Source organism: Arachis hypogaea, chromosome 13 (genome assembly GCF_003086295.3).
Source record: "Arachis hypogaea cultivar Tifrunner chromosome 13, arahy.Tifrunner.gnm2.J5K5, whole genome shotgun sequence".
Classification (NCBI taxonomy): domain Eukaryota; kingdom Viridiplantae; phylum Streptophyta; class Magnoliopsida; order Fabales; family Fabaceae; genus Arachis; species Arachis hypogaea.
In genome coordinates, this window is record NC_092048.1 from 547739 (window position 1) to 651194 (window position 103456).

General features: G+C 30.1%; 8 protein-coding genes and 3 non-coding genes across 13 annotated transcripts in view; 4 read left to right on the plus strand and 7 right to left on the minus strand.

Annotated features, from left to right (window-relative positions):
* Positions 1-16998: 16998 nt before the first annotated feature.
* LOC112736219 (probable polyamine transporter At3g13620) lies at positions 16999-19307 on the minus strand. The gene is made up of 2 exons (XM_025785580.3): positions 19177-19307; positions 16999-18739 (listed from the first exon to the last, which is right to left on the minus strand). Exon 2 carries the CDS (start codon positions 18635-18637, stop codon positions 17255-17257), a length of 1383 nt encoding a protein of 460 aa, XP_025641365.1. The 5' UTR covers positions 18638-18739; positions 19177-19307; the 3' UTR covers positions 16999-17254.
* A 14466-nt stretch (positions 19308-33773) lies between these two features.
* On the minus strand, positions 33774-33845 carry TRNAG-UCC (transfer RNA glycine (anticodon UCC)). Its single transcript has one exon. It is a non-coding gene; the product is annotated as a tRNA-Gly (tRNA).
* A 3183-nt stretch (positions 33846-37028) lies between these two features.
* Positions 37029-37100, minus strand: TRNAG-UCC (transfer RNA glycine (anticodon UCC)). Its single transcript has one exon. It is a non-coding gene; the product is annotated as a tRNA-Gly (tRNA).
* On the plus strand, positions 37030-39302 carry LOC112736220 (uncharacterized). The gene is made up of 3 exons (XM_025785582.3): positions 37030-37400; positions 37913-38296; positions 38491-39302. The coding sequence occupies exons 1-3, from the start codon at positions 37235-37237 to the stop codon at positions 39198-39200; spliced, it is 1260 nt and encodes a 419-aa protein (XP_025641367.1). The 5' UTR covers positions 37030-37234; the 3' UTR covers positions 39201-39302.
* Positions 39303-39435: 133 nt separating this feature from the next.
* LOC112736221 (serine/threonine-protein phosphatase PP2A catalytic subunit) lies at positions 39436-46028 on the minus strand. Its single transcript, XM_025785583.3, has 11 exons — positions 45593-46028; positions 44066-44122; positions 43840-43923; positions 43317-43388; positions 42756-42827; positions 42339-42379; positions 41302-41368; positions 40820-41011; positions 40646-40735; positions 40445-40552; positions 39436-40028 (listed from the first exon to the last, which is right to left on the minus strand). The coding sequence occupies exons 1-11, from the start codon at positions 45677-45679 to the stop codon at positions 39963-39965; spliced, it is 936 nt and encodes a 311-aa protein (XP_025641368.1). The 5' UTR covers positions 45680-46028; the 3' UTR covers positions 39436-39962.
* Positions 46029-49838: 3810 nt separating this feature from the next.
* Positions 49839-58534, minus strand: LOC140172895 (pentatricopeptide repeat-containing protein At4g32450, mitochondrial-like). Of its 2 annotated transcripts, XM_072210974.1 has the most exons (3): positions 56956-58534; positions 53675-55913; positions 49839-50538 (listed from the first exon to the last, which is right to left on the minus strand). In XM_072210974.1, the coding sequence occupies exon 2, from the start codon at positions 55847-55849 to the stop codon at positions 53690-53692; it is 2160 nt and encodes a 719-aa protein (XP_072067075.1). In that variant the 5' UTR covers positions 55850-55913; positions 56956-58534; the 3' UTR covers positions 49839-50538; positions 53675-53689. The 2 variants fall into 2 exon arrangements, with proteins under 2 accessions (XP_072067075.1, XP_025641369.1); XM_025785584.3 differs by lacking the exon at positions 49839-50538 and having other exon boundaries at positions 53518-55913.
* Positions 58535-60233: 1699 nt separating this feature from the next.
* Positions 60234-63331, minus strand: LOC112736222 (uncharacterized). Its single transcript, XR_003168733.3, has 3 exons — positions 62746-63331; positions 62490-62548; positions 60234-60604 (listed from the first exon to the last, which is right to left on the minus strand). It is a non-coding gene; the product is annotated as an uncharacterized protein (transcript).
* A 7693-nt stretch (positions 63332-71024) lies between these two features.
* LOC112736225 (uncharacterized) lies at positions 71025-73507 on the plus strand. The gene is made up of 2 exons (XM_025785587.3): positions 71025-71764; positions 73156-73507. The coding sequence occupies exons 1-2, from the start codon at positions 71264-71266 to the stop codon at positions 73198-73200; spliced, it is 546 nt and encodes a 181-aa protein (XP_025641372.1). The 5' UTR covers positions 71025-71263; the 3' UTR covers positions 73201-73507.
* Positions 73508-76959: 3452 nt separating this feature from the next.
* Positions 76960-80057, plus strand: LOC112736227 (mediator of RNA polymerase II transcription subunit 10b). Its single transcript, XM_025785590.2, has 6 exons — positions 76960-77195; positions 77728-77977; positions 78086-78166; positions 78271-78373; positions 79010-79099; positions 79798-80057. Exons 2-6 carry the CDS (start codon positions 77745-77747, stop codon positions 79867-79869), a joined length of 579 nt encoding a protein of 192 aa, XP_025641375.1. The 5' UTR covers positions 76960-77195; positions 77728-77744; the 3' UTR covers positions 79870-80057.
* A 1295-nt stretch (positions 80058-81352) lies between these two features.
* On the minus strand, positions 81353-82821 carry LOC112736226 (non-specific lipid transfer protein GPI-anchored 14). Its single transcript, XM_025785589.3, has 3 exons — positions 82154-82821; positions 81892-81987; positions 81353-81720 (listed from the first exon to the last, which is right to left on the minus strand). The coding sequence occupies exons 1-3, from the start codon at positions 82587-82589 to the stop codon at positions 81572-81574; spliced, it is 681 nt and encodes a 226-aa protein (XP_025641374.1). The 5' UTR covers positions 82590-82821; the 3' UTR covers positions 81353-81571.
* Positions 82822-103124: 20303 nt separating this feature from the next.
* The window catches only part of LOC112735684 (PLASMODESMATA CALLOSE-BINDING PROTEIN 1-like), a 1464-nt gene continuing 1132 nt past the window's right edge, over positions 103125-103456 (plus strand). For both annotated transcript variants that reach the window (XM_025785208.3, XM_025785209.3), the window contains exon 1: positions 103125-103456. This exon is cut by the window's right edge and continues 13 nt beyond it. In XM_025785208.3, the coding sequence (XP_025640993.1) occupies positions 103148-103456 (309 nt within the window). In that variant the 5' untranslated portion in view covers positions 103125-103147.

The following is a 103456-nucleotide window of genomic DNA, read 5'->3' on the forward strand; positions in this document are numbered from 1 at the left end:
AAATCCATAAATGAATATAATTCAGCAATGTTTCAAATTACCTCACGAATAAAATTATGTGGGAAAAGAATATCTGATAGTGATATGTTAGAGAAAACTTTATCAACCTTCTGTGCCTTGAATGTGCTCCTGCAGCAGCAGTATCAAAAAAAGGATTTAAAAAAGTATTTTGAGTTAATTTCTTGCCTTCTTGTTGTTGAACGCAATAATGAGTTGCTTTTAAGGAATCATGAAGTGTGCCCAGCTAGCGCCGCCCCATTTGCTAAAGCAAATGCGGCAAATCATAACCCCAGAGGAGGTAAATGACAAGATTTTGGTAATAAGAAAAATTATGGAAGGAAGAAGAATTATATTCACAAGAAAGGATCTCACCAGAAGTGGGATAAAGAAAGAAACAATGGGAAAAGTAAATCATTTGAGGATAAATGCTTCCGTTGTGGTGGAAATGGCCATTGGTCACGTACCTGTCGTACCCCAAGTCACCTAGTCGATCTTTATCAAGCATCTTTGAAAAAAGACGACAAAAAAGAAAACAAATTTTGTTTCAAATGATGTTGAAAATTCTACCACTTATTATGATGTATCTGATTTCTTTGAGGATCCTGAAGAAAATATTAGCTATTCGATCAATGATGGAAGAGTTTAATATGTGAGTTTGTTAGGTATTCATGTAAATAAATAATGTAAGAAACTTATCGTTGAGTTTTATTTGTATGCATCTGAATTTCAATATGATATTTGTGAATTTTAAAATTACTGAATGTGTATAAGATAATAATAACAAAAATCTTTAGTATATGATTCTATGTACCGTACTTCTTAAAAAAATAATTTCAATTAATAAAATAATTTTACTGTGCATATACTTTTACTTATTTTATTATTATTATTTATCTTTGAAGAGAATGACAAGGATATATAATGAAGATGTATGCCTTGCGTATAGTGCAAGTTTGCACACTATTCTCAAAAGTAATATATATTTTACCCATCTTGTGCAAAAAGAAGAATATGTTAATACTATTATTGGCTCGGATAATGTGATAGAAGGCTCCAAAAGAGCTATAATTTTGTTTTCCAGATGAACAAAATTCATAATAAATAATACACTATTATCTACTAAGTCTCTAAGGAACTTATTGAGTTTCAAAGATATTCGCCGAAATGGAAATCATGTTGAGACAATGAATGAGAAAAATCATGAGTACTTATGTATCACAACTCATGATTTAAATAAAAAGGTTATATTAGAAAAGTTACCCTCACTTTCATCTGGGTTATATTATACCAAAATTAGTACAATTGAATCACATGTCATTGTAAACCAGAAGTTTACTAGCCCAAATGAATTCATAACTTGGCATGATCGATTGGGTCATCCAAAATCAACCATGATGCAGAGAATTATTGAAAACTCCCATGGACATTCACTAAAGAACCAGAAGATTCTTAAAACTAGTGAATTTTGTTGTGTTGCATCTTCTCAGGGAAAGTTAATTTTAAGGCCATCACCAGTAAAAATTGGATTTGAGTCTTCTGAATTCCTAGAAATGATTCAAGGCGATATATGTGGATCTATTCATCTACCATGTGGATCTTTTAGATATTTTATGATCCTAATAGACACATCTTCGAGATGGTCACATGTGTGCTTATTGTCTTCTTGCAACCTGGCGTTTGCGAGATTACTGGCTCAAATTATTCGATTAAAAGCAAAATTTCCAGAAAATCCAATCAAAGCAATTCGTCTTGATAATGCTGGTGAATTTACTTCCCAAGCATTTGATGCTTATTGTATGGCTAATGGAATAAGTGTTGAACATCCAGTAGCTTATGTTCACACACAAAATGGGTTAGTAGAATCACTTATTAAGAGGCTCCAATTAATTGCTAGACCCTTACTTATGAGAACAAATCTCCCAACCTCGGTTTGGGAGCATGCTATTTTACATGCCGCAGCACTTATTCGTTTGAGGCCAACGAGTTATCATCAGTTCTCTCCTATATAATTAGCTTTTGGCCAGCAGCCAAATGTTTCTCATTTAAGAATATTTGGGTGTGCGATATATGTTCCCATTGCACCACCTTCTCGCACCAAAACGGGACCCTAAAGAAAATTTGGGATATATGTTGGATATGATTCTCGCTCTATAGTAAGGTATCTTGAGATACAAACTGTGGATGTATTTAAAGCCCGATTTGCAGATTGTCATTTTGATGAATCAAAATTTCTAACATTAGGGGGAGAGAATAAGCCTCCTGAAAAGGAACTTAATTAGAATGCATCATGTTTGATGCATTTGGATCCTCGATCAGGGCAATGTGAACTAGAAGTTCAAAAGATTATATATTTGTAAAGAATAGCAAATGAATTGCCTGATGCATTTTCTAATAAGAAAAGGATAACTAAAGCCTATATACCGGCTAAAAAGTTTCGATTTGAGTTGATGTCCTAGTCGGACAAATTGCCACCGAAGCAAATTCATGCGAGAAGTGTGGCAGGCCTGTCGATTCCAAAGACAAAAATCTTTGAAAAAGAAAAGAGGTAAATGCTATTCCTGTTGTGAAAGACATAGTAAAGACACCTGCAGTTGTCCAAAATTCAGATATAGTTTTAACGCCAGAAGACGTTCAAGTACCTGAAAATTGTGAAAATGACGAGATCTCGATAAATTATGTCTTTACAGGAGAGAAATGGGACCGAAATAAGACAATTGTCAATAAAATACTTGCATATAATGTGGCATTAAATATCATGCATGAAAGTAGACAATTGAGCCAAGATAAGTTGAAGAATGTCGACAAAAAAATGATTGGCCAAAATGGGAAGAAGTCATGAAGGCTGAATTAGAATCACTTGCAAAACGTGAAGTCTTTGGACCTGTAGTCCGTACACCAGAAGATGTAAAACCTGTTGGATATCGATGGGTATTTGTGAGAAAACGAAATGAGAAAAATGAAGTTGTACGCTATAAATCTCGACTTGTGGCACAAGATTTCTCACAAAGGCCTGATATAGATTTTGAAGGGACATTGCGTTATTTGGTCAGTTTATCTGCATATCATAAACTACATATGTATTTAATGGATATGGTAACAGCCTACTTATACGGCTCATTAGATCGTGATATCTATATGAAAGTCCCTGAATGATTGAAGATATCTAAGCCATCCAATGAATATTCGCAGGGGTTATACTCAGTTAAATTGCAAAGATCTTTATATGGTTTAAAGCAATCTGGACGAATGTGGTATAATCGTCTTACTGAGTATCTGGCCAAAAACAGATTTAAGAATGATGATATCTGTCCATGTGTTTTCATAAAAAAATCTGCATATGGATTCATTATAATTGCTGTGTACGTTGATGATTTAAATATCATTGGAACTCTTGAAAAGATTCCAACAATTATAAAAATTCTAAAAGAAGAGTTTGAGATAAAAGATCTTGGAAAGACTAAATTCTGTCTTGGCCTGCAGATCGAGCGTACAACAAATGTGATCTTCATTCATCAAATAACATACACAGAAAAGATCTTGAAGAGATTTTATATGGATAAGTCGCATCCATTAAGTACCCCAATAATCGTAAAATCTTTGAATGTGAAAAGGATTAATTCCGTCATAAGGAAGAAAATGAAGATATCCTTGGTCCTGAAGTAACATATCTTAGTGCCATTGGAGCGCTAATGTATCTTGCTAATAATACAAGACCCAATATATCATTTGCTGTGAATTTAATAGCAATATATAGTTCCTCTCCATGCCGAAGACATTGGAATGGAATTAAACAAATCTTTCGATATCTTCATGGAACGGTTGATATGAGATTGTTTTATCCCTATGGATCCAACTCACAACCAGTTGGGTATGCAGATGCAGGATATTTGTTTGATCCACATAAAGGGAGATCTCAAACAGGATACCTGTTCACATATGATGGTACAGCTATATCATGGAGGTCCACAAAACAGACGATTGCAACAACATCCTCTAATCATGCTGAAATACTAGCGATACATGAATCTAGTCGCGAGTGTTTTTGGCTGAGGAGTTTGATCCAATATATTCTGTCATCATGTGGACTGATTGATCAGAAGATAGCTCCAACTGTCTTGTTTGAAGATAATACAACATACATTGCTCAACTTAAAGGCGGATATATCAAAGGTGATAGAACAAAGCATATTTCTCCCAAATTCTTCTTCACTCATGATCTTCAAAATCAAGGGACAATTGATGTCCAGCAGATCCGCTCAAGTGATAATCTGGCAGATTTATTCACAAAGTCACTCCCAAAATTTTCTTTTGAAATACTGGTACATCAATTTGGGATGCGCTGATTTCGAGATATTAAATGATGTCGACAAGAAGGGGAGACTGTACTCTTTTTCCCTTGGTTAGGTTTTTTCCCATTGGGTTTTTCTTGACAAGGTTTTTAATGAGGCAGTCTCCATCACAAAGGATTTTGTACTCTTTTTCCTTCACTAAAGTTTTTTCCATTGATTTTTGTTTAGTAAGGTTTTAACGATGCATAATCCTAAGTGATCATTCAAGGAGAGTGTTGTGATAAGGATGAATGATGTAGATGACAATTTTGCATAAGACTTAGTTTACCAAGGGTGATTGCATTTAATTATGTTTGAAAAGTAAAATTTCTTTGTGCTTATAAATAGCAATGTAATGTGAAGTATATAGAACACACATAAGTAATAAAATACCATTCTCTCTCTTTATACACTACTAATAGTTTTTCTCTCTTTGTTTTTGTATATATTAATAAATATATGAATAATTTTTATTAAGTTAATTATATTAATACTAGAATCTTCTATTTACGCTTCTTTAGTTTATATATCTTCTTTATTTATTTTACGACAAAAACTAATTAGTCTCATAATATTAAAAAACAAAACCGAAGTAAATTTTTTTTTGTTGAAGACTTTATCGTCTTTCAAAAAAAAATTATGTATATTCACTCTATAAATAAAGTAATATGAAATATAAAGAGAGTGGAGATAAATAGTGATGAAAACGAACGAGAGAAAAAAGTGGGGAAGGGAAAATAGCATTTGGATTTGGGTGAGCGAGATTGTAGCAGTGGCTAATTGCCTAATTAGTACCATTTTATTTGCCTAATTTAGTCTATGTAATTAACTAATTATAATTCTACTTTTTAATCTTTTAGATCTAAGCTAATGAGTAATAGTTTAAATGACATAGTCTTCCCATACTCAATTAAAAAGTTGCGAGTTCGAGTCTCCTACCTTTGATTAAAAAAAAAAAATCTTTCATCTAAAACTTATCTTTTAAGCCATGTTTGGATCAATTGGGAAGGGTGCACTGGATGGAAAATTTCCACCTTTTTAAGTAATCCTCACAATTGTTGGGAGCTTTTCTTTTTTTCCTATTTGAAGGTGGTTTATTATCAACGGTTTTAAATTTTAAGGGCACAGTTTTTGGTTGCTTTTTTTTTTTAAGTTACTATAACAAATATTTTAGGATAATTTCAAAAGAATAATAAAAAAATTTGCTATAGCAAAAGCAACAAAAGATATTGTGTGGTTTTGAGACACTAGTTAGTAGTTAGTAAAAAATTTTAAGAATTTATATATGGAAATTTTTTTATTACATATTAAAATTATTATTATATTATTATATTTCTACGTTCTCTATTTTTGGTAAAACATATTTTTAATTTATTTAATTGTGCATTTATTTTTATTAATTCCTTGAAGAGTATCTTTTAAATACTCGTTGCGGCGGATTTTTCTTTTTCTTTTTTTTTTTCATGACACCTTATATCTTGTACTTCAACAGAAATTACTTTTCTTATAAATATTTATGACTATTATTATTTAAAATTTTTCCAACAAACATTAAAAGTTTACTTGTTGAAAAATTTAAAAATAATAAAAATATGTTTTGCAAATTTTATTAACATAGTTATTGTTTAAAATTTGTATATTTAATATAATATTTTAATTTTTTAATAAGTAATTTAACAAAGGGTATTGAAAAGTTGTAGAAAGCGAATGAAAAAAGAAAGTACAAACTGAATCATTGAATCAACACAATCTTTGAGCCAACAACGCATATGCAAGACTTGCATCTTTGGGGCAAAGAGGACCACAACAACGTTCACCATAATCATTTTAAGAAGAAAAATATAGATAATTAATTTTAGTTAGTGAATATTAATCAATTTTAGTATTTTAATTCATAATTTATGATCTAAAATAAAAAATTAATGATTTAGAATTTAAATTTTAAAATAAATAAAATAATTTTAAAAAATTTATCTGATATTATTAGCTAAAAAAAATTGGTATACCTAACATTATTTTTTTAAGAACGTAACACCGACTAGGGTTAAATAATATACGATTTCTTAAAAAGTCGAGTTAATATTCAATTTGGTCTCTAAAATTATACGCGATTCTTAATTTAGTCCCTGAAATTTTAATTGCCTCTATTTAGTCTCTAAAGTTTATAAGCGTGCCTCATATTAATTCCTGAGACGATTTTTAGTATACAAACGTTAATGGGCGCTGTTATAGACTATCAGATATCACGTTAAAATTTGTAAAATAATGTAGTTTTGGTTTTGACATTTAAATAGCTCAAAAACGATATCATATCACTTATTTTGTTAGGTAAAATTTTAATAAATACCATTTACGATGTTGTTTTTGGGTTATTTTTTAGTGTCAAAACTAAAACAACATCATTTTACAAAGTTTAGTGTGGCATCCGACTGTTCATGACAGTGTTTCGTTAACGTTTGTACGTTGAAAATTGTTTCAAGGACTAATATGAGTTATGTTCACAAAGTTTGAAGACTAAATAAAGACAATTGAAACTTTAGAGACTAAATTGTAGCTTGCATGCAAATTTAAGGACCAAATCTACTTAATATACTAAAACTGGATTTTCTCCTGGCTATTAAAGGTGACGTGTCGATCTCTCGTGTCTCTGTTTTCCCTCCAAAACGAATAATTTTTTTTTCTATTCTAAATTATTTTATTGTAATTATATTATAATTAATACTAAATGAATAATATATAATTATACTAATTTAGCAACATATCTTCATTATAATTATATCAAATCAATATTTAATGCACTATTAAACTACTTATCAATTATCAATTAAAAATATTTTTAATAATTTTAATGATAATAATAATATCAATAATAGTAATAATAATAATAATAATAATAATAATAATAATAATAAATCTTTGTTACCCGATTCACGTATATCAAATAATTTTTCTAAATTATTTTATAAAAAATATCTTTAATATAATTATATTATAATCAATATTTAATGAATAATATATAATTATACTAATTTAGAAACATATCTTCATTATAATGGTATCAAATCAAAATTTAATGCATTATTAAAAAATTACCTTAATAATAGGTAATTTACATATTTATTTTTGTTTTGCTAAAGTCTATATATAGTGTTTTCCTGTGGTACATGAATCTAAATTTGATAGTCAATTCATAATTTTATATTTAGTATTTTTTTTTACCATAGAATAAGAATGTATTCTTCGTTTTTTATTGAAGTTTATCCTTTTAAGGTACAATTTATAATTTTTTATAATATCATATACTCATTTTATTATATTATTCTTTTGATAATTTTTTATTTGTTGTTACTCTAAGTTATTCTTATCGTCTAATGTTCCAGATCGATTGTCTTTTGCCACAATCATTTACAATGCATCACATCCATGAAATATCTCATCGAGTTGTCTTCACTGATTCGGGTTCCAACTACATGGATGTAAGCGTTCAAATAAGAGGCAATAGTCTCTACTTTACCGAAGGATGGTTGGATCTACTCACCTATTATGACCAACCCAATGGAACGTGGTTAAAGTTAGATTTTTTAGGAGGAGCTCGATTTTTGATTGAGGAATTGCATACACGGAACTTTATAGGGCAAGTTCAAGTTCCATCCCCTCTATGCTTTTTATGTATGCCCAAAAATCTTCGAAGTGGAGCACATAATGAAATTGAGTTCCCTCAGTTTCAGTTCAGTTTTGCTAAATTCGTGACAAATTCAGATATGCAATTTCAATGATTGGTAATATATTTAAATTTTCTTAGTTTAAACTGTGAATTATTAGAATAACTTTTTAACATATTTTAATTTTTTTCAGAAATTACTAGCTTTCTTTTGCATGCATGCAATGCCAATGAGGAGAATAAGAGTTAGTTTGGTTTCTCGGTGTGATAATTCTATATCTTGCCGCATTGCATGGATAACGGATGATGAAGCTTATCTAACAAGAGAATGGTCTGATTTTGCACGAATTCTAAATATTGAAACTTACGATGTTATTTCAGTTGGTTGTCATTATAAGAATGATTCTATACTATACGTGACTAAGGACTAGAATAGGTTCAATATTGTTTAGATAATTTGGTTTTACTATTAGTATTTGATTAAATTATAATTATAGAATTTTAAATTATTGCCTCAATTTATATATTACGATTATTTTTTGTGGATTTGCTATTTTTAAATAATTTAATAAAATGAAGTAGTGTCAGATATTATTAAGTTTATTTTTATTCTTTATTTCTTTATTTGTATTATCATTATATTTGACAAAAAATAAACCTATACATATATTAAATCGTTGACCTAAAGATAATTTATTTGCCAATAATTGGTGGATAAAATTGAAATTACACCCGTGTCATATAATTATAATTGATTAATTGATATAAAATAAAATTATACCCGTGCCATCAGTAATAATCTAAATAATTATATCTTAACAAAATATAATTTGAAATAATTTATAAACAATTATCTTAACAAAAATAATTATTTAATAATTGATTTAAAAATCAATGCAAAAAATAATTATTAATAATAGTATTATTAACTAGGTAAATAATATAATTTCAAATTATTACTTGAAATATAAATAATATATGGAAATTTATTGAGTAAATCAATGATTTTGCACCTTAATAATTTGACAATTATTACTCAATTAACCAGTTAATTGAATTAGCAATAATAATTTTCAATTTCAAATTTTGTATATTAAGTAGTTATCAAAAACTGGGTAATAACGATTTACACGGAAAAATCATTGATAAATTCAATTAACTATATAGAAGATAATATACTAAAAGTTTTAGTATATTATTTATGGCAAGCGAAATTATTTCCTCATATTTTCTATTAAAATTGAAATTAGTAATAGTTTAAAAAAAGGTTTATTAATAAAATTACTAATAGTCACATTTTTATGCACAAGATATATATTTTTTATATATTATTTAAAAAATATAATGAAACATGAATAATAACTGAGTATGTTATTTCTTCGACTAGCTAATTAATGCAAAATCGAGTATCTTTTTTTATTCGATTGAGGTCATATTCTGTTTGGTGAAAGTTTCAATCACCTTAATTAAATCCTGTGTTTGTGCCTTAACTTATACAGATAGTAATATGTTACATATTATTTGGTATATCTAAGTAGTTATTTCCCATAGCGGAAATGTAAAAAATCATATTAAGGTTTATTGCCAAATAATTAGTGGATGAATAATAGTAGATTGTATTATTTTGGGAAAGTATTTTCATTATAATTATATCAAATCAATATTTAATTATGATAAAATATGTTAATTATAATTATATCATAGAATTATAATAATTACGATATTTATGTTATATATTTTAATCATTTATGTACGTAAATAATTAGAAATCAAAATATAACTTATAATTACCCATGCCATGCAAGATTAAATAAGATATATAATAACATAGATGATTTGTTACTTATACTGATTAAATACAATAAATACATATTAATTTAGTTAAAAAAAATCATTGTCTCCTATGTTTTTCTATTTATTTTTTAATTTATTAAATCCAATCAATTATAATAAATTAATTATATCAACTAATTAATTCAATCAATTATTTTTTAATTTATTTTTTGAATTCAATAAATCAAATAAAATTAATTATACTAATTATTTGTATTGACTAATTGATTTGATTAATTCTTAAAAATATTTTTATTTTATTTATTTTATTTATTTTATAACTAATTAATTATTTAATTTTATTAGGATAAATATCAAATTCTATTTCTAATATAAAAATACAAAATTTTATTCATTCCATTTTTATTTTACCACTATAAAAGACCATATATGCTAAAAGAAAATATCATTCATTTACCAATTACTCTTTCATTGGGTAGCTTTTTCAACAATTCTTTTTCTTCCTATGAGGCGCCGTCACAAGAAGGCAACTATCATGAACACAAATCAGCACACACTCTTCAACTCCCGTGCTCATCATTTAGAGCAATATATGATATGTTATCCATTAAGCATTTATAGACCATGGTGTTATCATGTTTGCATAAATAAATAAAAAATCCATAATTAAGCTTAAGTCATTTATCTATTTGTGTGGTATATTATAGTGTGAAATTACTTTTTATTTGTGTTGTGCAATGATATTATGGTTTAATTTAAGCTTTTATTTTAGAATTGTGTTATGATTTTATCTCATCCTTTTTTCTTAGATATTAAGTTGATGTATTTTTATTTATTATTATTGAAGCAGATGTGATATAAATTTGTAAAAAGAAAAAAACTTACATTCAATTTATTTTATTGTAGTTCTATTCTTCTATTTTTTATTCTTTTATTTATTTTATTTTCTTTTTAAATATCATATAATTTATTATAATTTATACCAATTAATTAATTATAATTCATTATATCAGTTAGTTTAATTCATTAATTTATAATATACATGATAAAATAGATCATTTATTATTTATACATTTATTTTTCTAAAATCTAAATCTGAATAATTATATTTTCAGTTTTTTTATGAACAAAATATTATTAATAATGAATAATAATTAACCATTCATACTTTTAATTAAAGTGTTTGGATGATTTTTATATTTATTAATATTAATTATTGATTATTTTTTCATAAATAAATTATATTATAATTTTATGTTAGTTCATAATTGATTAATGATTAATGTTTATAAAGCTATGTTGCTTTAAATTTTATATTTTATAAATATTTTATTTAAATATATTTTTTAACATAAAAATGTATTATTTTTAATAATATCATAATTTTATATTTTTTAATTATTCTAAATAAATATTTTATCAAATACTAATTAAAGCTATTCTTCCATTTGCTTTTACTAATATATTTTCTAACTATTATATAAAATTAAAATCGTATTAATGAATTTAATATTAAAGTTAATTTGGCTTTTTATTATTTAGAGTATTTTTCAATCAATAATTTTATACTCTTTATTTTTTTTTTTTAGTATCATTTTGAATTTTAATTTAGTACTCAAAGGTAGTGAAATTCTATATAATAATATATTTTATATTAACTTTATTTATTTAATAATAAAATATACTCATATTAATTATATCATATAATAATATATTTTTCTCCTATATTAATAAAAAAATTTCAATAGTTATTAACTACATCTAATAGAATGACTGAGAAGTGAGAACTACGAGAAGTTAAACCCAAGTTCAAAATGCTGAAACAAAGAAAAGAAAACAGTGGATATATGATTAGAGAAAAATGTATAATAATGACAAAATATACTAAAATTGGATTTTTTCTCCAACTAATAAAAGTGAGGTGTTAATTTCTCATGAATTCATTTTTTCTCTAAAATGAAATTACTATTTTCTTTTCAAAATTTATTTTAAAAAATATATTTATTATAATTATATTACAATTAACATTTAACGAATAATGTATGATTATACTAATTTAGAGAAATATTTTTATTATAATTATATAAAATCAATATTTAATACATTATCAACTAATAAAAGTGATGTGTCAATTCCTCATGAATTCATTTTCTCTCCAAAATAAAAGTACTATTCTCTCTTCTAAATTTATTTTAGAAAAATATCTTTATTATAATTATATTACAATCTTACAATTAGCATTTAATGAATAATGCATAATTATAATAATTTAGAAAAATAAAATAAAGTCCAGTAATTTATCTTCCGACTGCACACGTGTATAGAATAACTTTTAAGAAGGAGTCATGTATAGTAAATACGGTCGATGATTGTAAAACTATATACAAACATTGATATAATATTATTTTAGGTATATGTTTTGCAGACATCAAAGAAAAGTGTTGAGTTATTTTTTAATAGATTTAAATTATTTATTTTTTATTAGAGAATTTTGTGCATTAGAATTCTCTAATAATTTATTATTTATTTTGAGCTAATTTTGATATGTTCTTATTTGACAATAAAACAACATATAAAAATTTGTTGGTGGGTCTAAGTATTGTTATTTATGGTCACATTGAGTATATATGTTTGATTTATTGAAGAAAGTAGATTACTAAAACCAATTAATAACTATTTAGAGTTAATATATTTAACACTAGCTTAATAAAAAACAAATAATACATAACATGTTATATTTTTATTAATCAAATTATTATAATTTAAATTAATCTTAACAAAATAATTTAAAATTATCATTTTAATCTTATTACGTACATGGCACGGGTTAATACACTTGAAAATTACTGCACGATGAATGTGGTATATAGAGAAGTTTTTGAGAGCCTATAATAAAAAGGTAATAACAAAAAATTTATTACTATCACTAAAAAAAATTTAGAAATTCTAGGAACTAATAATAGATGAATTCTTATTGTACATTAATAGTTTGAGAATATTAAAATTATCATAAAAATTCGTATAATTTTATTCTCTTGACAAACAATTTTATAATTACGTTAATCATATAATTTTATATACAAATATTGATACAATGTTATTTCATGTATATATTTTTTAGGTATCAAATGATAGTATTGAATTGTTATTCAGTAGGTTTAAATTATTTATTGTTTATTACAAAACTTTCTGCTTTAGGATTCTCTATCAATTTGTTCTTCATTTTGAGCTAATTTTGATATTTTTTTACTTCATAGTATACCAATATATAAAACTTTGTTGGTAGATTTAAGTATTACTAGATTATTTATGGTCATATTGAGTATATATGCCTGATTTATTGAAAAAAGTAGATTAAATAACTATTTTATAGTTAATACAATTAATACTATATTAAGAAAAGAAAAACAACGCATACAAGTTATTTTTTTATTAATTAAATTATTATAATTAAAATAAAATTTAACATAACAACTTAAAATTATAATTTCAATCTTATCACGTGCATGGCACGGGTGATTAAACTTGTTAAGTATTATTTTTGAAAAGTCATTACTGTATTATCGAAATTAAACACAAAATATATAAGTATCCGAATTTTGTCCTCTCCCATTTATAACCTATTATAGTACAATTAAGTATAAAAGAATCTTGAATCTTAAGTATAAAAGTATTAAACCCATGCATGAATCTTGAAGCATCCATGTAATTTTTCAATGTGGTGAGTTATTAATAATTTTGGATCGTGAGATCCAAGATGTTTAGTAGTTAATCTAGAGAGTTAATCGGAGACTTATTTAACAAGTAATTATCGACATTGAATTTGCTTTTTTTTTTTTTTTTTCATTTGAGGAAGTAAAATGTAATTTTTTATTATATTTTTTTATAAATGAGACTAAAGAAATATAAAAAAAATAAAAGATTAAATATCATATTTTACACTTTAATTTTTTTTTTTTATTAGAGAATTCATTCTCGTAATCACCAAATAGTCAAAGAAAGTTAAACGAGGGGGAGGAGGGTGTTTTACCAATTAGCAAGTATTCCAAATTTCCAATACATTGATTAGAAGCATTGAATACTTAAATTTTGCGCATAAATTTCCAATGATAAAGTATTGGTCCAATGGTAGCAAGATTGTTGTCAACATAAATCAGACCCATCAATGTTCTCAAATAGTAAGCATTTACTACTTCACTGGTGGTGTCTTCGTCCCTTAATTGACTTTTGCATAACGGAAAAATTCTTATAAAAATTAATATTTTAAAAAATTACTTATTATATTTTTAAAGATTTAACTAACTTGTTGCATAAATCGAATCAAAACACTTTAGATGGATATAATTATATTTTTAATAATTTTAATACAAAAAATCTTTTTCAATAACTAAGTCTAAATAATTTTCCTAAGAAAAATTCATTATGTACGTGTTACTTTTTTGTTTCACGTAGAATGCATGGTTCGATCCGGTCTGAAAATTCGGTTCGACTTCAAATATTTTATGAGCTAATTTGGTGTGATTTTACCAGGTTCAAGGTTGAGTAAGGGTTTTAAAAATAGACCCGGTCATTATTTCGGATTGGGTCCGGGCCATAACTCGAGTCACCTAAACTCGGTCCGGTGGTCCGGTCAATACAAGTAATATTTTGTGTTATTAGTGATAGATGATGCATATTCTTATGTGAAATTTAAGTATTGTAAACCTTAATATTTTGTGTTATTAGTCATTATTATAAGACTATAAGTTAATGTTTTATGTTTAAAATGCATAAGACTTTAGACTAATGCATAATATTGTGTTATTTGTATTGATTTAAATATTTGGTGCTATTAGATAATATTAGTATTGATTATGATTATACTTTAATTTTAGAGAAGGGTTAGTTCTTGTTATATTTTTCTAAGTAAATTTTACCATGTTAAATAATGGTTGGAGTATTGAAAATTTGGATATTTTCACATGCTATCTTACAATAAGGTATCAAGGTAATGTAATGTTAACGACCCGATTTTTATCCAGTATAATCGTGGTCCGAAAATGTATAGATTTCATCGGATTTAAGATCGAATTCGGATCTAACAAACAGACTCGGTATATATTTTGAACCGAATCTAAGTCACATCCAATTTGGTTTCACACTATCCATGAAGAGCCTAGTTTCATGTAAATCACCGTCCTTGTCAACTTGTCAAAATTTTGAAGTCATTTTTTGGCCATGCAAGTGGATTGATTATTCAGTATGTCTGAACAAGAGGAGACACAGTTCATGTAATAATTGTCGGCTATGATCGTTTGCTGGCCAATCCAAACCTAACAGGATTTTGAAAAAAATATACATTTCTTTTAATAGGAAAAGAAATTTATTTCCAAAATCGAATCCCATTGCAAGAAACCCATGATGCAATTAAGTGACATCCACATCTCTAATCCATAATAATTATTGTTAGTGTGGGCGAGGGCGACAAATTTGGGACAAACCCTTTGGGCTGGCTCACACAATTTAGTAATTTACCAATTTTTCATTTTGGTGACATGATTTACCAATTTTATTGGGTTGACCTTTTGATTTATTTATTTATTTATTTATTCAGCTTTATAAAATTTTGTTTAGGTGAGTTTTTATGAACTTTTTTAGTTATTTTTTAAAAGATTTTAAAAAAATTTTATGTTTGAATTTTTATGCAAACTTTTTTTATTTATTAATTATATTTAGGTATAATAATATAAAAATATTTTTATTTTTTTATTATGTAAAAAATATTTTTTTAAGAAAAAATATTTTTAAAAAAGATATAAATTATATTTTTTCAAATTTTTTTTTTATTTTTCTGGTATTTTTATATTTATTATTAAAACTTTACCAAACACATTAAAAAAAAAAATCTTTTTTCATTACTTTGATTTTTTTTTTCTATCAACTTAAATGACATCCAAAAAGAAGCATTTAATTTTCTTTGCTATACCATTTATGAGACCGATTTATCCTAAAATCTCCACCATTCATCGCAAGAAATAATTATTTACCCATTTCACTACTGAATTCTCAATCACCATTTTTCCTTCGTTTTTGGTCAAGAATTCCTAATCACCATTAAGTTATTATTCTGTCGGGTAATTTTTCTTTTGGACAAGTCTTCGGGTATGTAATAGTTTAATTATTTTTTAATCTAAGAATATGTTTTGTTGTAATTGATTTTGGGCCTAGCCCTTCTTAGAACGTAATTTTTGTCCAGATCATTAAAAGAAGATTAGTGGATCCAGTAAAACAAGTTGGACAAGTTTTTGGTGAATTAAGAAGGCCTGTGACCCATTTAATAATTTTCCAAAAAATATCAAAAGGCGTGGTTGGACCTGGAAAAATAAAAAAAGATTTAGTTTATAAGGTATTCTTATTCTGACTAAAAAGAAATGCTATTAGCCCATCATGGGCATGGTCCAAAAAAAAAGAAGAAAGATTATTGGAATTTTTTTTTTTTTTACCAAAGATATGAAACTCAAACCCACAACCTCTAATTTGAGTATGGGGAGACTATGTCATTTGAGCTATTACTCATTGGCAAGATTATTGAAATTATTATTTTAAAATTATTACTCATATGAATATATTTTTATATAAAAATAATGACTGCAAATAATTAGATAATTTGATATATTTAATTAAATTGTTTAATATAATAGTGTCAACGTCTTAACTACTATTTTCATTTAAAGACAATCTCTTTATTTTAATTAAAAAAGTAGACATGATTGGTATTTACCTTGTAGTTTGACCAACAGTAACTAATTTCTCTTTGATTTTTTTGGTATTCAACGGGGCTTTAAAAAGCCCAAGAGAAATTACATGCTACAATCAGATTCACAAACAAAATAGAGTATGGTGACCCTCTATTTCCTAAATATACATACAACTTAATTAATTTGGGTTGGTCGAATGGTCAGTTCACTCGTCTGCTTAAGCAAGTGTCGGAGGTTCGAACCCCGCCTTGTGCATGCAGCAACTCATTGGCCAGCGGCAGACCCTTAAATGGAGCTCAGATCCACGACGAATTAGTCCTTAACCTATCAGGTTAGGGATATTATGGAAAACACAAAAAACCTATGCACAATTCCTAAAATTAAAACATAATAACATTCTTTGGAAATAATAAAATAAAAAACCCTAAAAATAGAAGTGCCTTATAGTAGCGAAATGCTAGAATCTAGAAACTCCCAATGCAAACAAAAATGATACTATAATTAACACTAAAATTCAATAATAATCCAATTTACAAAGTATTAAATAAATAATAAACCTAGGCATAGGAGAATCCAATTTCTCTCCTACAGAACCCTACATACAAATAAACACAATACACCCACCAAGCAATCCTAATTATTGTGTGACAAGAATCACTAACCAAATTTGTATCACCACAAGAATAACAGATAATTACATACATCAATCATACACCTCCAATTGAACTTAGAATTCATTCAACCCACCTCTTGGCCTTACAAAGATTCATGAAATAGTACAAAAGAATCCCAACACAAGTCAAGAAAGCACTTGCAACAAACACTGCTTTTGTGGCAACACTCATCACATACACCAAAAGCAAAGAAGGTATAAGGCACATTAGGATCAAACCCTTCATTCCCAATGGCACTTCAAAAGGCCTCTTCAATGATGGGAATTTTCTCCTAAGCCAAAGAAACGATGCAAATTCCAACAGCATCCCCAAACTATACAAGAAATTCACTGTTGATATAATCTCATTGAAGCTAAAAAATGACATAGCAACTGCTATAATTGTTGACACCAATATCCCCATCCAAGGAGTATTGAATTTCTTTGATCTATCACCAAATATTTTTGGTATGAATCCCAAATCAGCCATACCAAGAAGTTGGTATGCAGCACTACTAAGTTGTGCCTCAAACAAACCAACAATTGATAAAACAGCACCAATCTCCATCCAAAATTTCAACCATTTCCCAGCAATGATTTCAGCAACATCAGCAAAATATCCACCAGACCAATTCTTTTGGTCAAGCTCCATAGCACCAGTTGCAGCCAACAACGGAATTATGTAACCAAAACAAGTTAACATGCCAGAACAAAACAAAGCTTTTGGAAATGTTTTGTGGGGTTGATCAACTTCACCAGCTAAAGTACTAGCACTATCCCAAAAGTTAAGGTTCCAAAAAATTGTGTTAAAGTAAAGTGTCCAATCTTTCTTCACACCCTCTTGACCAAAACTTAACCATCTACTTGGATCAATCTTGGGCAACGAAATCAAGGACAATAACAAAAAGGGTAACAGAGAAACAACTCCTAGAGCCACCGCAGAGTAACCAACTATGGCCAAGCCAGAGTAGTTCAAAAAAGATAGAAACAAGGTTGATATGAATATAGAAAGAGTGTGAGGGATACCAGAAGATAAAGCTGGGATCATCAGTTTCAGATAGTCTATGCAGAGAACTGGGTATGAAGCTAAGTTTATGACGGCGCTGAAGAACTTCCAGAAGCCCATGAGGGAGCCCCAGAAGGGCCCAAAGGCTTCATTAGCCCATATGACAAAACCACCGTTGCCGGGGAAAGTTGTGGCCAATTCAGCCGTGAGGAGTGCCTCCGGTATGCTCCATATGAAAGGGAACGCCGTGAAGCCCAGTAAGGCGAAGATCGGTCCTGCCGCTCCAACCGCCGCTTCTTCGCCGTACGGGCCGCCGGCGACCTCGAAGTATATGAGGAAGATTAGAGGGAGAAGTGCTAGCTTCTTTTGTGGCGGTTTTGGTGTGTTTGTGTCTGGGTTTTGGGTTGAATTCTCCACATCTTCTTCTGTGTGTTCAAGAAGGTGTTGGGAAACAACCATGTTCTTGTGTTGTATGTGATTTTTTCTTCTTGATTGTGGATTGGTTTGGCTTGGAACTCAAGCCTCTAAGAATTTATCATGATTCCAAATCCCATTAGATTCCTGTAAGATACCAACATGATGAGGATAGAAATTGTAACTCATTAATTAATTAGGTGCTAATAAAGTGATATTTTTTAATCATTTGTGGTCTATCACCTTAAAGAAAACGTTAAAAATAAAAAGTAATTTCTAAAAAATATTTAATTGAGTCATTATAATTAACATTAACTATCTCTTTAACTTGAATTTGAATAACCAAATCAATGAGAATAAAACTATTTCTGCAAATTAATTGCAATAGTTTTCACAGAAATCTTACATTATAATTTCACCTTTTTTCTTTTAAATTACCCAATTTCTTATTCTCTTTCAGCCACATACAAAAGATAAAAATAAAAGAAAAGATTAAAAGAATTGATAAGAAAAAAAAAAATTGGAGAAGATTAGATCATCGATCGAATTTCTGTTTGCATGAAGCAATGTAATTTGGATGCTACCTCTGTTTTTTTCTTCTTCTTTTTCCGTTGATAGGTGATGGCAATTGGAATAATGGCATTATGTTACAATATTGAAAGTCTTCAGAGAAATAGTTAAAATGAGGCGTGGTAAAAGAATGAATTTAGATACTAATTTTCGTAAACGAGTTTGCAATCGATGAATTTCTTTTCTCCTTTCATTTTGATTTTTTTTTTAACCTTTACTTTCATTTTTTTATTTTTTATTTTTTGTTGGAACAGATTCAGAAAATTGAGTGGTGTGAGCAATTTGGAAAAATTGCAAAAGGAGGCTTTTTGAAAGCTATTGTAATTACTAATTTGTATAATTAGTTTTACCATAGTTTAATGATTTAGTTTTTTAAATTAAAATTAAAGATATGGTTAAAATTAATCATGATAATAAAATTTAAACTTTTTAATAAATATAAAATAAAATATAAAAAATTAATTCTTTATTTATTTATAAAAAAATTAATTAGAAATCACCTACATAAAAAAATAAATAAATTCTTGATTTTGTAATTTAAAGACACATAAATTTTTAACTAATTAAAAATATAAAATGTGTTATGTTCAAAATATATAAAAACAAATAAATTTCTTAAAAAGACTTAAATGTCTTACATTTTAAAAAATAAAAAATATTTTTATATTTTTAATTAATTAAAAATTTATTTATTTTTAAGATAAAAAATTAAAAAATCAGACTTATTTGTTTGTTTTTTCTAAAAAATAATATTAAAATGAAAGTGGAGCATTAAAGTAAAGTTTTGAATGAGAACACGTGGTGTTTTCCTTTGCGTCTATCTCTTTACAAGTTAAAGCTTGCAGAAAGGGAATGAAATAATGTGGTGTTTCTTAACGTGTACTCTGTTCTGTAGTAGCTGCTTCCGGAAATGTTGGCCAAGTCATTAATCTAACGCTTCAATTATGTCAAACTTCTTGCGTTTAGGGTGTACATGGATCGGATCGTATCCGCAGATCCGCAGTAAATATCCGCATCCAATCCAATTCACAAATTGATTGGATTGGATCGGATCCGATCCACACCCTTTGCAGATCGGATCGCGGATATCTGCTCTACATCCGCGTATCCGATCCACGGATTTGTAAATCCGCACTATAATAATTAAAAAATAAAAAAATATATATGTTTGATATTATATTTACTTGTTTGTATGTTTTAGTTAGTAATTATTATTCATATATTGTATTATTTTATTTTTGTTATTTAGAGAGAGTTTGATTAAAAATATTTTAGGAATAAATAAGTTTAAAAGTATGAAATAAATATTTTTATCGAATTCTTTTACATAGAAATGTGATTAAAAAGAGAAAGTTTAATTATGCGGATATATCCGATATCTGATTCGATCCGATCCGCAAATATACGGATCGGATCGGATCGGATCCAGCACTAAAAAGTGCGGATATCATATCCGATCCGATTCGATAGAAATTGTGTGGATCGGATCGAATTTTCGGCCATATCCGATCTTATCCGATCCGCGGACACCCTACTTGCGTTTGCATACAATTATGATGCAAAATTCCAATCAAGTCACCTTGTTACTTTATACTTACCACTCTTATTTTTTTATCTTTCATCCAAGCTTTTGAGGAAACTTGATGAGAATAATATGTATCTCAAACTCAAGAATTGTCAACTCTTTTTGATTAATTATATATTTTTCAATCCGATTGGTGGTTCCGTTTTATTTAACCGTAGAGCGTCGCTCTCAAAAAGTCAATTTTATAAGCTTAATATTTTGATTCATATATGATTTTTTTTTTCTTTTGCACTAGATGCAATTATATACGTGAGTAAATTACTCAAGTTGATTTTAAAGAAATTTTAGATTAGACTCCTTTTTTTCATAATTTTTTATTTTTTTAAAAATTTTGAAAAATTATTTTTGTAAGATAAATTAATTTTTTTATCGTTTTAAAAGAGACTAATCTATTTTATAGTGATGTTTTTTAAGATTTAATTATCTTATAATAAAATTTGTTAGATATTTTAAAAGAAATTAATTTATTTCATAATTATATTTTTTTAATATTTAATTATCTTATAATAAAATTTGTTAAAAATGTATTTGTTAAATACACATATTAAAAATTAATTATAAATAATGAAAAGATTAATTTATCCAAAAAAATAATTTTCTAAGAGTCAAAATTTGTTAATAATCAAAATATCCGATCTAGAAGAAAACTGACTTAATTGTTTACTCAACATATAACTATAACGTTCATTATACACTTGATCTAATACCCATCAACAATTTGATTCACTCACATGGTAGCAAATTGATTGGATTTCAAATTCAATTTTATTTACATGTGTTTTAAACTTACTTATTTTGTTGTGTATTGCTATGGCATTTAGGAGGAGAAAAGGGGGTGATAATAGCGCTTTGGTTGAGGAATCCTCTACCCTGATTATAATTGTCCCTTTCTTCCGCCATGTGCTTTGTTTATCCTTCCTCGTGTTTTGTATGCAAAAATTAATGGGGGCATCCTACCTACATAAGTGTTTTTGTAATGGAAAAGTATATGGAACCAAAAGGTTACCAACAAAAAACTAAACAAAATTATATTAATTTTAAATTTTAAATTTAAAAAATTTAAAATTAATTAAGTAAACCTAATTAAAACCTATAAAAATCTTCTTCTTCTCTCTCATATTAACCTATCCACCTCCAACAATCACACAGAGACCTCTCTCTCTCACTAATGCTGCTGGAAGCGCCGGCGACTTCCATGCTCTCTGCGACGCCCTCAACAAGCGCATCTAAGACAACTGCTTCAACACGAAGTACATGTTTGGGCGCCATTATTTTGTTAAAAAAAGATCTTTTTTCAATGAAAAAATATCTTTTTTTTTTATTTTTTTAACGTGTTTGGCAAATTTCTAGTAGTAAAAGTAAAAGCACTAGTAAAATCAAAAAAAGATCTTTTTTGAGAAGTTGTAATTTACATCTTTTTTTAAAAGATCTTTTTTCCTTAAAAAAAAGATGTTTTTCATGTAATAAATAAACAAGAAAGTACTTTTATATTGTTATACCCAAACATAATTGATTGATAAAAAGACCTTTTTACATGAGATATCCAAACATAAAATTACTTTTACTTCTCTATAAGATCTTTTAAAAAAAGATAACTCGAAAAAAGATCTTTTCTTAGAAGCTCACCCAAACAAGCCCGAAGTCCACCTCTCATTTGTTATTCTTATTTTTTTTTGGGTTAATTTTCAATCTCTTTTTCAATGTTTTTTCTTTTGTTTCTTTTTTTTTTTGTTTGCTTTTTTGAAGGGAATAGCAGTCCTGCATCAGAAAATAGAAGCCTATTATTCCATACAAGATCTATGGAACTAGCTTTTATTATTATTAAGCGGCAGCAACCGCCCTTGTGATATAAAAGGAGTAGCCTCGTGCCTTGTTTGGGTAGCCAGATTGTGTTTGCTCCTTGTTCCTCAAAGCTTTCATGGAAGAAGAAATGTTCCTTTTCTTCCCTTTCGCTTCATCTCAATTACAGAAATATAAAAAAAATATTCATTTAATATGAAAAAAAAACATCCTAATACTTAACAAAAGAAATATTCAGTTATATTTTAGCAAAAATAATTAAATATCTATAAAATTTTAAAAAAATTATGAAATTCTTAAAGAAATAGAGACATTCACATTTGTAATACAAAAAAATTCGAAAAATATATAAAAGAACATCCATTTAGTATGAAAAAGAAACATTCTGATACTTCGCAGAATAAACATCCATATATATTAACTCGTAGAGATTTTGAATTCACCCAGAGATATTTGACTAGTTTTTGGCTAATACCTTTTTGGTTCCCTAGCATTGTTCTTTTGTAATTAAGTTGGTATAAGTTTAGGAATAAAGTCTGAATTTGATTCTTGTCTATTTTTTCGAAAGACAAACTAATTTTATCAAAAAAAGTGATACTACTGTCTTTGATAGCCATGAGACATGACAATCTTTCCGTCATTTTCAGCATTGAAATCTAACAGAATCTATTTATGTGTCACTTAATAATGATTATGTAGCCCTTAAATACTATGTTGGACATTAGAAGGTTGGATAGGAATCGGCTTATCCAATTTTTGTGGAACCAAAACGTCGCAGTTTTGTAAAAGATTTGGAATTATATGATTTAATACTCAAGACTTGAATCCTCTTACTCTTTTCCTGAAAATAGTATTTGAATCTTAAAAAACCATGACTTAGAATGGTGAGCATTTGTCACTCTCCAAACGGCAAAGTCGAAGATATGCAATCGACTTTGAAAGTTGGAGTTTGAATTCTAGCGCGAGTTCGAAATCGAGGAAGAAGAAGTGGGTTGCCCTAAAATGTAACTGTGGCACTCATGCCGTTCTCTTCATGTCAGGAATTGAGTTAAATCTGGCCAGACTATTCTTTGGCTACCCATACTTTAAGGTAGTTTATTTTTTTTTTCGTTCATCTAGATTTCGATTGAAAGTTTAAAATCTTTGTCCCTATCTTGCCGATTTCAGCACCTCATTGCAAGTATTTTGCATGGCTTGATGAGTATGTTTCGTCCTTTAATGAGGACGTTAGCAAGAATCTTCATTTTGGTGGGTTGAAGCAGAAGGAGGTTCATTTTGAAAGCCATTCTCATGGTGTTCATGACAAAGTGAATGAGATTGAAAAAAGATTGGCCGAATTAGAAGTTGAGTTATACAATCTAGGGTGAATAAGATTCAAAGCAGGTGCAGTGGTGTTGAATGTATTGTTATAGCATTTGTTGCAGGAGTAGTTATTGCAAAAATTCTAAGGAATTTTGAGTAGGAAAGGGCAGTAGTTTTATGATTTACTTTGAAGCAATGTCATCATGGTTGTAGTAGTGTGAAACAAGAAACATTTTTGTGCATAAATGAAGATGAATTTTTATAATTTGACACATGGCTGTGTTTAGTTATTTAGCTTCTTCAAATCGGTATAACTAGTATATACCATGATTAAACTATGAAGTCGTAATATAAAAGCAATAGAGATACTGAAATACTATAAAGTAGCAATTTATATATTAAGCAAATTAGTTATTGTCACATATACATATGGAATGATGTATCATTTCTGCTGTTCCAACATGAGATAAGGCCACAGTTATGCCAAACAACCTTAACAATAGAAGGCATCACGAAAGGATTCTAACAAAACAATGAAGATGAAGTTAAGTTTCTTCAAAACATACTTATCCATACTAAACTCCAAAAAAAAAAAAATCACAAAGACATTAGTCTCTAATTGAGTCAATGCTAAACACACACAACTATTCTTTTGTTGTTGTTCAATTCTGATTAGGTGGCTTCATTCCTGGAGTGGGGATGAACTTTTAAGATCCTTGAAGTTGTGCTAGAACTTGTTGCTGCAATAATCTCTATTGAAATAATGTTATTTAGAGTGGTATTCTTTGGATGAGGGGCCTAAATCCTTGGTTTGGAAGTGTTGAATTCATGGATGTAAAAGGTGGTACTTATGTTGGAGTAGAAATGCATGTGGGTCTAGGATTTTTCTAGCCTTATTGGTATTCATTTCACTCTCAACTGGATCTGCCTTCTTCATTTTTGGTCTATCAGTAAGTTTCTTGATTGGAGGAGGAAGTGGTCTTTCACAATCAATAGGCTCCCAATATTTCTTACTATTCACTGGCTGTATGCAATATGAGTAGGTGGCTTTCACTGCATCCACGGTTAGCTAGATAATACCTTAACTCTTCACACATTGTCAGTATGGACTTTTTCCGAGATGCAATGATCTTCGCATTCCATACCTCACACATATTATTGGTGATATTATCCACTTTGGGGCCGTGGCTGAAAAATGCTTTTGACCATACGAAAGGATCAAACCTTTCCTTGTACTCTTATGCTTCAAGACTGACTTTCTGCAACTTCTCCATCGATGCATTAAATTCAATTTGAGTCGTGCACCTTTTACATTCCCAAATTAACTGCTTTGTCTGCTAGTCTTTGAAATGCTTAATGAAAATTTTTCATATGTGTAACACGCAGTTCCTCTTTTGTTGCCTTTAGAGCCCTACTAATTATTTTTCCACTCAATTGGACATTGTAGTCCTTAATCATGTACTCCATAGCCTGCTTTAGTTTTAAATCTGGTTGAGTAATCAACCTCTAATTTTAACAAACTTTGAGGTAACTCATGACCTATCGCAAGATTGCTACGAAAATTCCTCCCACAGTTATGTTCACCATAAAAAGTTTTTACTTGAAAGCAACCACCGTGAGTTTATTTCTCTCTACCGCACTATCCTCACTACTATAATAATCTTCAAACTCAGAAGGAGGAGGCTTGTAGGCCTCGTTCTCTGCACTCTCATATCCATCATCTAAGGATGAGGATGATGAATCAGTTAAAACAACTTCAACCCTCACCCATCATAAACAACCTCAGGAACACTGACTGGATGATCAAAGTATAAGTAAAATTTATTAGTCTTCTTATTTTTCTACTTGTTATCTCTCATTTTATTTATCTCAGCATCGCCTTTTATAAGATGCAGCCCAATTTTCATATCAGATGTAGTCATGTCAAGCCAATACATCCCCTTATACTTTCCATATCCCAACTCCTTAAATAAAGTCTCTAAATCAAAGAAATTAATATAATCTAAATCCATCGGTAGATATCTATGTACCTTCCCATTAACATAACACAGTATTCCCTCTGAGTTCCTCTTAAAAGAACCTCCATAGTTAAACACAGGGACTACCACATAATCATCCATCTATTATAACAATAACAATTATACAGAAAAATGAGCTATATGAAAAAAACTTGTAAAATCCGGTTAATTAGTGGATAATTAACCCATAAATTAAAATATATTCTAGAAAATGAGAAATGAGGTTTTTATGGTTTAATGTGATAGAGAAAATTAAAACAAGAATTTCGACACCAATTTTAAAGAAATCGGCTAAAGATCCGACCGAACGGGCCAAACCGGACCAACTGGACCCAAGTTGACCCAAGGGCCCAGCCAACTCTCATTTAATGAGAGAGCTGAGCTCTCTCTTCCCTCTTGAACACACACACACACACACGCTGGAAATTAAAGAAAGGGGGGAGGGGGAAGATTGAAACCCTTGCTACTATTCATCTCAAACTTCCATGGATCATAACTTTTGATCCGGAGCTTCGATTGACGAACTGTTTATGACCACGCGACCATGGCGTTGAGCTCTAAAAAACTCACACAAAAAATCTTGAGGTAAGCCACGTTCTCTTCTTCGAATTCCAGCCCTTAGTTTCGAGTTTCATGGGCAAGAATGTTGAAATTTGTGAGCTCCTTGTGTTATAGGATCAAATTAGCTTGAGGAGAAAGCTTGTTCTTGTTCCCTTGATCCTTGGGCTGGTAAGTACCTCAAACTCTAGTGGAAAATTCTGAGTTTTATGGTATTGGGTTTGAATTATTGTGTTTTGGTGTGATATTATGGCTTAGGCTTTGTATATATGTATGTTAGAGCTTGATTGGTGGTTCTGGAAAAGCCTTGGAGTGGAGCTTGTGCTTGAAAATCTGTTGGTGAAGCATTGAGACATTGAAAGTTGAGGAAAAGTGAGTTTGAGAGTGTTCCGGGTGGAACGGGAATCGGTCAAGGTATGGTTTTGGTTTCGTATATCGAAAATGTAATGTTATGTGAAAACGTAGACTAGTGGCCTTAGGATAGGGTTTTTGAAATAATGAGTTAGTTGATGAATGATGTAAATTGTGTTGTTATGCATGAACATTGGTGGGTTGTGACATGTTGATATATTTGATGAATTATGAAATGTTGATGTAATTGTGGGGTGATTTGGATTTGGATTGGATATATGAATTATGATGATAATGGTGGGCAAGCATGTGATGTGCATAGATGTGTTTAATTGATTATTATGTTGAGACTTTTGTTGGTGAGTATGAGTTGAAGGGTGATATTGAAATATGTATGTATATATATATGGTAATTGATGGATTGAACATTTGTTTGGAATTTGAATTATGAAATGTTGATTATGATTTGAGATTTGGTTAAATATGGTGAAATAGGTGGATTGAGGTTTAATTAAGGACTTGGGAATGATTGATGATAGAAGGATGAGTTTTGGTGGGTTTTGAATGAGTTTGGTAAGTGTATGTTTTGAAATTGGGAGTTTATGAGTTTTTGGTAAAAATGAAAATTTGATGAACTTCCACGGATCATATCTTGAGCTATTGTTTTCGAAACTTAATGATTTTTATATCAAATGAAAGATAATTTCATAAGCTTTTAAATGGTTTAAATTTGGTGGAAATCCGAATTTTGTGGAAGGATATATGATCGTTGGAAGTTTGGGTTAAAAATATGAATTCTGCAATTTCTGCAGAATTTGTGATTTCTGGTTTGTGTGCGCACGCACAGCTCTGTGCGCATGCACACTCCACAAGAATTTGGTCCTGTGCGCATGCACAACCTTGTGTGTATGCACACGCGGAGATAGGGCTACTGGTGGCAGCGCTAGCACGCCCTATGCGCACACACAACCAACGAAGAATTTTGAGCTGTGCGTACGCATAGGCCTATGCGTACGCACATGTTGGGAATGACGCACTGGTGGTGGTGCTAGCACACGTTGTGCGTGCACTCCACCATGAAGATTTCGCTTTCTGTGCGTACGCACACGTCTAAAAATACTTCTGGGTGTGCGCACGCACACCCTTGTGCGTACGCACGCGACCCAGTCCTTTTCTAAAGCTATTGTTTTCAAGTCTTTTGCATTCCCAACAAGCTTGTAACCTTCCGGAATGTTATTTCACACTTATAAACCCCCAATTTCATCCCCTAAATCTTAAATTGATGTAAAATACCTAGTGAATGAGAGTGAGTTAGGGAAGAGGGTAACTTGTGGAGAAAGAAAGGGGATGTTATGTTGAGTATGATGGATTATGATGATATGAGTTGTTGGGGAGGATGGTGGAGTGCTGTATATGATATGGGCTGAATGGAAGAGTGTGATATGAGCTGAAAGGCTGAGCATGATGTGAGCCAAATGGCTGTGTGTGATGACGGTTTATGAATGTAAATGAATTATGAATTTCAGTCGGATGGCTAAGATGAATGTTGAGTTATGGCTGAGGATAAATGTATATGTAAATTCATGATGGGATATAATAAATGAATAATGAATGGAAAGGTTGGGTGTGAATACGTTTGAAATGCTTCTCTCTGGTTGTAAGGGTGACAGGGCACCGATACCCTCTAACGGTAAATGGGCGACAGGGCACAGATACCCTCTAATGGGCGACAGGGCGCAGATACCCTCTAATGGTGAATTGGTGACAGGGCACATATACCCTCTAATGGCGACAGGGCGCATATACCCTCTAACAGTGACAGGGCACGTATTCCCTCTAATGGTATTAACGCACAACAGAGAGATTGTGGCCGGGTTAGCTATCGGACACGTCGGGTTGGCTAGATAACCGACAGATGAGACTCATCAGCCACTAGGACAGGCATGCATCATATGCATTATGTGTGATTTATCTGGATTGCCTAATTGACTACATCATTATTTGCTAATTGCTTGATTGACTTATTTGCTTCATACTTGTGCATCTTGTATTTGATATACTCATGTTTGCTTTTCAATTGATGTTGGCGGTTGGGAGGCTTGTAGGATTTGGAATGGGGATTTGTAGTTAGAATGAAGACCTTTAGTTAGTTACCTGTTTTTGATTCTTATGGTCTAGACTTGTTTATACACTTTGAGTATAATCTGGAAGTTCTAGAATTGCCTCCGGCTTTCTCAGAACATTACATGTTAGATATTTGGGCACTGTTACCATGCTGAGAACCTTCGGTTCTTACCCATACAGATTTTGTGGTTTTCAGATGCAGGACGTGAGGCTCCTCGCTGAGGCATGCTGGAGACTTCCTTTTAGCGGAGATCCTTAGTATCTTGGGGTTTTATTTTGATCTTATATACTTGTTTAGATACATATATTCTCCACTGTGTATGTATTTTGTATTGACTCCTCTTAGAGGTCATTTTGGAGAAACAGGTCTTGTATTTTGTCTGTTGGGTTCTTTTGGAACTTCATTACTATATATGTATGTATACTTATATGCTCGGATCGGTTATCTTCGCAAGCCGAGTCTCGAGTCTTGATATATGTATTTTGGCACTCTTTTGTATAAATCTTCGCTTTAATTTACTCTTGGTCTGCTCGTTTACGTTATCAATCGGAGTGTTGCACTTTTAGATTTTACGACTTTGATTTACCCACTTTTCTTCAAAGGCTCCTAGTTATGAACATCTTTGCAATACTATACGTACTAGTTTTTTTTATTTTATTTTTTAGAGGTCGTAATATCTCGTCACCTCTATTTTATGACTTAAGCATAAGACTCTATGTGGTAGGGTGTTATAAGACCTAATTATCAAAATAATTTTTGTCAGATTAGCACAATTAACTAGAATTCATATCAGTCATAGTTCAACTTAGTGATGCAACAATGGAGAACAATTAAAAAATTCATGCCAACCCTTCAGTTCAACCCAACCTTGTGCAAAACTATGAGTAATAACTAAAAAACAAATAACGGATATAATATGCAATCCTTAAACTCTAGAGAAAAAAAAACTCTTTCTAGATAATCCATGTTCCCAACATCTAAGAAAACAAACACAACAATACAAATTCACCACCTTTTTTAATACCGTAAACCCATTCTTACCTCTGCACCTTCCACCTTCAACTTTTGTCGACGTTGTCAAAGAGTCCGTTGTTGATGCCGTCAGTTCCCTCTCCCGCGCTTTGTCAACAGCACTATCAGAGGTCCACTCAGCAACACCACCATGTGCATTGTCATAGATTCGCCTTTTGGAGGCAGAAGAGGAAAATATTTTAGGGCTTCCTGTAAATACAGTTTAAGGATTGGGGTTATATGGGAAGAAACTCAACGAACCGTTTTTCTAGTTACAAAACGGAAACGTTTTGAACTTTATAATTTGGACGAATCAGTTTCGGTCCATCTTTGACTTGCCACTGTGGCACTTAACAAACAACTCATTGACACATCATCAGCGATAAGTGACACGTAAGTAGATTTCGTTAGGTTTTGACGTTGGAGATGACGGAAGGACCGCTATATCTCACGACTACCGGGGACAAGGACCGGGTGGTACCACTTTTTTCGACAAGGATCGACTTGTCCTTAAAAAAAATGGACGATGACCGGATTGGGACTTTACTCTAAGTGTAGCCAAAAAAAGTATGCATAAATCACTATTTTTTTTGCGCTTCAAAAACTTATTGATATAGCACACAAATTTTTAAAGTATAATAACACAAAATTTTGCACATAATACAAAATTATTGATATAGTATACAATTTTTTGCGCATAGCATACAAATTTTTGTTGCGAATGTATTTTATTAGTTGAGTGAGTCAATATTCTGGGTATATAATCTTCCAAAAATTTCTGTGTTGTACATCAAAATTTCTGTGTTATGCACTAAGATTTGTGTGCTGTATACCAAAATTTGTGTTCTGCGTATTTCATTGGTACAATATACAAATTTTTGCATATAACACATAAATAGTTGCATATAGCACACAAATTTTTGTACATAACACAAAATTTTATTACAAATGTATTTTGTTAGTTGGATGAGATTTTAGATATGTAATCATTCAAAAAATTTTATATTGTACATCAAAATTTACGTATTGTCTATTTCACTGGTACAATATACAAATTTTTTCACATAACACACAAATTTATATACTCTGATTTTCTAAATATTTATAAGAGAAAAAGAAGATAAAGATGACGAGAACGATAATGATGATAATAAAAGAGGATGAACAGGAAAAAAAAAGAATAAATTAAACAACAACAACAACAACAATAACAACAGAACAACGATAGTGGCAATGATGACAATGTTAAAGCAAGAAGCATGTAAAAAATGATGATGATGACCGCAGCGATAACAAGAGGAGGAGGAGAAAGAGGAGGGGGAAGAGAAAGTGGAGTGTCTGCAAAAAAAAGAAACACGCAAAAATTTGATTAAAAATTTGGTTTAAAAAAGTTGTTTGAATGCCTAATATTTTTCAAATCGACTCATTGTCCTTGTACGCATGGAAGAGATAGAGAATTTGTATTTAATCATACAGGGACTTGAAAAATATTGACACAGTGTTGAAATAAATTGTTTTATTAATCTAAATCATCTATATTGAATCACAAAAAATATATATCGTAGTGAAGATGCGTACTTTTACTCATAGAAATTAGAAATTAATGAAAGAGTTGTGTGAGTCGTCCTCAACTAAAACCTTCTGTATCCCTAATAGGACGGTTGAATTGCAACTTTTCTGATGAAAAAGAGTTGCTGAGGCGGTTTTAGTGTGTTGCGGACCGAAACCCCGAAGTCACTATTTATATTTGAGCATGTCACCTATTAAACCCTAAAGCCTCAATAAAAATAGTATCTAAAGTCCAAAAGATAATATTTCGTTTTATTTTCATTTAATTTTAAATTAAAAGTATTATGATTTATTTAACTTAGTATTTATAACAATAAACAAGATTATCGTTATATAAATAATTTAATTTAAAATAACATAATTTGTTATTATAATTAATATATATTACTCAAACAAATTAAAAAATTAAATAATTTCCTAACACACCATCGATAAGAGAATTAAACAAAGTTGTGGCTGCTGAAAGAAAAATAAAAAAAAAAAGGTAGGATTTTATAGGTGGGACCAAAAAAAATATGAAAGAGAAACTATTGAAAGGTAAAAGATCACACTTTATTCTCTAAAATAAAATTTAAACTTTAGAGGATCCAAATCCAATTATTTTTTGTCTAGAGGAACTCTGTTGTTTGAATTTAAGAAAGTTTGAAAAACGGACTCAATCGTTAAACACACTAACATCACAATTGGTTATAATAAGGCGTTGTATATAATTTTATTAAGTACTTATGTAACAAAAAAAGTCATATATAGCACGTACATTTTATTTGATTTGTCAAGATAGAGGTTTGACATTTGAATATTGAATCAGCATTCATAGGTAGACTTTCGTTTACCACAAAAGGTAGAGACTTGAATCACTTTTAAGAAAATTAAAGGGTAACCACTTATCCTTTTCAAACGCGTCACTCACCACCACTTTGATGTATATTATGTTTATAGATAAGTTAATTATATGAGAATGGAATATTTTTTCGCAGAAATAGCGAGTTTAAAATGTATAACATCAAATGATTGGGTTGGCCATCTAACTAATTCACTGGTCCATCCTAATCCTACCACGTACTTACCCACTTTGTATTTTCCCAATTTGAACAATTTCGTAGCACATCAAACTCAAAAGAACCATTACATATATATCTGCCGTCACGGTATTAAATAGTTATATGATTATTAAATCAATTTTTCATATAACTATGATATAGACACTTCTCAGGTCCTCGTTAAATTATGATTACTTTTACCGAGCCAAAGTAGTAAATTCTTCTATAGAATATTTATATAGAAAATGTTAATGGCCATTGTAAAAAGAATATAAAATTAATTCGGCCATGTCATTTTTGTAAAAGACAATGCGATTACTTATAAGTTACAGTAAATTTGTTCCAGATAACCAACCAACAGATTAAAGTACCACAACAGATATGTCATTATAATTCCGTAATAATCGAATTTCGACAAATAATGCATAATAATAAGTATTTAATGTCGAAAGAACGGTAACTTAAAAAGATAAAGACTAAAAGAAAGAGATAACTACTAAATAAATACATAATTTCATACTTTACTCTACTAATTTTAGCATTAAAGTGTTTTATAAATTGTCCACTCATTCTAATCCTATATTTAACAAAATTGAGATGTCCTGTCTTTACCTTTTTAGATCGTGACCTCGCTTTGAATATGAACAAAATTATATTTCTTGAAAAACAATTGAGACAGAGAAGAATATGTTTAGATAATAAAGATGGAAATGAAAAAAAAATATTGAAAGTGCACGATCGGAAACAAAAGGGTCGTCTCCCATCCCTACTCTAATTTATTGTGAATTTGTGATGCCCAAACTAATCAGCTCGTAGTTGGATAAGTATAGTCAAATTTAAAACGTTCCAAATCTAAAAAATCTTGAATCTTTGTGTTGTCGTGTCGTTGTTATGGGCAATCATCTATGGCCACCTACAAAGGCCAAAATAGAAGAAATATCTAATTTTGTGAAAGAAACAAGAATATTGGTAACCATTTATCTTTTCCAAACCGAGTAGCCGAGACAACATGTATTTGATTTTTTTTTTTTTAAATTATTAGCAAAATTACAATGTAAAAATGCTTTTGGGTGAGTATAAATCTGCTATATTAATTTTAGTACGAAAGTAGTGGATGACGTATGGGGCCGACTATTTTTATCATACATATTTATAAATTCAAAATTACTCTTTAGATTGTATTTGTATGTAATAAATTAGGGGTTTTTTTTGTACTTTTAAAGTAGTAGTTTTGTAAAAGACTAATGAAAAATGCGTTTGCCGGGAGTCGAACCCGGGTCTATTGCTTGGAAGGCAATTATCCTAACCGTTGGACTACAAACGCTTCTTGTTAATGGGTTTTCCACTGTATTGATTTTAACATTTTGGGTTGGCAGGTCGAGTTTTATTTTGGGTTGTGTGTATATATATATATATATACACTGGCCAGCCTTAGGTTGGCAGGTCGAGTCTGGAGCTTGATATCTGTGTTTTGGAATTCTAATCTGTATATTATGTTTTTAGCCTTCTTTTGATCTTACCTATCCGTTTTACGATTATCCATACGAGTGTGACACGATTTTCTGTTTTCGCTTTTGCTTAACTTCTTTTTCAAGGCTCTTAGATATGATTTTTTTAACTATATTTATATACGTATTTTACTTTTAGAGGTTGTAATATCTCGCCACCTCTACTTTACAACTTAAACGTAATACTCTGTATGGTAGGATGTTGCAATAAGAACATTTATTTACAAATAAAGATGTTTCAAGAATTCAATGTTAACAAATTAGCCAATCTAATTTTATTTATATACTTGCTTTTACAACATGTTCATAAATACAAAAAATGCTCTTACTATAATTTAAAAAAGAACACTATAACTTAATCTATAGTTTCTTTTGCTTCCAAGGGTTTCTTGGCTTTTTAATTATCTCACTTCACCCGAACTAAAAACTTTCAATTCTTAACTTGTAAGCAAGTTGTAGCAATATATGAGTTTTTATGGCTTGAACAACACCAAATTGTCGTAACTCAACAATCCTACATTGTCAGTTACAAAAATATTATATTTTCAATTGCTGAGAGCCTGTAATTTATTAAAATAATAAACGGATAAGTGAATTTTTATTGCAGAACCTGCAACTGAATCGATGAATTTGAACATAATCATATGCAGCAATCTCCTAAAGTTGGAGAGATATTAAAATCCCATATAATATAAAGTTTATGAAATACGAAAGTTCATCTAAACTCATAAATTCTGGGTAAATCAGACTCAAACTCATTCTAGGGACCTAAACTCATAAAAATGTATACCCAAGAGTTTGATAACCTTGCCAAAGCATAAGTAAATTACACTAGAAAATTACAAAAGAATTATCACTTGGTATATACATTATGGCAGATTGGTGACTTTATGCAAGTTGTGAGCATATACACCGCTAACCACAATAATTCTAACTACTCATATTTATTAAGTTGATCATTGTTATGAACCTCAAAATCCCTCACAGTCGAAAACAACTATTCAAAAATAGTGACTATATGCAAATCTAACTATAATGCTTTTAACTACTTAAGATAAGTGTCATCATCAAATCATCTAGAATTTTATGTCAAATATTTCATCATCATCAAGTTGCATATCTTATTTTTAGGATAGCTTCTGTTTCCAGCATCAATAGCAACTAATTTGTTTTTTTCTAGAGTAGTCCCTAAAACCAAGCACACAAACAAATTCAAGAAGCCACTATAGAAAAACAAAACTTAAAAAAAGAGACGGGAACAAAAAAGAGATAGTTAGTGATGAATCCAGAAATTTTAAGTTGTGAGAACAAACATATACTACATAAAAATAACAAAAAAAAAAAAATGGTATAAACATATCAAAGTATATAGAAATAAATAACATAAAAATATTTTATAAAATTAAATTATTTTTTATTTATTCATTATCAATATTGATATATTAATAAATAATAACTAATAACGTAGTTATTAATTCAATTTTTTATAAATTAAATAAACAACAACAACAATAATAATAAAAAATTTGAGTAAAAAAAACTCAAGAATATAAACTTTAACTAAATAAATTTATTAATTTATAATGCTACAGTAATGTTTTATTTTTTATTAATTTAATTTAATATATTTGATATCTTATACTTTTTAGATACAATTAGAGTTTAATTTTAATGTACTGATGGTGTAAAATATTTTATATAGATGATCATTCACACGATCAATGTAAAGAATAATTATTTAATTTTTTTATGACATAACATTACATAATTAGATGCACGTAAAAATTTATTTTACATTGACAATATATCAAAATTTAATTCTAAAAATTCATATATATATATATATATATATATAAAATAAAAGAACTAATTAACTTGTACTCTCAAAGAACATGTTACGAATATAATAATACAAAAATTAAATTTTTAATATATTTAATAATTGAAAATGTAAAATAATATTTTTTTAATTTTTTGTTAAACTTTTTTATGGTGTTTTTAAAATATACTCATATGATATAGGTTAACAAAATTTTTGAAATATTTTAATACAAAATTTAATTAATAATTTTTTAAATATAAAAACAGATATAATTTTTTTTATAAAAACACATATATTTATACATATATTTTTATATATTTTTTAAAATATTAAAAAGATATTTGTTTCTATAAATTAATAAATAGATTCGCCCTTAAAAATTATTCTAATAAGAAAGACAGACAGATAGAAATAGAGATAGAAAGCGCATAAAAAAAAGAAAGGAAAAAAGAGATGGGAGAAAAAAGTTAGAACTTTTTTTTCTATATTTATTTTAATTTAATAATTAAAGATAATTTAATTAATTTATTTATTTTAATTTTTATATTTATTTTAAATTAAATAAAATACTAAAATATAATTCAGTTATATATTTATTATACTAAATATAATATTAAATTTAATTAAATCTTAATTTTTTAATCTCTATTTTTCTGTTTCAATTTATCTTTCACACGCTAAATTATTTACATGTCATTCTCCTTCTTTTATATTTTTTAAATCTTGTTGACTTTTCTCTATATTGCTTCATGTTCATGCGGGCACGTGGTACGCGAGGGTACCTATTGCAATGATAATGACGGTACCAAAATTGAATCTACGAAATTCCACCTTGAACAAAAAAATAGGGGAGCTACTCAAATGAAGATGCAAAAAACATCTTTTTATGAAGATGCTTTGTATAAAAGTGTGATTTATTAATTTGGCCACACTTTAAATAAAAACAACACTTTTATAACATATCAAAATTTAACCCTACAATCCATCATCTAAGGATAAAAAAAAAATTCATAACGAATAACGAATTCACCCTGACGGAACACCTTGAAGTACTAAACAATAACGAATTCACCCTGACGGAACACCTTGAAAAAGGAAGAAAGGCAACAATCTTCTTGTAATTCAGTACTTGTTAGCAGTTACTATAGTACTAAAGCTCTGACACTTATTCTAAAAGTGCGTTTGCCGGGAGTCGAACCCGGGTCTATTGCTTGGAAGGCAATTATCCTAACCGTTGGACTACAAACGCTTCTTGTTGATGGTTTTTCCACTCTCTATTAATTTTAACATTGATCACTACTTGCTTTATTGAACCCTGCGTGTCCACGCTGCAATTCCTGTGTGTTCATTTTGTGTGTGGGGTGAAGCCATCAGCCATCAGCCATGGAGGGTATTCCTTTGAGGACTACGATGCCTTCAACGTCAACTCCTCACGCTCACAATCATGCTTTCGCAATCAAAACAAGATCAACATCAACCCTCCATCTTAGAAGAATTCGCCCTCTACGCTTTGCTATTAGGGCTAAAATATCTGAAACTGAATTCCAAGGTATGCTAACTTGACACTTCCTCAGAAGAAAAAGAGAAAAAGTTTTAACTTTGATGGTTGTATTGTTTTCGATTATATAAAGTCGTACACTTGATAAAGTTTAGGGTTTGGGGTTTTGGAAGTTTTTAATTGGTTGGTTCCAATCCAATAGCCCAGGATTATTATATCTTGGAATTTGGATTCTTGTTGTCAATTGATACTTGATAACAAACTTCAATCACATAACAACCTATTTTCTTAGGTTCTGCAAGTAGCTAATTAAATAGGGTTATTGTGGTGTGTCCTAAAACATTATTCATTGGTGCAATTGATATAATTGGTTGCTTTCTAGTCCAAATGGGTGGTGTCGTCTGGTTTTTGTGTCCAAGTGCTCGAAAGCCAGTTCTAAATGTTTTGTTTGCAATGATTAGTTGCATAGGATTATTTAACTATCCAATTTTCTGATCGATCAAGGTCTATTTTTGGCTAAAGATTTAATTTATGTATCGGTATCTAAATGGTTTGCGCGGCAGATTTTCAGCGATATGCGAGACCATTGAATCTTTTACCAGCATCGGAAGTGAAAGTATGCACAGATACCTCAATACAAAAAGTTTCTTCATCTCTGAAGGATGATAAGTCCAAATCATTATTCAGGGTCAAGTTAGGTACCAGCAATGCATATGGTTCAAGTTTAAGCGATCCCAGTGCTGGAATTCTTCTGTGCTTGATAGACGAACATGGAAATTCCATATTGCAGAGAATACCTGCATGTTCGTCGATGGACCATTCTATGGAGTCAGGTGATACAAATAATACTGACATGCTTCACTTCCAAAGAGGTTCTGTTAATGAATACATCTTTGAGGGTCCAAAAATTGCAAAACTTGAAGCTCTTTGGGTTAGTGTTGAATCAGGTATGTCATCATTGTTGATTTTTATGCAAAAGAAAATTACCTATATTCCCTTAGTTGTATCAATATTATTACTTTAAAATATCATAGTTGTCAAACTTTTCAAATGGTTTTTGGCAGCGTCATGTTTGCTCCACATATCGATCCATTTAAACAAAGCGTTTCTAACAACACTTTTCTTCTCTATCTAAGGTCAGGTCAGTGGCGTTTAGGAAGTGTCTCCTTATCGGTTATTAGTTGTGAAGCGCAATCGTCACTGCCAGAAGATGGGACACAGCGGTACATTGGATTCCAGTACGGCTTTCAGATTGACAATGTGTTGCTTGGTGAGGGAAGTGATCTCCCCATGTTGGAGCTAAGGCCAAGCCTTGTGACTGAATTGGAAGGGACTGATCCCACCAGCTTCTTCAGCAATGGGCTTTATGACTTATCTTCGCCTTCAAGTTCTAACGTCACAAATGAAGAGAGCATGAGGGAGTATGCAGATTTGAAGTTCTCATTGCTGTTTTACGATGCCATGCTGACAGCTTTTGGCGCATCGGTCACTTCAGTCTTGGCTGGAGAAAATGCTGGAATTGCTTTCTTGATTGGCGGGGTTGGCGGCTTCCTGTATCTGCTACTATTGCAGAGATCAGTGGATGAGTTACCTGCTTCAGAGTTGATCTCAAGCAACAAGGAAGGAACAAATTCGCCATTCAAAGGAATAAAGGGTCCAATAGCAAGCGTGGCATTAGCATTTATATTTGCTGTGCTTGCAGCGAGGTATAGTTCAGGAGATGTTCAACTCATGCTGACACCAAAGGATCTCATAGTTGGAATGATTGGATTTCTTGCGTGTAAAATATCCGTGGTGTTATCTGCATTTAAGCCTATCAGACCAGGTCTTAAGTTGCCAAGTGATATGTAATATAATACTTACAAATTACCAATACCATAGTCATTACTATGTAAATGCTCACTCCTTTTTGCTTCTATTGGTATACATACAATATAATGTTTTAACCCAAAAGCCTAATGCTCCCAGCCTCGCAAGTCCTTACAACTATGATCACCAATACAATTTGATGAACCCAATATATTTAATAACATTTCCTTGTAGAACCAAATATACACGGAGCCACAAACAAAATAGTAATTGCAAATTTTCAAGAAACAGCTTTAATTGATATAAAATTTGAATAGAAAATTCGCATTCAGAGTTAATGGAAGACAAACTACCTAACTAGAACATATTCTCACAAGACAGGAAAACGATAAAAAAAAATAAATGTATAAAAAAAATAAAGCACCCTTTAGACGATATGTTAAAGTATCATCCATCTACAGAAACCCATCGCTTTGACAATAACCCTAAATCGAGGAGTGAAAGGTCAAGATAATGGTAAATAAATAGAAAAAGAAAAAAATGGAGAAAACATTAAATTGATACATTGCATGCTGAAATCGTGTACACATGCCCACAAGTATCGCCTGCTCCTCAGCTTTCTCTTGGGAAAGATTCAATTTAAAATTCATTCAAGTAAAATAACACATCCAGCCAGGCCTAACTTTGAAAATGTACGAGTATCAAATTTGATGCAATGGCTCTGATTTCGCCGCAGAGATGAGCTTTGCACACTAATGCAGGGCACTGGTTTCTGACTACAGCAGCAACTCAACCAAAGTTCTATCATAGGAAGTAATCAGGTGTTCTCCTGGTTACATCTGGCTCTCCCCTCCTCGGAGCTGGCTCGAACTGCGATTGAGAAAGATATTTGATTAAAGTAACACACTTAATACAAGGATGTAGGAGTATTTGGTTTCGATCCATAACATAGACTCGTTTGGTTGGGAAGAGACACAAAATACTAGTTGAATTTTGTCCCAAACACAATTCCTGTATTTTCTATACTTCAAAATAGTGGGGGCAGTGATGAAAGAGCTTGAAATGGAAAAATATGTATCTCACTGTCCTGTCAGACCACTGCCGCTGGTGACATTTCCAGCATGGTTCTCTGGTCTGGCAAGGGGGTAATAGTGTTCATTTATTATATTTTTGTCTTGTCCTAAGCTACTACCAAACAGGATACACAATCCAAATACTAGCCTAAAGTGCTAAGAAATGCAGATCAACTTTATGATTATTTGGGTAATGAAAATAGGGAGATCAACCTGAATGAATGTGTGTCCTTTGCAGTCATCAACTTCAAGGATGGATGCCATGTTACCACAGCGATAACAATAATTAGGTGCGCTAAATATGGTAACCACTTTTTGCTCCTGAAAACAAGACACCATATATCAGCCATTACCACCAGAAATGAAAAATGAAAAAAAAAACAACAACAAAAAAACCCAAGATGAAGAACTTACATGTCCCCAGGTATACCCTTCCATAACCAGCTGGTGAGCTCTAGCAATCAGCTTCAAGTTATTGGTATGGTTAAATTGCTCAGATATGTCCTATAAAAGCAACATAAAAATATCAACAAAAATTAGTGACAGACATATGAGAACAGGCAAGCTTGATGCAGTGTACCACATTACCTGGCCGAAGGTATATCCAGCACCTCTGGGAGAGATGCCCCAACCACAGCGATCATCTGGATCAGACCATAAAAGATCACACATGGGACCCTCATGAGGAACTTCTTGCACACGATCATATTTACGAATGTTATCAAGCGTTTCAATAGAAGGGGACAACCCTCCATGAAGGCAGAATATTTCAGATTCAACCTTAAAAGAGAAAAACTTATCAGTTAAGCAACAATACACTTCAAAAAGCTAGGAAATCTAAGTACTATATGAACCGCAATTGGTTGGCCCACATTTTATCTGAAGCCAAGAGCAAATTGATAAGAGCTCAAATCAAAAGTTAAAAGCAAATTGCTAAGAGTGTGGTATGAAGATCAAAATCACAATATTGAGTTGAGCAGCATGAAAACCCAAGTAACGTGAAGTTTTCTAATAACAAGAATTTGAGACAAATAAAAATTCTTTCCAGATTTATATAATATTATACTAACCAATGCTGTCAACGGAAAGTAGTCAAACAAATCAGTGAAGGTCTTCCAGACATTAGCACTACCATACCTGCAAATCAAATAAGAATATTCACATGCACAGTTTTGCAAACTTAAGAAAATTATGTTTTTGCAAAGAAAACCCACAAAAATAAACTCCAGAACAGCTTCAATCAAAATATTAATTTAAAATATTTTATACGGGATGCAAATCAGATGCAGATTTCAGTTGTTTACTAAATAAATTAGAATTGTAAAGTTATCTGCAACCTGTGTCTTGGGCCAAGGTATTGTTAAAATATGCAGATAAAAATTCAGAAAACAAACCTGCTGGGACGACAGTATAATAATTAACAAACGACAATGTAAATTTGTGTAAGCCAGTCACAAAATCAAGAAGCTTCTAGTATGTCCCATTTTTATGTTGGTGGGTTAAGATGCAGGTCTTGGTAATTTGTTGGCTAGTGCAACTTAATGAAAGAATGCCAGGTTGCTTGAAAAATCCATAAACCTTACTAATATGATGCGGCATCTCTTTTCCACTGATAGCGGATTAAGCTAAAATTTAGGCTGCGTTTGGTTTGCGTTTTTATTTTCTGTTTTCATTTTCAGTGTTCTTCGTTTTCTGGATTTTGTGAAGGAAACCGTGAAAACAATAAAATCCTATTTTCTGTTTTCATCTCTTGGTTTCACTTTTTCCTTCACAAAATCCAAAAAATAGAAAACATTGAAAATGAACACAGAAAATAAAAACGCAAACCAAACACGCCCTTATATCTTCTTATCTTCTATCAATAAAAAAAATAACAAATATCTCCATATTGTATGAAAAATAATAATTAAAGAAACTAGCAAGAGAACTGTACTCTTAGCTCACATCAAGGAAAGAAACCAACGATACACTTAAGTGATAGTGACAATAAAGAATACAGACTAAGCAATTAGATGGAAAAAAATTTGAATTCAAGAGAGAGATGATCATATAACAAAGTTATATTGCACAAGGCAAACCAGAATTAGTGAATTTAGCATGTACTTACTTCCGTAGGCACTCATCATAAAACCCATAAACTTGTGTAATCTGCAGCAGAAAGCTAAGAACAACAATTACCATTGGCCCAAAACATATAAAAACAACTATAGTAAAAGGTAACAAGTTCATTTACTTAATCAAATTCAATAGTATCTACTTAAAGACAAGGTATATCTTGGTCCTCCAATACATCAAGGACCAATGGTGTCCTAGGAAGTATATGGTTTGTTTCATCTGCATATCTGTGGAAGTAGTCAATTGAAGGCAGTCTATGGGAACCTTTGTGTAGTAGATTGATGGAAGAAAAACCCCCCAAGAACCCAGTTGATATAGACCATGTCATTAAGGACCAAAATATGAATTCAGTCTTATCTTCAGTTAACTACTGAGAAAAAGGCCAGATGACACAAAAAATAGAACAAACCTGACGACTTTCGTGATTTCCCCTGAGAATGGTGATGCGCTGACGATAGCGAACTTTAAGGGCAACCAAAAGCTGCATTACATATTAATTATTATAAAAAAATGTAACTAATAAAAGATATAAAATAAGAAATCAAAATCAGCTACCCTCAAGATATGCAGTTAAAAAAAGAACACAATTAATGGTTCTCTGAATGTAACAAAGCAACATTGAATGTCATGCATCACATTTTGGCATGTAAATGTAAATTTCCGTGCAGGTGTTTTGCTCAGAATAGACAAGAAACTGAGCACAATCATATTCTTGGTTTTCTTGCAAAAGAATAGCAATAACCATAAATGAAATAAACATTATAAATATTTCTTATGGCACAAACAGATTTGTCAGACTTGATACAAATATGATTGAAGCTCAGTTGCATGTAGTCTAGAGCTATCAGATGTCAGTAAAACAACATACACCAATAACCACAACATGACAAATGGAAAATTTAACAATGACCAAAATACTTCAATTCAAACTACCATAAAAGAAATGTATAGCATGAGAATGCACACTTACCGTTACCGTTTCAACAGAGTAGTAGCCACGGTCAACATAATCTCCCATAAACAAGTAATTTGTATCTGGACACTACCAACAAAAAGTTGTAACTGAAATTAGTAATAACCCATCAAGATTCAAATTTCAAATACACTCAAGAACACATAATTAATGGCTCTACCAGGGAGCAATTCTAAGCTGAAAAATAGCATATACACACTCAAAGTTGAAATACAATAGTACGTTACTATCTTAGTTGCAATCAACTGACACCACTTACACTAACTATTTAGAAGAGATTGAAACAGCTAGCATTGGAAGGACTACACTGTCATGAAATTTCAAACATTGAATGCCATTCCAATGTGAAAATAAGATAATAAAACAAATGTAGTTCTTTAATGTGTCAAGAACATGAGCGTGATTTACTGACTTTAAAAACATTATTCTGCATATACACAATAATATGCAATCTTCTCTTCACAACTTCAATAAAGAAATGATGAATATAAAATCTACTATTGGAAAAACAGAAAAATACCTTTCCTCCAATACGAAAAAGCTCTGCAAGGTCATGGAATTGCCCATGAATATCACCACAAATTGTAACAGGACTACTCACAGGCTGCAATTATTGTACAAGAAAGAATATTCTTAGCTTTTTCAGCAATACAAAATCAATATAATGCATAGAGAAGGCACACTAAATTCATCAAATATATAGAACATACAGACATATACATAAACATCAGACAAAGAAAATATACCTGAACATTGCTCTCTTCCATCAAAATCTCCTTTGCCTTCTCACACAAGACCCTTACCTGCATATAAAAGTACAACTGTGGGAATCAGCGCTGTACCACTGAAAGTATAGAAACACAAAGTCTGAATAGAGAATGGGTTGTCAATAATTAAAACAAAATCTGTCATTACAGGGTAAGCGAAAACTAAGTGTGACATATCAAGCTTTATTATGCTTTAAGTTTTCTTTTCATGAGGCACGTCTATTTGGTTGGTTTCTGCTTTTCATTAACGAAAGCGAACCAAAACTTTAGATGCATCATGCATGTGACTATGTGCGCTAACAACATCGAGATTTTTAGCATATTGGATGTTGATTGGGAGGAAAGGGAAAAAATGAAGGTAGATCTCAACTTGTTTTATCAATTTACGTGTTTGGCCAAAAGCGAATTGAACCAAACAAAATGAACAGATTGGTCCAAGTTTAGTTAGCTCTGGTTCAGTTGTCCAATCAGAAGCAACCCAATAAGTTCCCAAACATAAGAAAAATGATCCGATTTACCATTTTCTCCTAAGAACAAATTAACAAAGGAAGCAAAAACAGAAACATTTTGGTTGACTACTATTGATGCTTAGAGATAATCAGTTAAAGAATGAAGCTATGATCTTACACCAGCTGGTTTTGATATTTTATTTTAGCTTTGCTGGCAGCTTCCATGTTCAAAAGGCAAAAAAATAGATTCCACAACAAAATGCCGGTGATTCCAAAAGCATCACAAAGAAGGAAAGTAACAAAGATCATGCAATGGCAACAACGATGTTGCCATAGCCCCGGCGTAGGAAATATACACTGAACAAACTCAACTCTCCTTTCTACAATGAAGAGAATATCAATGAAATATGCATCTTAATATCTTATAGACTTATACTTCTTGGGGGCTCAACACCTAGCCATATCAAGACATGCAGAGTTAACATGATACATGAAACATTCATTCCCAGTGAGCCAGCTTGCAGCTTATACGTCATGAAATCTTCTAATTTTTATTTATTATTATTTCTTTTGTGTGTGTCTTGGAAAAATCTCTCTCTCTCTCTCGGCAGCACGAAACACGCATGTACAGGAAAAATTCACCATTTCAATAATAAGAATCAAAATAAACATACAAATAGTCCTTAAATGCAAATATGACAAAAATAAACATGACAAATTTACAAGCCTCTGAAAGTGACAAGCCTCCACCTACCAAAATGACCTCGCACGCTGAAAAGTATAATTCAAATCCCGTAATAACTAGAACGAATCAAACAAATCCAAGGGAGTATTCAATCAACACATAAATCCCCTCCATTCCATTTCAATAAACAAGCCAGAATTCAGAGAAAACCAAAAAAGGATTCAATTTCGCTACAAGCAACAGATCGACGCAAAAGAACTCATTCCAGCTGAACCAAAAACGCAGATTAAAAATCATCGAAAGATTTTGCCGATCCGGAAGGAATGAAAAAGAAAACGAAGAAAAGGTTCAGAAGGAAATGGAAAAGATTACCTCTTGTTCAGACAAGGGCTTGCACTGCATGAGCTGAGCAATCTGCTCATCGAGGTTTCCATGTGAATTCGAAGGCACCGAATCCATGCTCACGATTGCTGCTCCTCCTCCACCACTTTGGAATCTTGTTCTTCTTCGTTGTTGGATCAATGTCCTCTCTGCGGATTCGAGGAAACCCTAGATCTCACTGGGAGAACACTTTTTCTTCGCTGTTGTTTCGGTGGTGGTGTTTTGTTGTTGTTCTTCTTTTCTGCCTCCGAGAGAGAGAGAGAGAGAGAGAGAGAGAGAGAAAGGGAAAGAAAGAGAAAGAAAGGGTTGGGGGTGGTGGAGAAACCAAAGCGTTGTAGTAGGCTTTGCTTCGCTGGGCTCGTTTTGTTCTATAATAACCACTCCTTTTTTTGGAGAACGAAAGATTATTATTATTATTATAATTATTAGATTTATAATTAACGAAAATGTTTGGTAACTAAAGAAAATCAGTCATAACTTGTCTTATTTAGCATTAATTAATTATTATATAATAATTAATTAATTAATGCTAAATAAAGTAAGTTCTGATTATTTTTTTTGTCTATCTAACATTATCCATAATTAAAATATGAATAAAAAGTATTAACAATAAATAATAAATTAATAACTAATGATTGATTTATTGTTTATAAACAATTTTAATTATTTAATGTCGGAAAGAAAAATTTGAACCTTTCTAATGTGTGTCGTCGGACTTGGTAGTTTAGAATACTTATGACCAATAGAAAAATGGTGAAATATCGAAATAAAAAAAGATGGTAATATAATTTGTAAGTTGGAGTCATAGAGATATAAAAATCAATACAAATGTACCCAAAAATAATCGATATTGCTGTCCAAATATTTGAGAACATCAAAAAAGAAAAAGGAAAAAAGTGGCCTACTTAGTAATTTAGTTCTATTAACGTGCATTAAATTTGCTCCAAATTATTTATTATTATATTTATCAAGATTTAAAATATTATTTACATTATTCACTTAAAAAAAAGTTCAAAAACTAGTAAAATTTATTATTTATTGGAATAAAATAATTAGATGTTCGAAGATTTCGACCTTAAATTAATTAGTCTTTAAATTAAAAAAATCAATGAAATCCTTTATGATAATAAACGATAAACATATATATCATTTTATAAAAAAATAATACGAAACGAAATAGAATTATCCATATATTTTGTTATCTAAAGTAGTACGTATTCTATTGTTATCACCTAAACACCAAAATAATATAATTTTGGACAAAAATATTTATTATCTTTTAAATTTTTATATAATATTTATTAACTGGTTTATATTTATTCTATTAAAACAAGTTCACAGTACATTGCGATACATATAAACACCTATAAATTAATAAAAGGACATCCCGTATATCATAAAAGACTAAATTGATTTTTTTTTCCTTCAAAAACTAATTAGTTCAAGTTCAAAATTTTTAAAAGACTAACTGACTCTAATTTTTGTCAGCAATTTTAGTTATAAGTCCGATTCTTTTAATCCAACAAACTAAAAATATATTTTTAATTTATATTCTTAAATATTGATGATTAACGGTTAAGTAACATAATAAATTGTGCCGCAAATGCATTTCTCTTGGCTTAATATATAATTATGATAATGTTAGAAAAAAAAATAGTCAAAACTTAACTAAATAAAACAATTAATAAAATTAAATAAAATAAATTTTAACTAATTTTGATTAAATTTTTTTTGTTTCTAAACATTTTTGTAAAATTATATAGACGCCTGCTGGCCAAATGATTTGTCAAACGGAAGTTTCATATCAACTATCAGCTACAATGTATAGTTTGCAAAGAACATATTACGTGGATTTGGCAAATAATGTTGATAGAGATCTATCACCTTTTCTCTTTCTAAAATTATTTTGACAAATCATTTATTTGAATTTAAAGAGAAAAAAAAAAGGGAAAGTCTAGGGACTAGCAGATTTATTAAAATCTAACCAGTACTTAGCCAATAAAAAAAAAATAAGTGATTCTTCACTATTAAATACATTATTAATGGCTAATTGATGACTACAACTCACAAAATCTGCTGTTCCTAGCACTCCAAGAAAAAAAAATTCCTAAAACAATTAGTAGATGAAGCATGGAGAGTATATAGTTCATGCAATTTCAAGAATTTACATGGTCTTCACTTTCCATGGCACTTTATGAGTTTTAATTTTAGAAGGGAAAAAATAAAAGATATGAAATGTAAAACAGACCAAATATTATTTTTTATCTTCTATTAGAAGTTTTAAGAAGGAAATAATTATAAGTCATTTCATTATTCGGGCGTTTATAGATTAGAGACAAATACTTGGATTTAAAAGTTATGAACAAGCGAATGAAATAAAAATGTGTATAAATTATATATTTTAATTTATTAAGATTAAAATATGGTGAAAATATAGTTAAAACTCGTTAAATGATTTAATTGATTTGGCTAAATTTTTATTTAACGACTCTGAATTAACTTAAAGTAAAATTCACTGCACCTGAATTTTCATCTTAAAATATTAGCAATAAAAGTACAAAATTTTATTATTCAATATATGAAATTAAATATAGCAGTAATAGCATGAAGTAATCAATGTTTTTAAATTAAATTATTGTTATGTCAAAATAATATCATGTCATACCCTTCATACGTGATGAATTATGGTCACATATTTGGCATTTGAAGTCAAGCTTGAAGCCCACCCCACATACATATGAGAGAGACATTGATGCTATAGTTGGCTAGCAAACACACCATTAATTTATTTTCTACTTTCTAGATACCATGGCTATTATTTCTTAGCTTTGTTAGAGTATATATACATCAATACATGTCATTATCAGGATTTGATTTAGTTATTTTCCAAGTCCATGATCCTTATCAGAAATTTAGTGATACTCGTGATTAGGTAATTTTGACAAATATCATATGTTCTTTAGAGACATTTTTTGCTTCTTTTCTTTTTCTAGTTTTTCTTTTTTCTTTTTTTCTTTTGAGCGATAAAATCTTTAAATATTTGCTTTAGTAGTAAAGTAACCTATTGTAGAATAAGGATATAATTTTATCAGAATAACATGTAGTGATTTTAATTATTAGTTGCAAATTTTGGGAACCTAACTTGGAAGCTTTTTTTTTTTTTTATGAAGGAGGGATCATTCCATTTTTTTTTTTCTGTTTGCAGGAAGAAACAGCAACATGAAAGAAAAAAAAAAGAAAAAGAAAAAAGTTGTGCAGCCCATCTATACTCGGATAGCTGAGACTTAGCTCCGATGATAAATCATGTGCCTCTTAATACGCTGTATTTGGGTTTAAGGTAAATTTGAATACTAAACCTCCATAATTGTCCCTCATATTTACGATTTTTATTAGTTTGATTTCCCATATTTTTTTTTGTTTTCCACCGTATCTCTTAATTTGGCAAACTAAAAACTAATCCACTGTAATACTGAACTCCATTTAAGGTCACTGGCTAATGGGTTATTGCATGTATAAGACAGAATTCGAACTTCCAACACTTAATAGGTAATTGCATGCACAAGACGAGATTCGAACTCCCAACATTTAATTAAACAGACTAGTGAGCTAATCACTCGTAATGTCCCAAGATAATGTCATCGGTAATTACTCCAAACAAACAAACAAAAAATGTCACTCGTACATGCTTACCTGCTTAGTTGCTTACAGTCAGTCAGTCAACTTAAGAAAATTTGTTTGGTTACTAAGTTCTAGAGTACTGTAATACTCGAGCATTTGCCATGTGATATGTTTTGTATTTTATTTCAATTTCATTTTCGAAAACACCCATCTCAATGAAGTTCTTGCTTATCAATGATAAAAAGAACGAAGGCTAAATAAAATTAAAAAACTTAGTGTTTGTCAATGTCATTAAATTGTTAGAAAAAAAATTTCAGTAAATTTTTGTTAGTATGTTTGACAAAATTTTAATAATAAAAATAAAAATATTAAAAAAATAAAAAAATATCCTTTTTAGAATCTACAATTTATATATTTAAAAATAAATTTAACTTAAAAAATATTTTTAACATGATAAATAAATAAAAAAAAAATTATTATTGTACCTAAATATAATTATTAAATAAAAAATTATTTTTACATAAAATATCCAAATATAAAATTACTTTTATTTTTTGAAAACATCTTTTAAAAAAAAAAATCTTTTGAGTTAACAAAATGCTGGAACTTTCGGCACCAGTGTCCAAAAAGTTACTATATTAAATTATACAGTTGTACGTCAAACCTATCAATCAATTACATTTAAGTTCTCCATGACAAGTAAGAGAGGAGTGCAATTTTCTAATATATGGAAACTACTAAAGAAAATTACAAGGATAATAATGTCTTCTGCTACCTGAAACCTCATCCATTCCTAATAGTGCTGAAGAGCTTGGTTAGACAAAATTCCAATTTCTTCGTGGATATGATTATTGTATTTTTTATGAGATATATGAATAAGTTCTCTATAGAAAGCTTGAAGTGTTATTGTTAGGGTAAAATATATTTTTTGTTCCTAAAGTTTGATAAAAATTTTAAAAATACCCTTAAGTTTTATTTTGTTTCAATTTTGTCCCAAAAGTTTTCGATTTGCATCAAATATACCCCTGACGGCTAATTTTTCAAAAAATTTAAGACCAATTCAACAACAAATTCAAAAGAACAACCCTCAACACAAACAAATCAAGCATAATTTTCATGCATTATTTTTAAATTAGTCTTAAATTTTTTGAAAATTTAGCCGTCGAAGGTATATTTGATGCAAATCGAAAACTTTTGGGACAAGATTGAAATAAAATAAAACTTAGGGATATTTTTGAAACTTTTACCAAACTTCAGGGACAAAAAATATACTTTATCATCACCAGTGCTATTCAATCCAGCTGGAACTCATGATACACCTGCATAACAAGATAGTTGTGTGGCTCATCCAATATTCGATGCATAACATGGTGAACAAAAAATATTAAACATAAAAAATGGCAAAAAAGAAACGGGTGAAGCAATCAACACTCAACATCATATTGCAAAGAGAAAACAATGTGCTCAAACATACAACTGATGGTGCACCTTTGGTTATGAAGCTTCTGTTTAGTGTTCTGTTGTTTACTGATACTTATTATGCAGTTTGGTTCAGTTTTTAAGGTTGATTATTGTTCAGATTTCTTGCTTTGATTGAAGTACCTACTCATGGCGAAGAGTTGATGAGCATAACCATCCAAGCTCAGTTGAATTGAATATAATAACCTCAAGATATAGTGACACTACTGCTCTATGACTGAGTCTATGACAGCTAGTCTTTGAGGAAGGCAACAAGACATTGTGTTTGCTATTCTGATGTATGCCTGGGTGCAAAGACAACATATCATGCTCATTTTTTTATTTATGCTTCTGCTCCTCCCTTACTTTGTGTGAGTCAAGCTTTTATATAAATTATTAAAAAATTGTCTAAAAAAAAAGAGTGCTCAAAGCTGAAAAGTATTGTAAAAAGTTATTTCAATGTTCTCAAAGCTCAAATAATGCTTTGCAACAGAAAACAGATTGTCCATTGAACAATCTCCTTGGCAAGTATTGAACAAGATGCAATTATTTATATGAGTAAAGTATCATTTTTTTTCCTAACGTTTGGGATAAGTCCCAAAGTTATCCCTAACATTTAAAACGTCCTATTTACGTCTCTAACGTTTTAAAATCGTCTCATTGTCCTTCTGTAAGTAACTTAACAGAATTGATGGTGAGACAAAATTGAGACGATTTTAAAACCTTAAAGCTTAAGGACTTAAATAAGACAAAAACGTTAGAACAAAATCAATACATTACTTTTAGAAGAATTACCAAATCAAATAAAATGAAAGTAAATTTTAACGGAATGAATAGTATAACGAATTCAATATTTTTACTCATCATAAAATACTTGTGGAATGAATAATAGATAAAGTTTTAGAAAAAGAAAAAAAATGAGTATGATCCATATATAATAAAGTATAAATTATACTTTTTATCTTTAATGTACTTATCTTCTTTGATGTTTAATTTAAATAAACTTTATTTTTAATTTTAAAATAAATTTTTATTTTTATCTTTCGATATTATCAATTTTTTACCGTACCTAGTTATTCAATTATTTTTAATCACATATAAGTAAATTACACTTAATTAGTAATTACATTACTTTCATTTTAAGTAAATTTATTTTTTCAAATTTTATTTTTAAAAATTTTTTACTCATCATAAAATATTTATAAAATGACTAGTACATAAACTTGTAAAAAAAGAAAAAACAAAAGAGCACAGTTGATATACAATAAAGTATAAATTATACATTTTCGTTTTTAATATATCAAAATTTTTTAATGTTTAATTTAAATTTAATTTTTAATTTTATCCTTCAATAATATTAATTTTTTATGATAGATAATTATTTCATTATATTTTTTTTGTTACATCTAAATAAATTATTCTTAATCACATTATTTTTATTTTAAATAATTTTTTTTTAATTTTACTCTTAGTCACGTTACTTTCATTATAAGAAAATTTATTATTGATTAAGAGCAAAATTAAAAAATATAGAATAATTATCTTTCGTAAAAAATTTGAAATTATGGAAAAAAAATTTATTTAAAAGTTAAAAATAAAATTTAATTTAATTAAATATTAAAGATGTTTAGTATATTAAAGACAAAAAAATATAATTTATACTTTATTATATATATACCATACTCTTTTTTTTTTCTTTTTCGAAAGTTTATATACTAGTCATTCTACAAGTATGAGTAAAAATCTTGAATTCATAATACAATTTATTACGTTAAAATTTACTATCATTTTATTTGATTTGTTAATTCTTCTAAGAGTAGCATATCGTTTTTGTCCCGAATGTTTTCGTTCTATTTAAGTCCCTAACATTTCAAAGTCGTCTCAATTTTGTCCCACCGTTAAATTCTATTAACAGATCACTAACGGCAAGACAACATTGAGATTATTTTGAAATGCTGGGGTCTTAAATATGACGATTTAAACGTTAGAAATAACTTTGGGACTTACCCCAAACATTGGAGACAAAAACAATACTTTATTCTATTTTATATTCCTTCATTTTTCGTTAACCAATACAGCCATATTATGAGATAGACATAAACTGTAAAGAGCTGTCATCAGAAACAAGAGTCCCTTTTTCTGTCACAATAGGATACTATCCAATTCTTCAGGGAAAAAAAAGGATCTAAATTTGGGAGGCAATACTTAACATTTGTTGCAATGACTTTACTTAGGCCTTTGCTCATTCGCAGCTCATAGAAGTGAAAACCAACAAACTAACTAAAAAAAACTATAATAGAATACTGATATATTAGCAATTCATCAGCATGAGTTAGATATGATAAAGTGAGCTAATGGGAGAGATTATGAGAGTAGTAGTACAGTTTAAGGGATACTGTGCCAGCTAGGATAGGACAGCTGTAACTACCTTACAGGTGTCATAACTAGAACAGAAAGATAGTATTGCCCCTTAAGCTAGCGCTTGCACAACAAGCTACAACTCTGTTGTATATATAAAGCACAACATAATAATCTCAAATTCATAATGTCAATAACAGCTTCAGCTACACTCCTCTCACTCACTCACTCTCATTCTCTCTTCTTCTCAAATCATGACAAGACAAATATCTGCCAGACATTCCTTTGATTTCAACCACAACCCGGCCTAAGTTTTTTGTAATGTGAACTGGTGAAGAAACACAGTTAAATCTTTCAGTAGCTACTACTTCTGTATTATTATGTCCATCTCCCACCGGACAACTGAACAACCGGGATTTTAAAGCCAACGCCTATCACTTTTAAAGTTTAAGCACTATAAATATTGCAAATCACACGGGAACTGGAAGCAGCAACTGTATGATTTATTGCATGTAAATTGGGCTTAGTCAGCAATATAAAACTTGTTTGCACAAATTGCAGCCACTATAGGTTTAATATATTAACCTAACGAATGAATAATAAAGGGGGATTATCGATAACAAAAAATGGTTAGAGTACCTAAGTTCATGTTGTTCACCAATAATCACGGCAAGAGCATAGCCCGTCTTTAAAATGATGGAACCTTTTAGCATCTCTAATGATGAGTTCTCTTCCAACAATCTTAGAAATAATCTTCAGTGCAGTATGACAATCCCCACAAACTCGAAGGTTCTTAATTACCCTGATAGGAGAGCGAGCAGAGCTGCTAAGGAGACCATAAGCAACAGCAAGTCTCTCACTATGGGCAAGAAGAGCTTCTTCTTTGCCTTCTTGGTCTATGTCATGCAACACAAACTTTGTCTCTGGAATATAGCCAGCTTCTTTCATCTGCGACTTCATACCTCTAAGCAAGGCATATATTTTATCATTTTCAGGATGAGAAGTATCTCCGGCTCTATATTCATGGACTCGGCTCCTTACTTCCAGTAGATTTTTGCTTGCTACTTTCTTGTCTTTCTCTTTTGTCAAGTCTGAGGCTTTGACAGGTACAAGGCCAGCCTTGGATTGCTCACTTAAGCACAAAGGATCCAGTTGCTCAACTAACTCAGCACAACGATACCCCAGCTCAGTGTTTCCGTGAGCTCTACAGAGATTCATCATAGTCTCCCATACATCAACACTTGGCTCCATTGGCATCTTTTCAATGAATTCAAAGGCTTCATCCAGATGCCCATTACTACCAATCATGTCTACTACACTGACAAAATGAGCCATAGACGGCACAATACCAAAATCCTTGCTCATGGATTCAAAGTGTAGCATTCCTTCATCAATATCTCCCAGCATACTGCATGTCAAAAACACCCCGATGAACATCTGACCATCAGGTTTCAGTCCCTTTTCTTTAAATTGAGTGAATAGATCAATGGAATCTTCTGCAAACCCATTCTTAGCAAGTTGTGTTATCATAGTATCCCATGTAGTCAAATTGCGCTCTGGCATATTATTGAACACATTGAGTGCGTCATCCACAGAACCACATTCAAAATACATCTCCAGTATCTTATTATAAGTGCTGACTTGGAGAGGTGACAGATATTGCAAAGCATTTCTGTGTACAATTTTTGCCTCTTCAAGAGACTTAGCCTCTCCACAATGGTGCATTAATTGTAAATATCGCGGCAAATCCACAGGAATATGCAATTTTGCCAACAATTCCAAAACTTCAACTGCTTCCTTTACTTTACCGTCCATGCAGAAACCATCCAGTTCCTCAAGTGTGCCTCTATATGGACTATCATTAGATGCTTCAGCTGATACGCCATCAGGTTTTGCAGAAGCAAATGTTGATCCCTGTACAGTATTCCAGTTTGGAGAATACTGACCATTTTTCGGAGTTTGCTGAAATTGTTCAGTACCCAAGTATCGCTGACTAAACTCATTACTCCCCGAGTAATGATCATTTGGTGGCGGATTACGAATATTTGTAGGAAGATTCCCTAGAAGATTTCCTGGAGACTCCGAAAGCCTAGGCGAGCTATGAGCATTTGGATACTGCATCCTTCCTCTGGGTTCTTGTGCCCAATTCTGGTTCCCAGTAACTGCATTTTGATGCATCCCAATTCCCTTTGAATCACCGACCCCAACTTGCTTCTCTTGCATCCTTGTATTGCTTTGACCATAGTACCCATTGACCCCTCCATTATGTCCAAAGGAATTGTTCTGAACTGAATTCCTAGAGATGCTTATATGATTTTCATTTGCAACCTGACCAGCTCCATAAGAAATTCTACCGGAACCGCGATGATTATTTCCATACGACCCACTAAAATTTCCACCACGAGCAGCTAAATTATTCCCATATTCATTTCGAATTCCCTCTGTATGACCCCAGTTCTGGTTTATGTTCTGCCGATTTCCCACCGAAGTTCCTCCGGTAGAACCATTTGCATTTGCTTTAGCAGAATAATCTGGACTGCGCCTACTCACTAGCTGGTTCTGATGTGAAACTGGGTTACTATGGGTTTCTCCGTAAAACCCAGCATTGTTTTGCATCCGATAACCTAAAGAATCATCTGTTTGGTTACTGCCAGAAACCTGAAAATCTGACCTTTCTGCAGCAGTACTAATAGTCCTCAACAAGTTAGGAGTTTTAATAAAATCTGCAGAGTCACCCATACATGAACCATTCCGGAACTTCAGAAGAGAACTAAATTTAAGTAGTGAGGTTCTATTAGAAGACATTGATGGCATGAGGCCGAAAAGAAAATCCAGCTAGTTTGCCAAAAGTGGTGTGTGCTATTAGTAATTTGAAAACCTGAAGAAAGAATAAGTAAAATAAAATGAAAATATATCTTTATATATATAATCAGTTCATAGAAGATATAACTAAGAAAAAGCAATAATTGTTTATTGATGCAGTAAAGAAATAAAATGATGCAAACTCAATCTTCATCCTTTGCATAACGGAAACTTACAGTAAAGAGCATAGTTATCAAAACCGAACCGATAATTGACCCGGTCATACGACCACTGAGTCATTGGTTCAATCGGTGGGGTAACTAATTCACCCGGTTGACCCGGTCATAATTAAGTAAAAATAAATTAACATCAAAAGTTAAAACTTAAAATACATGTCATTACAAACAAATTAACAGCAATCAAGTATCAATTCTTAGACATAACTAATGATGCAAAAAGAGATAATAAACTAGTCACGGGTACAAAATACTTTCTCAATTTAAATGAACAAGAGAGAACAAAAGATAACACAATCAGTAAATCAAATCCGAGGAATGATCTGAAAATCGGCATCTATATCTACAACACAATCAACATTTCCTTCATTTTGATTTGCATCTATATCTACATTTGTGTATGTTTCACAAATCAATACCAAGAATAAGTCATAATAATACAAACAGAACAATTTAACTAAACAATTTTATTCTGGTTTGCAAAAACCAAAAAACATGAACTTCATTTTCAACTACAATAATTTTCAGCAGCAAAAGATTTAGCTCAAAAGATGATTTACAAGTTAACAGCAACAAAAAATTTAGCTAGGTGATTATTTCAGCAAGACAGTGATGATAATCAATAACAAATATAAATTATTTTTAGCAATAAAAAAATTTAACTAAGTGATTATTCAGCAAGACATCAACAAACTCAACATTCAATCAGTAACAAATTCATTCAGCAATTAACAAATTTAAGTTAAGTGACATGACATTCAGTAACAAATTTCAGCAACAAATTCAACTTTCAGCAAAAAAAAAAAAAATCAGAAATGCAGTGATGAATTACAGCAACAAAATTGAAAGTGAAAGAAAGGGGAAATTTGCTGGAGAACTCACCAAATCTGTTGTGTGAAGGAAGATGACGGCGAGGCTCGAAGCAAGAAGACAAACGAAGACCAGCCCACCAGGACCTGATGCCTGCGCTGCCGGCGACAAGGAGCGCACGGAAGGCGTGCGTCTGAGTGTGAGGTGACGAGACAGAGAGCGACGACGACCACCCCCGGGACCTGCTGCTTCTGCCGCGGCGACGACAATCGCGGGGAAGGCGCGCTAGTTGGGTGCAAGACGGTGACGGTGAGGAAGCTGGTTCCGTTTGGTTCTGCCGCGGCGAAGCGAGCGCAGGAAGGCGGCGACTGCGCTTGAGACTGTGAGGACACAGAGCGCGACGAGTGACTGAGTCCGAAACGGTGAGTGCCTGACCTAGAGAGAAAACTTGGGCAAAAGTTGCAGAGAGGAGTGTCGCATTTTGAGAGAGTTCCTCATATTGTGATTCCTAGTATTCAAGATGATGATGAGCTGTTTTTTTTTTTTTTTTGAGGTGGATTAAACAATCCCTAATTTTAGGTAGATCTTTGAGATAGGGAGAGAAAGATATGCCATGTGAGCTTTCATTCATTGGCGATAATGAGCTTTTTGAGGAAGGATGCTGTTTAGAATGTTTTGCTTTTGGGCCTTAGACTCCATTCTTGATTTAAAAAAATAAATAAATATACTGACATTTTTAAATATTTTTAAGATCTAATTTACTAAAAATTTAGTAAAAATTTTTATTAACTTAAGTATTAGAGTTTTTTTTTTAGGTATTACCCTCACCTCTTCACGACCACACGTTCAATCCGCAGCCCAATTTTAGGTCAGATAACCCTCGTAAGAGTAATATTATTATTGTAATTCGATATATGATTTGGATAGAAGAAAAGAGAAATTTACTAAAATAGAAATGTCACATATGAATTTTGAATTTTGAGAAAAATACATTTTATATCCTGGATCCTTATGACTTATGTACCGTGATTGACTGACCCCTGGATTAAACAACAGGTAAATTAACCCAACATAACCACCAATCGACCATTGAGTCATTTTCACAAGCACAATATACTCATTCACTGATCCAACACCAGTTCTGTTATTTGCAATGCCCTGGGGGAGCACTTAGGCACATCCTGGAACTGATCGGCGGGGAGCTCCTCCGACAACGCTCCCACGAAGAATTCAAGCGTGCCGGAATCGCGGTGGACCTTTATTCCGGTTACGGGGAGCCAAAAGAAGAGCTTCTTGGCCTGGATTCCAGAAACACCGGAGACGGAACCTTCGGTGAGCTTGCCGGTGACGTCGACGTCGTAGAAGACGAGGTGGCCGGCGATGTGGACGTAGCAGGGAGCGCGGAGCTTGAGGCGGAAGAGGCCATCGGGGGAGAGTGAGTAGGATGCGACGTCGTCGGGGAGGATTCCCTTTGGGAGGCCGTACTTAGGGAGGAGATCGTGGATGTCGGTGTTGGGCGACGGTGATGATTGCGATGTTGAGAAGAAGACGGTGAAGAAGAAGAAGATGAAAATGGTTGAAATTTGGGGAGACATCGCGGCGGATGATGATGATGATTATGGTTTTGAAGGTTTAGGGATCGGATCGATTTGAGATTTGGCGAGCGAGGGTGCTACTGTTACATATACGTGACCTGGCAACCTCCCATTATTTATGTTTCATTATTGGATAAGCAAAGCGAAAAAAAATCGATAAAAAATTTTTTAAAAAAATTTGAAAGTAGCAAATGATTTTTTTTATTTAACAATTTTTTTGTATATGTAATCTGAAATTTTTTGGGCTATTTTTATAAAGTTTATATTAAGACTTGTTGGGCTAACCGTGGGGAGGGGGAGGAATCAAGTGAGAGAAAAACACCGTGGGGAGCTCTCGACAACCGGGGAGAATTCGGGGAGGAATCAAGTGAGAGAACATAAGATGAGAAGACACCACATCCAACTCAAAACCTTAAAGTGTCAAGTTAATGGGTCTCTCATCTTATAAACTGCTCACTCTTCCATTCTTTCTTTGATGTGGGACTAACTTCAATGCTCCTCACACTTGCAACACTAACAAGACTGAGCACTAAATTTATCACTCTATAGAACTCAGCCACAAACTTTTTTATGAATATATATTTAACGATTATATATTATTATCATATTTTAAAAATACTTTTTTCGTTAATAAATTTTGAAGAAATTTTTGTAAGCTATTTAATAATTTGAAATAAATTTTGGTAATTTACTTTTATTGGAATTTTAATTTTGATAATTGAATTATGCAATTATTTTTATTGTATTTATTTTATTGCACATTGGTAACGATATCTATACTGCTATTTCATTGTGTATTATACTATTATGTATTATTAGATTATTTAAAATTTTCTAGTTGAGACATAAACATCAAAATAAATTAATCAATCATTACTTATATTATTTTAAAAGATTTCCTTAATTCGATTAGTTTTACAAATATACACCTAAATTGGGATTTGTTGTGGTAGGGCCTTTTTTGGGAAAAAAATATAACTAAAAAAAATATATTCTTGTGTTATGAAATTTAAATATCTTGGGTGATTTAACTTGTTTCATTAAATCATTAAGTTGTAGAGATCTGTTTAAAATTAATCTAAATTTTTTGAGTTTATCTAATGCACTATATAATTTGAAGCGTTAGATTAGATTGTTAAATATAAATTATTAAAATTACAGTAAAAAATAACAAGTCTTTGATATTTTTAAATTGACCTTCTATAAAATTTGAGTAATAAGCCCTCGTTTTAGGTGCTTGCTGTCTGCTGTCGCTTCTTTCCCTTCGTGCCACTTCTTCCTCACCAAATGCGATGATAAAAACTAGAAATCAAAAACTAATAAAACTTCAATAATCTTTTTAAAAGTAAATTTATAATCTTTCCAGTAAAGATATTGCTTTATCTTTATAAAATACGAGAATCAAACTTTATCTTGTTCTTTTGTTATTGGATTCTTTAGTTATTAATATCTCAACTTATCATACGAGAATCAAACTTTATCTTGTTCTTTTGTTATTGGATTCTTTAGTTATTAATATCTCAACTTATCTTTGTGTCTTCTGTAACACCCCAACTTTCGACACGTCATGACTAATGCCAAATGTTTAGGTGTTACTCGTTGTGCGGCCTACTTAGCTCTAGACTCAGATTTTTATAAATTAATTATCAATAAAAGTCTTTATCGGTTTAATCGTGAACAGATTACTACTTGTGGAATAGCGTTTAGTTGCTCGCAAGGTTAGTTTCTTCAGAGTTGTCGTGTAAGAAAACACAAGGCAACAGAAAATAACTTATATAAACATATATATAATATACACGAGTTAAGTTCAAGGATACGTGTCATCCATCAAAGCCGAGTATCACACCAAGTTATATGTACAGATACAAAAGAAGAAATCAGTCCCAACCCCCACACGGGTTTCCTAAGCTGGAACCGAATTACTAAGACGTCCTACCCCTCTAAAAGTACTACAAAAGTGAGGGGAAAGTGATACTAAGATCATTAAACAGGAGCGAAAGATCCACTGCGACTAACTCTGGAGTGATCGGTCCAAAACATGCTCCATATGAAGACTCCGCCGCGCGCCAGATCTTCCAAGCTCAGCGGTTAGAACGAAACTCACAAGGCTCCTCTGCCGGACCCGTCTGGGGAGGGGGAAAAGAAAGAAAAGAAGGGTGAGAACCTAGAGTTCCCAGTAAGGAAAAAGGGGAACCTAGGGTCTTTATCTCTAAGTTGTCGCGAAACAGAAAAAGAACAAACACAGAGACTCAAGGCACAAACATATTTATAACAAGTAAGTAGCATGAACAAGAAAGAAATGGCAGTAAATAATTCACAAGAAGTTCATATGCGCAAACAAGATGATGCATGCCTGTTCCTAGCGCAGGCCATGAGCTCATGCGTCGGTTGTCTACCCGCAACCCGACGTTACTCAGAGTGAACCCCGAGTATGGTCCCTTTACTGTGTCAATTAGACACCTTGGCATCACGGTTACCCGTGTCAATTAGGCCTCATTATAATAACATTTCAATGTGTATCACAGTAAGGAACAGTGCTATCAATTAGGCGAACATTCCCGCATTAGCAATCTCAGGCTATCCATTAGGCGGGCACTTTCGCATTAGCAGTTCGGCACAAGGTCCATTCAACATACACTTTTCATAATTTACTTATTCATTTCAATTATCTCTTTCAAACATGGTTTCTCATTTACTTTCTCTTTATCATGCCTCCGCATCACCAACACTGTAAAACATACCTCCGCATCACCGCCTAACTATACATACCTCCACACCACCGTCTAATTATACATACCTCCACATCACCCATTAACCTTAAACCTTCTTGGAGACAACTTACACATTTACATTTAATTAAATTCCTGAACTTTTATAGAAATTCGGACATAGTCTCCTCTAAAATAGCACTAAAACCACCCTTACGGGTTCCCTCACCTTTAACAACGTTCAAACTTTCCTTAACAATTTACCAAGTAAACATTATTAATTAGTCATTATACTCTCTTTAATCCCTTTAGTTATTGTAAAAACACGGGTTTAGAAAATACAACTTGGTTCGGGGGCATTCCTACCATAATTGAAATTTGTACAAATCTTTCAAAAATTCTACTATCATTGCAGAAAAAAACAGCAGTGAGTAGTAAATTTGTTAAATTCACTAAAAATCCAACTTTCACCCATTGCCTTTCAAAATTCATGTAATTAAACAAGACTCTTCCAGCTTTCCAGAAAACTAAATTTCAGACTATTACCATATCACATGTAAAAGTTATGAGGTTAGGAACACAGCCCTGCCTTATACAAATCTGTTTTCAAAATCCAGCAAACAACTCACACTTTTTGCAACATATCTAATTGGTTAAAATGAGTTTTGGCATGAAATTTTAACTGAATATTTTAGACATATAAAGCTTGAGACTGCTGTTAGTTTCAGCCCAATTACTCATCAGAATTATAAATTAAGTGAGTTGGAAGTTGGTGCTTCTGCAGTAAAGAAACAGAATTTTCTGCTGAAACCATCAATCTTCAAAAAATCATTTCTCCCAATCCACTTATCAATTAATTCTAAAATTTTTACGAAATATTAAAAACACATGAAAGTTTCATAGAAAAATAATTTCATCAAAAATTATGATCTGGAATGCTCCCAGAAATTTGTTCATTCTGCTGCCAATTATGCAGGAATTACAGAAATTCTGCATAATGCACTTCCAACAACCTCACATGCCAAATCTTATGTTCAAGCCTAAAATTCATCTAAAACCATAATTTTACCTTTCTTTTGACTAACTAAAGTTACTAGCATAATCAACACAGCTCTAAGAGTTTATATTCATTAATTTACCCCTTGTTGCAAAGGCCCACTCATAACTCAAACTCACTTTTCTGCATCTTTATCATAACAAAAATTCACTATACACTTTTCAACAAACAAACACATGATAAACCATCCATCATAAACAGTATACACAGCTGCAAGTAACATATCTTGTATAGACTATCCCTTACCTCTCTTCGAGAATTTCACAAACCAAAGTCTGTCCTTTGCTATATTAAATCAGAAAATCCTAACAAACATAATTAAAGAGATTTGTCAATTCATAGAGCTAATTGGCTGAGTTGCATATGGAGCAAGAGAAGAGTTCTTACTCTTGTGATGGGCTGAATTGATTGGTTTGGTTACCAATTAAAAGAATTGGAGCTCAATAAGGGTAGAATCTTTAATTTAGAAAAAATCAACAGAACATAAGTTACTGGTTCTTACCCAAAAAGAGGAACACTAAGAAACCCAGGAAAGGAAAGCGGTAGGGTTCCTTCTTTGGCTTCGGGTAGCAGCTCTCTTGATGACCCTTCTCCTTCTTCTTGGTGGTGACGCACGCAGATGATGATGATTTCTGCTGGGTCTTCCTCTTCCTTCTTCTTGGCCGCCACTCTTGCTTCCTTTCTTCTCTTCGTGTGGTTTCCAGGAAAATTGAGGGACTTGGCTCATCTATATATATCTACAGAAGGTGGGAAGAGGTGAGCTGGTGTGACAAGGCTTCGTGGCCTCTTCCTCTTGCAACACCACATCACAGTATTGATTACAATGAAGAGGTAACCATGGTCTTGGACAACATGTTCGGTTGTGAGAGAAGAAGGGAAGATGAGTTTAATCAGAGTTTTTCTAGGTCTGGGTTATTTAAGAAAAGTATGGTTTGGTTGAACTGGGAGAAGGAAAATCAAACCGGTTCAAAAATTTGAATTATCTAACTAATATGGTTCAAGGGAATACTTATTCCATAGAATAATTGAATCGGAAAAAGGTTCGTCGCTTGGAAGCACTAAAAGAAAAGTTTTGCGCTACGTGTTCTAATTCTAATTCGTTATCTATGCTACTTATATAGAAACCTATGCGTGTCAGCGAACGCTGTAAAGAATAATAAAAAAAATCACAGGCCTTATGGGGTAGGGTGGTTACATCTTCTCTGTCTTTAAGGATCTTCATTGGGTATACTTCAGTTTCTTCTTGTGCTTGTGATACAAAAATAAAAGGATAAACAAGACAAGAATTGAATTTGAATAAAAAAGATACATTGAAATTGAAATAGAAACAAAAATGATAGATTGAAATTGAGTACAAAGAGAATCACTCTACTTCTACCCAATTTCTTGACGCAACAAGAAAGGGACTCCTCAACCTAACTTGTCAACGCCATGGTTTGGAAATTGATTCGAAGGGACTCCTCAACCTTCTAACCAATTCCCCGATGCAACAAGAGAGGGACTCCTCAACCTCAATTGTCCACACCATGGTTTCATCACGAAACCAAAAAAGGTTTAAAACCTCTAAATCATTCTACGCTACGACTACAATAGCTAAGGAGGTATTTATAACCTCTTATTAGGTTAAAACAAAGAAAACCCTAAAGCCCATAAACATAAGGCCCAATCTAATAATTAAATAAAAAAAATCAAAATACATTAAATAAAATATTCTAAAAATGTAAACTAAAATATCTTCTAAATAACTCTTGAACTCTTCATATCACGAACATTTGAAGCACGTATCATTCTCCTCCTCTTCAAAAAAGATTCGTCCTCGAATCTTGTAGGTGAAAAAAAATAATATATGAAAAGGACAATAATTATAAGGAAGATAATTTTTTTTTTTTGGTTTTTTTCTTCTTTTTTTTTGTTTTTTTTTTTTCACTTTATTCTTCTCCTTCTTTTTTTTTTTTAAATAATGAAACGCAAACGAAAACAAGAACACAAGAACAAAATGAAAGACGCGACAAACACTAGACTCTTTTTTTTTATGATAAAAGAAGAACAAATATAGATTAATAAGAATTAATCTAATACCTGAGCTCTGATACCAAATGATACAAAAAGAAAAGATAAATAAGAAAATAAGGATTCAAACTGAATAAAAAGATACATTGAAATTAAAATAGAAACAAAAAAGATAAGTTAAAATTGAGTACAAAGAGAATCACTCTACTTCTACCCAATTTCTTGACGCAACAAGAAAGGGACTCCTCAACCTAACTTGTCAACGCCATGGTTTGGAAATTGATTCGAAGGGACTCCTCAACCTTCTAACCAATTCCCCGATGCAACAAGAGAGGGACTCCTCAACCTCAATTGTCCACACCATGGTTTCATCACGAAACCAAAAAAGGTTTAAAACCTCTAAATCATTCTATGCTACGACTACAATAGCTAAGGAGGTATTTATAACCTCTTATTAGGTTAAAACAAAGAAAACCCTAAAGCTCATAAACATAAGGCCCAATCTAATAATTAAATAAACAAAATCAAAATACATTAAATAAAATATTCTAAAAATGTAAACTAAAATATCTTCTAAATAACTCTTGAACTCTTCATATCACAAACATTTGAAGCACGTATCAGCTTGCATTGTTAGAAAATTTACTGATGAGTAGTACTAGTGTGCAGAGATGAAGTTATGGATTCCAAAGGAACACAATGTGTGTTGTAAGATCAAAGTATATTATGCTTCTACTAAAGTTTTGATATTGAAATTCTTTTTGCAGGAAATGTTTATGCCTGCTATCAAAGTATCAGGCACTGATGAACAACAGTAGAAATGGTTGCCTTTGGCTTATAAGATGCAAATAATTGGTTGCTATGCACAAACAGAACTTGGTCGTGGATCCAATGTTCAAGGGCTTGAGACAACTGCAACTTTTGATCCCAAGACCGATTATTTTTCATAAATATTTTGGATGAAAAAAGTATCTTATGATGGCTCTTAGCATGCTTTATAGACTTTGAAAGTTATATATTTTTTTATTTGCCATTGTATTTGTACAATAAATCATGACCAAAAATAGCATGAGAGTTTCATTGGTATAGTTTTAGAGAATACACAATTGTTTGTTAGATCCTTTACTTGTAATGAAATTGTATGAATTGAAAATTGAATGGAAAGTGGCTTCTTTGAAATTTATTTTGGTTTCTTGTTTGTTTTCAGCTAATAGTATTTGGAGTCTATTTTGTTTGCTTTGCACAAATATGTAAGTGGAGGAATTAAGAACTCAGGCTGTAAACATCATGTAGGAAATTAACACAGCAAGTGCATTATTTTAGAAAGCAAATTTTTATTCGAATTTTGCAGAAGTACACAATTTTATTGTTCAAAATTATACTGTACAATTAAAATTCAACTGTACTTAAGTGCAGAAAATTCACAATACAATTGAAATTTACCTGATGGATAACTTAGTTGCATAATAGCAGAAAATCAACAGATAAAAAGTGTTGCAATATAATAAGTGCACTTTACTTGTATAGCATAACAACAAAAAAAAAAACCTAATACTGAGAAGTCTAATAAGTTTATCAAAAGACCCTAGTAAGTTTACTAATATACCCTAATAAGTTAACAACTAAGACCAACTACACTAACAATAGCTAAAAGTTCTCCATAATATCTTGTGCAAATGCCGCCTTTTTCTCGTCCAAACTCCAAAAGGTTGTCTACAATTCTGGATTCTGCACAAATTTCTTGGCAATTTGCACGATCTCCATTGTGTCGAAACCAACACTCTTCAACGTTCGGCCAAGATTCACTTGCTCATTAACCCAGACATTGCATTGGCTAGTACTTGCACATGCTTTCCTTGATCCTGAACTGCAGCCTTAAAAGTTTCAACTAAGTTTGATAGGATTGCAGCATCGTTGCTTTTTTGTTGCAGTTTGACGTCCTTGATTTCTCTCACTTGATGAAGCAAAAAAAGGTCAAAAAGGTATTGGGTAATTTGCTTTCGGCAGCTGCTAAATCCTCCATGTCAGCATCCTCTTCGTCTAAACCCAAGCCACCAGCTGTGGCTGCAGCAAATGTAAAGTCCGGAGTGACATCTTCTTCAGCATCTTTTTTACTGTATGCTTCAAGACTGATAGCTCTATCCTTGTCGAAAATGTTCCCAAGATGTTCAAACCATAGTTGTAAAAACTGGACCGACCGACCGGTTTGACTGGAAAATTGGTGAACCGAATTTTTGGCCGGTCCAGTTGATCAATATGACCGGATAAGGAACAGAACCAGAGAGTCCGGTTCTGATGAAAGCTAGAGAACCGAAGGTTTTTGTTCACCCGGCCGGTTCAAAAGCTTTTTTTTTTTTAATTTACTTGCCAAAACAACGTCGTTTTGGTTTTACAAAAAAAAAAGAAACACTCGAACCAAAGCAATACACCCATCCTTATTCAACAACGGCTAACCCTTCCCCCTCACCTCACCTCACTCTGTCACTCACCGCGCCACTGCCGCCTACCGGTCTGTGTCGTCTTCTTCGTCTCACCTCACCTCACCTCACCGTGACACCTATTCTCAACTCTCAAGTCTCCAACGATGTCACCTCACCTCACCGCGGCTCCGTCGTTGTCTTCATCGCTTCTTCTTGCTCCGCTTCGTCGTCGTTGTTGTCGTGCCGTCTCCGTCATCTGCTCTCTTAGACAAGTTGGCGGTCTCCGTCATCTTCGTCCTCTGTTCTGTCAAATAGGTTGGTGCTCGTCTTCTAATGCTCTTGTTCTGTTCTGTTTGGTTGTGAACTATGAAGTTGTTCTGTTCTTCTAATGCTCTGTCGGACAGATTTTTCTTCTAATGCTCTTGTTCTGTTCTAATGCTCTTGTGCTGTTCTGTTCTATTTGGTGTTTGAATCTACTTGTTGAAAATTGAAATTGTGAATCTGTTCTGTTTTATTTGGTGTTTGTTCTGCTTGGATATGCTTGTTGAAATTATGAATTTTAGTATGAATCTGCTTGTTGAAATAGGTGTTGTTGAATAGGAAATTTAAGGTTGTTGACTCTGCTTGAAACTGTTTGTTGAAATTTTAGTATGAATCCGCTTGTTTAAATAGGTGGTGTTGAAGTAATCTGTTTAGTATGAATTTGCTTGTTCTGTGAATTTAAGGTTGCTGAATAGGAATAGGGAATAGGGAATAGGGAATAGGGAATTTAGGGTTGTTGTTGTTTTATACTTTTGCTACTCCATATTGTTTTAGAATGGCTTCAGCGAATAGACCATCAGAAACACCATCTTCGCAAGAATAAGGAACCCAAAAAAACAATAATGTTGGTGAAGAACTGAAGATATGTATTGTGTAGAGCATCTCGCTTTAATTGTAAAGAGATTGATGGTCCACTGACATTGTTGCATATCTGGGCTTGGATTCGTATGTCGTTTCTTGCCCCGATTCCTGGAACCTTGTGGTTCTTTTCGCTGACTAACCGGTAATATCAATTGTTATATGATATTGAATAATGTGTACATTGGCATAGAATGTTTAGAGTTCTAATTTATACACCCAATAATCTACGCCTCTTCGGATAGCATAATCTTTAATTGCCATAATCATAGATTCGCGAGAACTAAATTTCATTCCACGACAAATTTATCATCTGCCACAATCGGAGACTCTGCTACAACAATATCATGACATAAGTACACAAGAATACATATACAAATATATATAAAAACATAAAATTTTATTAAACAAATTATACATATATAAATTATAATAAAATTTAATATAAAAATACATTAATATATCCATCCACGTAGATATATAATTTTTATGTTAACAAAAGAATATAAATTATATTATTCGATAACCGTATAATATAATATAAGAATGTTATATACGGTTATATAATAATATCAACATATTATCTAAATTTAAATAAATATATACATAGATTTTAAATTTTGAATTTGTAATAGATATACATAAATAAATATATAAATATTTATAATATAAATAATATAAACATATAATTCTTAAATACAATTTAACTTTAATATATATATACTATAAATAATTTAAATACATACAATTTATACATCAGGATAATAATAATCATACTAATTGTCTTCAATAATAATATATAATAGTGCAATTTATATTTTAATTCTATAAATACAATTACACATCACTAATTGTATACAGAACCTAATAATAATCATACTATTTAATATTAAATTTAATTATTTATATCATAAAACTACTATATAGTTATCTAAACTACATACTTGCATTAAAGTATTTAAGGTATTCTGATACATACATAGCCTCCAGATCTAATACGCGCATAAAAGATGGCTCTTCAAACGGATGCTAGTGTATTTGTCACTTCCGCTACATCTGTCTCCATGGTATCATCAGCTTTATTATCGTCTTCGTTTAGCTCAACAACCTCATAGTTGTTTTCAAACTCATCCTCACTGTCACTGTTGTAATCTTTTCATTCGATATTTCGATCGACTTCAGATTGTTGGAACTCAATGTACAGCTCGATAAATAACACTCGTGATCGATTTTCGTAGTAGATTGAAAACATCTCGTGCATGCTCCCTTCATCCGTGATATACTTCGTTTGGAAATGAACAAACCCACCAAACATACACTGATACAGGATACCGGTATAAAATACCCAATACTAGCTTCGGTATATGCGGATCTATTCTTTCACAAATAACACCTTTTAGTTCTTCAAATGGTATTGTAAAAAGAACAATAACATCACATGAATTTTCGCATACAAATCTTACTCCCTCAAGTGTTTGTAATAATATCTGACCATGATAATATAATTTTAACATAACTCTATCCTCCATTTTTTTTAAAACAATGTCTCTCTTCTCAGCATTAGTTCAAAGTTGCAAAAAAAAAAAAAAAAAACAAAATGAACACAGTCTAAGAACGAAAAAAAAGATGAATGGAAGAAGACAAAGTTTTGCACAAGTGGGATGCGAAGTATATATATATTACAAATCTGACCCTCAATTTTCAATTTTAATGAATTAATTTTTTTTAATTAAAAAAATTGACCCACAAATTTCAATTTTGCATTTTATGAAAAATTTTTTAATCCAAAACTTATCCTCTGATTTACTCCTTTTTTTAAAAAAAAAAATCTGATTCTACACAAATCGAAAGCACTGTTATGTCCACTTCTTAACTTAAATTTTACATTACTGAAATCTTACCCTAAATTTTCTAACCCCTATAAAACTGAGGTTCCAATTTGTATTCTTCAATTTTAAAAAAAACCAACCCCATATTCTTTAAAAACGTATTCCAAATTCATAACTAAATAAATGAGCCTTAAGCTTACTATTCTTCAATGTATTGATTTACCAAAGAAGATCTTTTTTTTTTCCCTTATTCAACAGGCCAGGGCCATAGGCCGAAAACATAAGTACTTAAAATAAGAGCCTGATTAAATATAAAATTAGATTCTCCATAATCTTATCTGTTGTTGAATGTTGAATATTGATCCTCTAAAATCTAAACTATGTAGTCTAAAGTGAATGGAACACCGTCCAACAAAAAGAAAATGAAACAGAACACCGTCCCTGCACGTTAATTAGGCAAAAGAAACAATTTTATCGGTCAATTTGGACAAACAACTCCACGGTTGAAATAAAGACAGCAGAAGATAAACTTGTAAGTTGATTTTTATATCCTATATTTTACATTATTAAAAAATAACATAAAAACAATTATTAAATTTAGAGTTCTTTTAGAATAAAACATTTTTATAAAATTTAGTGTTAATTAAGTTTTGAAATTTCAGACAAACCATAACACTTATCAAAATGCTTATAAATTAGTTAAAAATATATAGATATTAGAAGTATTTAAATTTAAATCGATCTAAATAAAATTATTCATCTAATTAATTAAAATAAAGAAATTAATCAAAACAGTATGAATTTGAATGTGGCTGGATTTTATTTTTAACAACCGGTATGGGTTGGATTCAGTTTCGAATATATTTCTTAAATTTTTTTGATAGAATGTAAGTAATGCTATAAACTTTACAAATTAGTTTTACCCCGGTATGTTCTTTTTTTGTCTGCAAAGGTAGTCTTATCCCGACACTTAATACCTAACGTTTTTTAATATTTATATGAGTCCCCTTTTCAAGATCATATAATATTATATATATTATTTTAAAATATTATTTACGTATTAAAATTAACTATTAAAATTAATTAATAATATATAAATAAATATAAATATATAATTAAATTTATTTTTAATATATATTTTATATTTTTAGACAAATACTCGATTTTAGCTATTGAATTTAATGTATAACTAACCATGAGTCTGATTGATGTTATTTTCAATTTTTTAATGGAGAGCGAGAGGAGTGCGTTGATAATCGGTCACAGAAAATCCTAATTAAGCAGTCTGGGTCCGGGGTTGGTATATAAAATTTTGAAAAAAAAAATAAGTTTTTTATTTTTTAAAATTTGGATATATCAATTTTTGAATTTAATTTGTTTTATTTTAAAAAAATTTCATGTGTATATGCGTATATCAGTCAGACTAATACAACAAAAGTCATATTTCTTTTTTCTGTTGGATCTATTAAATTCAAATGAACAAAAAAAATTGATATTTCCAAATTTAAAAAAAAATTAGAGATATATATTTAAATTATTAAAAATTTAAATGCCCCCAACTAAAAGGTATATAAAATTTTGGAAAATTTTTGTATTTTCTGACTAGCACTTAATCATCCAAATAAAAATGAGTGATTTTTTATCATTAAATATAATTTTACACCATTAAAAACACTATTAATAACCAATTAATGGTTACAAAACACCAAAATTACTACTCTACCATTCCTCTAAAATTTCAAAGTCATTCATCTCTCTTCTCTCAGCTCAGACCCTCACCAAATTCAGACAAACCAACCCACAACCACTCTCCCTCCTTTTAACATTTTCCATTCCCACACTCTCCTAACACCACACCACTATGGCTACAGCTACAAACTTCCACGTTTTTCTTGCCTTTACCGCCATCTTCGCTCTTCTTTCCCTCGCAGCCACCGCAACAACGATAGCCACCAAGGAGAGCGTCTACGACCTTCTCCCCAAGTACGGTCTCCCCAGTGGTCTGTTACCGGACTCCGTCACCGACTACAGCCTCTCCGACGACGGCAGATTCGTCGTCGTTTTGGATCAGCCCTGCTACATACAGTTCGATTACCTGGTCTACTACGAGACCAAGATCACCGGGAAGCTGAGCTACGGTTCCATCACGGAGCTCAGCGGTATTCAGGTTCAGCGGTTCTTCATTTGGTTCAATGTTGACGAGATCAGAGTCGATTTGCCTCCCTCCGACAACATCTATTTCCAAGTTGGATTAATCAACAAGAAGCTCGACGTTGACCAGTTCAAGACCGTTCGTTCTTGCCGCGATTCCCTCACCGCTTCCCCTTGCCACGGAACTAAAACCCCTTCCTCTTCCTTCAAGGTATGCAGTTTTTCTTTTTCCTTTTTATTTTTACTTTCCTCCGTTTATGTTCTAGAATGTTCCGATTTGTTATTTTGAACTGCCTAATCTAAAATTGGGGATATTGAAGCAATAGCGGTCTTGCAAGATAACTTAGCCGACACGAGACTTAAACTTACACTTGAAATTCCAAGAGAAAGATCTGAGTAATCGTTTATTGTTTTGTTGGTTAGTGCAGTGCACAGCTGAACATAACTGTGTGTGATCTGGCTTATGAAACGGTTATTTTTGTGTGGGTGGTAGTTGAGTGGGTAGGTTTCTTTTACTACTTATAGTGAATGAGACGGGATTGTTGTGCTATTTTTGGTAAATGTGACAAGAAGGTTTTTGACCATGAGAAGCTCATGCTTCTTTGTAGTCAGCTCAGCGTTGTAACTTGGATTGATTACTGTTAATCCAAACATATTTGTAGCTCAAATTAGATTAGATTTGATCTGGTTCAATGAAGTTTGTAGGTGAAGGTGTTGGACCACACCTTCTACAAGTGTGGAAGAATAAGAGTGTGTCAACAAAAACAAGAAGCCAACTTAACTACTTTTTAAGAGTGACCAATGCTGTCAATAGATGACTTGAAATAAGACTATTAGGCGTTTGGTGGAGAGACAGAGACGGAAAAACTGAGACTGAGAGATAGGGACTAAGAGACAGAGATTGAAATAAATCTCAGTATTCTGTTTGGTGCAAAATGGGAGATAGGAATTGAAACAAGAATGAAACTCTAATTTAATTTGCACAAAGGGTAAAATTGGAATTAATTAATTGAAATAAGAGTATTTTAGGTATAAAATGTTATTAAAGTTTCAATCTCCATTTCTAAAAATTTTAGTCCTCTGTGTCCCTACTTTTTGGAGGTACTGAAATACTGAAATTTTGGAGACTGAGACAGAAATTTTAGTACCAATCTCTAAACCAACAAACACGATACTGAGTCTCAGTCTCTCAGTCTCTGTCTCAGTACTTCAAACCAGACGCTACCTTATAGTTTTCCAAAACTAAATTGATTTTGAGCAGTTTCAACTCTCAGCTTGAGTTGGATGTTCCTTAAAGTTGTCACGTAAGTGGAACCCCCGCTGGTCTTACTACCAATATCAAGTGTTACATAACACACTATGTAAATCTTAATTTAGGGACTTAAACTTGTAAATTCAAGAGTTTGATAACATTGTTTCCAATATAATCTGTTGCCCGTGTATGTTGGAAATGTGTACAATTAGGAAATGCGTATACACGAACACATAAACTTTGTTAATTTTCTGCATTCTGCAACCTGTTTCCCCTGTTAATTTTGCTTGTATGCTCTATTGGAATCAGAGAATAGTTACTGATATGTTCATATCTTTTGTGACTTGCAGCTTCCTGCAGCGGTGGATGAAATTCCTATGCTGCTCACAGAGTAGATGCTGCTTTATACTTGATACCAAGTGCTATCTGCCATAATGAAATGACGTTTTTATATGTCATTGTAATAATAGCCAGCTTATCTTTCAAGATACAAGACTCACAATCTCGAGTCTTGTGATCTTCCTACGAAACCTTTATGAACATGTGTATGTATATATATAATATATGACTGTATGAGTATGAGTGTATGACTAAAGTTCTGAGACTAAATGCATGCAAGTTGCAGAACTTTATCGTAAAGATATAAGTGCCTTCTGAATGGTAGAATCGTATCTCGCTAGAAGTTAACTATTCTGGACATAATTTTCCCTTTTCCTACCCAATCTTTTTGACTATCTATTATGATTGCTTTTCTTCCAGGGCATTGAATATGGTTGATGCCGCTTTAGCCTGATTTAACACCTACCAGGCGCTCCCTTACATTAGTCATTTTAAGAAACATAGAATAGTCGTGGTTGTGTTTATCCAGATGAACCCATTTTTTATTTTCACTTTTTGGGTGACCAAATTAACTTCACATTAATTTTGTTTGTTTGGAAAAAAAAATTCCTAAAAGTACTTTTATAGATATCCAAAATCTAAATTATACAACATCAATGAAGTCTTGTCCCACTAGCTTAGGTCGGTTACTTGGATCAAATGATATTATTGAGTTCTATCATGTATCATGTCTATGACCATTTACATATATATTTCGTTTTACCACTTCATGAATGGTCTTTCTAGGTTTTCCTTTACCTTTCACCCTTTATCCATCTTTCATCTCATCCACCTTCTTGATTAGGTGTTCTGTTGGTCTTTTTTTCACATGTCCAACTCCAAACTATCTGAGATGCGATTCTACCATCTTTTCCACAATAGGTGTTATTCCAACTCTCTCTCTTATATCTTCGTTCCTTATCCTATCAAATTGCGTATGACCACTCATCCATCTCAACATCTTTATCTCTGTCACACTTAACTTATGTTCGTGTTCTCTTTTGGCCGCTCAACACACCATAAAGTATAGCCGATCTAATAGCAGTGCGATAGAGTTTAAAGGCACTATTTTGTCACATAAAACTAGACGTACTCTGCCATTTTGACCAATCTGCTTGAATCCTATGATTTATGTCCTATTCAATCTCTCCATTACCCTATATAATACACCCAAGATACTTAAAACTTTTAACTTTTTTATAGGATGTTTTCTCCAATCTTCACCTTTGTATTAGAATTTTTCATTCGACGGCCGAACTTACATTCCATATATTCCATCTTACTAGACTATACACTTCTAGAGAAAATGCACATATTAATTGGCTATGTATTACAGGTATAACATAGGTGGAGTTCAAAATCAAAATTATAGAATTAGTAAATTATGTTTTTTTTAAAAATAGGAAAGTATTTTTTTGGTGACTAAATAGGAAAGTATTTGTAATTCTTTAGAGTATTTTAAATTCTTAATAGAAAAATATTGTGCTTGATGTAACCCAAAAAGAAAAGGACAAAAAATGTGCCTTGGTGTTTAATTGTAAACTATTTTTACAAAATTTAAGATATTTTTTACTGATAATTGTAGCTTATGGAGAGGGGATTTCAGTTTTCCCTTCATTAGTTGAATTTGCTTTTCCTTTCATTAGTGTTTAATTTTGTATAAAAAAATATTTATTAAAAAATATTAATTTAAATTTATCCTACAAAAATTTATGATATTAAAATTAATAATGATTACATTTATAATATATTAAATCATTACAGTTGATTTTAGAACGGGGTGAATTTAATAATATAAAAAAATTGCAAATGATAAACACAGATTTTTTTATAAAAAATATATTTCATGACTACCTTATTAGTTAGGTCCTTACATAAACCAAAAAATAAAAAAAAGTATACATTTAAAATTAAAATAGTTTAATTAATAATCAATAGTATATTGTTATATTAGTAGAAAAAAATTAATTTTTAAATTTACTCCTTAAAAAAATTATGCAATCGATTGGATGAAACTCAAAAAATATATACAACGGTAAAACGCAAAAAGGCATGCTAAATTCCTGATTTCTAAGACTGGGTTTGGTAGAGCATACTTGTGCTTTTGTTAAAAAGTTTAAGTGCTTCTGTTTGTCGTTTTTTAAAATTAAGGGTATTTTTAAAAGCATTTAAGCAAAAAATTTTAAAAGTTAGTTTGTACTTGCTAAATTTTATTTATTTTTTCGCACATATTTTTCACTATTATATTGCTATTGAAATCCTCATATATTTCTAATTTTTCATTCTAACATTTACAAATTTTAACACAGTTTTTATATATTTTTTATTTTTTAATTTTAACCTAATCTTCACAAATTTTAACACAAATATATCTCTATCACATATTAGGTATGAACTTCTATTTATTTATATTATTTTTTTGTGAGTACTAAAATTAGATTACATACAAATTTTATTATTGACTAAAGATAACTCTATTATATTAGTACAATCAAGTAAATATTTAAACTATTAGTCTCTAAAATTTGAGTTAGGTAATTTAGTATTTTTAATGATGATATTGAGGTTAAATAAATTTTTATGATAGTTATATAAAATTTTAAAGTTAAATAATAAAAGAGTTTATTTATTATATTTATGTTTATTATAAATTTTTTATTTTAAAATTATTTTATTTTAAAATATTATATAAAATTTTAAAGAATTTGAAAAAATAAATTATTTTCGTTATAAACATGTTTATTATAATTTTTTCAAATTTTAAAAGTTATTTTACCAAATACAACTTAGATACTTGTGCTTATTAAAAGTCATTTTTAATTTAATTTTATCAAACATAAGTGCGGCTGCTTTTAAAAAAATGTCTTTTAAAAGACAGCTTTTGTGTTTGTTTAGACACAAAACTAGAAAAAAAAAAATTTTTTTGAGACGCTGTAATTTACATCTTTTTTTAAAAGATTTTTTTTTTAAAAGAAAGATGTTTTTTATGTAATAAATAAACAAAAAAATACTTTTATATGTGTATGTCTAAAATCAGCCCAACCATTTTGTGCACATTAAATGCGCCATCTTTTATGAACCATTAGATTTTACTAAATGAAAATCAAAGGATGTTATAAAAGAGGAGTAATAATAGACTTTATAAATATAGAATATATTAATATATACACACATAAATATATTTTAATACAGAATATTTTAAAAATGACAAGTATAATCTTTTACTTTAAAATAAATATAAAACATATAAATATGTAAAAAATATCTTTTATTTATTAAGATTAATTATTATACCGTACTATTTTTAATTACATAATATAAAAAATTAAATTATTTTATATTACTTGAAAATATTTGTGTAATATTTATATATTTTATATTTATTTTAAAATAAAAGATTATACTTGCCATTTTTAAAATATTCTATATTAAAATATATTTATGTATATATATACTAATATATTCTATATTTATAAAGTCTATTAGTACCCTTCTTTCATAATATCATTTGATTTTCATTTAATAAAATTTAATAGTTCATAAAAGGTAGCGCATCTAATGTGCATAAAATGGTTGGGCTGATTTTAGACATACCCCTTTTATATTGTTATACTCAAACATAATTAATAGATAAAAAAGATTTTTTTACATGAAATACCCAAACATAAAATTACTTTTACGTCTTTCCTATAAAGTCTTTAAAAAAAAAATTAAAAAAAATCTTTTCTTAAAAACTCACTTAAACAAATCCTTTATAAACTACTTTAAAAAATTAAAAACTTTACCAAACCAAACCAAGTTATTTCATTCCTTCCTTCTTTTTATTGCTTCTTTTCCAGATCCAAACAAAATGAGTAACTGCGAAAATTGAATTTTGAAAAAACAAAGAAGAAAGAAGCCCTAAGCCCCAAACCCTCTTTCTCCTTATTCCCTCACCTCGCTGCTGCTCGAAACCGTCTCGACGTTCTTTCAAGTCACTTCGCCGCCGCCATCTCTCCCTCTGCTTCGATTGGTTCGTCCCTCGCTGTCGTTGATATTGTTTCCATTAATTCTGTTGATCTAAATTCAATTTCTTGTTAATGCGTTCTCGAATCTAACCATCCGAAAACATTTGATTTGAATCCAAAATAACTCACATATGGCGGTATGGTGTTCCTCAATAGTCATTCACTCGATAACTGTGTGTACTAATAGCATCTATGTGAACGAGTATTACAATATTTATTTCTGTTCCTCACTTTCTATTGTTGCCTATTTGCTGTCCCAATATTCAGATTGATTTTTATATATTGAGTTTATGATAATTGCAAGTAGAGAAAATGCACATCGTTAGCTTTGGCCGTTTGAGAACTTCTTGGTACTAATTCTCAAGAGTTGTTTGTGAGCTTTCCTTCTTTTTAAGCTTTCATTCTGATAATTATTTCCATTCAAAATTACTTTGGAACAATAGGGTTTTCAAATACTGAAGTTGAATCGATAATTGAGAAAGAAAAAGATTGATGTCGAAAGAAGTTTGGATTGAACATTTTCAATAAATGTTTCAGGTTGTAGACAAAAACGAATGGATTCATCACAAAGTGCAGCTGTTGGGGGCAATGGTGGAACTAGTGGCAATGGGACATTGATCTCTCAATCTAATGACACTGCAGCTTCTGCAATAGGAGCTGATGATTCTATGCAAAAGTTGAGCCAAGTCAGTGACTCCATTCAGAAAACCTTGGGCCTCATCCATCAGCTTTATCTTACGGTATCTACTTACAATGCTGCTTTTCAAATGCCTCTCCTCCAACGCATGTATGTACCTTTAATCTTTTCGTATAGTGATTTTTCTTTCTCTATTTTACCTTTTTCGCCTTGTTAGATATTGTATTTGCTGATCATATTTTTGCGTCAAATGTCCAGCAATGGTCTTGTTGCAGAGCTTGACAACATGGTTAAATTGGCTGAGAAGTGCAACATTCAAATTCCTATGGAGGTGGTGAAGTGAGTCTTCTACTGTTCCATGTGTTTCTATTCACAACCTAATAATTCACTTTCAATTCCCTTTTTACGTGCGAATTTAACTGATGATTTACGGCTGGATTTAGTTTAATTGATGATGGGAAGAATCCAGACGAATTTACCAAAGACGTTTTAAACAATTGCATTGCAAAGAATCAGATCACCAAAGGAAAGACTGATGCTTTGAAGGTTGGTTATAGTTTTTTTTTTCTGTTGGGAGGTTAGGATTGCGACTAAATCCCCATAGTGGTCTCTAAGATTCATGGCTTTCATTATTTTAGTCCTTCAAATTCAAAATTCACTATACCGGTCTCCGAGATCTAGTTCCAGGCACCATACCCTTTCCGGCATTGAGTCAGTGAACAGAATGCCGAGCTATCTCTGACTTGCGACGCTAGACACAATGCTAAATGATTTTTGTTCGTTTTGACGCTTAAACTAAGCAAAAACAAGGTTGTTTTGGAGAATGAAGGAAGATAAAACGGTTTGGACATTATATAAACTCTTCTTCGTCTTCTTGTCTTGCCTTGTTTAAGTGCCAAAATGAAACGGCGTCATTTAGCCATGTATCTAGGGTGGTAAGTCAGAGCTAGTTCAGCACTTCGTTCGCTGACTCAATACTAGAAAAGGTCCGGGACTAGTATGGTGTCCAAAGTTGAATCTCGGAGACCAGTATAGTGAATTTTGGATTTGAGGGACTAAAATAGTAAAGTCGTAAATCTGAAAGACTAGTTTGGGGATTTAGTCTTAGGATTGCTGCTTTTTTTTCCCTCTTTATGTTTGTTGAACTTCTTTCACTCATCTTATCACTTTTGTATGGGGCAGAGTTTTCGCAAGAATCTTTTGGAGGAATTGGAGCAGAACTTCCCTGCCGAGGTTGAAACTTTTAGGGAGAGTCGTGCTGCTTCTGCTGCGGTAAATATTACCTATTTGGTCTTTTATTTCATTGCCGAATCGAACTCTAAAAAAGAATTCCTCGTAATTGAGTTGTTTCTAGCTTATCACTTATAACATGTAGAGATGAATATGTATACTATGGGAAGGGGGAAGAATGGGGTTTGCTTTTAGGTTGAGGTAACTTACGCCATCTTGAAATGTCATCCTTCTCTCTTCCTTTCTGTTCACCATAAGCTCTTACTAACTACAGCCATTTCAACTTTCATGTTGAATAGGAAGCCCCATTCCTGCCCATTATTAAGAGGAGTATTTTCTAATATAGTATGTAGTGTTACATGTCTCCTTGTCAGTGCTCAGCACCCAATTTTGAGTCAACAAGACCAGTTGATTAAATATTTCATAAAGATACAAAGGAAGAAACAGTGATTGAACACTGTTTTCAAGATAAATTTATTCTGGTGGTTATTCCACTATTTTCTTTCTCATCCCCCTATTTTTCGCCATTTGGTTGCAACCCCCTATTGATAGCACTTTTCCATAGTTGATCCTATCCCTCTTGCTTTGTCTCAAACCTCATATGTACCAGCTTGGAAAAAGAAGGAACCTGGCTTGGAGTAAAATTGATTCCATAGTGAATTTCATGAATAATGACAACTAACGTCAGTTCTTTAATACTTGGGGAATATCAATCTTGACCTTATTTTGCATCAATGCAGGAATTGAAACGTCCATCTCAAGCACAGAGTGCACTAGCCAATGGAGATGTGAGAGTTAAAACAGAGCATTGACATTATAATGCATTGTATAGAGTGTAAAATTGGCGCAGGTTTTTGGCTCTAGCTGAACTTGAACTTGCAACCATTATTTGGTCAAAGGATATATGCTTTACCAACTAAGCCTTACCTCCAGAATGTATGAAAGTAGTAAATAAAGAAAATTATTTGATCTAAATTAGAAAAAAAGGTTACCCAGTGAAGTGATATTGATCTCATACTGATTTACAATTTTTAGTGCAGTTTAATCATGCCTTTCTTCTCGCTGATCTTGATTATGACCGTTAATCTGATGGCTCCTATCTTTTCTATTTTCTTTGAAAGATGGTTTAATACCTTTTCCTGGGACTAACATGTTTGGTTGAATGCTGCATGTATGTGAGTAAGTTTAAGAGCCAAGAGCATAGTGCTACTCGCATACTTTTTGCCCATACAAGTACTTTTTGGCGTAAATTGTCACTCTTTTTGGTTGCTTCCAGACATCACATTTCATTGAATTTATTATTGTTGTTGTAAGATGTTTCTTGCCTTAATTTAGACTTTGATGTTACAACGCTACAGTGAATAGAAGTATAATTTACATTTCGCTTGCTGACCATCAAATTGTGTAGGTGGCAATCCACAGTTTGTGTTTTCAATTTTAAGTTTAAGTCGATGTATGATTCAGTGATATGGATTTAATAAAAATTAATGATGCAAATTGTGCCTATATATTATGAAAAGTCGTCTTAAATGCTTGAGCTCTGTCCTTTTAAATGTCAATTTGGTCCTTTCAAAGTCATACTCTTTCATTAAACTGGTAATATAAATAGAAAAAAAGTATATATTGCGTCTAACTTCAAAATGGCTTGATCTCCTCAATGTTCAAGATTTACCTCTTTTTTTAGGCAAAAGGATCTTAGTCCTTTCTTCATTCCTTGATATTTTTAGATTCTTGGGGTAAGAACTACAGAATATAGATGCTATTTACGAGAATGGATACGAAGGACAGGAGGGAGACCTTAGCGCCAAGCCAACAATGATGGCTATTGGCTAACGCATTTTGTAGCCTTATAACCTTCTTTTGTTTTTTTGTGTTGCTACTTGTCCCTACGAAGAAGATTATCCCACTATCTACACAGAACTGGTTATTCGAAAACGAAAAGAGTGTATACATTCCACACATTAAGAACAGGACTAGACTTTATCTATCTTGAAACCAACCAATCAACATGCACCAGTTTCAATCTTGAAGTAGTTCCGTTTGATTAAGGGAAAGAAAACACATTAAGAATACGTCAACATCATCATAAGTTCATAACTACTAAGTTAATAATTGGATACCAATTGTAAAGAGAAGGACCAAGTGATTCAAAGCTTTCAAGCATGTGAGGCCTAAATAGCGGGTCCCTTAAATTGTTCCATTAGTTGGAAAATTAATAACGCATTAGAGACACAAGATGGACACACACTGCAAAGAAGTAAGTTAAGAATAAAAAATGGGACAACACAGGGTAAGTAACACCAACTACAACTAGAACAATTAATTTAGCAGTACGAGATACACACTTCAATATTTCTTGATAATTTTTTCTTTTTGGGGTAAATTTAAAAATAATAACAATAATAAAATAATATAAGAATTGCAAAACTAAACATGCAAAACTTGAGAACGTAGTAGACATCATAATAATAGCCAATAACATATCCTACTCTTCAATAATTCTTGTACTCTTGATCAAAATACTATGAAGAAGAATTGGTATATGAGAACCAAAGGTAAAATCCCACATATCACATCATTAACAATCCAATTCTTTCCCCAGTCAGCACCACTCTTGCTCTCAGTGCCTGTTTCCTTGGCTGCACTACCAGTTGCAGTACTAGCTGCAGTTAATTTTCATGGTCACAAATCACACAACATTAAAAGAAAAATTGTTAGAAGAATAACCAAAATAACAAGCAGCACAAAATATCATTGAATGTGCTAAATCCCAAATCAAGTGATTCCAAACCATTGAATATGCTAAATGGTTAGTTAGTTAGTTAGTTAGTTACCACTGGGAACTGGTGCAGTACTGTTTTTGCCGGTGCCACTTTCTACCCCTGAAAACACCTTGGCTTCTGGAGAGTTAGGTTTCAAATGCAAAAGGTCTGAAAAGCAAAAGAGGAACAAAACATGACATAATTCACATCAATAAAGACCACTACAAATAGTTCAAGAAGTAAAATAAACAATACACATCTAATGATATGATACAATATTAAAAATGAAATTACCTAACTTAACTCTAAAATTAGTAAGTAATATGTTACTAACCAACACATTGAGAAATATTAGCAGGTGTGTGACAAGCAGTTGGCAAATTGAGAGCAAGAGTGAGATTGATGGTGAGGCCAAGATTGGGGTCATCATGGTATTTGATGAGGAGGCAGAGGCATCTCTTGCTCTTTGCAATAACATCTTTGAGGCCACTGCAGCAATCTACTGTTGGGGTTTTTGCTTGAGCACTCACATATGGAAGACAAGTTGCTAATCCAACTAGTTTGTCAGCACATTCTTGCTTGTCTTGGTTCAAATCTGAGCTTCCATAACCAACAAAAAGGAGCACTGAAGTCAACAAGAGTGCTAGATTTCTTGTACTTTTGGAACTGATCATTTTTTTTTTAGATGCAGGAAAAGAAATAGGAGAGAATTGAACAAAGAAAGTGTTGTTTCTTTTGGAATGTGAATGTGATGGAATGAATAGTAGCATAGGAGTAGCCTTCTCTATATATAGATAATAGATTCATGACTTTATTGTTTATGTTTTCTGCATTTATTAGCATATCTTGTGGTTTTGTAAATTTTATTTATTTAGAGTTGAGTGAGAAATAAATTTTTGAGAATTTATATTTCAAATAGATTAGTCTTTAAAAAAAATATTAATAAAATTTTTTAAAATAATAAATATAGACAAGTTAGTTTAAATTACGACTTTTTATCCTAATTATAGGACTAAGTTAGAAATAGTGTATTTATATCTACTATCTCAGAAAAATTTATTAATATATTTTTTTAATAATTTATTTTTCATTTTATTTATTTATTTAAAATTTATCTCTACAGTTAATTTTTTTAACTAACATCAATTAATTTTTTAATTATTTTTTATTTTAAATTCTAAATCTTACAAGTCAATTTTTAAATCATACGTCGTTGAAAAAATTAAAATTAAAAAAATAATTTTACAATAAAAGAAAATAAACTAATATTAATTAATTTAAGATTACTTCTCTATCCTTCTTCAATTATTTATGCTGCCTTATTAGTGCAATAATTGATAATTGATGGAATGCACTTGACTTGTATGCATTTTTGGTTATTGGTTTTGTTGAATAAGATAAAAATAGAAAAGATATCCAAATGTGAGGCAAGTAATTAACACCATAGCCTTCATCTAAGCTTTGGGATAATGCCATTGCTTGGATTACACACTCCACCTTCCAAAATAAATTTTCCATCTGTTCTCCAACCTGACAGGTGTATGGTAGTTGCCACCTATCATTTTTGCACACACTTACAAGCATTTTATTGCGATAAATAATATGTACTTTAAAATATTAATAATAAATTCATCATTTTCATTTTTTATTATTATAAATATTTTTAAAATAGGTATTTTCTTAATTCTTATCGGTGTGCATACAGAATCAATGGATATTGACTTGTGGGAAGAGAAATATTAGAAATCATCAATTTCCACTTAATGTCTTTTAAAATTATACTCTTATTCTTGTACAACATTTTCTCTCTTTCAAGTTTCAACTTTCAACACAACAAGACTCTACTAAGCCGGCCACTCTATCGTTGTTTGCCACTAACATTTGAATATTCTAAATTTTAAATTTTTATTTTAAAAAATAAAATATTTTTTATTTTTAAATAATTTTTTTATATATTTTTTAGTTTTATCTATAAAATAAATAATAAAAGATTATATTTTTTTTTTTAAAATAAAATTTAAAATTTAGAGAATTAAAATCTTTATTACTGTCGTTGGTCATATTAAATACTAAACCTTCACTTTTAAATTCTAAATTTTAAATAATAATTTTTTTAAAAAAAATATTAACTAATCAAAAAATAATTCTCTATATTCATTTTTTTAATAATATTGATATAAATTTATCAGTAATTTCCTAACACTAAGTTTTTGCTCAATAATATCATATTTACTGTTGTGAACTTGTGATTATTAATTTTGTTTTATTAACTCCACGTTTACCTTAATGTCAAAATTAAGTTCACAAAAGCGCTTATCGTTTAATTTTTTTTGTTCACATCAAAGAGCATTGCCCTTCAAACTCGGTTGATGACGTAGCGAAGCAGAAGGTGGAGTGGTGGCAATTATGGCGTGGTTGCGGTGGCAATTTGTGATTGGGTGTTGCTGATAACGATGTATTATAACAGATAATAGTCTTGGCAGTAATTATATATAAGAGCTGATAGTGTTGGACTTTCTATTGCTAACTGTACGATAATGTTACCATAAATGTATGGAAGATACTATTTTTTAGGGTTAAATATAATTTTAATCTTTAAAATATAAGTTAAATTTTTTTTATTTTTATTTTTTTTATATATAAATTTGTCTTTAAAATTTAAAACAAAATTTTAAAATTATTTTTTTTATTTAAATATTAAAATTTTAGACTAAATTATCTATAATAAAAAAATATAAAATAAAATAAAAGAGAAAGAGTATTTCTGCTATTGCGAAAGGAAGAGAAAAGAAGAAAAATAAGAAAGGAAAGAAGAAGAAACTGTCTACGATTCACCTCTGCCTCTATTTTTACTGTTACTTCTGCACGATTTTGATCCATAAGGTAAAGACGATTTTAAAACCAAGTTAAACCTTAAGACGATTTTGTATATAAAAAAAGGTTAAAAAATTTTTTTGACCTATACTTTATAAATCAGAATGATACTTAAACCCCTACTTTTTATTTATATATTAACACCTAGCATGGATATCGTGCATATATCGATCTAGAGTTTTTTATACATTTTACAAAAGAGAAGTAACTAATATGAATAATCTTCTGAATAGTTATTGAATTTTATTAAGACAATGCCTTTTACCATGTAGAATTATCAAAGAAAAATTTTATTTGACACATGAAAGTAACTAAGCTGAATGCCCTGTTTGGTAAGATAAGATATTTTCATATCTTTGGGAAATTTCTTTTTTCCATATTTTTTCCACATGCAAATTAACTAAAAATAATGCCTTTATATCTGACCAATGCAAATTACTAATAACTTGGTTCCTTAAAGAAAAAAAAAAATAGAACAGAAAATCAGTGTAGAGAAAAAGCCTCATCTTTTGGGGTAGATCAATAATACACAATTACACACCACATACACACATAAAGATTGAAGAAAGTTAGGTGAGGAAATCTATTAAATTAAATAAATGAGTCGGGTACTCTATAGTGTTTTCTAGTAATTTAGTATTAAAAAAAATTAAAATTAGACATATATTTATACACAAATATAAATATATTGTGTTCGACTGATTTTAGTGTATAAATAATATTTTTAATAAATTAAATACACTCCACGTTATGGATCTTAATTGTATGCATCTTTTGCTTGCTAAGTATGGGCTTCCTTGCGATATAGCTGACGCCATGAATTAAAGATAAAGCATGTGGGTCTTTCTTTCTTTCTTTTTTTTTTTTTTTTTTTAAGTATATGTGAGTTTTTACATTTATTATATTTTTTTGGTTTGAGTTTAACATAATCCTGGATTTTTTTTTTCAAAAGCATTCTAACCGTAATTATTTGATTTAAATCTATACATGTTCATGAACTGAAAAGCAGGAAAAGAAGAACTCCAATTTCCATGAGTAGAACAAAAACTTGGGGTTTTTCCTAAGATTCTGTGTTCATATATAAGATGATAGTAACCTGACAAACCCATATAACACGGCTTCAAGTGCTTGGACCAATAACAGAGTCACCATGTCCCTCAATGAAACCAAACTAGTCGTGTGAGAAAAACTTTTGTGTTGTGTTATCTACTTATCTTAAATGAAGTGTTTCGAAAAAGTTTGGCACCTTCGAAAATTGGTGATGATATTTTTTTATTCTTATTTTTTAAAAATTTTTTTATTGCATATTATATGAATAAATATAAAGAGTTTATAGTATTAAAATAAGACCGATAATATCTATTTTCTAGAATTATTTTAATATATTAATAATTTAATGTATGTATTTCAAATCAGGGACGGAACTACTTACACAAAAAGGGAGGTAGTGGCCCCCTAAATTTTAACTTTTTGTTATAAATTATGTGTAAATTTTGATTTAGCCCCCTTAAAATTTTGATTTTAGTCCTTCTATATTAAAAAAATTAAACTTTAGCCCTCCCTAAACTTTATCCTAGCTCCACCCTGTTTCAAATATAATTTATTCACAATATATGAAATCACGATATATAGAATTTTAGAAGATGACGTATATTTCAAAACAAAAATAAATTATTCAAACTCACTAGACAGATAACAAAAAATAGTCAAGTTCAACACTTCAACCTGTTCTAAAATAAATAAGTAAAAAAAATAAATATAAAATAAAAAAATATAATAATATAATTCTAGTAATAATATTTACCATCATTACTATTTAAATATAATATGAATGATTAATATATTTATTAATATTATATATTGTAGTATATGAAGAGAAAAGAGAAAGAACTTTATATATTGCACAGAAAAAAAAAGTTTTTATATTTTATTGTATGTCAAATGCCTCAACTTATGTCTTTATTTATACATGTGCAAAGTTTCACTTTAATATTTGTACTTCCCAAAAGTACTTGATTGGAAGAATGGGTTATGCTGAGTAGACACTGAATGGACATCTATAATGTAACACTCCTCTTGGATGTCCGTTTAAGATTATATCTCATTAAAACATTACTAAAGAAAAATCTAATGGAAAAAAATTTTAGTAAAGAAAAAAGAGTACAAAATTCTTTGTGATAGAGACTGTCTCATCAAAAACCTTGTCAAGAAAAATCCAATGGGAAAAAAACCTGACCAAGGGAAAAAGAGTACAGTCTCCCCCTCTTGTCGACATTATTTAATATCTCGAAATCGGCGCATCGATCCCAATATGATGTACCAATCTTTCAAAAGAGGTTTTTGGGAGTGACTTTGTAAATAAATCTGCCAGATTATCACTTGAGCGAATTTATTGGAGATCAATTGGCCCTTGATTTTGAAGATCATGAGTGAAGAAGAATTTGGCTAAAATATGTTTTGTTCTATCACCTTTGATGTATCCACCCTTAAGTTGAACAATGCATGCTGTATTATCTTCAAATAGGACAGTTGGAGCTATCTTCTGATCAATCAGTCCACATGATAACAGAATATATTGGATCAAACTCCTAAGCCAAAAACACTCGCGACTTGCTTCATATATCGCTAGTATTTCAGCATGATTAGAGAAGGTTGCTGCTATCATCTGTTTCGTGGACCTCCATGATATAGCTACACCACTATATGTGAATAGATATCCTGTTTGATATCTCCCTTTGTGTGGATTAGACAAGTATCAAGTATCAGCATAGCCAACTAATTGTGACTTGGATCGATATGGATAAAACAATCCCATATGAATCGTTTCATGAAGATATCGAAAGATTTGTTTGATTCCATTCTAATGTCTTCTGGTTGGAGAGGAACTATACCTTGCTAGTAAATTCACAGCAAATGATATATCAGGTCGTATATTATTAGCAAGATACATTAGTGCTCCAATGGTACTAAGATATGGTACTTCAGGACCAAGGATATCTTCATTTTCCTCCTTAGGACGGAATTGATCATTTTCCACATCCAAAGACCTTACGACCATTCGGGTACTTAATAGATGTGACTTATCCATATAAAATCTCTTCAAGATCTTTTCTGTGTATGTTTTTTTTATGAATGAAGATCCCATTTTTTGTATGCTCAATCTGCAGGCCGTCAGGTCGAGACAAAATTCAGTCTTTCCAAGATCTTTCATCTCAAACTCTTCTTTTAGAGTTTTTATAATTGTTGGAATCTTTTCAAGAGTTCCAATGATATTTAAATCATCAACGTCACGGCAATTATAATGAATCTAGATGCAGATTTCTTTATGAAAACACATGAGCAGATATCATCATTCTTGAATCCGTTTTTGGCCAGATACTCAGTAAGACGATTATACCACATTCGTCCAGATTGTTTTAGACTATATAAATATCTTTGCAATTTAACTGAGTATAACCCCTGCGAATAATCATTGGATGGTTTAGATATCTTTAGTTCTTCAGGGACTTTCATATAGATATCATGATCTAATGATCCGTATAAGTAGGCTGTTACCACATCCATTAAATGCATATACAGTTTATGATATGCAGATAAACTGACCAAATAACGCAATGTTATCGCATCCACTACAGGGAAATATGTTTCTTCATAATTTATACCGGGCCTTTGTGAAAAATCTTGTGCCACAAGTCGAGCCTTATAGCGTACAACTTTATTTTTCTCATTTCGTTTTCTCACAAATACTCCTCGGTATCCAACAGGTTTTACATCTTCTGGTGTACGGACTACAAGTCCAAATACTTCACATTTTGCAAGTGAGTCTAACTCAACCTTCGTGGCTTCTTTCCATTTTGGCCAATCATTTCTTTGTCGACATTCTTCAACTGATCTTGGCTCAAGATCTTTACTTTCATGCATGATATTTAATGTCACATTATATGCAAATATTTCATTGACAATTTTTCTCCTGTAAAGACATAATTTATCGAGATTTTGTCATTTTCACAATTTTCAGGTACCTAAATGTCTTCTGGCGTTAAAACTATATCAGAATTTTGGACAACTGCAGGTGTCTTTACTATATCTTTTTCAACAGAAATGCATTTACCCCTTTTCTTTTTCGAGGATTTTTGTCTTTGAAACCGACAGGCCTGCCACGCTTCTAACGTGAATTTGTTTCAGTGGCTATTTGTCTGACTGGGACATTAATTCGAATTTAGGCATTTTTCGATGGTATATAAGATTTGGTTATCCCCTTTGTATCAAAAAATGCAAAAGGCAATTCATTTGCTATTCTTTGCAAATGTATAATCTTTTGAACTTCTAGTTCACATTGCCCTAATCGAGGATACAAATGCATCAAGGATGATGCATTCTAATTAAGTTCCTTTTCAGGAAGCTTATTCTCTCCCCCTAATATTAAAAATTTTGATTCATCAAAATGACAGTCCAAAAATCGAGCTTTAAATACATCTCCAATTTGTATCTCAAGATACCTTACTATAGAGAGAGAATCATATCCAACATATATTCCCAATTTTTTTGGGGTCCCATTTTGGTGCGAGAATGTAGTGCAATGAGAACATATATTGCACACCCAAATATTCTTAAATGGTAAACATTTGGCTGTTGGCCAAAAGCTAATTGCATATGAGAGAACTGATGGTAACTCGTTGGCCTCAAACGAATAAGTGCTGCGGCATGTAATAGCATGCCCCCAAGCCGAATTTGGGAGATTTGTTCTCATAAGTAAGGGTCTAGCAATTAATTGGAGGCGTTTTATGAGTGATTCTGCTAACCCATTTTGTGTGTGAACATGAGCTACAGGATGTTCAACACTTATTCCATTAGCCATACAATAAGTATCAAAGGCTTGGAAAGTAAATTCACCAGTATTATCAAGACGAATTGCTTTTATTGAATTTTCTGGAAACTGTGCTTTTAATCGAATAATTTGAGCAAGTAATCTCTCAAACTCCAGGTTGCGAGAAGACAATAAGCACACATGTAACCATCTCGAAGATATGTCTATTAGGACCATAAAATATCTAAAAGATCCACACGGTGGATGAATAGGTTCACATATATCGCCTTGAATCCTTTCTAGAAATTTAGGAGACTTAAATCTAATCTTTACTGGTGATACCCTTAAAATTAGCTTTCCTTGAAAACATACAGCACAATAAAATTTACTAGATTTAAAAATCTTCTGATTCTTTAGTGAATGTCCATGGGAGTTTTCAATAATTTTTCGCATCATAGTTGTTCTCGAATGACCCAATCGATCATGCCAAGTTATAAATTCATTTGGGGTATTAAACTTCTGGTTTACAATGGCATGTGATTCAATTGCACTAATCTTGGTATAATATAATCCAGATGAGAGTGAGAGTGACTTTTCTAATATAACTTTTTTATTTGAATCATGAGTTGTGATACATAAGTACTCATAATTTTCCTCATTCATAGTTTTAATATGATATCCATTTTGGCGAATATCTTTATAACTTAATAAGTTCCTTAGAGACTTAGTAGACAATAGTATATGATTTATTATGAATTTTGTTCCTCCGGGAAACAAAATTATAGCACTTACAGAGCCTTCTATCACATTACCTAAGCCAATAACAGTATTAACATATTCTTCTTTTGACACAAGATGAGTAAACTATATATTACTTTTGAGAATGGTGTGCGAACTCGCACTATCCGCAAGGCAAACATCTTCGCTATATGTCCTTGCCATTTTCTTCAAAGACAAATAATAATAATAAAATTAGTAGTAGTACATGCATAGTTAAATTAAATTCTTGATTGGAATTATTTTTCTAAGAAAATAATGTCATATACTAAAATTTTGTTATTATCACTATTATTATTATTATTTTTAAAACTTGACACAATTAATGATTTTAAAATTCTTAAACATAAATATTAATATTTCATTATTTATATACATCATATTTGAAACTTAAATACATAGAAAGTAAAACTCAATAATACGTTTCTTACATTATTTATTTATATGAATATTTAACAATCTCACATATTAAACTATTCCATCATTGATCAAATGACCGATATTTTTTTCAGGATCCTCAAAGAAATCAGATACATCATAATGAGTAGTGGAATTTTCAGTATCAATTGAAACAAAATTCGACTCCTTTCCTCTGTCGTCATTTTTCAAATATGCTTGATAAAGATCGACTAGGTGCCTTGGGGTACGACAGGTACGCGACAAATGGTCCTTTCCACCACAACGAAAACATTCATCCTCTGTTGATTTATTTTGCCCAGTGTTTCTTTCTTTATCCCACTTTTGGTGAGATCCTTTCTTGTGAATATAATTCTTCTTCCTTCTATAATTTTTTCTCTTACTAACCCCTTGCCATTTACCTATTCTGGAATAATGATTTGCCGCATTTGCTTCAAAAAATGGGGCGGCACCAGCTGGGCGCGCTTCATGATTTTTTAAGAGTAACTCATTGTTGCGTTCAGCAACAAAAAGGCAAGAAATTAGCTCAGAATATTTTTTAAATCTTTTTTCTCGATACTGCTGGTGTAGGAGCACATTCGAGACATGGAAGGTTGAGAATGTTTTCTCTAACATATCATTATCAGTTATCTTTTTCCTACATAATTTTATTCGTGAGGTGATTCGAAACATTGCTGAATTATATTCATTTATGGATTTAAAATCTTGTAGACGCAAGTGCGTCCATTCATATTGGGTTTGAGGAAAGTATCAATGTCTTTTGATAATTATACCTTTCTTCAAGGTCTTTCCATAGATTTGTAGGATCTTTTAATGTGAGATATTTATTTTTCAATCCTTCGTCAAGATGATGACGAAGAAAGATCATGACTTTGGCTTTATCATTTTGGGATACATTATTTTCAGACTTAATGGTATCTCCAAGATCCATTGAATCAAGATGAATTTCAGCATCTAGTATCCATGATAAATAGTTGTTTCCAGATATATCAAGAGTATTAAATTCAATATGAGAGGACTTTAACATAATGAAAATTTGTTACCTGAGTCTTCTTAAAATTTGATCAAGTCTCGTACTGATAACGTGTTATAAAATAAATAAGGAAGAGAAATAAATATAAAATAAAGAAATATAATTAGATAACTCTAATAATAATATTCATCACGATTACTATCTCAATATAATATGGATGATTAATATATTTACTAATATTATATGTTATATTATATGAAGAGAAAAGAAAAAGAAGAACTTTATGTATTGCACGTAGAGAGAGAGAAAAAGTTTTTATATTTTATTGTGTGTCAAATGCCAGCCTATGTTTTGATTTATACATGTGCAAGGTTTCATTTTTTCAAATATTGGAAAACATGTACCGTTTATTCTTTAATGTTTGTACTTCCCAAAAGTACTTGATTGGAAGAATGAATTATGCTGAGTAGACACTGAATGGACATCTATATTGTAACACAACCAATAATTAATTATTGACTATAACTAAATAAATTTACTCACTCTCACTGTTAGTGAAAAACTGAAAATGAAGAATTAGTTAGCAAAAATAGTTAATTTGTTACATAGAATTGTTTTTTTTTTCAAAGTTAGGAATGAGACTCGAACCTGCAATCTCTAAATGAGTATGAGAAGATTATGCCATTTGAGTTATAACTCGTTAGCACATAAAATTGTTGTTGAGCTTCCTATTTTTGGGAATAAAACATATTTTTTTGTTCTAATAGATTTTATCTTTATAGCCAGCACTATTATACTTGTATATATACGTGATTTTAGTAAGCAGATAGTTAAATCCTAATATTCTGTTAATTTTGTAGATTATACATTTTTGTTTTTCGTACACACTAGCTCTCTCAAAAACAAATTTTTTTTATTTTTCTTTTACTGTCAAGAAAATATTGCTTTCTCTAATCTCTTCTTAGTATCAAGAGCTTCGTTCTTGAATACAAGTCATGGCTTCCAGTGCTGCAAATTCAAATTCTTCTGTATCTTCTTATTCATCTTCCTCTTTATAACAATAGGACCTAACAATAGCAGTCTTTATCTGTTATCTTTGGTAAAGATTTGGAAGATCATTTACATCCTAAAAGAATTTTTATTCAATATATTACTGATGACAATCGTGTTATTGGTGTCCTCTCCATTGTATACAAGAGATGGAGACAAAAAGACTACAATATTATATCCTGACTTCTTGCTTCCATAGAGAAAATCTTCGAGATCAAAATGGTTGGTTGTATTTTTGCTTATGCTATTTGGAATAGAATTAAAGATTATTTTTTAAAATCTGTTAGGTACATAATTAAGCAACTAAAAGCTCAATTGAAGAATATAAAAAAAACAAGGTCTCATAGTTGTTGAGTATGTTTTGAAAATCAAGAAAATTATTGATTCTTTAGTATCTCTGAATTTTTTTTTAACTACTGACGAACATATTGATGCTCTTTTAGAGGGTCTTAATGAAGATTTTCAAAATTTTATCATCACTACTGTCTCAACTAAGCAAGGATTGTATTCCCTACAAAAAGTTGAGACATCAATTTTGTCGCATAATGACATGACTGAGAAATTTCATAAACATAATTCTCTTCTTGCTCAAGCACACCTTACTCAATCTTCTTTTTCATTTTCATAATTTTTTGGAAGAGGTTTTGGTGGTTGAAAGAGCCTATGGTAAAAAATTTACAGGCGGTGGTCGTTTCTTTTTGTCCAATAACATGCCACAATGTTAAGTTTGTGGACATTTTAACCACAGAGCTCGCATGATGACGTCAACAGCATGCACCAATTTTAAAAGTTAGTATCACCGCTCGGGAGCATAAAGGACTTTGTAACCACTAGGCTAAGATGCTCTTTAATATTATAGGTGTTTTTTTATAAATATATTATAATTTATTAGAGATATTCTAATTAATCATTTTATTTTATTAACTCTTCTAGTCATGCAAAATTTAAAATCTTCTTACACTTTTGTCTTTTTATTTTAATGAGTAATTTTTATATTTAATTTAATTAAATTTTTTATTTTATATTTATTCACTTAAATTAATTATTTTTTAATTTTACATAATTATTAAAAAATTAAATGTTGTTAAATATTTCTAAATTAAAAAATAAACAAAATATTTTTATTAATTATACCATATTTTTGTTATTGATAATTTATTAATATTAACTCTTTTTTAACATATATTTGATTAATATAATTAATTAATAAATTATTAAAATATTAAAAAAACTTATTTTTGTATAAAAAAATTATTATAACAAAAAATTAAATTTTATATAATTATTTAATTATAATCGAATCAATCGATTTAATCTGTGACCTACCAGTTAAATTAATAATTCGGTGACCCAATAATTTCACCAGATTAATTACCGATTCAATTCTGATAACTATACTTATACCCAGCACTACTATATATATATTATATATATATATATGGCTTTAGAAAGTAGAGGGTTAAGCCTAATATTCTATTAGTTTTGCAAATTATATATTTTTGTTTTTTTTTTACACACTAACTCTCTTAAATACAAGTTTTTTTTTTCTGTCAAAAAACCCTGCTTGCTCTTCTACCAACCCCTCGCCCTAGTATCTGCCCATAAATTTTAAATCCCACACAATAAATTTTAAAATTTTAAATTATTTATTCTAAATCAATTTATTTTATTTTACTTTTAAATTTGTTTTATTATTTTTAATTTTAGATGTTTCTTCTGATATTCATTTTTTTATTTGTTGGTATATATTCGAATTAGTTGACTGAATTAATGTTAGTTTTTTAGGTTTTTTCTTTAAATTATTATACATGTTAACAACAACAACAACAACAACAACAATAATAATAATAATAATAATAATAATAATAATAATAATAATCAATACGCTGCCATTACTTACGTACATGATAATTTATTTTCACATTTCTATATGAAAAAAATATATATTTTTATTGATATTTGTAGCTTTCTTCCCCATGCCAATGTGCTAAGTGCTATTGATTATTTAAAGGTAAAGAAAAAAAAGAACTATAATTAAGAAGAATAATAGAATAGGGGGCCAGGGATTATTGAATTAGGGGCATTTGGGGCCTCCTCTTTTGGTTTTCCAGTCGTTATAGCATGGACATTCTTCCTTGTGACCATAGGTTCCTGATGGCACACATAAGCATTTTTGGCAGCACAGGTTGCAATAAGTTAAGCATGCCTTCAGGTATTGTGTGTCTGAACAACGATAATCACATGCATCCCCACATTCTGCATATAAACAATACAGTCTAAAAAATTTTGTTTCAAACATTTTTATTTCTAAAAATTTTTTATTATATTAAAGTCTCTAAATTTTATAAAAATAAGACATATAAATTTTTATTTTAATCAGATATATTATTTTCACTTAAACAAAAATCATAAAAAATATAATAAAAATCTCAACATAATAAAATATCTTTAAGGAGATTTATATACTCTAAAGTCTAAACAGTAATGTTCTTATTAGTATCATATCTAGAATACAAAGTTTGTTAATTTAACACAATGAGTTCCAGATTAGTACGTACGTTCTGGTGTTAGTGAGCCTTCACCACCACCCTGTAGAATTTAACGGTGTAAGAAAATAAAGATTAAAGGTTAATGAAAATTAGAGTTTATAATGTAACATAATCTGAGTATGATTCAAGGGAAGGAAAATTAATTAGAGTTTTCAGGAAGCAAATGAGAGAACTCACATGGGCAACTTGGATCACAAAACTCATGACGAGGAAGAGAAGAAAGAAATAGCCGTGATACATAATTTTAGCCATACTGATATATGTTCTTTTCTGATTTTTCACTATGAAATTCAATAAACAAGATTAATGCAAAATATACAGAATATAAATGCAAGCATATACTAAATGTGTGTATATATATAAGTATATATTAACTGCAAAGAAAGGCAGAAAACCGAACCATAAATAAATAAATTTAAAATTTGAGCACAAATTTGACCATAAATAAATTTGAGCACAAATTGGGCATAAAATCTGGACTTGCTCAAAATTAAATGTGCATGCATACGACCAATTTTTTTTTCTTTAAATTATTTATTATTTATTATTGCCCACTCTTAGTCTTGGTAAAAGGCAGAATAGAATCGCAACACTAATAGAAACAAAATCAAATGAGATTTTTCTACAGATATAAACTTTTTACTAAAAGCAAGATATTTATTTTATAATAACTAAATATTAACAAATAATAACTATATATTATAATAGATATTTACTTTATATAATGAATGAATGGTAATTAATTCAAAAATATATAATATATTTAAAATATTTTTTGTTATTTGAAAATTTAAACCCAAATTTTTTTTATTAAATTATAAAATATTTGCTATTTTAAGTATTTTTTTTATAGATATTTAGTAAATAAAAGTGAATTAATAAGAAAGTTAGAGAGCGAGTGTGTAGTAGAGTAGCAATATAATGTTACTAGAATGAGTGAGTATAATGTAACATTGAGTAGTTACTTTCACTATTCTTTCAGAAAAATTAGTAAATGGAATCATTATTTCGATTTACTATTTTCTATTTCTCTTTGTTAGTAAGTTGAATATGTTAGTTTGCTTTACTTGAATTTGAACATTTGTACATAAATTGAATTGGATTGATTCAATTTATATGTATATGTGTAAATTGAGTTTGTCTTATTCAATTTACATAAATTCATTTATGATGACATATGTGTAACCAATTTCTATGCACATTTAAGCAATGGCCTTCTATTAATTTATTAATGTAAATGATCTTAAATGCGACTTATAGACCGTTTTTCTTTTTTTTTTTACTTTCCATAAAAAAACATACATGCGTTTTTCTTTTATATTCAAAAATATTTTTTTAAAAAAATAAAAAGTCAACATTTTTATGTATTACATTAAATGTTTTAAATAAATTATATTTTTTATAAATATTTTAATAAAAATTTATATTATATAATAATATTTTAACAAAATAATTAGTTAATAATTTAATATAACAATCTAGTTATTTTTTAAGTAATATACAAAAAATATAACTGTTGCATTTTAAAATATTATTTTAATATAATCTTTTAATATTATAAAAATTTTATTGCATGATAATTGATCTTATAAATAAAAATAATTTATATTTTTTGTATTTATAGATTTTATATTTATTATTTGAAAATAAAAAACTATTTTTATTATTTAAAGTATTGTATATTAAAAGATATTTATTTATATTTATACTAGTGGCGTTTAGTGTATTTTATATTTATTACAATCTATCAATATTCTTCTTTTACAGAATAAATTTTGATTAACATTTAATAAAATTTAATGATTTATAAAAATATGACATATTCAATATGGACAAAATTATTATACTTATTTTAAACATACTCTTAGTCTTAGAGAAGTGTTTAAATTTTTGAAAGTATAAGTACTTGATTTTATATTTCGTAAAAAGAAATGTCAAATAAACAAATTATTTTTGGAACCAAATTAAATCGAGTCTTTTTTTTTCTTTCATATCATGTCTTTTTTTTAACTAATTTTTATTGTGTTAATAAATTATTAGACTAATTTAGTTGAACTTAATTTTTAAAATAACTTGGCCAAGTAATACAATTGCTTGGGTTTAATAAATTAAAAAGATTACGTGTTTATATTTTTAATTTTAAAAAGTTAAAAAAATATATTTATAAAGATCTTTTTTAGAATTATTTTGTATTTTGTTAAGTTAAAAAGTATAATATAATCTTATATTAATAAATATTTATATTTATTTTTATTCATCATAATATTTATATTTTTTAAAATTATTTTAAATATTAAAAAATACCAAATGCAATTTTTTTAATTTATATTTATTAAAAATTATTTTTATTTTAATTCATCGTTAAATATAACCACTATAATTTTTGAAATGTAATACTAAGTGATCAAATTATTTTAATAATTAAATTTAATCAAGTTGATCTAATAATTTATTAACATAATAAAAATTAATTAAAAAATACATAAAAAAATTTAGTTAAACTTATTTCAAAAATAATTTATTTATCTAATATTTCTAAGAATAATAGTCATTATGTTTTGCAGTCATAAAGAAAGATATACGTTCATAATTTTGATATGGAAACAAATTAAAAGTTGCATCATTATCGACTTCATTCACGAATCTTAAATTTTAAAAGGAAAAGTATTGGTATATGTTTCCGTATACGGCAAGAAATAATAAATAAAAATATATAAAAAAATTTATAAAAAATAAATAAATAATATATATAATAATTATCATTATAAATATTTTACAAAATTATAACTAAAGGAAAGTTTACGCTTTTTATTTCTATTATGGAGAAGGGTCTGGAGTAGCACGGATTTATGGAGAGAGTGTGTGCTTTACAATAGTGTGGGATCAGGTAAGGACAGATCGGACCGTCCGAATTCTCCATTACAAATCGGACGGTCCGTATTGCTACCACAGATCGCAGGGTTCGATCTGCTCTCTCCTCCCCCTCAAAATAATCTTATAATAATCAAATTGGACCCTACGAATTGTTTTTTCAATTTATTAAAAAAATAAATAAAACGGACGGTCCGAATTGCACCATCTAAAATTTAAATTTTTGCTCCTTATAAATCGGACCATCCGATTTGCACCATATATTTTATTCTTCAGCAATTCGGACCATCCGAATTGCTCGTGCCTAATGTCCCAAAAAGCTGCCCCCACACTGTGGTTAAGCACCCCAATACCCCATAATAGATGACTACACACTCATTAGTTCCATAACCATAAAAATCAATCGAAAGTTTACCTTATTTATATTGGTTCAGTAGTTATGTCACTCATTTATTTAAATTAGTATTACAATTATATATAGCAACTCATTAATTAACAATAAACCTTTAATAAATAGAACTTTAATATATAATGGATTAGTTTTTGATCTGCTGAGTTAAAAAATACTGTAAAAAAAATAATATTTATCTTTAAAGTAAAATAATTTTACTTTAATAGCAATACTTGTGGAAATTTATTTTTATTAAAATTTATTTGTGACAATTTTATTTGTTGGTATCATATTTATTTTTGACGTCAAAATAATATGATGAATATTGTTCCGAGTTAAAATTTCACATTTTATTTTATAATTTTTAAATTTCTAATTTTATAAATTTATGTCATTACAAAGTTATTAAATTAATTAATATTTTTTGATAATATTATTAAAATACCTATTAATTTTTGTAAAGAGAAATCATAATAATTTTTATTATTTAATATATAATTTATTGAATTATACTCCTAGATTGATAAATATATTTTTTCTCCAATTCTGTATACCATTTTATTTAGAAATAATTGTCATTGAAAAAAATAAATGACTATATTATCATATAATATTATATACAAAGTAATTTTTATTTTAAAATTAATTCTGATTAATAAAATAAAATTTAAAATATTTTTTTTATACAATTAAATTTAAATTTAAAATTGATTAAAAACTTACTTTTTTTAATTTTAATAACAAAAATAAAATTAGTTAGGTGCATAATATTTGACATTTAATAATTTCAATTACTATAAATTAGATTACAAAAATTATAATTTAATATATATATATATATATATTATTTCAAGTGTACCAGGAGTACCGGTGCTCCTGTTGTTTTAACCGTTGATCTGAATTATAAAAAATATATATAATATATATTAATTAAAATCAACGGTTAAAATAACTGGTGCACCGATATTTTTCGGTGCACTATATATATATATATATATGAAGACGTAAATAATATTTAATGTATAATTTATTTATTTTCTTTGATATAACTAATGTATAATTTATTGAAGGTTGATTTATTGTCTAAAATATTTTTATAAATTTTATAGTATGTAAAAATAGTAATTTTATATTTGATTATTATTTAAAAAATTATTTATAATTATTTTATTATATAATAAACCTAATTAAAAACTTTTATTATTGCTTTTCCACCTAAGAAAATCGGTTTATATTATTTATATGTTTTTCTAATACTAATAAATAAGTAAGTATTTATATTATTATATTTATTGTTTTAAATTATGGCTTAACTATTTATTTCGTATGTTAAATAATATAAATTATATTTTTCATATTAAATTCATTAATTTATTCATATTAAAAATAAAAAATATAAAATAAAGCATACAAAAAATAGTTGATTTACATATAAATTATCTTTTAAAAAAAAAAAAAATATTTATGATACATAATAATATTTGGTATATATAATGTCATATATATTAAGATGATCTATTTTAATTATGTGAATGATTATTGTTATTCACTTTTTATTGCATTGATAAACAATATTTAAAATTAAAAGAGAAAAAAATAAAAAAAAATTCTAATTTAAATTAAAAAATATCTTGATTCTTGTAAGTATATTCAACTTTTATATATACTAAATATAAAAATATTTAATAGTATAGTATTTATTATAATAATGACTCAAAACATGCATTAACTCAATATATACTTAGATATAATAAGACTTTTAAACAAGCAAGATCAATCTAGGCTTATTATTAAGGTTCAAAATACGACTTATGTTCATTATTACTTTAAGGCCCAATGCACGTGAATTCTACGTGATCCATCTCAAATCGGCTCGAATTGAATATTCGTTGCGAGTTAGAGATAATAATGAATACACTTAAGGGCGCGATGAGCCCCATTTCTGTTCCTCACTTTCATCTTAAAAAAATATCTTCCGTACTATCTTCATCTTCATCTCAAATCCTTATGTAATTATTCCTTCAAAGAAACACAGATACCTACAAATATTTTTTGAATTTTTTTTAAAAATAACAAAAAAAATCATAATATAATAATCATAAAATAATCAATTCAATATAATTTAATAAAAAATTCATAACATATTCATTATAAAAAATAACATTTAAAAGACATATATAAAAATATATTTCAACATAATAACATAACATAATTTTTTGACAGAAATTAGGATTACTATGTATATATAAAATAGGATAAATCAGTAATTTTATATTCACGTGGATTTAACGGATCCTATAGAGCATGTACCTAGTTACATCCCCATCCTCATCCATTTCATGTGGGCGGGTAGTGGGAATTTCACAGGTTCCCATCTTACCCCAAATCGCAAGTAATCTATGCGAATACCCGTATTTTGACTGATTTTTTTATCATTCCTATTACTAGTATTTGTTGGTTCGTGACGTCGAGTTATTCTAATTATTCAGTAAATTTTTAGACAACCAAAGTCTAGGTTATATCATCATCATATAGCCACATGTATCATTGTTTTAACAATATTAATAGAAGATGAATAAATAAACACTAAATGAGTCATATTTTTCATATATATATAATAATAATTAATATCATATATTATCATTTGTAAAATCATAATATTTTTAGAAGTGATGTACAGACAACTTAAATGTTGATAAGTTTAAAAAATTTTAGAAAAAATAAAAAATATTTCAAAAAATTATACATAAAGAAAAGAGAAGAAAAGAAGAGCTGAAATAATATGAATGATAAAAATTATAATTCTTATAATTTTGTTTGACCATCTATATATAAAAGACAAAAAAAATCATGATTATCTAACGAAATTAATTTGTATTTATTGCATTCAATTTGAATAAATAAAAAATAATCTTATTTTAGTTTAGTCTTTATTTCACATCATTTGAATTTAGCTCAATATATATGATTTAATTTGATTTAATTATTAGTTAAAAATATCTTAATTATCTATTTTATTCATAAATTTATTATTTTAACGACTAATCAATTAATCAAATTAACTAATTAATACACATAATTAGTACAATAAATTTAGTTAAATAAATTAAAAAAAATAATTTAAAAATACTACAAGAACATTAAAAGAAATAAATTAAAAAATACTATTAAAATAAATTGATATATATTATAATAAATTATATAATATTTAAATATCTAATCAAATTAATTAGTTACTATAATTAATTTATCGTAATGAATTATATTTAATAATTTAAAAAGAATAAATAAAAAATACTCTTAAAACATCTCACGTTTTTTTATATAATAAAATATATAGAATAGATATGAATGCATCTAATTAGAATAAATTATGATGATGTGTCAATGATTGTATATTGTATAATAAGTGCATTAGTATAGGAAAAAAGAAAAACTCAAATTATAATAAAATTTATTATTTTTGTTAGTATTTTTAGTTATTAATTTACTTTTTTTAAATTTAGTTTGATAATTTTTTTTTTAAAAAAGTTATTACACCTATAATTAATAAATTAAATTAAAAATAATTTTTAATAAAGACAAATAATAACAAATTCGTGTAGTAAAATAATTTTTAAAATTTAAAAATATTACAATAGACATTAATATAAAAATTAAATTTATATTAATTAATATATGAAATTAAATTAAATTTTTAATTTTGACAAATATAAATCATCTTTTAAAAATTTTATTCTAAGTATTTTAAAAACACACTTATATTTTAAAAACTGTAAACATAAATACGTAATCTTTTTAATTTATCAAATATAAAATAAAGAGCACAAGTACCTTTTCAAAATTTTTTATCAAATTAAATTTTAGTCTAACAATTTAACAACATATTTTTAATCTAAAAAATAATAAATTCTCTTCGTCCTTTAATATTCTTCTTAATATATAATAAAATGATCGTTATTAGTAAAGATTGTGCGTTGAATACATCAATCATGATAAATCAAAATGCATGATTTCTACTTCTGTATGATAAACAAAATGCCTTTAAAATGTTTGTTAGAAAAAAATATTGTTGATATATATGAAAAATAACTTTGTATATAATAATTTTTTTTTTAAATTTAGAAATAAATTGCGTCAAGGCTCATTTATATCTAAATTTAATTATTTCATCCATCAAAAAGGAATGAATCTGAATGCTAAAAATAGGTGAATCAAAAGTAAATAAAAATTTAATTTTAATACACAGTTAAAGTAAAGTAATTTACATGTAAATTCAATTATATAATATCATATTATAAAAAATAACTACTTTTTATATTTGACTGTGCGAATGATAATCTAAAAAAATAGATGTAATTGTATGATAGTGTAAAATATTTTATACTATTAATATATTAAAATTAAACTCAATTAATAAATAAGTAAATATGTACCAATGAGTTATAGTTCAAATGACATAGTCTTTCCATACTCAATTAAGAGGTTGCAGATTCGAGTATCCTATCTTTGGTAAAAAAAAAAAGTAAATATGCTGATTTAAATTTCCTATTTAAACTAACTAATGCACCTTCTATTCCATCCAAACTCATCACTAGATTATTATTCAGTATTAGTGAATGAAAACACATTTTCCAATGGGAACACCAAAAGTGATTTGTATGCTATTGTTAGCCCTTGTTGCAGCCAGCAACATAGCGGAGGCAACATGGTGTGTGGTGAGAAGTGGGGCCAGTGCTGGAGCACTGCAAGCAGGTTTGAACTACGCATGTAGCCATGGAGCAGATTGTGGTCCTATTCAGCCTGGTGGCTCTTGCTTCAATCCAAACACCATTCAAAATCATGCCTCCTATGCCTATGACAGCTACTATCAGCGCAATGGCAAAGCCCCTAGCGCTTGTAATTTTGGTGGCACGGCCACCATTGCC

Coding starts and splice junctions, on each gene's coding strand:
- LOC112736219 (XM_025785580.3), bottom strand. CDS start 18,637: ATGGTTGTTTCCCAACACCTTCTTGAACACACAGAAGAAGATGTGGAG.
- LOC140172895 (XM_072210974.1), bottom strand. CDS start 55,849: ATGCCATCAATGTCTTCTAATAGAACCTCACTACTTAAATTTAGTTCT.
- LOC112736221 (XM_025785583.3), bottom strand. CDS start 45,679: ATGGATTCGGTGCCTTCGAATTCACATGGAAACCTCGATGAGCAGATT. Junction 42,380..42,755: donor GAAATCACGAAAGTCGTCAG/GTTTGTTCTATT, acceptor TTTCTGCTGCAG/ATTACACAAGTTTATGGGTT. Junction 40,029..40,444: donor AAGGACACACATTCATTCAG/GTTGATCTCCCT, acceptor TCTCAATCGCAG/TTCGAGCCAGCTCCGAGGAG.
- LOC112736220 (XM_025785582.3), top strand. CDS start 37,235: ATGGAGGGTATTCCTTTGAGGACTACGATGCCTTCAACGTCAACTCCT. Junction 37,401..37,912: donor ATCTGAAACTGAATTCCAAG/GTATGCTAACTT, acceptor TTTGCGCGGCAG/ATTTTCAGCGATATGCGAGA. Junction 38,297..38,490: donor TTGGGTTAGTGTTGAATCAG/GTATGTCATCAT, acceptor ATCTAAGGTCAG/GTCAGTGGCGTTTAGGAAGT.
- LOC112736225 (XM_025785587.3), top strand. CDS start 71,264: ATGGCTACAGCTACAAACTTCCACGTTTTTCTTGCCTTTACCGCCATC. Junction 71,765..73,155: donor CCCCTTCCTCTTCCTTCAAG/GTATGCAGTTTT, acceptor TGTGACTTGCAG/CTTCCTGCAGCGGTGGATGA.
- LOC112736227 (XM_025785590.2), top strand. CDS start 77,745: ATGGATTCATCACAAAGTGCAGCTGTTGGGGGCAATGGTGGAACTAGT. Junction 77,978..78,085: donor ATGCCTCTCCTCCAACGCAT/GTATGTACCTTT, acceptor TCAAATGTCCAG/CAATGGTCTTGTTGCAGAGC. Junction 78,374..79,009: donor GAAAGACTGATGCTTTGAAG/GTTGGTTATAGT, acceptor TGTATGGGGCAG/AGTTTTCGCAAGAATCTTTT.
- LOC112736226 (XM_025785589.3), bottom strand. CDS start 82,589: ATGCTACTATTCATTCCATCACATTCACATTCCAAAAGAAACAACACT. Junction 81,988..82,153: donor TAATATTTCTCAATGTGTTG/GTTAGTAACATA, acceptor TTTGCTTTTCAG/ACCTTTTGCATTTGAAACCT. Junction 81,721..81,891: donor TACTGCACCAGTTCCCAGTG/GTAACTAACTAA, acceptor AATTAACTGCAG/CTAGTACTGCAACTGGTAGT.